Source organism: Oreochromis niloticus, linkage group LG5, assembly GCF_001858045.2.
Source record: "Oreochromis niloticus isolate F11D_XX linkage group LG5, O_niloticus_UMD_NMBU, whole genome shotgun sequence".
NCBI classification, from domain to species: domain Eukaryota; kingdom Metazoa; phylum Chordata; class Actinopteri; order Cichliformes; family Cichlidae; genus Oreochromis; species Oreochromis niloticus.
This window is the reverse complement of record NC_031970.2, coordinates 27,548,891-27,670,786: the sequence shown is the minus strand read 5'-3', so window position 1 is coordinate 27,670,786 and position 121,896 is coordinate 27,548,891. Positions and strand designations below refer to the sequence as shown.

At 40.9% G+C, this 121,896-nt stretch overlaps 10 protein-coding genes and 1 non-coding gene across 20 annotated transcripts in view; 7 read left to right on the top strand and 4 right to left on the bottom strand.

Moving 5' to 3' along the window:
• The first annotated feature begins 1,020 nt into the window (after positions 1–1,020).
• LOC100706266 (paxillin) lies at positions 1,021–31,631 on the top strand. Of its 4 annotated transcripts, XM_003441407.5 has the most exons (11): positions 1,157–1,580; positions 19,272–19,453; positions 19,602–19,687; positions 19,900–20,036; positions 20,265–20,460; positions 20,607–20,751; positions 25,809–25,967; positions 26,671–26,844; positions 28,533–28,614; positions 28,719–28,867; positions 28,960–31,631. In XM_003441407.5, the coding sequence occupies exons 1-11, from the start codon at positions 1,250–1,252 to the stop codon at positions 29,224–29,226; spliced, it is 1,908 nt and encodes a 635-aa protein (XP_003441455.3). In that variant the 5' UTR covers positions 1,157–1,249; the 3' UTR covers positions 29,227–31,631. The 4 variants fall into 4 exon arrangements, with proteins under 4 accessions (XP_019214297.1, XP_019214299.1, XP_003441455.3 ...); XM_019358752.2 differs by lacking the exons at positions 25,809–25,967; positions 26,671–26,844; positions 28,533–28,614; positions 28,719–28,867; positions 28,960–31,631 and adding exons at positions 21,263–22,489; positions 23,410–23,679; positions 23,928–24,161 and having other exon boundaries at positions 1,021–1,580; XM_019358753.2 differs by lacking the exons at positions 1,157–1,580; positions 25,809–25,967; positions 26,671–26,844; ... (1 more) ...; positions 28,719–28,867; positions 28,960–31,631 and adding exons at positions 17,695–17,967; positions 21,263–22,489; positions 23,410–23,679; positions 23,928–24,174.
• Positions 31,632–32,569: 938 nt separating this feature from the next.
• LOC106097943 (uncharacterized) lies at positions 32,570–34,504 on the bottom strand. The gene is made up of 2 exons (XM_013269150.3): positions 33,894–34,504; positions 32,570–33,748 (listed from the first exon to the last, which is right to left on the bottom strand). The coding sequence occupies exons 1-2, from the start codon at positions 34,365–34,367 to the stop codon at positions 33,593–33,595; spliced, it is 630 nt and encodes a 209-aa protein (XP_013124604.3). The 5' UTR covers positions 34,368–34,504; the 3' UTR covers positions 32,570–33,592.
• rplp0 (ribosomal protein, large, P0) lies at positions 34,504–37,036 on the top strand. The gene is made up of 8 exons (XM_003441555.4): positions 34,504–34,643; positions 34,939–35,046; positions 35,139–35,314; positions 35,569–35,656; positions 36,011–36,157; positions 36,294–36,479; positions 36,557–36,697; positions 36,818–37,036. The coding sequence occupies exons 2-8, from the start codon at positions 34,993–34,995 to the stop codon at positions 36,971–36,973; spliced, it is 948 nt and encodes a 315-aa protein (XP_003441603.1). The 5' UTR covers positions 34,504–34,643; positions 34,939–34,992; the 3' UTR covers positions 36,974–37,036.
• On the top strand, positions 35,801–35,930 carry LOC112847019 (small nucleolar RNA SNORA63). The gene has a single exon (XR_003220292.1). It is a non-coding gene; the product is annotated as a small nucleolar RNA SNORA63 (small nucleolar RNA).
• Positions 37,037–37,812: 776 nt separating the features above from the next.
• golga7 (golgin A7) lies at positions 37,813–41,352 on the top strand. Its single transcript, XM_005469270.2, has 6 exons — positions 37,813–37,919; positions 38,395–38,517; positions 38,602–38,754; positions 39,669–39,770; positions 40,341–40,402; positions 40,585–41,352. The coding sequence occupies exons 1-5, from the start codon at positions 37,911–37,913 to the stop codon at positions 40,386–40,388; spliced, it is 435 nt and encodes a 144-aa protein (XP_005469327.1). The 5' UTR covers positions 37,813–37,910; the 3' UTR covers positions 40,389–40,402; positions 40,585–41,352.
• r3hcc1 (R3H domain and coiled-coil containing 1) lies at positions 40,917–50,259 on the top strand. The gene is made up of 10 exons (XM_005469269.3): positions 40,917–40,928; positions 41,518–41,696; positions 41,956–42,129; positions 44,153–44,290; positions 44,375–44,975; positions 46,164–46,339; positions 47,247–47,317; positions 47,409–47,504; positions 47,598–47,729; positions 49,297–50,259. Exons 1-9 carry the CDS (start codon positions 40,917–40,919, stop codon positions 47,705–47,707), a joined length of 1,557 nt encoding a protein of 518 aa, XP_005469326.2. The 3' UTR covers positions 47,708–47,729; positions 49,297–50,259.
• loxl2a (lysyl oxidase-like 2a) lies at positions 48,030–73,759 on the bottom strand. The gene is made up of 14 exons (XM_003441405.5): positions 73,613–73,759; positions 71,433–71,737; positions 68,523–68,698; positions 61,149–61,357; positions 58,399–58,615; positions 57,645–57,828; positions 55,021–55,172; positions 54,763–54,930; positions 53,222–53,387; positions 52,713–52,953; positions 52,427–52,542; positions 52,135–52,271; positions 51,597–51,708; positions 48,030–48,988 (listed from the first exon to the last, which is right to left on the bottom strand). The coding sequence occupies exons 2-14, from the start codon at positions 71,704–71,706 to the stop codon at positions 48,918–48,920; spliced, it is 2,223 nt and encodes a 740-aa protein (XP_003441453.1). The 5' UTR covers positions 71,707–71,737; positions 73,613–73,759; the 3' UTR covers positions 48,030–48,917.
• A 1,911-nt stretch (positions 73,760–75,670) lies between these two features.
• Positions 75,671–108,520, bottom strand: tacc1 (transforming, acidic coiled-coil containing protein 1). Of its 6 annotated transcripts, none has more exons than XM_025907398.1 (14): positions 108,348–108,520; positions 87,934–88,043; positions 84,463–85,789; positions 84,026–84,061; positions 83,602–83,665; positions 81,419–81,644; positions 80,752–80,816; positions 80,360–80,485; positions 80,193–80,269; positions 80,041–80,084; positions 78,296–78,459; positions 78,098–78,204; positions 77,846–77,966; positions 75,671–77,258 (listed from the first exon to the last, which is right to left on the bottom strand). In XM_025907398.1, the coding sequence occupies exons 3-14, from the start codon at positions 85,716–85,718 to the stop codon at positions 77,193–77,195; spliced, it is 2,352 nt and encodes a 783-aa protein (XP_025763183.1). In that variant the 5' UTR covers positions 85,719–85,789; positions 87,934–88,043; positions 108,348–108,520; the 3' UTR covers positions 75,671–77,192. The 6 variants fall into 6 exon arrangements, with proteins under 6 accessions (XP_025763183.1, XP_025763182.1, XP_025763180.1 ...); XM_025907397.1 differs by lacking the exon at positions 108,348–108,520 and adding an exon at positions 104,216–105,075; XM_025907395.1 differs by lacking the exon at positions 108,348–108,520 and adding an exon at positions 89,841–90,563.
• Positions 97,432–103,795, top strand: aggf1 (angiogenic factor with G patch and FHA domains 1). 2 transcript variants are annotated; one of them, XM_005469274.4, is made up of 16 exons: positions 97,432–97,524; positions 97,610–97,674; positions 97,834–98,033; positions 99,115–99,214; positions 99,307–99,488; positions 99,598–99,729; positions 99,830–100,027; positions 100,213–100,282; positions 101,324–101,432; positions 101,687–101,738; positions 101,855–101,956; positions 102,048–102,213; positions 102,374–102,453; positions 102,561–102,688; positions 102,774–102,873; positions 102,976–103,795. In XM_005469274.4, exons 3-16 carry the CDS (start codon positions 97,842–97,844, stop codon positions 103,222–103,224), a joined length of 1,860 nt encoding a protein of 619 aa, XP_005469331.1. In that variant the 5' UTR covers positions 97,432–97,524; positions 97,610–97,674; positions 97,834–97,841; the 3' UTR covers positions 103,225–103,795. The 2 variants fall into 2 exon arrangements, with proteins under 2 accessions (XP_005469331.1, XP_005469329.1); XM_005469272.4 differs by lacking the exon at positions 100,213–100,282 and adding an exon at positions 100,713–101,154 and having other exon boundaries at positions 97,433–97,524; positions 102,976–103,505.
• Positions 108,521–113,557: 5,037 nt separating the features above from the next.
• On the top strand, positions 113,558–119,386 carry nsg1 (neuronal vesicle trafficking associated 1). Its single transcript, XM_003441554.5, has 5 exons — positions 113,558–113,852; positions 114,167–114,320; positions 114,573–114,689; positions 116,167–116,277; positions 118,040–119,386. Exons 2-5 carry the CDS (start codon positions 114,192–114,194, stop codon positions 118,238–118,240), a joined length of 558 nt encoding a protein of 185 aa, XP_003441602.1. The 5' UTR covers positions 113,558–113,852; positions 114,167–114,191; the 3' UTR covers positions 118,241–119,386.
• A 169-nt stretch (positions 119,387–119,555) lies between these two features.
• stx18 (syntaxin 18) overlaps positions 119,556–121,896 on the bottom strand; it is a 15,901-nt gene continuing 13,560 nt past the window's right edge. Inside the window, exons 8-11 of the mRNA XM_003441552.5 lie at positions 121,758–121,816; positions 121,384–121,453; positions 121,207–121,287; positions 119,556–120,389 (exon numbers count right to left, since the gene is read on the bottom strand). Of these exons, the coding sequence (XP_003441600.1) occupies positions 120,294–120,389; positions 121,207–121,287; positions 121,384–121,453; positions 121,758–121,816 (306 nt within the window). The 3' untranslated portion in view covers positions 119,556–120,293. The remainder of the gene's footprint in view (positions 120,390–121,206; positions 121,288–121,383; positions 121,454–121,757; positions 121,817–121,896) is intronic.

Below are 121,896 nucleotides of genomic sequence, written 5' to 3'. Positions count from 1 at the left end.
AATGTCACATGTGAAGAGTTATCAGTTCATTATTTATAAGAAATGTTTTCTTAAGCCCTCTAGCACTTTATCCTGAAATCATGTTTTCTTAAAGTGGCCTTAAAAATGACCTTCAAGAGCTCAGTAGCAGTGCATGTAAATAGCAACATAGTATCCCTAATAACTACTAAAAACCTTCTGTCGATTGTCTCCTTCTATGCAAGCTTCTCTTTAGTCACCAGCCATAAATTACCATTTAAAATACTCCATATTTCCCCCTCTTTTCTCACAATTAGTCTTTTTTTCTCTGCTGAGAAGCTGCTTTGAGTCATTTTTTGTATGTATATCAATGAGGAATGGGGGTGTGTGGTGGGGCTTAGGCCAGAGACCAGTTAATGAAGGTCTGATTATGTGAAGCTACTGCCACCATGTGGCCATTTAAAAATGATGTTGCCTTTTAGCACATTACTCTTTACACGACATTACAGCTACATTTCTTCTTTTATAATTTTACTGTTTTTTAGTTATAAAAATTAATAAATAAAGTCAGTTTTTAATGCCAAATGTTTGTTTGACCTAACAAAACTTATTTCACTGTCCGTATGTAATCCCAGAGCACACGGGCATTTTGATGTACTACTAAGGATGTTTGTTGTTTTTTTGTTTTTTTTGTTTTGTTTTTTAAAAATTCCCACTCAGCATAAATTGATGATCTTATGAGTTTAAATGTTTGGAATTCAGTCTTTAAGTATTTTCCACTTGTGCATGTTTTGACTTCTGAAAAGGACTGGTGCACTGCTGAAGTATAGTAGCTACTTACAGTAGTGCATATAACATGCAAGCAGACATAATAAATTCATCAATAATAAAATCTACAGTCCTCATCTTCTCCTTGCATTGCGAGGTGGAGGAGGATCTCTAGCTTGCCTTGGTTAGTAATTTTAATTTTATAATTAAAATTTTTAGTTTTATTGTGAGCTTGCTCTGCTAACTGTATCAGCAAGAATGTATGACATTAAAGATTGAATTAACTAATACAAAAAACTAAATTTAGCTGACATAAAAAAAATACATTAATAAAAAAAGAAATGTAAAAAGCTAAATATTCTATGAATGTATAAAATCTAATACCTTTACACTACATAAAGTATTGAAACTCTGGAACAATATGACTTATTAGGGTCCCATATATATATGTATATTTTATTAAGTAAAATAATCTACTGCGCGACAATAAACTCCTATTTGACTCCAGGCTGCGCGCAATTGAATGTACTGTAACGTCCCTTCAACACCACTCTCCGCCGCTAGATGTCGCTGGTCCCTGCGTGTTGTGGCTTGTGGGCTGGCGGGGGGCTGGCTGGATGTGGGCTGCTGGGGGCAGCTGGGTATGTGTGTGTCTGTGAGTGTGTTTAAGACGCGTCGACTCGAGCAGGAGCAGCAGCAGCAGCAGCAGGAGGGGGACTTGAAAACTTCATTGCGTCCAGTGAGAGCGGGGATTTGGCGATTTAGAGGCTTCCAGTCCAGCTGCGATCGTCGGAGAGGAGGACCGGTCCGGTTCTCGGCACTGGAACCATTTCCGGCCAACATGGATGATTTAGGTAAGTTCGTTCGCCGCGGAGGCAACATTAAAGCAGAGCGCGTGAGAGTGTGTGCTTTTAGCGTAAACACACAATGCTAGCGCTGGAGGGCTGACCAGCCCGACGAAGAAGAGGAGGGGGGGCTTTTCCGCAGGTGGTCAGTAGATGTAGTTGGCTTGTTTAAGTCGCAAGTGTTCCCCGTTGCCAGGTGGGCTGAGTTATCCAGGTTCAGCTGCGAGCAGGCGCGGGGTTAAATGCACAAAAGGGCCTCGCGTGCTGCTGGCACGGGGAGGCATCTCGTTACTACGATAATGAATGTAACAGTCGTCTTATTAGCTGGTAACGTGAAAATGGTCCGCTGGACGGTACGTTTGCACTGTACTCCTCAAAAAGGGGTGACGGACTCGTGCAGGACTGCCGGAACTTTTTCATGCGCACACCTGGGATGAATGCGTGAATCATACTGCTGCTCATTTAGGTTTTTTTTTTCTTTTTTCCTTTTTTTTCTTTGCCGGTACGCTGACCTATGCAGCCCCTCCTGCTGGGTGTCAGGATTATATAAGTGTCGCAGCAGGTGGGAGAGAAACAGTCCCATTAGTGCAGACTCTGGTGACACACGGTCATTGACAGAGTAACACAGTTTGTGTGATCAGTTGGATTCAGCTGATTGTTGTCAAGCACGCAGCGGCAGACGAATCCAAGCGACCCGTGTTGTTTCTGCCAGTAAAAACCAGGTTAACCATGACTTATAGTAGACTTTATAGTGACATCAGAAAATAATACATAGCCTGGGGGAGGGTGGGGGTTCTGACAGTTCTCTTGCTTTAGTAGTTTAACATTCTCACTATGAGCCAGTCAATCCTCTACCTGCCTTAGGTTGACAAGCTTACAACTGTGCATTTAAAAAACTGTGGAAGAGGCAGCAAGAGGCTGGAAAAGGAAGTGGTACATAAAGAAACAGTTTGGGAACATTTTAAGTGGCAGCAGGTCAGTGAGATGATTGCTTATAGAAAAACATTTTAGAGAGGTAGAGTTTCTCTGATGGGCAGGGGTTTACAAATCTGGAGGGAATCTGTAGAAATCTCTGTGCGCAAGGGGACAAGGCCAAAAATTGGGAATTCATCCACAAATCATTGTCTGTGAACACGGTTCGTCACGCCATCTGCAAATGCAGGTTAAAGATCTATCGTGCAAAGAAGAAGCCAAACGTGGACACATGATCCAGAAACACTGCAGTCTAAAATGGACTGAGGCAAAGTAGAAAGCTGTTCTGTGGTCGCACGATTCGAAATTTGAAATTGTTTTAGGAAAATATAAGGGAGACCATCCAGCTTCTTACCAACGCTCAGTTCAAAAGCCTGCATCTGTGACCCATCAGTGCCCGTGGAATTGACACTTTGCACATCTGGAAAAGCACCATCCATGCTGAAAGGGATATACAGGTTTTAAAGCAACACATGCTCCCGTCCAGGTGACGTCTTTTTTAGGGAAGGCCTTACGTATTTTAGCGAGACAATGGTGAACAGCATACTGGATCAATTATAACCACATGGCCTGCCTGCAGTCCAGACCTTTCACCAGCTGAAAACATTTGGATACAGGACTGTTGAGCAGCTCATATCCGACAAGAATGGGACAGCAGTCCTCTCACAAACGTTCAGCAGCTGCTCTCCTCTGTTCCCAGATGTTTACAGATTGTTGTTAAAAGAAGATGGGATGCTAAACGGTGGTAAACATGATCCTGTCCCAGATTTTTTGAAATGTGTTGCTGCCATCTATTTCATAATGACCTTTATTTATTCATTTTTTTAATGTAAGATTTTCTCAATTTAAACGATATGTTTTCTGTGTTCTACAGTGATTAAATTAGTGGTTTATGAGATTTGCAAGAGATTGCATTCTGTTTTTATTTACATTTAATATGGCATCCCAACTTTTTTGGGAATTGTGATTTATCTCCAGGGAGATAAAAGCATCCAGTGTAATTAAAAACTAAATGGAAGTAACGAGGCTTGCACATGGCTATCGGGATCAGCAATTTCTTGTTAGTTTTTCCCCGGTGACTGCATGGTTAAGTTTAGCAGGACATCCACGAAATGCATAGGAGTCAGGTTCATTGGTTGCTATTAAAAACACAACCAGTGTGTTTTCGTGAAGTCAAAGATGATGAATGCCTTGCAAAAGCCATCCAAAGGGGATTAGCACCCTCTGAGAGCTGCAGGTAGACTCGCTGGGAAGAATATTGCAGGCACGGCTTCTGCTTTCAGGTTCTACATGCTTAAAATATCAAAAAGGAATGAAACAATGGTGTTTCTTTTTTTCTGTTTTCCCCTGGATGTAACCCTTTCGGTCCAAAACCCAGATCTCTGCTTCATGTGTTGGTAGTGGGAGTGTACCAAGAAGTCACTCTATATCCAGTCAGCGTTTATGGATACATTCTCAGCTTACACGGGCGAAGGGCTTTCCTTAAAGTAGCTATGTAAAAAAAGCCAGCCAAGGGTAATTACCATGTCACAGGGCTGTAAATTCTGTCATCGTTTTAGCACAGATATGTAAAAAATGTTGCACACATACGTAGCGAAACGTTGACACCAGATCCTCCCCGTGCGATTGATGGATCTCTGTTGTCACGTTGGAGCTGTGGAGCTACAGCAGGAAACTTTACCTCCACCTGCTTATGAAAATTGGATGTGCTGAAGGTTTAAAATGGCTTTAGAAGCGGTAGGGGATATAAAGAAGCACCACTGGTGGAGTTTGAGTGAGCCAATCTGAGAGAGGACAACGAAGTCTAGGTGTATTTTTAGCCTGAGGAGAGTCCGTCTTCAAGAGCTGAGCCAGCAGGAGCACCAGGAAACCTTTCACCAACCTGCTCTCATCTCTCTCTGCCCTGTTTTTCCTCACTTTTCATTCAGTTTTTTTCTGTCAATTAACTGGCGTGTCTTTACTCCTAAGCTATTTTTCCCTGTGATCCACACATGTTCACACCCAGGGCTTTTGTTATATCCTTCCACAGCGGCCGCAAGAGCAGAGCACCGCTGATCTCAGGCTGAATGTCAGGGTGAATCAGGCCCACATGCAGGGTTTGGGCCTCAGCCAAAATTTATCCTCCTTAAAAACGCTGCACTGCCCCACCCTCTCTCTTCCTACTCCCCACCATTCCTGTGGTGAGCCACATGGGAAACTGCAGGCTCCAATCTATTGACAGTTTTAAGCTGGCTGAGTTTGCAAGAGAGGAGGTTATTTGGCTCAAAGCAGATTGCAAAGCTTGATCACTTGCAATTATCAGCTTTTTTTTGCTCTTCCTCCTCCTTTGTTTTTCTTATGCAAGACTTGTAATTATGTTATTTGTATCTCCTTTTGTTTGTGCAGTCGTTGTGGTCTAGGTGCTGTGGCATGTTCTGAGGCAAACTTTCATTGACCTCCCCTCCTCAGCTATCAGCGCTCCAGAGCGTTGCTCCGTGCTTCACTGCCCTGGGCCTGCAACAACACGACATGAATGTCAAACAGCCTAAAAAGTTAACTTCCCTTTTACTGACTAATGCGCAGCACCTTTCAGTATTTCCTTTTTATGTCTGCAAATACAGTAACCGCTGCGTTTGTCTCTCACTCAGACTAATACGTTTCGCTGTCACTTTCTCGGCATCACTTCAAGTGGAACGATTCCTCAGAGCATTGGCGGCGCAGCAGCTGCAGTGTTGGAAATGTCACTCACCTAGTGGGCGTGGGCAAAGCAGTTCTTTTACGAAGTCCAAATGAGATGTGGTGTAGCCTAGATACCCAGCAGAGTCTAAATTTAGGTTGGCTCATTGTTTGTAGACCAAAGGAAACATCAGACGGCTCTCATGTGAACATCTGTCATTTTGTTCCGCATGTTCTGTGTTACACTGTGACACAGATGTCATGTATGCCTGAGTGGTAGTTTTTCACTCTGTCAGGGACGCAAAATGAGCTAGAAACTCTCCCCTTCTCTTTTTTGCACTCACTCGTTTCCAGCAATTGTTCTATTTCTAATTCCAGATTTAGCTAGAAGGCCGATAATGTTGTCTGCCATCAACAAAGCAGTTGAAGAAAATCACGAAACCTGCCCCAGTAGTTTTTTGCATAATCTTGCGCAGTCTGACCTAAGGAATTATTTTGCAATTATACGTCAGTAGATGGTGTAAGGGGAAGTGAAAGAGATGAATTTGCAAATAGATGAAGTACATACCTAAATTTTATGCTAACGTAATGAACTGACTTTCCTTTTGATGTATTATTAGGATTCTTTGAACAAATAGTGTGACAGTTACAGCTACATATGTCAACGGGGGATCTTTCTGAGGTGTCGGGAAGCAAATTTTGTGATCTTTGGACTAGCCATGCTTTTGCAAAGGACAGCCACCAAGAGAGAAAACGTTTCAGTGTGACAGAGTTCAGGCCAGGGTGAGCCTGATGCTGTCGAAAGCAAGGCAGGAAGTCTACGTTGTGACCGCCAAATTTAATTTCCCAAGTGTACCATATTCAGATACAGAATATCTAGATTTACAATTACTTGTAAAAAAAAAACCCAAAAGAAAACATGGAAACATATTGAAGTATTTTATGTATCTAATTATTCAGTTATTAGGCTTAAAGCAGCGATGTCACACTGATTTTTTTTTTTTTTTTGTGACCGATGTACAGCCCACTTGGAGAGACGTTTAACCACACATTTATTCCCTGAGATATTTTAATATATAAAAAAAAGTTCAGTTTCAATTATACATCTCAGTGTTTCTACATGATAAAGAAATAATACATTTTTATAGTGAATAGTGGCAAAACGGGACCTTTCTTTCATTTAATGGTTTATTGATTACTTGATGACTTTGGTGTAGTGAATGGTCATGGAGGAGTTCTTTATCAGTAGGAAAAGCTGTAAAACTTATGGAAATACAGCTAAAAGCTTCAAATTTATTTCACATTTTCTTTGCGCATTGTTTTTGGCGGGCTGATTCTGCCCCCTTAGCCCTGTGCTTGATATCCCTTAAAGAAAAAGAAGGCAGATTATCTTTAGTATCAAAGAAAACCTTTGTTATCTTTACAAGGACACAATATATTTATTTCCTATTGGGCAAAGGTGTCGTTGCTCTTCTTCTTTTGCTCACCGATTTTGCATTGCAGCTTAAAAAATAATTTGAAAGTTATTTACCAGGAATTGAGATTTCTGCAAAAGATGACACTAAGTTGCATTATTTGAAATTGTGAGTTCAGTATTTTTTGAGTTTAAGAGAAAAGTTGCAGTCCAGCTTTGCCTGCTTCTGTTACTGTTTTTGATTATGGCTGCTCATTGCTGTGCTGAGGTGCAGTTCTAAATCACCTGAGGACTGTGACGTGCAAAAATGTGACTAAGCTTGAAAGTTCACATTATTCAAAATCCTCTGTTTTTCTTTTCAGTAGACCACAGAAAAACCCCTGCAACCACTTGTCTGGAGTGACTCTTGCCCACGCTCGATGATAAATCTCTGGTGACACATGCATGCAAGTCAGATATTCAGTGTGGCAGCTAAAGGCTAGAGAGAATAGCTCACCTCCTCCTCGGTTTGTCCATCTGTTTGACTTTTAAAAATAACGATTCTGCAGGGCTTTGAAACATATGGTGCACTCACACACACACACTCACTTATATGCACTGAAAACAGAACTTATTCACGCTACTGATCACAGAGCGCTGGTGTGGACACACATCTCTGAATAGGAAGCTGACTAAGCAGCACCACCTCTGCACTAAGCCAGCCGTGGTGTTATCTCTTATGGTCTCAGCACACGGTAACGGCAGCCTGCCAGGTCGATACTCAAGCAGCTACTGTAGAAAAAGCCCTCAAGTCAAAAACAAAAAACCATACTTAGAGTCACAAGATACAAGCGAAATCTCTCCATCTTTAGTATGTCTGGAGCTATAGTCTAACCACAAGCCAGAGTGTTGTTACCACAATGTGCACTATTTTTTTGTCAGCTGATTTTTCTGCACTCTTTTTATTGGGCAGCTTCACATTCAGCTGGACCCATGTTTCATGACAGGAAATGCCCCTAAAACCCTCCTTGATGCAGTTGTAGCCATGAGGTTTCTACTGCTAACCGACATCCTGGTGGGTTGTAGTTTTGGTCCTTCTAAATGATGAAGGTGCCACATCTTGTTCCATATTGACTCTCAGAATGACTTCTTTTTTCTTCGCTCGCGTGCTTTTCTTTGTTGCTTTTGTCTGATGTTCCATTATGTGTGTATACACTAGAAGCCATTCTCAGCCTTCCTCATCCCCACTAAGCTCTGATGAGTTGTGCTCCCTGCTGACTTTGCTGCAAGACTCTCATCCCTGCCAGTCCATCAGTGACTGACAGCTCAGTTGATGCGATGCTGCGGCTCCTTTGATGCGAGCCGGGCAACAGCTGGTGTAACGGTTTTGCATAGAAGACGGTAATTGTGAAATTTTGTTTGGTTGCGGTAAGAGGAAGCACCATGTTTTTGTAACTATACTGGCGTTAAAAAAGTGGCCCAGTGCTTCCCTTTAAAGCCTCTCCAGCTCCCGTGAATATCACATGGCCTTTCAGATGCTTTTAAGCCTCTCCCCTAATTGCTTCCTAAATGTCATTTTTCATAGAGGTGGCATGTTGATGTGGCTGCAGGCTGAGATAAGACATCACTGCGTTATTAGGAAATGTGTTTGTGCCGAGCAGGTTTCCTCTGCCCTTGGCACAGGTTTAAATAGTCACTAACGCACTGCCGGTGCTGCCCTACTTGGGGTATAGAGCTACCACAATGAAAGCCTTTGATGAAATCGGGAAGTTGGGAGAGTGGAGGAGAAATGAGTGTGTGCAAAAGTGTTTGTGTGCGCGAGCGTCTCAGCTGGACTGAGCTTTAGCTCTGTTTACAATCAACATCTGGCTTGTTTAAAGGGGTCACTGCGGACACTGAGTGAGCTCCCATTTATGTTAATGGCAACACTCATGTGAGGATTAGTGCTCCTCAGGTTTATAAGGGTGTAGTATTAACAAGAGAATACACAACTATAAGTGGCTTCTGGCACTTGGATGGAGCTGATTGTTTTCCAGTGAAATGATCTGGCCCACTTTGCAGACCTCACTAACCCTCCTCTTCATCCCCTTTCCTTCTGTCCTTGTCTTGCCGGAGGGGACAAAGAGCTGCTTTTTTTCTGGTGCTATGACCTACTTCAACCCAGGAAAAAACAGAACCCGAAAGAGCTGATTAATAGAAGGGGGGGAATTACCCATCCTTTTGTGTTATTTTGCATAACAAGCTTTGCAAAGTAACATAAAAACTGGGAATTGTTTTCCGCTTGAGATTGCAGTTTATTAAGAAATCTCTTCTTATCTACTTACACGCTTTCTCTGGAGATTTCTCAATTTCTATGATATGATATTATGCATTATGCATGAAGCTCAAAGTACGTCAGTTCTTAAGCCAGATTTGTATTAATTCTACCCTGTAATGATTATCTGCAGTTTTATTCGTTTCATATTGAACTATAACAAAGAAAATAGCTGGTATTTGTGTTTTATGGTTACTGTTGTATCAGAAACTGAAGCCATATAACTCACTGGTCTATGCTGCAGTTTGTATTTTCACATGTATCTAAAGAAGGAACCGTTAAATCTTAACAATAAAGTGCAGTTTTGCACGCACACATGGGTATGTGGTATATATAGAATTGGGTCAGTGATAATGCACAAAATCTACAGGCAGTGTGGCATTTCTGCTTCTCTCTAGACCGGTAACCTGTAGTGTGCCCTCAATTACTCCCTAAATCAGTAGATTCAGCGGCTGACAGCAAACGCTAGCATTCTCTGTTTGGTGGTAGGGCTGAAAAAGGTTTGGTTTAATGGGGAAATGTCATCACAGCAATTGTAATGAGACTTCTTTGTAGTCCAGTGCAGACTTCCTGTTATAATTATAAAACCTCAGCATGGCTTTATGCAGATATTCAGGAAGCACTTCTTTTGCTCGTGGCTCTGTAGTATATTTTTGGCTCTTACTTTCAGTGCACAGTCGTCTTATGCAATTCAGTATAACACTGAAAATGATTGTCTCTTTTAGTAAATGACCCCACCCTGCCCTCCCGCATGGTACTGCTGAAGTAATTTCAAGCGGCTTTCACTTCATTCACATGCACACAGTCTCTCAAAATAACCAGACTGGGCATCAGTTAAACCCAAAACTACCTCAGGCTTGCTTTAAAAACCTTTGAGTTCACGGGGGTTTTGAGCGAGAATAAGATGGAGGTGAGAAAGAGCAAGAGGTTTTATTTTTTTTAACATGTTTCATTTTATTTTTAGTTTCTGCTATTTGTATATGTTCAGCACTTTGTGAACCTTGGTTTCACGTTAAAGTTCTTTATAAATAAAAGTCGTATGGTGTGGTAAGAGGACATGTTGTATCTTTTCCCTGGTTTTGTTTCATTTACAGATACTCTCCTCGTTTAGTCCCATGTTTAGTATTTGAACATTAAAATTGCTGCTTTCATTACTTGCCTCTTCCCTTCAAATGTAATAATTCTATTTAGTTGATAACAGGAGAGCAAGAGAGCAACAAAAACAGCAGAAACGCAGCCGACATATAAATAAGCGGCAGAGAGAAGAAGAAGCGGAACTATTAATAACAACAAATGTCTCGGTGTGATATTAATAATAACGATATTACTGAAATGTGAAGTGTGACTTTTTTTAAAAGCATCTCAGCGATCTCTGTCACATTCCCACAGTGCAGAGTGAAAAGCAAATATAAAAATGATAACTAATAGTTAAGATCCAAAATCTAATGTCCACTTTTTTGCTGCTTTCACTGTGACTATTGTGAGGCTAGAGGACAATTGTGTAATTGTGTAAAAGCAAAGCTGAAATAATATCACTAATGGACTTGCTTTCTTGGATGAAAAGCTCCCGGAGATCTTACCAAGGAGCGACCTGGATATAAATGCTATAAATATGTTATAAAAGTTAAGATATAGCACAGTTTTTGTGTTGGTTGGGTTTTATTGCATGAACTTGTAGCGGCGGAGGCGTCAGGACGCTGGTTTGACACTTTGAAGTGGTACTTCCTCCGTGGAACTTGATAGAGATGAGTTGTCACAGTAGTTCAGCAGTTAGTATGATGTGGTTCAACCCTTCTCAGAACAAAAGTGTGATCAGTTTTAGAAGTTTTTTTTTTTCTTCTTTTTTTCAAATTGCTGACCTAACTTTTCCTCTGGCCTTAAGTCACAGTAGACTAATCGCCTTTTTCTCAGACAAAGGAGTATGCCATGTAACACAGAAAGAGAATAATTATGAGCTTTGAAGTTTATTTGTTGAATAGTTATGAATTTGATACCCAGCAGGATCAAAGTTTGCATTTATTTTTAGTAGTAACAGGTGGAGTGAGTTTAATATTGGCTCTTCTATTAGCTTTTTTTTTCTTTCTTGGTCATTAAATCCTGGGAAATATTACCTCCTTCTGTGTTAAATGCTTTAATTTGCTCAGCAAACATTCATGTCTTTGAAGCTCTGCTGTTAGTTGCTGGGGAGGTTTGTGTATAGCGGGTTTGTCATAGTGTTTTGCAGAAAATTAGCTGCCTGCTGGGGCAGAAAATGGTGAAATGAGAGCAGAGAGATTGAACCAAAACAGCGAAGTTATGCCCTGGGGTTCTGTTTTTTATGAAATTTCCACCATGCAAATTGCAAGTTGCAACATGAGATCATCCTGTCTGGTGGTAATTTTGGCACTTATGACTGTTAAAAAGAGGCCAAAACCTCCCACAGGGCTTTATAGAGCTGAGTTAACCGGAAGAGTCTTAGTCATTTTGTCCAGTGTTAAAATAAACAAAGTGATAGCCTTGCCAGATTAGACTTGGCACTCGAAAGGTTGATATTTTTTTTTTAAATCTAAAGATAAACTGTAAAAGATGTCTGTTTACTTGTTTTTGCATTTGTCATTAAAGGGTGAATATTTAGATATAGAAAGAAAATACTGGGTGCAAGGCAGAAACTAGAACTACATCTAATCATAAATTCCTTTGATTAGTCAACAGATTATTTAATGTTGTTGCTATGTTAATATTAAAATACTTGATGGTTGATCTTCTCCTGCTTTGTGTTGTTTTGTGTGTGCTCGCTTTGCATACATCGATGTACTCTCTCACACTGGAGTGCATGCTGCTGTGTAAGCAGCTGCATTCTGTCTGCATGAAATAGCATCTGTAGCACTTAATTGATCTTAGAGTTACTCTGTGTTAAAATATGAAACTGCATTGATTCTAATGGTCTGCAGGAGGTGACAAGTTAGGTTGCCAAAAGACAATGACTTGCATGTGAGAATGAGAAAATTACAGTACTGTTAATTGTTATATGACCTCATTAAAACACTTCCTGATAAGTTCGTGGTCTCAGTCGCTTGTTTGAAGTCTAATTTGCCACTATATTATATTCCACTGATACCACCAGTAAAAGTAAAGTGGATAATAAAAGGTATTCTTCAGGGCTGTGGTGCCCTTTGCTTTCACAGTTAAATTCAACTCTCACTCAACACACCTGATGATGATGATGATGATGATGATGATCATCTGTCAAGATTGGTGACCTATCCAGGGTGTACCCTTCCTGCAGCAGCTAGGACATTGTAAGGTTTGGTTTTGGTGGTCATACAGTCTGTGGTCATTAACAAGAAAGTTTTATTTTGAGCGTTACTCTGAGAACATTCAGATCAAAGAAATTACATCATGGTTCTTTTTATTTAGAGTACAAGTGCATAACATGTTAGAGCAGATATAATTTACAAGTGCAGATCTTGCTGGGTGGTCTGTAACGCACGGCTATTGCTTTGACCATCGTGGTCATCCATCATCTCCTTCATGTCTCTTCTCCAACAGGTCAGGGTCAGCAGGAAAGTATTTATAGCGTGCCTAGATGCCTCAGTGTGTCTCTCCGGTGTCGCCGTCCACTGTTGCACCCGTTTGTGCGTTAGTTTCCTGCGTGATTTAATTTTGTGCTCACGTAGCCGTCGAAGCGCTCCAAATGAACGCAGGCACAGGCCTTCTGCTATCTAACACAAGCCCGGAGGGCTGTAAGGCGCATGTGCATTTTTTCTTCTTCTTCCTCTTCTGGTACAAGCAAAGAGAAGGATTTATCATTTCATGTGATGGTGTGTCAGGTTGTGTCACGTTGAAAGGCTAGTCCTCTCAGAACGACACATGAAAGGCTTCGTGTCACCACATAAGTCTCAGAACAGCAGAATACTAAGATTGTTCCACACATTTTATTGCATTTTGAAGCTTTGCTCTTTTTTCCTCCCTCAAAGCGGATCTTAAACCAAAAGTCTGACTTTTTATGTTTTCTTTCATTTGTCCTATCTTGCCTTTAGTCCCTACTTTTCTGTCCTATCGCACTGTCTCGTTAAGCTGGCATGCACCTCGCATTTTTCTCCGCCTCTCCCTCTTTTTCTCTAATATGGAAGACGAGCTGTGGCACGCAAGAAATTAGTATCAGCCAGCGTGCACCTTGCAAAACGACAGATACACAGTGAAGAAATGAAAAGAATGAGGATAGAAAGATGTAGAAAGGAGGTCAGAGAACACGGGTAAACTTGCTGCACAGCCAGGATCTTGCCGCTAATATTTTCCTTGTAGTTTCACTTTGGTGTCAGCTCATATCTCAGTAAATGTCTTGGCATTTATGAACCTAGCAGATAAAGACTTTTCTGTATACCAGCCCTGAGAAGGGAAGGGGGGAAAAAAAAGCTTGAGCTTGGCACTTGCACGTAGCTCAACATCATCCCCTGCAGGCTGATAAATGAACTGCTACCAGCTGAGTTAAATAAACAGGAGTAGATGTGTTGAATAGTGAACAGCATTGATTCGCTCCAAGCAGCGGTCAGCACTTATAGAAGCTCATGCAGTGAGTGCAGGGTCAAATAGACAGGACATCCTGTCAGGGATAATGGAGGCTTGCCTTTGTTGACATCCAGGATGAAAACTGTTAGGAGCACGAGTCTTCCTGTTTGTCTAATTGGATTCTGTTCATATTTTATGTTGAGTTTGACTGTGAAAAGTAGTGATTTACATGCTGGCCTTCACTGTCGACATACTTGAGTTTTGAAATTGTTTCCTTCTCATACCCTCCCTAACCTCTCCCTTCATTCCTCATTTTCCTGTCTTTTTCATCTCTTCTTCTTTCCACTCGAGTTTTCCTAGTCCCCCTTTTATCTTTCTCTTTCTCTTTCCTATAATGAGCCCCATGTGAAACTGTCTTCGTGTAATTAAAATGCACACCATTCATCTGGGAGGAAGGGAGTCTCCTTAATCTGCCTCAACCCACATTTTAGCCTCTGAGGATTGCCTGCTGCATGCCACACTCACACACACTTCCCAGTTTCACTCCTCTCTCTCTCGACACTCCTACCACCATTCCTCATTGTTTGAGCCCAGCTGTGCTCTGCCGTGTCACATTCAGTGTCGTGCACACAGAAACCGACTGAATGCTGGTGTTTTTCTGTGTTCATTAGCTGCAAATTAAGAGGGATGACTGAGTTTAATTGATGTATTCAGGCTGTTAGCTCTACGTGCAGCTTGTTTTTTCTCCAGGTGCTAAAAAGCAGATTTGTCCCCCTTATACAACCTCCTTCTTCCCAAGAACTCGGGGGAATTAACCTGCGCTCACTAACAAAATACAAAAAACAAGCTCACCTTCAGTTATCCTCAAAAGATAACCATGTTTCAGTAGATATTTAGCACAGGTTTTTATGCGTTCCTTATTTTATTCCTCTTTTCATTTTTGGCCTTTGGAGACCTTGTGTGTGTTTTGCACTGGAGTCTGTGTCACGGTATGCTCTCTTGGCAGAGGAAGCTGACACACCTCAGTGTGCTTGTGTAGTTTGTGGATGGGTCAGAGCATGTCTAACATGCTGCATTCACTAAACAAACACAGCCCTAAAACTTAGCTAAATTATATTCTGTTAATTAGGACTGCGCTCTAATGACATTGCCGTGGGAAATGAGCTGTTGATTTCAATTAGCGTGCCTTATTTTGATAAAGCCTCTCTCTTGTATTTGAAGTCAGTATACTCATGTAAGGCAGTGCTAAACAGAGTATGCATATCTGTAGCCTGGAGGTTCATGTTTTAGCAGTAACTGTATTTTAAGGAAGCAGATTCTTTATAACCAGGGTTAAATCTAGTTCAGCTTGAGAGCTAAGTTGATTAACATCTCTTGTGTAAACCATCTGGACTAACATCTGTTCACTGAAGTCTCCACCAGCTGTAGTAAAACTTTGTTCTGACATCTGTAACAGATATGAGCCCTGCAGATATTTGTACCATTTATTTATGCAGTATTTCAGAAAAGTATCTGATGAAACCTAAATTATGTTCTGCTGTGATTTCATTTGATTGATGTTTGAGTTAGCTCTGATTTATTCTGTGATTTATTCTGATCACATTTTTTTTTTAGGTTGTTTTTCTGAATGTTTTTTACATAGTTATGTTGTGTGGTGCAGTATGGGTCAAATTAGGGTAAAAAATGTTGGACTAAAGTAAAGCGCTGTTTATAAATGATGTTTTGTAAGATATATGTACATGGAAAAATTCATTATATGTACATGTGGAAAGAGGTATTTGTAAAAACTATACAAAAACAAAAGTTGATCTGTGTATAAAAGATGGGACTCAACTTCAGCAGGGGGTGAGCTCTGTGGTTGCCAAAAACTCAGATAAAAATGGTTGTATGGAGCTCCACAATGGGAATCTTAAAGTAAAAATCCCATTCAAATTCTCCATAGGGATTTTGATTATGAGCCATAATGCTGTAGGCATCGAGAGCAGACTTTCTACAAGCTGTGATGCTGAAATGATGGTATGATATCAACCTTGTTTGAATAAAATCTCGTGTTATTCACGGTGTCGTGGAAATGAAATTATTCTTCCCACAATCCTCAGTTGCAACCGCAAAGACTGATTAATGGAGACCGCTGTTACTGTGGAAGCGTTTAAACCAGAAAATGTCAGGTCACTTGAAAAACCACGAGAGCGGTGATTACAGTCAGGAATGAAGCTCTGTATCATGTGAATAACCAGGCTATACTTTACTACTTTACAACACGGTGATAATGAGAAGAAATCAATTTGAGAAGGTTGGAAGTGAAATCTGGGATTTGCAGTGCATTGCTGGATGAGTATTACCTTTGGCTTTTTCATGGTCTTTTTTTTTTGTGATGCAAATCAAATCTTTGTATGTAGCTGCTTGGCTTGGTTCAGGGCTTTAAACTCTTTATATGAGGATCTGATGAAATGGCAATGGAGAAAATTAAAAACCGGACCTCTTAAAAAAATAAGTCTTTTGGGAAATTACCCTACTGCTGTCTTTATTTATGGCTTCAGTGAAAAATTTCCATGTGAATTTATGCTTAAAATCGCTGGTTTCAGATTTGATTGAATACAGCGTGGCGTTCGGTTTGGAAATTATGGCTCTCTGAGGATGAAGCTATGAGCCTACCTTGTGATTGAAAAGTCACGACCCCACATAAAAGTGCAGTGTCCCTCGCTTTTTAAGTCAGGTCCACCCCTCACGTGTGACATCTGGTTTTAAAACACCAAGATGGTGACAGCCACTAAACACTGGGTGACGTAATTGTGGCTACAGTGGTCTTTTGTAGACTGTGGTGTGGAGAAAGATGTGCTTTTGTGAACTTGTATACAGATACAAAGCACAAAACTCCATGTAGATCGCCACAGATCAAAGCTCGCAGTACAAAATCTGACCCTCTGATCTGATTGGATTTCCTCGATCTTGAGATACATTGTAATGGTCCAATCAGAGGAGAGATGGTGATGGTTGCTTTACCAGTTATGTTTCTGGCCTAATTGCTGCTGCAGGTCCCAAAAGGAGAAGTAGATTTACAAAACACACTGTTGCGTAGGGCCTTCAGCAACCAGAGGATTTTGAAAATCCACTACACTTTTCAAGAAATTGAACCACCTGCTCTCTGATTGGACACTTTAAGCCCATACAGAAAAACATTTTGTGTAGATTTGTTTTACAAATTTTCAGATGTTTAATTACAACTACAAACTTTAGACCTATCTATGAGCATCACATTACATGATCAAACTCTCACTACTTGCTAAATCCAAAGGATCTAGTGGACTGTTGCCTAAAAGTACATCTGTGCCGCAGTTTCCTTGCGTGTTGTGCGTTATGTCACACTGTTAAAATCAGCTCTGGTGTGAGAAGTTTTAAGGAAGACGTGTCAACTTCATTTAAGCAAGTAAGTTCACAGTCCTCCTGACTTTGTCTTCTTGTGGACCAGAAGTCGAGCCGCACTGTTGAGTGTTAGGTACACCTGTGTGTGTGCTGGCCCTGCCGCTGCTTCTAGCCATCTTTGAATGGAAGGTTTTATCACACACCATACTTGGTATTTACTTTAAAGTGACAGATGTGTTGTTTCTTCCTCTTTGCTTTTATGGGTGTGCTTCTTTGCCGCTACCAAGTAAGAGATGAAGGCGCGCGCAGAGCTGGCTGCAGTAGTGTAAACAGTGTGCTGCTGTGTCCATAATGAAACTCTGTGGAATGTATCCGGGCTTCTGTGTCCAGAGAGGAGACTCTGCTGTGAAACCCTGTCAACTGGCATTTTAACCATGTTAATCGTGTTTATCACGGTAGCGCTAAGGTGCTCCAAGTGGATCTGGTATTGCTCTGGCTCAGTTTCTGCTGTGTCTCCTCTCTGTCTGGGAAACCTTGCAGACTGAATTACCACTGTACTCATGATACTTCGGTATACCCAGCATGAGTTGGTCTCCAGCTAAACTGTGGCAAGAAAACACACTTGTATATTTATGATTATAATTAAAGGACTAAAAATAATGCAACATGCAGCATTAAAAAGTAGTCATGAGTCATGAGTAACCTGAGCAGAGCTTACGCTACCAGTGTGAAGGAGGGGCTGATTACAGCCCCTTATATACCTTTGTGATACCACTCCCATAGTTGGGCATGTCTGTGTTGATAAGAGCTCCGATTGCTTTCAACTTTCCTCAGTTCACCACACTGTGTACTCTTCAGTTGCTCAGACCCTGGACACCTTTTCAGAGGATTGTCGTGATCTGTGTGAGTAGTGTTTCTACTTACTTAAGCTTTCTTATTTAAGCTTTCAGGCAGCTAGTTCGGAGCTGGCATAGCAGTGAACGGGTGAACCTTACCCCCTGGCATTATTTTTAACCCCTCCTTCCCCTCTCTCCGTGATCCTCTCCCCCTCCTCGTCTCTTGTTCTGCTGCACTGATGGTAGAGTTAAGAAAGGCAGTTCCTGCCTGGCAAACGTTGTGTTTAGGTTGCCCTCTTCCTCCTCTGATTCTTCTCTTCTCTGTATTCGTGCCTCTTCACTTCCTTGAGTGTACTGTCTTTGCCTTTCTCAGAGGTATGTGTCATGTGCTGGTTACTTTAGCTATGGGTTTGACTGCTGACCCAGTGTTTAATTTTAGGAAGTGGTTAAGTTTGCTAACCTATGTTGAATACTCCTTAGCTATATGTCAGACTTTGTTATAGAAGGTTAGAGAGTGCTGTGTGCTATTTTAATAGATTTTAGTCAGCGCTTTAGCGATACAGAATGAGACTTAATGCTGATCATTACTGTTTTGGTTATATACTTAAACTTTGTTAGTTTTACTGCTTTAGATTGGCAGCAGTTGTGCCTTTACCTGTAACACACTGGTATACTGACGGTGTGTGTGTAAACTGTAATTATTTAGTTGCTTTATTCACAAAACACATCTTATTGGATCAAGTTTGTTCTTCAATTTAGGGTCTTATTTTTTAGGACTTGTGAAATTCTGCAAGAGAAACTAAACCCTGGTCTGGTGAGTGAGTGTGCTAAAATAAGCCTGAGTATTCAGTAATACAGCCTGTGCTCTTCATTAAATCCCCTTTAATGTTATGTGTCCTTCTACCTACTTGTTGGGACTGCTTAATTAGTAGTTGTTTTCTTGGCCTGCATTCCTCTCAGAATACCAAATAACCCCCTCGCTCGGAGATGGCGTGGGGGGACCTGTCTGCGTTTAGATGTTAAATATGTCCGTGTGTATACCTGTGTGCAGATTTGACAGCAACCCTTTAAAACATTTCACAATGCAGGCAGGAGAGGGTCAATAAGTAACGACAGGAGTGGTCATGACTGCCTGCATGATTCAACTTTTTCAACTCCACTCCCTCTGATGTCAGCGCTCTTGGGGGTTTTGACAGGTTGCGAAAGAAGCAGTAATTACTTGGTGCTCGTGTATGCAAGCAGGATATCATGAGTCGAATATTATTCACTAGAAGTTCCTTGAAAGTGCTAACTTTTCAGAAGTGCACCAACATGTCCGTTGAACATCGATATAGACCTTGTTTTATGCTATTGGACTTTCAGCAGATTGGAGTCTCTGATAGATGGCGGTCGCTGACTTTTTTTCCCCCTGTTCTATCACATTGGTTTTCGTGCTGAATGCTCAAAGATCTTGTGATAGCGCGCTCTGATTTCTTTCTTTCCCATAGACAGAGTCATGAGAGCTATGATGTTAGAGGTTAGTAATACATTTTTAAAAAATGGCAGCTATTAAAGCTCTCAAGGATACCTAATACATCAAACTACAAGCCCATAAATAATTGAACGACAAAAGTTAAAATTCAAGATAGGATATGGCATAACCAGATGCTAATCAGTCTGTGTTTTATTTATCTATATAGATGCTTTATTGGCGGACCTCGAGTCCACAACATCCCACATCTCAAAACACCCCCTTTTCCTGTCTGAAGAGGCCGCCTACTCCTTTCCTGTGCGGGGTCAGACTCAGCAAGACGTCTGCTCTCCATCCCAAGTCCCACCCACTCCCTCAGACCAAGCTCTGAATGGAGTAGAAGAAATAGAGGTAAATGCATGCATGCTGTAAATGTTGGGGAATTAACCAAAGACTGTTTCGTTTCAAATACTGCTCGATGAACTCATGGATGAGAAGTGAATTAGTTGCTTTATTGATCCTCTGAGTTCACTATTGTTACTTTACTTCCTCATTTCAGTCTGTCAGCACAGCGCAGAGAAGTCCTTGGTCTAGAGATAGCAGCAGTCTAGGCCAACCCACTGGTGGAGAGGACCACGTGTACAGGTTAGAGGTCATGTTAAGTCTCACCAAAGCTCTTGAGACATATTGTAAAGAAAAGTAGCTGTACTGAGTTTTTTTTGTGTGTTGGAAAGATGTTTCTGAGTAGAATTGAAACTAATAAAAACATTTGATCAGAAAGAACCATTTCCACTTGGTGCTAAGCTTGAAACAAGATGTTGATGATAAATGTCGTTTCATGTCTCTGCCCTGTTCAGTCTCCCTAATAAACAAAAGAGCAGTGACTCATCAGCTGGTGCAATGAACTCACTGGGCAGCAACCTGTCTGAGCTGGACCGCCTGCTGTTGGAGCTCAACGCTGTGCAGCAAAGCACCCCTGCCTTCGCCACAGAAGGTACAAACGGAGGTTATTTACAGTTTATGAAATGCTCATGTTTCTCTGAAGGAATGTAGATGTCACCGTCTAAATATGGTACTTCTGTTTTTGTGGTATTACACAATGGTGTCATTCTTTCCACTGTATTCTGTTACTGTTTCAGTGTTTGCACTTCACACTATGTATGCATTTTAGATCTAAGCAGGATATGCATTCATCTTTTTCCTTTTTTTCTTTATGTCGTAGAGGAAGCAGCTCCACCGCTGCCTGGCAGCAGCGTTGTCCACCACGTACAGGAGAATGGAGTCTCCACTGCAGGTAAAGCCATTCCTCCTGTGGTGGAGAAGCCCAAACGTAGTGGACCCACTCGAGGAATCGAGGACGTTCGACCAAGTGTGGAGAGCCTTCTGAATGAGTTGGAAAGCTCTGTCCCAGCACCACAGTAAGACCAAAACTGGATTTGTACTACAGAGAAATGTGTGCCCATGTATTTTATGCTGGCATGAACCACTTTTATGCTGTACATGGTTTTATATTTTCTATTTATTTTTTAAATTTTTTGGTTGACGGTGGTGTTTTCCTCACTAGCCCCACACCGTTGGTGGTGTCAGATGAGCAAACAGATGGACAAGAATCGCTGTCACAACAACAAGCCAGAATGTCTGCCTCCTCTGCCACACGAGAGCTGGATGAGCTAATGGCCTCCCTGTCTGACTTCAAAGTGCAAAGCAATGTGAGTATGGTTCAGAAGTGGGTTGACTTTGGGTTGCTGAGGACAGTTATTTTTGGTATGTGTGGCTGTTTAGAATTGAGCTGTACTGGATGTTTGTGCAGCTCTTAATTATAAAAAGTTGTTTTTTTTGGTATTTGCCTGTTTTTAGGTCTTATTTTTATGAGCAGCATTTCTGCAACATTGCAGTGACTAAGGTGTTTTTTTAAATTTAAATTTGTTGTCAGTATTTGTGATGACATCATTCATTCGTGTTGAAACAACAAATTTTAATAGTATTTAAAATTTTTGAAGTGATGGTGTGTTTGACAGTCAAGAATTAATTTGATAAAATAAGCTGAAACAAAGATTTTAACTTTCCAGGTTTTGCTTTGTGTGATGCTCTTTACTGTCCTTTCTCTTTCACTCTCATCTCATTCTTTATTTTCCTGGTCTCTTTCTCTTTTCTCCACCACTGTGTATGTCTTGTCTTTGTATGTACATTGCACCCTTCACATAATTGCACCTGATTTAGTCTGGCTCTCAGGTGTCTGTGAATCAAGATGCAGTTGACCCATTATTAGTTGCTGGTTCACCGGTTATCCACCCAATAACTAACCCACCTATAACGCCTCAGATTGGTTCCCCTGATACTCCTCTACCCTATAGTTACACTGCTCCGTCCTGTACACCGCTCCCGCTGGAACTCCACATAGATGAAGATGGTGGTTCAGCTCTTGCATCTTCACCTCTTTCTGCTATAGTAATAGCATCATCTAAGGGCCTTCAGTACTCTCAGATCCAACAGAAGGCTAATGATGGCACTGTCACTTCTGAGACCTCACATGTTGAGAGCTTTAGTATTTCCAGTACTGTAAAAACCTCCAGTGAAACTGAAGTTGACACCCCCACTCATATAATAACTAAAGAGTCTGCTAGTCCAGGTCCTGCTGCCACGAGCTCCAAACCTGTGGTTGTTTCTAAAAGTCCTGTTACAGTCTCTAAAAGCCCGAGTCCCACTATTAAAGGCAAGAGTCCCAGTCCTCCTGATGTTGAATGTAAAAGCCCGGTCCTTAAAAGTCTCAGTCCTGCTCCTGTAAGTCACAGTCCACAAGCAGCAACACAGAGGGATAGCCCAGTTACCGTGCCAACCACCATGGAAACAGTGCCCAAGTCAGCTAGTCCATTAACACTTCCGAGACTTTCAAGTCCAAAGATTGCAAGTCCTGTAACAATTCCTAATATCTCTAGTTCCCCAGCTGTATCCAAGAGCTCCAGTCCTGAAACAGTCCAAAAAGATACTTGTCCCAAGAGTCCTGCTCCAGTTAGTGGAAAAACATACACATTTCCAAGCAGCAGCAGTCCCAGAGTGTCTCCAGTTTCGGTCGCCACTGTGCCATCAAGTAGCTTGTATGCACCTCTTACAGAAAGTCAGGGAGATGAAGTGCTGGGTTTAACGTGGCCATGCCGGGAGCCTTTTTTGGATGATACTTTAGAGAAACTCTTATCAACCGACTCCACTCGACTGGGTGAGAACCAGCCACCGACTGCTTTTGTGCCCGGGGAAGAAGACAGATCTTGGGAGGAGGAAGATGGATTTTATCCAGATCTCAGCCTAGAGGGAACCCTGACCCCCATGACTGAGTCCAGCTGGATGGATGAGTGCTTTACACCCTCCACCTGCCCTGGGACTCCAGATGCAACGCTGGACTTGCCCATACAGCAGCCTTCTGCTGTTGAGCGTCTATCTGCTTCTGGTCAAGTAGGAGGCTCAGCTTGACTCTTCCAAAATAAGCTGCTGGCACGAACCTATAGAGGATTTAAGACCCTATGTGTCTCTCTTTTAATTGGCCATGTGGCTAAGATATAAATTGTATCTGGAAGTAATGGCAGAAGGGTTGTATTAATTGGTTGTTCAAGCAAAATGCTGAAAAGTAAGCTTATTTTGGGCAAGCAGCTCTACAAGTACTCGAGGAGCTGTGCAACAGTACAAACATGTCAAGATGAGGAGAAATTCCTCAGTCTGTGGTGTGATGCATGTGGTGTCATATAGCAATTACAGAATGGCTTGAGGGAGAAGTCTCCCTGTGGAGATCAGTTGTGGCTGATGTTGAAAGCTTTGCTGAAAAAGATGTCTCCGCACGCCCCCACTTGCTTCATTGACATTGCTGTGTTAGTCATAGCACCTGACATGTCATGTTCAAGCTTTTAATCACTGACACCGCCAATACGAAAAGACCCAGAGACCACAGTAAAAGGGATATTTTTTTCCCCTTCCCTTTTTGCATTTGCAGATGAATTTAAAATGCACACTAGAGCTCTGTTGGTTTAATCTTTGGCCCTGCTTTGGCATGTGCACTGTTTTATGAAGGCATTTTGTGATAGACTGGTGTTTTTCGTCGAGCATGCCTCGCCATGGATTTCCGGCAGGTTTTATGTTGATATTAAAGAATGAGCCTGTGCAGGAGGCTGATGCTCGGCTTCTGCAAACAAAATCAATTAAATATGCCTGACAGGAAAAACTGCATAGCATTTTGACCCCAGCCGCTGCGTGAGGGTTTTTGCATTTGAGTGAGAAATCCACTTCTGGGCCCATCCTGCTTGTGATTGATTTTTTTTTTTTTTTTTCTGGCGTATGGCACAATTCCAGCTTCCCACACCAACTTATCATCTGCTCTCCAGCTCAAGTCAGTTATCCGCCGCACCAAAGAGACGTCCAACGTGCACCCAATGTACAGGGAGGGAATGTTGAGACGTAAAATGGGACCAATCATTATAAATAAAAGCAACTCGCAAGATCGACTTATTGAAGAGCTGCAGGGAAAACTGGGGATCGGGCGGTTGGAGCGCAGGCGTAAACAACAGCCCGATGACTGGTTGACGGAGGGAGTCATTGTTACGTCCAACCCACAGCGGACACGAGAGGAAGGGATTCAGCCATCTGTGGATAAGGTAGCAGGATGAAGGTGGAGATGAAAAGCCTCACTGATGGTGTAGTTTATGCCTCTTTGGCTTTTGATCACAGGATTAACTGGCAGATATTAGATATTTATCATTTTTCAAACTTAACCATAAAATTTTACTTGTTATTGGCAAACAGTTTAAACAGTTTCACTTTTTGGGCCGATATAGTTTTCCTTTTTTGTGTCTGATGTTTCCTCTCCTTTCCTCGCTGCTTTCTGTTTCCTTCTTCCTCCCAGATCATCATCCCTCCTGAATCACCCGCCCCACAGAGAAAAGTCCTTCCCCCTCCACTGTCTCCCCCAGCTCTCAAAAAGCCACCCCCGTCAAGCAGACTCCTCCGCCACTACCTCCTCCCCTCCAACCCCACCTCCTCCTCGAGAACCTAGCCCTCCACCTCCCAAGGAACCTACTCCTCCTCCTCTTCCTCCTCCTCCTCCTCCCCCACCTCCTCCTCCTCCCAGGGAGCCCACACCTCCACCTGTCCAACCTCCTCTTTCACCTAGCCCTCCACCCAAGCCGGTCACGCCACCCCCGCCTGCCAAGCTCTTTGTATCAGTGGGTTGTCAGACAGAGTACGACCCCATCTTTCCACCGATTCAGGCACGGATCACCTTTCTTCCATCCTCCTCCTCTAACTTCATTCTTTCCACTTTCTGTCACACTTTGAGTTGTTTTACTTGAGCTTGTTTGTTGACTACTTGGATATGTATGGGCGTTAAGGAATTTGTCCGGTCGCTCGTTCTGTTTTTGGCCCTCGGTGTCAAAACAGGTAACCTCGTGAAGGCTTTGTCTGCAGTCCAGTCACAGGGGTGCTGACATTCAGGCTAGAAGGACTGAGCCCACATTCTAATTCTGACATCCAGTGGCGCCAAGAACAGTGTGTTAGAGTGGAGAGGAGAATTTAAGAGCTTAGAGGAAAGCAGAGTGTAACTCCCTGATATTCCCGTTACACCAAGAGTCCTGCCATGCTTAGGAATGGAAGGATTGCAGTGCCACTGAAACCTAATCTGCCGCATGACAGCACAGTTACCATCACAATTATAGCATGTCTCACAAGACTTAAGTCAACATGTCCCATTATGTCAGACACCAACCTGATGAACCTGTAGAAAATATAATGCCTTTTAGCAACTTTGTTAGAACCTGCTTTAGCAGATTGGCACAACCATGGTAAAATACCCAGGAAAAGGCTGCGTTTTTAACTTTATCAAATGTATGGAGGTTGTGTGTGTGTGTGTGTGTGTGTGTGTGTGGTGGGGGGGGGTCATGCACCACAGGTGCTATTTTCTCCTTCAGTGGAATGTAGGAGTCATGAAGGTCCAATGACCACACCACCTGAGAAGGTCTGTGTTTGCTTGCATTACAGTAACCAGACACATTTACACATACATGTTAATATTTAAGGCCTGTTAACACAGATTAGGGCTGATCTAGGTGAAAATATTGGCGCTCGGACTTTATAAGCCATCAACACTACAAAGACAGTAGAGACGCTGAGGTGACTTATAGCACACAGGTAGTTATTGTAGCTTCCACTGTCTGCATCCACCTGTTGGTCAAAGCAACTACACCTCTAATAATCCTTTACAAAAACTATAAACTTATAGTTTCTGCACTTTAGCGTTGAGTTTTCATTCCTGGAGGTTTCTAGGTTTCTTTGTAGTTTACATGTTAGTCTCACACCTCAAGGGTCCCTGGTTCAAAGCCAGGAGGAGACACGAATCCCTTTGGGGCTGCATCAGGAAGGGCATCCAGTGTGAAAATCTGCCAAATCAAATATGCCGAGCCATCTGCTGTGGTGAGCCCTTGTGAATAAGAGGGCAGCCAAAGGAAGCTTTTTGAATTAATGAACTCTCAGAAAATTTTATGTTTATACTATATCGACTTCAGCAAAGCACCACTGCGAGTTTAAAATTGTTCCTCTGAGTGCAGTTTAAATTCCAGTTACAAAGACAGATACATGAAGTCAAGTAAGTGTGCAAGAAAAATGAAAACACAAAATGTAGCAGTGGTGCGATTCACTCACACTAACTACAGCGTGTTGATATTATACTGAGGTTGTTTATTGAAGCATCTGAATGGCGTAATTAAACACTTTGGTTTTCCATCTCTGTCAGATCCATTCACCAGGAAAGACTTCTCCCTCTCCTGCCCCCAAACCAGCCAACAAGCTGGACAACATGCTGGGAAGCTTGCAGTCTGACCTCAACAAACTTGGCGTCCAGACGGTGGCTAAAGGGGTCTGCGGTGCTTGTAAGAAACCGATTGCTGGGCAGGTAACAGCACAGAAACATTTAAGCATACATGTATGTTCAATGTGGCTCACATACTAAACTTTTAACTCGCCTTTTTTAGACACGTGTGCTCGCAGGCTGTTATTGTTATGCACGAATACCCAGTGGGATTTGCACACATTAATGCAGTTTTCTGTTAATGGTATGGTGAAGAGAAGATTGCACTTTAGATTCATTTGCACAATGAGTGCAGCGTTGGCTCATGTTTCACTTGTTTCTGGCTGTTGCTTAACCTCAAAGCCGCTTAGGCTATCAATAGCCCACCTTTCATTTAGTTTACAGCCAATAAGTGGGGTAATAAATACAATGTGTGTTTCGTTTTACCAAAGTGTAGCTTTAAGCTCAATATAAGTACATGAAGTCTTCTCCTCGCGTTAGTTTTACTAACGTATCTGGATTTTAGCTCCTCCAGAAAAATGATATTTTACACTACTTTAAGTTTAGAGCGGCTCAATGTTTTCACAGGATTATAAAGAGGTTTTTACTTATGTGAAGCAAGATAATTATAAATATGAAGTTAATATGGTTGTTATTCCTTTTAAACTTTGAGTTGCAAACATTTGCTGCTGTTTGCAGGATTCCCTTTGCTGCTCTCGTGCTCTGCTGCAGAGATTTTCTCTGCTGAGCCAGGTCTTTTCTCTTTGCAGCTCATTAATTTTTCATGCACCGTGTCTCCCCACACCAGGTGGTGACTGCCATGGGCAGAACGTGGCACCCCGAGCACTTCGTGTGTACCCACTGTCAGGAGGAGATCGGCTCCAGGAACTTCTTTGAGCGCGATGGGCACCCTTACTGCGAAAAAGACTACCACAACCTGTTCTCACCGCGATGCCACTACTGCAATGGACCCATACTGGATGTTAGTAATGCAAACATTAACACAAACACGCACACATATATGCATACATGCTTGTATACAGAGAATGGGCAGATAATATTTATTTATTCATAACTTAATGGATGAGGGCCTTACTGGAAACAATGTGTTGGAAAGTGCTTTTCTTTCTCAATCACTTACGCTGATAGTCAGGCATATAAATATAGCATGCATGCACAAGGTCCTAGAAGCATTTGGAGCAAAGTGACTTCTAGTTTCCTCGTGCATGTAGGAAGTAATGCATTATTCTGTAACATATGAAGACATTACAAGTTAAGGTTACAGATGTTATTCATCCTCCTTCATATCCATTCATAAAGCAGCTGTTCTTGGCTGGCTGTAGTGCAGTGACTGAGGCGATAGGAGATGCAGGTCTGTAAAGCTTTCCAAATTGTAGGGCTGCTTCCTTGTTAAACTGCAATGTGTTGTGCGATTTTTAATTGCTAAGAAAACTGAATAATAAAATGTGAATTTTAACGATGCCTAATTAGGCAAGCAATGTAAGAATTTTCGTATCGGATTGCAGATCTCAAATAACGTCCAAGACACTGATGCACACAGGCGAACTTGCTTTTTTCGTTTCTGTTATCTTCACGGTGACACACACACACTGGGGCCTTTTTTTTCCCACCCATTATTCACACTTAAACACACATTATGCTCAGGGTACTGCAAGGGAAGCAGACAGTGAGCAGTGGACCAGTATGAGTCACTTCTAAGGCTTCCTGATTGATACTTATATAGTGTTTGACGTCTGCAATTCATCCAGCTTTGCTTGCTTCCTTCTCTGTTTTGAGAGTGGTTGAACTTAGTCTTCCTTTTTTTGTTTCATTATCAGTGAATTGTATCTTGTAGATATGCGAGACAACCACTGACACGAACACGTAGATAATGCTGTGAAAAATAAAATATATATATATATATGGAGAGAGAGAGAGAGAGAGATGTTATTGTCTGTTATGCATCTTTATTTTTAGCTGTTTTATTTGATCATGAGTTGCTCTTTTATTAATTTTAATTCACTTTGGTGATGCTCAGTTGCATACATAGTTTTGTGTCCTGCTGTAATATCCTTAATTATCATTGCATCTGCTTGTAGAGATGATAAATTGCATTTCTTAAGATTGCCTCATTGCGCCTCCTGGTGGCAAAGCAGAGAATCACTTCCTAGAAGTTTGTAACAGTGGTTTACAGCAAGTAACTGTCGCTCAGCTGAAACTATGCAATTGTGAACATGTTTAGATTTTTTGTTACGTGAACACTGTGGGTGTCCCTCTTAAATGGGTTAGACCAGTGAAACCCATGAAAAATGTGCAAATTATAGAAAAAGTTAGTTAATCGCTCAGACTGTCCTGTAATTATGAAATATAAAGTTTATAAATTTTTTGCTAATTGACCATAGACAGCAACTTTCCTATCATTTAATTTTTTTGTCTTTTTAATAATTACTTTGGAGTATGAATGCCAATCTTTATCAAAAGGATAATCTATAAAACCTATGAAAATACAGGTAAAAGTTAAAATCTATGCACTCCTTCACATTTTCTAAAGCCGTCCAGTGGGCCGCATACGAGTCTTCGCTGGGCTGATTCTGGCCCCTGGACCTTATGTTTGACACCCCTTCCTTAAGGAGGAATGTCTAACCATTTACTTTGTCTTTTCGTTGACAGAAAGTAGTGACTGCTTTGGACAAGACTTGGCATCCAGACCACTTCTTCTGCGCTCAGTGTGGAGCCTTTTTTGGACCAGAAGGTACCAGCACACAGTCTTTGGCATGTGTTGAATTAGAATGCTTTCATTATTATTATAATAAGAAGAGTGCAGTGTGAATCAGTAATTCTTTGCTTCTCTTCTAGGTTTCCATGAGAAGGATGGAAAGGCATACTGCAGAAAGGATTACTTTGACATGTTTGCCCCTAAATGTGGTGGATGTGCCCGTGCCATCCTTGAGAACTACATTTCTGCTCTTAACTCACTCTGGCACCCTGAATGCTTTGTCTGCAGGGTGAGTCACCGGGTGTATCTGCAGTGTGTTAGAATCAAGAGAAGCCTCTCCACAGAGCACTTTTGTCATTAAAAATATCTGCTGTCTTCCAGGAGTGCTTCACGCCATTCATAAATGGCAGCTTCTTTGACCACGACGGCCAACCGTACTGCGAGGCTCACTACCATGAGCGGCGTGGCTCGCTGTGCTCTGGCTGCCAGAAGCCCATCACCGGCCGCTGCATCACAGCCATGGGCAAGAAGTTCCACCCCGAGCACTTTGTGTGCGCCTTCTGCCTCAAGCAGCTTAATAAGGGCACCTTCAAAGAGCAAAATGACAAGCCCTACTGCCACCCCTGCTTTGTTAAGCTCTTCAGTTAGACTCTGTGCCTGTGTGCCATTGTGTGTGTACATGCGTCTACACGTTTAATGTCTAAATGCACATGTGGATGTATGTGCACTTGTATGTCTATGTGCATCTATGAGTCAGTGGTTTTTCAGACAGAAGGCGGTGAGAAATGTTTCCTGACTATTAACTCCTGATACTGGAGGGACTTTCCGGGTTGCCCAACCTCTTAGGTTTGGCCTTTTACACTTTTACTAAAGAGATTTTTAACAGAGCCCAAAGAGATTTTTATTTTGCTCCTGTGCTTGACAGGATAAGGGAAATTGTTTTTGTTTTTTTAAAATTTCCCCTTCTGTGTGTGTGTGTGTGTGTGTGTGTGTGTGTGTGTGTACATAAGTAAGCATATGAGAATCAAGATAAGAGCCCAGATTTGCAAATGATTTTCTGCCCCCGCTGCAGGGCAACATCCTGCATCATGTGGCGGTGAGTCTATGTTGGCAGATATGTAACAGCTGCTTGATTGCATGGACCACAGAGAGTTGACTTGCGTAGTTTTAATGTATGTGGAGAGTTGAATACACAGTGCTTGGCTAATGAGTGTTTAAAAAATATGTATTTTTCTAGATTTGGAAACTATTGAGGTGCCATTTAAAATAACTATGAAAACTCCCCATATGTACATATATATGTATATGGAGCGCATATGTAGACAGAGACACACACTGAACCATTTCTCCTTCACTTGTTTAATATACTTGTCCAGTCTCAGCACACGCCAACAGCAGATCTCTTGATGAGACCATCTTCAGGTGCATTTTCTAAGTTGGTCCTCCTGACATGAGTTCTTGTTTTTTCTACAGTTTTTCTATGGAAATGAACCCAGGTGTTTTCACAGTTTAAACATAGGTTACTCACATTTCTAGCCTGATTATTTCCCAATAAAAGTGAAATCAAACAGAATATTATCATATTGGATCCGTTTGCGGCGCTGGTGCAACCTCGGTGTGTGTGTTCTTTACGTAAACAACTTTCAGATGAAATCGAATGACTACAAAAATAAACATAGGTCAATGAGGACAGTATATGTAGTTTGGCTGACATCGTGAGAATTTTTATATATATTTTTAATTTATGAGAAAAAAATGCTAAAACAAAGCTGATTTCACTGCTGTTTACCTCCAGTTACCACACAATAAATGAAAGCAAATTTTATTCAGAATAAACAATGTCTCATTTACACATTTTCCACATTTTGCTGTTGCTACTAACGTACATTTATCACTGTTTTAAATCTTATTAATAAGGCCGAGGTAAAGATTTAAGGTGTTTGTCCTTTTCATTTCAATGCATGCTAACTTCTTATATGTGGAGTTTGATCAGCACCAGCTGCCAGTTGCTGTTACAATCAGAATCTAAATTTGTATACGTGTGAAACGCTCGACTCTGTGACACAACTGTGTTTTGTCACCGTTTTGATGGAAATTTATATATTTTTGAGCTACAGAGGCTCGGCCTGACATGCAAAGAGCTGGCTCTGTTGATATGTAGCCTGACAGTAGTCTACCCTGGTCTCATTCCTTCACACACATGCACGCGTATACCAGCTTGGATTCCAGTGTGTCAGTGTTTTCTTCAGTATTTTTTTTTTTTTATTATATGAATTGTGATCCTGCTGTCAGAGTGATATTGCTGCAAAGCTCACAGATGGAAGTTTGATGTGAGCGTTAGCTGGTCAGAAATCATGACATGAAACCAAGCCTTTAGCAAAATTCACTTAATGACTTTTAGCAGCTTTTTTTGAATTGTACCTTTTTTGCCACATAAAGATTGTGTTTTTTTTCTTTTTGACATTAATCTCTATAAATTTAAAACTATTAATACATGGTATCCATATCCAGATTGTTTTTACTTTGAGAAAATATCTCTTGTGCCAAATGTGTCAATGCAATAAGGTCTTATACACTGTGGAGTTCTCAGCCTTTTCCTGTGATTCGACTCCTTTTGGGCTGAACTCTGAGAGGGCTTCATCTGCTGTGGTGCATCTTAACCCCAAACTATACACTGTAACAGACAAGCCGAGGTGAAGCCTGCTGTACCGAGTCATTCAGCAGACACTGTGGTGTTCACCTGTAGCAGATTGAGAGTACTGGATGTAGCAGGGGCAATGTCGATTACGGGGTTGAGTCTTCAGTTAAAATGAATATGCCTCATAAAAGATAATTAATTCTGCTCATGTATATTTGTCTTCTTACAGGTATTGCCTTATGGTTTTTGCTTCTTTCAATGAATTCATGAGCGAAATTTAAGCTTTTCACTGTTAATGCGGTTAAATCGACTTTGCTTTTTAAATGGAGACCTTCATGTGATCTTTTCTCTTTGTGGGTGGGGCGTAAGCCTATGTGGGTCCTGATTCTTCTGCAAATAAAATATCAAATATTTATTTCTGGTCTCGTTTTGTCATTTTTACTGTGCAAAAGTCTTGAGTCACTCTCAATTTTATATTGTGCTTTCAAGGAGTCAGATTGGTATTATTTTTTTTTTTTTTAAGTAGTTTTGTCTAAAGTAGTAGCTCTGCAATATTTCCGAAGGTCTTTCAGTTTGTCTTTGGCCATTGGCTTTTTTCTTCCATTCATTCTCAGTCTACTCCTTGCCCTTGACTATTTTCAGAGGAATTATTTTTTTTTGTTTTTTTTTGTTTGCTAAGCCACTTAGCACCGACCTATGAATTCATGCATAAAAAGGCTCCTGGCTCAATAGATGAACTAATGTATCTTTAGGCACTTTGTTACAAGCAGCCTGTGGAAAAAAACACATTTGTTCCCATTTCTTTAGTCGTATCTATGAAAAATGCCAAATATGACATGTACCAGGTAAAAAATAACGTTTTCACACCAACAAGCATGCTCTTTGAAAAACTGAGGAAACTGGGCAAGGACAAAAGAAATGTCAGGCCTAAAGACTATCTACAGCAGATGAACAGTATCTGGAAGTTATGCTCTTAATAAACAGGATGAAATCCAGCAAAAATCTGACCCTTTAGGTGAGGTCCTGCTGGTCTCATCAGAAATGAAGGGAAATGGCAAGTAAATCATTTGGTGTTGGGACTCTTTTCAAAGCTGATGAATTATGAATGCAGAAAAGTACAGCTAGGTTTTGATCCATGCAGTACCATCTGGAAAGTGTCTGATTAGCAACAACTCCAATTTTCAGCATAACAGTGATCCAAAACAGTGTTAATGCAATAAAAGCATGCTTGGATAGTGTCCCATTTTGTTTTGTTTTTTTCGTTTTTGTTTTAAACAGTTAAAAGTACAAACCCGGGTTTTACCTTGTAAACTGAATTTTCGTGTTTCAATGAATTGTCATTTTCCTTGTAACTTTAAAAAAAGATGAGGGCAGGTTTAAAATTTTGCATAGTAATGTACATTGTTCAGAAACTCAGGACTGTATTAAAGTTGGACTGTAAATAGGGTGATGCAGAAGAAATTTTAGGCAACATTTTACAAGCTCACAGTGTGTACGTCTAACAGTGTTTATTTCACATTATCAAAGGGATCATTAGAGCTGGTAGGAAACATTTATGCTGGTTCTACCCTTTCAGCTTACAACCTTAAAACAGGTGCATGTCTGCTGAAATAATTAAAAAAAAAATCAAAAAAAAAATCTTTAAAAACATTTTAATTTATTCAAACCTTTACACGAGGTAATTCCCCTGAATAAGTTAAATAATCCAAGGTATGGCAAGGCATTTTGGATTCCTGAGATTAAATAAAACTACCTCAAAAAGTTCAGTAAACATCGATTATAAGCAAGTCTCCATGTTTCCACTCTACAAATAAAAAGTTACCAGCTCACCAGGTTAATACACTTGACAAACACAAGGACATGACAGTGCATCTCTCCGGTAAGGAAAGATTCTGATCTGAAGTCTGAACTCGGTGAGAGCTTGAAGCTTGCCAGTGAGCACAGACAGCTGTGGAGTGCTGTCCAGAATCTCCAAGTATCTAAGATCTTGCAGGTGACGAAGCTGAAAGAAATCTTGATCCGGCACACGTTCATGGCGGATTTTAAGACTTTTGAGCTTTGGAAACAGCCGTGGGATTTCAGCAGTGTGAGTTCCCAGATGTGAGGGCCAGGGGTCTATATGGAGGTGGAGGAGATTTGGCACCTGCACCGCTATGGCAGCCATGTCCTTTAAAGTGATTCCTGCAACACACAGCGTGAGACTGGTCACGGTGGCTGGAATGGAGGTGATGTACTTATTAACCGGGGGGCCCTTAACAATGATCAGGGTTGAGAGCTGAGGTAGGTCATGCAGCCATGTTTTGAGGCGACAAGGAGACAGTGACCACATTTCTGGAATGTCGTGATGTGAGTGCTTGAAGAAGACAGAGAGACTTTTCAGGCCAGGCAGGAACTGCAACCCGTGTGCCGGCAATGAAGGATCCATGCAGTCGATGAGCTCCAAACTGGACAAGGCCAGTGCACCAGCGTCCCCTGAGGGACCTGGACTCGGCTTAGGATCACTGTGACGATAGGTACACAATATATGCACACCTGACAAGGAGAGATGCTTCAGTTTAGGCAAGCACTCGAGTGTGGAGTGCAACATCCACATTGTTTCTCCAACGATGCCCACCTGATGACAGATCAGAGATTCGAGGTTTTTAAACTGGGATAGCACAGAAATGAATTTACTCACTGATGTGGTAGGGAACATAACGCCACACATGCTTAAGTAAGTCAGCTTCTCGGGAAGAAACAGTGGGAATCTGGAAATGTCTAACAAAAGATCAGAGCAACTGCTTCTTAAAACCAGACGTCTCATATTTGGGAAGTCCTTCAAGCAGCTGAAACACTCCTGGGAGCTTTGGTCCATTACCACCGTGGTGAGGATAGGAAGGAACAGAGCGAGCTGTTTCCAGTGTTTCACTTTGGTGCTCTTCATCACTGCGCTGGAGACTTGTCTATGACGAAGAGTGTCCCAGAACTTCCTGTTGTATGAGCCGTTTTTAAAATCCAAAACCACTGTCCAGTTTTTCCACAGAGATCGGTGATCGACAATTGTCTTGAAATACTTGCAGGTTGCCCGGACGTTTAACTTTTCTGTCGTTGACAGATACCCAAAGACATTATTCCAGACCTCAGGAGGCAGCTTCGAAGGCCTCTGTGCCATCACTTTGCTCTGCGGGCAGATGTCTAAGCGGGCTCGATAACACCGTCACACTTCTGCAGTCCCAGAAATCCTTCAAGTAGAGTGCCATAAACCACGCTTTCTGCATGAAAACTGCCACGGAAGTACTAATAGTGACTTTAAAGTGATTGACACAGAATCCGCCCAATAGTTATGAAGGTAACGCCCATAGCTGAGTTGTGATTGGTTAACTTTTTTAATACATATCCCTCTCGCGCCCGTCCTCTTCCTCTTTCTTTCACGCGACCCTACTGCACGGTAAGGGTTTTTTTTTTTTGCTTGTTAGTAAACCGAAATACTCGGTCTTTATAGGATTAGGCCAAATATTAGTTTTGTATTCGTGAGATAAACATTTAGACCACTTAACGGGATATATTTTGTATATTTTAAACATTCAAAAGGTGTCATTTAGCCAAGTGAGGCCTGTTAGAGCGTTAGGGTAGCTAAGTATTAGCCGGCTAACCTTAACTATCGGCCACATGTCAGGAGTGTAATGTACTGACCAATTTCGAAAGTATCGTTAATGTCCTTGTTTTTCGTTCTTTATTTGTAGATACATCCTTGTCTTTAAACCAGCTGTGTAGCGATCCTTGGAAGCACTGCAGAGATGCCCAGGGAAGACAGGGCCACGTGGAAGTCCAACTATTTTTTGAAAATCATCGTGAGTACCTTTTAACATAAATGCACTAGGTCTTTGTTTGTATTCCATGGACACCATAATGAAATTTGTGACGCACAGTGGTGTATTTACAGCAACTTTTGGATGACTATCCAAAATGCTTCATCGTGGGCGCAGACAATGTGGGCTCCAAGCAGATGCAGACCATCCGTCTGTCCCTGCGTGGGAAGGCTGTGGTGCTGATGGGTAAAAACACCATGATGCGCAAAGCCATCCGTGGCCATCTGGAGAACAATCCTGCACTGGAGAAGTGAGTTTACTGGCAACTTTTGTTTTATGATGCATTGAATTATCAGTTTCTGTGTAGCAGGTTAGTTACGGTGCAGCTTGTGTCGTGCTGTATTGTCGTTCCCCCTGCTAAAATTAACCTGTTTCCAGCTATCCCTGTCTGTCTACACCCCTCGGACAGCCAGGGACGCAAGGTCTCAGACATCCGATAACGGCTCACGTTGGTAGAAATGATAATCTGCTTGTGTAATTTAAGTTTATGCTGTGATTTCACAGGCTCCTGCCCCACATTAAAGGTAATGTGGGCTTTGTCTTCACGAAGGAGGATCTGACTGAAATCAGAGACCTGCTGCTGGCCAACAAGGTGAGAGCCCTAAAGGAGAAAATTGACACTTAGTTGGGACAAGCATAGTCTTTTAAAGTCAATGTTGTGCACCACTTTTTTTCCCCTTTAATAAAAAAGCGTATAGGTAATTTAACTAATAAAGTAATGTTAGATCTTGTCAAAGTGCAGGATAAGTTACAATGCAGCTTTTGCAGTACTGCATTGTCGTTCCCCCTGCAAACAGTAAATTGTTTCCTCGCTATACCTGTCTGCCTGCATCTTTTGGCTGCCAGGGACGTAAGGTTTCAGACACCATAACCTGAGAAGTTAAGATCTTAAAGATTTGGTTCTAACAGAGTGGTCTATTAAGGGGTACCCTCTCTTGTATCCCAGGTACCTGCAGCTGCCCGTGCTGGAGCCATCGCCCCTTGTGATGTGACAGTGCCGGCCCAGAATACTGGTCTTGGTCCTGAGAAGACCTCTTTCTTCCAGGCTCTGGGTATCACCACCAAAATCTCCAGGGGAACCATTGAAATCTTGGTGAGTTTGATATTTATACTGTTGAAGAAACTGTTTTACACACAGGCATTTCTCATACTGCTATTGTGTACTTTAAAAGGATAAGATTTGAAAATCTCTGCATCCACTAATCACTCTGTATGTCTTTGTCCACCAGAGCGATGTCGGTCTGATCAAGACTGGAGACAAGGTTGGTGCCAGCGAGGCCACACTGCTAAACATGCTGAACATCTCTCCGTTCTCCTATGGACTCATCATCCAGCAGGTTTATGACAATGGCAGTGTTTACAGCCCAGAGGTGCTTGACATCACTGAGGCTTCTCTGCATGCCAGGTTCCTGGAGGTGAGAATTGGCTGAAATAATTTGGCATGAGTTGTATCTGAATTTTCAGTTTCTAAAAAGTTGTTTTGCCCTCTTAGGGTGTGAGGAATATTGCTAGTGTGTGTCTGGAGATTGGCTACCCCACTTTGGCTTCTGTCCCCCACTCCGTCATCAATGGCTACAAGAGAGTCCTGGCTGTTGCTGTGGAGACAGACTACTCCTTCCCCCTGGCAGACAAAGTATGGTTTTTCACATTTTTCAGACAGCTCTTGTCATTCTTGGTGTTAACACATGATGCTTGGACTTGAAAGTGGAGTTTTGCGTTAACAGAGAAGTAATGACATCCTTCACCCTCACAGGTCAAAGCCTTCCTGGCTGACCCATCTGCATTTGCTGTCGCAGCACCTGCAGCAGCTGCTGAGACTGCCGCAGCTCCAGCTGCTGCTGCTAAGGAGGAGGCCAAGGAGGAGTCTGAGGAATCAGATGGCGACATGGGCTTCGGTTTGTTCGACTAATAAAATACAGCGAACAGAACCACATCTAATAAGAACATGATTCAATAAATAACGTAAGATCCATGTGCTGGTGTCGTCTCTTTTTGTTAGTACAACTAAAAGGCGATTGTAGTAGTCTTTATGGTTGAAATTGACACTTTGTAGTTGAAATAGAAAGATATAACAAGGGCAGTGGGTCCTTTTTATAAGAACATTTCAAAAGCAAATGGACTGTAGACATGTAGTCATCTGACAAGTTGAAGAATTGTAAAAGCTTGTACCTCCAGATTGAGCGCACTGCAAAAAGTAAGCACTAATTTGACCAACACAACCTGTCAAAGTTTTTATGTATCCATAACTGAGCTAGCTGAGGGGGTCATACAACCGGTCCCAAATATCTGAAGGCCTCCGGCACAACGTAGTCTTTCTACCGGAAGCTCATCTGACAACACTTCCTCTCTGGGCGTGTCATATTTCGGAATAAAATGTTTGTGTCGTTTCATGTTTACATTAGAATTGTGATTTGCATTGAGAAAATAGCAACCCGAACACACTTCTTGGTAAGAAACCCCTAATACTTAGTGTAAATATTGTGCGTTCACTTGCGTTTCGAGGTTAATACTAAATTACTGCCTTGTACATCCGTTTGACAGCATGTCATGTCTGCAATACGTCTTTGGAATGATTTACTTTTGCCGGTTCAGAAATTCTTGAAATTAAATCTACACCACTTTCTACAATTTAATAATAATAATAAAAAATAAATCTGAAATCCAGAGGGTAATGCAGTTGTCAAAGCAATAAATTGTTGTTAAAAAAAATTTACTGTCGTCACAACAATTTTCCAGTAAATACGCAAATCTGATTTTATTCTGAAAGCCTTGGTCCGGAAGTTGTATTGCTTTGGCGTGGCTGGAAAGAAATAGAAGCGCATCAGCTAGAGGGGCGAACCTCTGCTATGGCTGAGGTAAGCGTTTTTGATTTATTTGATCTAAAAATACTGTGTTAGATGAATCTTTAATCGGAGTTATACGTCTGGTGAGATTTGTTGCTTTGGGTAATGAATAAAGCTTAGATTGCCATACTTTCTAGCGACGGTTATTGGTCGTCAGCGCAAGCTAATATTTTTTTAAGCTAACATTAGCCCATAACCGAAGCGGGTGGTGGTGTGAAGTGTAGTTTCCAACATTATAAATATCGTTATTTATCATCATAGGGTTATAAAAAAATTTTTTTTAAAAAAGAAGCCAGCTGTTACGATGACTGTTTGCTTTTAGGTTAGGTTATGTAATGTAGTGTGTGTCTGGCTAACGCTGGATATTAGTACTGTTCGGGTAAACAGAGTTTAGGCGTTGTTAGCTTGCAACAGATGGCGTTTTTCTTGCTTTTCCAACCTTTCTGCTCATTAAAGCAAGACACGAGAGTAAATTCTTTTTTTGTAGACCCACAGCTTACAGGACCTCCAGCAACCAGCTGTGTCCTCCAAGGTGTTCATCCAAAGAGACTACAGCTCAGGCACCATATGCAAGTTCCAGACCAAGTTCCCCTCAGAGCTTGAGTCAAGGGTATGTACAGAGTTTACCTCCATGCCATGGCTGTTTCCTCACTGCCTTAAGTTTATGTTTTTAAAACTGCTCGTGTGGTTTCAGATCGATAAGCAGCAGTTTGAGGAGACCATTCAGACGCTAAACAACCTGTATGCAGAAGCAGAAAAACTCGGGGGGAAGTCCTACCTGGAGGGCTGTCTGGCTTGTCTAACGGCCTACACCATCTTCCTCTGCATGGAAACGCATTATGAAAAGGTAAAACAAAAAAAGAGTTCACGTCAGAGTCTTATGTTATAGGTCACTGTACCTCAAATCATTGTGGAACTTCTGCTGAACCATATCATATTTGGCTCAAAATTGTGTGGTTCAAGGCGTGACAATATGTATATAGTGATTGCTGTGAGATTTTACCTTCATATATCAAATAGAAATATTTGAAAAATGTTCTGTCCACCTTTCAATTTTTGAGGCATGAATATCTCAGAATATTATCTATTAAAATAATGAACCTAAATTTTCATTCGTCCCCCCCCCCCCCCCCCCTTTTTTTTTCTTAACCCCAAAATTGAACCAGTATGTGTAATTCATGACAGATGTACCAAAAATATCTTGGCTAATTGGCTTGGCTAAAAGAAAAAAAAAAAAAGAAAAAACAGTCCTATAAGGTTGCATATTTGAGCACACACTATTCTAGTCTATAGAAGGTACTGTGTGTGCTCATGCTGTTGTAATAATAACTCTGAAAATAATTTCATTAAATAAATGCATATTTTTCAATTTTGAAACCCACTGTTTTGGAGGAGTTTTATAATTTAGGTTGTGTTTAAAATGTATTAAAACTTCACAAATACAGATTTCATTTTTCTTGTGCATGAAAATAAATTTAGCAGCACAATTAAGAGGGGATTAATTGCTTGTCTCACGTGAATGGTTTTGCAAGGACAAGTTGTTGTGTCTACACGCACTGGGTAGTCCGATAAAAGACCCTGACCCTAAACGCCTCTAACCCAAACCTAACCCCGATAACTGCCTCTTAGTTTATTTTAAACTTAACCTGAATTAAATGGCTCCTCTAGGGCAACGTGCACGCTTACAGAGTGACGGTAAAAAAATAAAAATTAAAAAAAAAGGATGGAATGACTCTTCCATCTCCCTCTTTCTGTGCTCAGGTGTTAAAGAAGATTGCCAGATACATTAAGGACCAGAATGAGAAGATCTATGCTCCCAGGGGCTTGCTGCTGACTGACCCCATAGAGAGAGGCCTCCGAGTTGTATCCTTAATTCAGCTACATGCTTACTGGAGCTAAGTTATAAGTTATAACTGTTATAACAACAGTCATCACCTCCCACAAACCACCAACCCTTGGTCTATTTATACCTATATACTCAGCGTATTTGTCACTTTGTGAGCACCTCAGTTACACATTAAGTCAAATATAAGTGTTTATTGAGCTTTATTGATTTCATCGTATATCTCTCCAGTAGTTATCCATGCTTTTCTTCTATACACCAAGGTGGATTATCTTCAGTCACTCTACCATTTTTTTAAGATTCATGTGAGAATTGTTAGCTGGAGTCATGTGGCAGTGAATCTGGTTAAATTGTGTTGTATACTGAATGAACTGAAAAATGTAGGAAAAATAAATATAAGTAAAAGTAAAATCAGTGTAGACAACCTGTAGATTTTAATAAAAGTACTGATATTTGTTGCAGTTGTTTCAGTAACATTGCAAAAAGAAATCAGAGTATATTTTATGCATATTTTTGCCCCCCTCCTAAACACAGATTATTTTTGTTGATCACATAGCACTTTGTATTTGCCTTAACTTGTTCTCTTCAAGGTTGAAATTACCATCTTTGAAGACAGAAGTATTGGCTCTGGAAGATAAAAGAATCCATTCAGGTGCAGCTTTGTTAAAGATTTGACTTCGCTCCACTGTGTTGTTAATTTCTATTATGAAATCTTTATAATTCAACTGCAAAATATAAAATAAGCCAGGACAACACTAGAAATGTGATTTACTTTTATTTGTAACAGGGTTTTCTCTCTCTCTCTCCCTCTCTCTCTATTGCTCTACTCTGTAGGTTGAAGACTCCTTATCTGTCTGACAGCACATAATCAGACTCCCACTTCACCTAAATGTTGTATAGAATTTTGATCTGATCCTCTTTTTTTCCCCTGTTATTTATAAGTGCTTTACTTTCTGCCTAACCTTATGTTTATAAATGTCTTTTTATACTCATGACCTTAGTTGACAAAGACCAGTTTGTATGAATTGTGCCATTGTGTTAAATGCCATTTTTGATTATGGTAGTTTTGTGTGATTTGACTGTGTGTTTTTTAAAAGACGTAAAGTAAAAAAAACAACAACCAAAAAACGTGAGGCCACCATTTACTGCTCTAGAAACAGGTTGGGATGGAGTTGTTGGTATGGTTTTGAGGATTCTCCACACAGTGTGTTTAGCCACATTATGGTTGTTGGCATTGATGATGCACATGTTCTATCTGTGTATGAATGTCACCTTTTTTCTTGTGCTGGAGCAGATCATGTCTTTTTCACACATGTATATTGGGAGTTGTGAGCTGGAGTTGGGTGACTTCCAAGATGGAGCATGTTTACCTTTTAATAAGATCACTTCAATAGTAACATGTCCTTCTCCTTCACTAAAATCTTCCTGAATTGTGCTCATCAGCCCTACATGTTTGTCAAACTTCCTGCAATTTTGCAAAAAACATCCCCTTGTTCACAATCACCAAACAGTCCGTGATTGCTGTATATGGTGTTCGGACAACTGGTCTACTTTTCTTACAATTATTATGGTTTATCTGAATAAATAATCATTTCCTGAAAACTGTTGGGCTGCTCTCGATTAATTTCAGAGTACACATTTATTACACATTTAGTTTAGTTTTTAGTTTTTTTAGGGTTTTTTTGTTTCAAAAGAGAATGAGGTGTGAGATTTTGTGTTTGACACATTTCACTCACGATGAATATGAAAACTTTTATTTTGACGTAGTCAGAGCGGAAGTCTTGCTGCGTTGGTCTGACCCAAGTCGACGTTTGTTTCCGGAAGCCAAAGGATACTAGCTACCCTGCGACTTTTATTTGTAGGCGCTTTCGCTTGTTCGGGCTCCACTACAAGCATAAACTTTGGGAAACTACAACAAGTCAACACTGTACGCTTCAGCCTCAGCTGTAAGAGTAATCAATTTAATATTCACAGTTATTAACGATAGCTAGAAAGGCGGTTAACATTAGCACCACTCATGTATTAATGTTAAGCAAAGAAAGCTAGCTTTGGTTTAACTTTTAATTGCACATGTAAACACCGAAGATGCAGCTAGTTTTCCGCTGTTTGTTTGGCATTAGCAAACACTTAATATTGCCTTGTTTAAGTTATGTTGCTAGCTAGCAGTGGTGATCACTGTCACTTTTAATTTTGATTTTTAATTAGAGCGAGCGAGGAAGTTCACTTCACCCTGTTGTCAGCAGGACCCGGCTTTCTTTCTCCGTCCACCCTGGCCTTCCCCTGTTTCGATGGAGTATATCTCCCACAACAAGAAAACGACTTCTTGCATCATGTCCTGGATGAGCTGGAAACATACCAACAGAAAAACAGCCACAACAGGTAAAGTTAAGAAAGATGGAGCAACCCGAGCAGTTTGAAATGAAGTGATTACTTCCTTCTCGGTTATAGTGATTTATTAGTGAACCTGTTTACTAACCATACACAGGTTGATACTGTGTAAACAAATGGCACAGGTACTGAAGTTAAACACCGGTTTCCTACATTCTAAAGAAAACAAATGGGATAGAAACACAGTCATGCCTGATTATCACTGTGCCTTTTGTTTCATTATGGAGATAATAAACACAGGCATGGGAAATCAAAATATACGATCAGAAATAAAAAAAACCAAAAACAAAGTAGAAAATACTGGGTATCATATTCATATTTTCTACCACGGAAACCAGTGGTCTCGATTTGCTTGAACCTCCATTTTTTTAATACATTTTTTTAATTATCTTTCTTTACTCAGCTACATTACTGTAACCATTTTCACACATGCACTTGAGCCCAGACGCAAACACAAAGTGAGTTCAGAATAACCCGGGTATGTTTGTGGTACGTGAATCACTTATCCTAACACTGGCAGTCAGGATGTGATCACACGAAGATGGTTAGCAGCCTGCCAAGTTAATGCAGAGTTTTCCCTGTGTGTGCACATGAAGGGGGGGGGCACCATCTGACCAATCACATTTACTGATAACTGTACTGGCCACAGAAGGGCTGATTTTCCAAATCAAGAGTAAACTATTAAACATGTAGCGCTTTGGTCAGTGAGACTGGGAAAAAGTTACTGTATTAATAAGTTTGGCCTATTTGAAGCCAGAATAAGTGAGCAAAAATGCTGACTCTAAGTTAATAGACCTCAATATGAAAACTCTGTCATTAAAACATGGAAGAAGCTGATGCATTAGAATCAAGTAGTTTAATAATTCAAGTTTAAAATTCAGTTTTTAATTTTTCAGCTGCAGCCCCGGTGTTGTCTGCCGATCTGAGAATAAATGATAAATATAAAAACAAAATTAAAACGCAGCTTAGTCTATTTGGTTATTTGAAATAAGGTCAGCAAGTACTAATAGGTGCTCTGCTTTACAATCAGATATTAATGCTTATACAGAAATATAATTATTGTTATAAAACAATTATTCATAACGATAAAGTCAAGGAATAAATTTACATATGGGAATCTGTATTCAGTACTGTTGTTCATCAGGGAAACCCAAAGTCATTAGAAAAACTTTAGACCCTCCAAGTGTCTGTGCACAGAAATCCGAGGGATCTTCCTGGAATGGTGACACTATTTTCCAGAAAACTGATTCTTTCCAAAAGATGTCAGCGTCTGTATGTCCAAACTGTCAAGTAGTATTTCAATTTAGGGTCATGGGGTGAACTGGAGCTTTTTCCAGAGGTTTGGTGCACAGTTGATGTGTTGCCAGTCCATTACATGGGTCATGCATAGAGACAGACAGCTATTCAAACTTAAGGCCAATTTAGAATCATTCATTAACACAGCATGTATACTGTTAAGCTCTGGGTGAAAGCTTAAATACACCCATACAAACACAGGGAGAACATGCAGTGGGCATTTTTCCTGTCCTCTTGCCATGATAGCCCCCCAATCCTGGTGTTTCCAAACAATCTGAGTCAGTAGAATTTCCAAAACTCAATTTTAGGGCTCCTAAGATGCCAGAATAGTGTGGGAGCTCAGCATAAAATCAGTTTTAGCCGTTATTATGGGGTTGAACTTATTAAAAAAGGCACTGCAGGTATGAGAAAAATATCTTGTCATCATGAAAGCATTATTCTAAAGTCCCCAAACTATAATGAGCCTGTTAATGGCTCTAATAAAAACTGTTTAACCAAATATTGAATTGCAGAGTTCTTTCAGACTTTTATATTAACAGTTTACTTTGGAGTTTTCTGTGATTGTGTTTGAAATATATTTTTTGTGTGTTTGTTTATAACACATCTTTAATGTGTACTGTGATCTTTAAGCCTAATCGCTCCAAGAACTATGTGAATAAAAATGCTGCTGTGTTTACTTGATCAAATAATGTCTTCTGCCCTGTGTGTCCCTGTCCAGTGTGCTACTGTTTCCTCCCTTACCCAGCAGACTGCGATACCTGATTCACAAAACCATAGAAGACCTGCCAGAGCTCACCACCTTCTCAGTAGGGGAGAGCTGGTGCCGTAGGGTGGTGGTCTGCCCTTGTGAGCTCAGGTTTGTTTGCCAAACTTTGGTCTGTATGTCTTATGCATTTTTAAAAAGACGTTTATTAACTTTTAAAAAAAAATGTTTCTGTAGGAGTGAGGTAGAGGAAGACAGCGACTTGGAGAGCAACAGCAGCTTGTGTGAAGAGCCCCTAAGTATTAGGGAAGAGAGGGAACGCAATATCAAGCCTAAACCTTCAATCCCACCACGAAGCCGAGCACCTAAGAGGCCCGACAAGCCCCTCTACATGCCACGAGCCGCTCGAGAGAGGCTGTCATTACAAAATTCACAAGGCTCCACAGCTGGCTCTGAGTCATTGAGTTCAGCTTGTGTTGATAGAAGCTCTGTCAACAGTTTGTCTGACTCTTGTACTTGTCCTGAATCTACAGAAAACACAAAGCACTCATTATCTAAACAGGAATCATTCCCCAGTATAGCAGACAGAGTCCCTAAACCATCTGCAGACAGTTCAGCGATGTGTCCTCAGGAAGAAGAAAAGCTGGTGCTCAGGCTGGATGAAGATGAAGCTCTAGTCTTGAAACAGACTCAGTCCCAGTTTGCTGAACTGACTGTGAAGGAGGATGAGAAGGAGGATGAGAAGGAGGATGAGAAGGAGAAGGACGAGACTGCAAGTGTGCCACGCTGTCTCCAGACAGAAGACACAAGCACAGACAAAGATGGTGTAACTGCAGAGGTCAGTTCTCACAGACTTAATTTCATGGTGTGAATATATGAATAGAATAGAATAGAATAGAATAGCCTTTATTGTCATTGTACAGGGTACAACGAAATTGGAGTGCCACTCCCTTGGTGCAAAATGCAATAATAAATATAAATGTAAAATATAAAAGGTACAATAAAACAAACGTAAGTACTCAACAAAAGTAAGTATGATATTTACAGGATAGCAGCATTAATATAATGACAGTATTGCAGTATGAATAGCAGCATAATATAATGACAGTGACAGTATGGTATGGCTAAGCAGGTTCAATTGTTTTTGTGCTTATTTACAACGGTGATAGCTCTGGGAAAGAAGCTATCCCTGAATCTGTTTGTCCTGGTTTTATGTGACCTGTATCGTCGGCCTGACGGTAATAGTTCAAACAGTTGATTGCTGGGGTGAGAATGGTCCTTGATGATATTGCCAGCTCTGCTGAGGTACCGAGAGTTTGCAATGACCTCCAGGCTGGGCAGAGAGCAGCCAGTGATCTTCTGGGCTGTGTTGATGACCCTCTGCAGTACTTTCCTGTCTGCAGCTGAGCACCCTGTATACCATGTTGTTATGCCGTACGTTAGGATGCTCTCTATGGTGGCTCTGTAGAATGTCACCAGCAGCCTCTCCTCCAGGTTGTTCCTCCTGAGCACTCTCAGAAAGTGGAGACGCTGCTGGGCCTTTTTTACCACCGCAGTGGTATTTGCAGTCCAGGAGAGATCATCAGAGATCTGCACGCCCAGAAACCTCATGGAGTGTACCCTCTCCACACGGTTCCCGTGAATGTAAAGTGGGGCCGGGTCTGCTCTGCCCTTCCTGAAGTCCAAGATGAGTTCTTTAGTTTTCGTGGTGTTCGGTTGGAGGTTGTTAACTGAACACCACTCAGCCAGTCTGTTGACCTCATCTCTGTAGTCTGACTCATCCCCCCTTGAGATGAGTCCAACCACAGTGGTGTCGTCCACAAACTTTATGATGGTGTTTGAGAGATGGGTAAGGGAGCAGTCGGATGTGTAGAGTGTAAACAGGAGGGGACTCAGAACACATCCTTGTGGATGCATACAGTCTTTTAGTGTTACTGTACTGTACTTGCTGCCTTTTGGATTAATCCGTGCATTTCAGAAACTTAAATGTAATGGTAACATTACATATATGTGTTTCTTATTTTAGATCAAGGCACATCTAAAAGAAGGAGTCTCTGTTGCCATTGAGCACGTCCACAATGACTACTCTATGTATGAGAATGTTTCCATCGACTCAGACGACTTTCGCCACGTGATTGAGATCTATGACTTCCCGGTTATGTTCAAGACCGACGACCTTCTTGATGCTTTCTCAGAGTACAGGTGAGAGATGACACACCTGTTCACTGCTCTGTCCCTTTGTTTCCAGTCATATTTTATTTTACAATGTGGGCCACGTACCAGTGAAAGTTCTCTTTGCGATAGTGTAAAGAAGTTTAATGACACATTTAATCTCTCAGATATTTTAATATAAAAAAAAAGAATTACAATCTCAACAACACATCTCAGTTTTTCTGCATGATAAAGAAATGCTGCTTTGGGCAAAAACTGTAAGAAATAAATATGTATGAATGTTAGAGAAAAAGTTCTGTTAGCTGTGCAGACGGCCTTTTAATTAAAATGAAATGAAATTAAAATGATCATTTTTGTTACAGAATGTCCTCTTTTTAAAAAAAAAAAAAAAAAAAATTTTGAACCCACTATAAAGCCCATAAATTTCCACAGTTGATAGTGGAAAAAAACTGGAAGTTTCTGTTATTTAATGGTTTGTCTATTACGTATTTACTTTGGTGTAGTATGAATGGTCATGGATGAGGTCTTTATCAGTGGGCAAAGCTATAAAACATGTGAAAACACGTCCTTCTTCCCATTTTTCAAAGCTGTCCAAGATTGCTAGGCCAGATTGGAGTCTTTGGCAGGCTGATCCTGGCCCCCAGACCTTATGTTTGACACCCTTTGTCTAAAGTGTTCTGCTGTGAAACTATATGTAATTCATTGTACACAACAAACGCTTTCAACTGTCACCTTTAATATCAAACGTACATGAATTTATATATTCTAAAAATGTCACTAAAAACTGAACCTTAATATGGTACAATTACACAGGTATATATTACTTTAGCTGTCTCAGTTTTCGTTGAAACCGTCTGATGTAAATCCAGAAAATATCTCACCCTCAACCGACTGATGTGGCCACAAAATTGCTTAAAGTGCTCTCTGTCTGCCTCAGTGATGGTGGAATGAAGATCAAGTGGGTGGACAACACACACGCTTTAGGGATTTTTTCCAGCGAGTCAGCAGGTGAGCGCTTTCACTGCACGATGAATGAGATGTTGGGTTTGAGGTTTAAAGCTTATGATGTGAATAAAAAAAGAAATGTGTCTTCTTACAGCACTCCATGCTCTCTCTATCTGCCACCCACTGCTGAAGGCTCGAGCACTGGCTGATGGGAGTAAAAAAGCTCAAGGCAAGGCTATCAGACGAGCAGGTGGGAGATTCATAGCAGCGATAATATGCTTGGCTGAAAAATCATCAATGGCGTTTTTTTTTTAAATGTGGTTGTTTATGTGCCTCCTTCCAGAGTTCATCCAGCCAGTGAAGGAACGTCCGAGGACAGACTGTGCTGTTGCTAGGCGGATGGTAACCAGAGCCTTGGGCATTCAGGGGCGAGGCAGAGTGCAGCGATATTGAGGAGTGCCAACATGCACTACAGGTGAACGCGCTAATAACAGCGACAGGTTAAGTTTTAGGTTCCCGCAGCTCACATGTTGGAAATATTTTTATGACACAGAAGCACTTGTTGCTTGTCAAGCATTTCATTTTATTTAAAACATAGTGCTTTCCCACATTCATCCATGCATACAAAATAAAAACAGACAGCAACTAACAAGTATCCTCGTAACATGAAGCACACTTGAATTGCCACATTTAGAATAAAAAAATGTACAAAACCACGAAGAGGCATTTTCACATACATGTGTGGTTGTTACAGCACTTCCACAATGTAATCAAATTCCCTGATGGTAATAATTTAACACAACTCAGACACCGATAAAGAAAGGGAGAGGATGTGCAGAACAAGAAGATGAAAATGTGTGTGCGGTGTGAATAAATTAAAAATATTTTCAGAAATGTATGTGTCAAGTATGTGAAAGGCAAAATCCTGGGAGAAGTAAGCTCTTTGCAAGATGTTGGTACATTAAGTTCTCGGAAGCTCGAATAGAAATTTTACAATTAATCCTGGTTTCAGTTTGTTATAATGAATCCCTCTGAGAGCAGGAGTTACTTATCAGACATGCTGTATCCACAGATTGTATCTCTGCTCTGCAGAGATAATCATAGTCATGTAATGTATTATTATTAAAACTGCTCACAGTTTTGAGTCAGTAATTCCTTTAACTATTTACTGTTGAGGCAAATGTCTCTTGGTTCAGCTGCGAGACAACAGTACAGGCTGTAGCACCAGATTAAGCACAACACTATTTTCACCCGTTCAAACAGAGCTCAGTCCAAGAGTCGTGGTCTCTCATGTCGTGATTTTTCTTTGGTTTAAAATGTTCTCCCAAACACTGGAAACTTTTACGCAGGCGGCCCTCGTTGGCATGGGTTATTTAACGAGTTACCTGGCTACAATCCTCATGGCATCTCTCCTGGTAAATAAACATCAGATCAAATCTACACTGTACTAACACTTTTTGAACATCTGAATACGGTTAATGGTTTAGTAAGCAAGCATTTCATTTTCCCATTGAGTCATTGTTTATTGTACCAGATGAGCCCGGAGCTCAACAATAATCCAGCACTGCTCCAAGGAGGCGCATCCGCCCAGGCCCCCCTCTAGTGGTTGTCAAATATTAGTCTGCACCCCCCATCCACCAATGCTGACCTGTCCTTCTCAGGTCTACCTGTGAGAAAGCTGGTTGGTCAGCAAGCCAGGAAACGTTTCCTCCGTTTCTGAACTCAGTGTGCCACCTGTTAAGTCAGACAGGAAGAGGACAGTGAAGAGATTAGCAACAAAAGCCAGATGTTCTAGTTAAAGATCTCCTTATTAAACCGTTTATAAAGCTCCCGGGTAAACAGATGTTAATTAAAGACAGTAACAATTGCTTTAAAATGGATAAAAGTGCACCATTTGTTCATGAACGGAGATGCAATGCGATGATAAAGTGATAGCACAGTTATTAAAAAAATCCAGTTTGTGATTTTTTATTTTTTTTTACTCTAAATTAGTAAAACTTTTGTCTAAAGGCAGACTTTGTCCTTTTGTTTTCTACAAAAAGGTCCAGCAGAGGTCTGCCCTCCTTTCACGGTCCCTCTGAAGAGACTCAAAAGTGGCCATGTTTGAATCAGTGACCATGAAGAGTGATGACTGCTCACCTTCACTGATCAGCACAGCAGGCTGGCACAGTTAAGAAGAGGCCTGAGAGTTTAATGCCCTTGCTGCCATCATCATCATCCATCCTGAATGATCTTTGAGCAGGAGCTGCTGTGCTGTATTTGAAGCTGACCTCTGACCTTTGTACATTACTGCAGTGGTGCCTCTTGTTCACTGTTAGCCTGACTAATAATGAAATTATCATAGTGATTTCAGATGGGAGGCTTATTTTGATTTTATTGCATGCTGACTCAAAACTAAAATTTCTTTCAAGGGTGATTTCCTGGCAGGATTTTTTAGTTTCAGATTAATTGGAAGGATCCATGGATGGATAGATGTGTTTTTTTCTTCCCCGTTCTCGTCTTGCCCTGCTGATGCAGGTGATGAATTGGTTGTGTAATTCTACAGAAGTATTCATTCCTTTTTAACTTCATTTGACGTATCTCAGGATTTGGTCAGAGAAGTACATTGTGTATAGATAAGAGTAATGCAGATCTGCTAACAAACAGATTTCATAAATAAGATAAAACACTATTTTTTTTTTGTTAATTGTAAGTTTCCGTTTCTGTTTTAAAAAACTTTTTTTTTTTTACAGTTGTAAAATAATAGGTTGTTACCTGTGTAATTAACACACAAATACTTAAAGTATAAAGTTCTTCACATTGCAGGAAGCTTTGGGAGGGAGCTTAGAAACGTTCAGTGTTACCTGTTCCTCTAATGTTATGTCGGCTTGTTTTAATGTAATTTTTGTCACTGATGTCTCATCAAACATCTTCTGTTTGTAAAATATCAAAATGTCATTGAGAAACTGTAAAAGTTTATATTTAGTAAAGGTTCTACATAAAAAGGGGGCTTCCTCTGAAATCATCCTCTGTGCCTGTGAGTGAATTAAATCTAAATCTATTGAGTCGTTTCGGTGCTAAAGACGATTCTGCACAATTCTGAGAAAACAGGAAAACTATAAGTTTTAATGTCATATTTTATATGACAAAAGTTTTTATTATGTAGACCTGTCCTGCATGATCCCAAAGTTAAAACTGCTCACTATGACTGCTGTGAACTGGGCACTTAAACATCACACAGATACAGTAGAACAGTTATTTTTATAAATGGTCAAAGAAGGTTAGGAGAAGGGGAGTTAGCATTTAACGCTCAGACTCAGGTGCAGACTCTTTACGGCTGAAAACCTCAGTATTAAACTGAGTTTGTTTAAATGTAGACCTTTCTAAGGTACAGTCCCAAGCACCACTCAGTTTTTGTTTTTTTTTTACTGAAGAATATTTTGTCCTTAATAGGGATGGGTAATGGCACCGGTTCTGACATAAACGGTAGTAACCAGACCGAAAAGCAGCGCAGATTTTGGTGCTTTATTTTTCCTGAGATGTCATACACTTTGGATTCTAGCCAATCATTTTACCTTTCCAAAAACAGTAGGCGGGCCCAGGTACGTACGTTCTTTTAGAGCAGAGCTACAGATTAAAAATGCCCAAGGCGAAGCGGTCAAAGTCTGGCTGTACTTCACAGCAAAAGATGCAAACTCAGCAGCCTGCAACAAGTGCTTTAAGCTGATACTGTGCAAAGGAGGTAACACCTCGAATCTGATTAAAAACTGGCGACGCATAGCGTTTTTTTAAGCCGAGAAATGCACCGTATTTGATAGCTTGCTGCAAGACCTCACACCGAGCACATCTACTGTGGGTGTGGTGCCTGTTATCGGACCCGGAGTTAGCAACATCCCCCAAGAACCCGAAGAGTAGTCCTGGTCCCTAGCCCTGTCAGCGTAGCAGAAATGATGACGGATGATGATGGCGGCAGCAGCCGTTCTTTTCTGATGTTCTGATGTCTTTTCTAATATTGTTCGTGTGTAATTTACGTTGAGTAGGCTAACCACGTTATTAAATTAATGCATGTAAGGTGAACTAGCAAACACCGTCGTAGTTACATGTGGCTGTCTTCTTGTTTGATGGCAGATACTCCCTTCACCCTGGCCAAAAAGGCTAAAATGACCAAAGAAAAAGTGGAAAACAGCTAAACATGAGAGGTTTTTGGACAAAGTTTGTGTTCTCCATTCTTTAAGCACCGGTTCGAGCACCGTTTAAGCACCGGCACCGTTTCAAAAGTACCGGTTTGGCACCAGTATCGGATAAAACCTAAACGATACCCATCCCTAGTCCTTAATGCAGAGGGTAAAAAGATCCTTTTTACCTGTATGACAGTTATATGTCCATATCCGATGGCCATCGTATCGGGAGCGGCACTTCATAATGTTGTTAGTGTAATCTGATTCCGCGACCTCATAGTTTGGGTTAATTACAACCTGGAAGAAGGAAAAACAATGGTTGTTAAAGCATTTCTCTTGGCACATTTCAAGTCTTTAATTAGTTTTTATGAGAACCAAATAACACAAGTGTGAAGACCAACAATAGAATAAGATGATAATAGAATGACTGATCATGCACAAAAGAGACTGAAAGAGTTCATCCTTCATCTAAGATACTATAAATCTATGCTGTACTAAATTTGTTCTAATATAAAAGTGACTTTAACCAACTCCTGCTCATTTGGTTTAGAACCGCAATCAGAGGCTCCTTGGGCTTACAGCCAGAAACAGGCAGATGCAGAGCTGTGGAAACTGTTCGTGTCTGTTTGATCTAGCAGACTCTGCTGGCTGGAGATGAGACATCTTTCCAGCAGCAGATGTGCCGTGTGGACTACAACCAGACAACCACAGCAGACGTTTTACCTGCAAGATGTAGTCGCCGGGCTTCACATCTGTGATGTCGATCCACTGACAGTCAATGTCATGCCTGTAGGTATCCCAGCAGCCAACAGTGATGCCCTGTGCACCGAAATTTGCACACTCGTACCTCTTTTGAATTCCTGGATTAGGAAAAGGTTACAGATTCTGTGAAGAGGTCACTCAGATACAGCCCAGTAAGCTCATTCATTTCATTAATTAAACAACGTACAATAGATTACTATTATTATTATATTTGAATGTATATTCTTCTAATATAATGAGTGTCCGTATTTACCCTCATCACAATAGGTGTCTTCAAGACAGAAGCTGGCCTTGTGGCCCTCTGCCACTTTAGTGCCGTTCAGACTCATCAAGTCATAGTGGGTGAAAACTTCCATACTGTGGTAATGCCTGGATTATAAAAAGAAAAAACCCCCATAATTTTACACTAATATAACTATTGGTAACATTTACACTTTTCTCTAGTGGCTTTCCTGTCAGATACGTTTGGCTTCCTCTGAATTTTGACAGGAAAAACCAAAAAGTTTGCCGTTTTCACATATCTGTTCCAGATGCGTCACCTGTGACAGTCGTGCCAGACCCACGACTGAGGTGATGCCCGAGGTCTGAAGTCTGACTGGCCATTGTTGTGGATCTGGGAGGAGAAGCGAAGAAGGCGGCGGTAGGAGCTAGGGTCAGCTTTGTCAGCACTGCCGGACAGACAACGCTCTTCATGGGCACACTGCAGAGCATACATGGGTCTGTCCTCCAGATATGTGGTCTGCTCCACAACCTGAGCATTCAGGACCAAGTCAGGGGCCGCTGCAAGCAACAAGGAATCGTGCTGATTTAGAACATGAGGGTGCACAGAAACTTACACTGAAACTTTTATAACATTTATATTGAACAGCTACAAAACTACAAGTGTTTCATTCTTTTTAAGTGACCCAGTCACAACCCTCAGTCAGCATATACTATACCAATGTCCTCAAACTATTTTTCCATTTCCACAATAAATACTTTAGAAACATAGCTCCGAACCCATGTAAGGTTCTAAATGTATATGTTATAGTTTTCTGCATTTTCTTACTCATTGTACAAGAGACCCCAGCAGCAAAGCGTCCACCTCCTTTGGGACAGGCAACATGTTTCCCGTGATGCAGGCACTGCTCCAGAGTCAGCTCAGTTCCTGAACACCTCACCCCGCTCATCACCACAGGATCAGCTGATGAGTCTCCTTGCCAGTACCATGTTTCCTGTTATAAGAGAAGCACAGGAAACAGATTATATACTACACAAAATCAAGACTTTGATGCAAAGCTTGAGACCCCTGTGTTACTGTTAAAAAGTTCAAAAACAGAGCTTGGCTATAACAAAACTCACCAGCAACATATCTAACTACAGTCCTGTATGTTTGTTTAATCTGCACAAAACCTACTGCTGCTAAGCTATGTATATACAATGGCTCACTTCTTTCTGTTAGCAGCAATCAAACAGATACAGATCAGCCTCCTCAACGTCTTGTGGAAACCATGATCTGTATGGGTTTTCAACAGCAACATAATCTTATTTGTCCTCCTGTATTTAATTTTCAGACTTGCCATACCAGGTGTCCCACAAGCCAAATGTAGTCTAATCAAAGTATCTAGCACCCACACAGGGAGAGGTGCTCTCTTGTCCTCTCACGCCTGACTCAGCCTTATTACAACATTTTGCAGACCACAGGGAAAACCTTCTGTTAGGAAAACTCATACTTTCCATCATCTACCCAGGAAGTGGAGGAGTCATGAGAAGTAAATTAAGCTGAGGGATATGGATGTGGGAGTATTTGCTGGTGGGCTGAGAAGAAGGACAGACATAAAGCTGTATAGCTGTAAGCTCAGTGTCATTCTTTCCATCTGGTGGTGGGGTTTGCCTGGAGAAGCATTTAAAAGTCAGACAGGAAAGAGGCTCTAGAGGGCCAGAGGTCCTGCTCTGTGATAGCAAAGATTTAGACATCTATTACTCTTAACACGATAACCCTTACGTAATGATAACTTACAGCGTTGGGTAATAAAGGGGGCATGTTATTATAATGCCTGGACAGGACTAGATGACTTGGCATAGATGGGCACACTTTAGTCAGATAGCCCCCCTGCTGCTATAAATGCACCTCCCCATGATTCACACACATACTTTCCAGAAGATTTGAAACCACAAATCCAAAGTGCCTTTAAACAGAAAAATATATTTAAAAAAAAACCCAAGGGCGGTCTGAACACATCTCTCACCTCATAACGTAAGGGGAGTCTGGGGTCTTCTTTAAAAATCAAGAAGGAAACGCAAGCAGGACAAGACTAACGCTAGGAAGTAATGCCAGGGGGTTTACTGGTGGAGCGTCCACTAAACTTCAAACAAAATAAATCAAGCTCCTTCTCACCACTTCCCTGCCCTTCTGTGCTGACTGTGTGCGTTTGATGTTTGTAAGGAAGTGATGTCTTTCTTTTGCCCTCAGGGATCAATAAAGCTCAAGCTTATTAAAGTGAGAGTTAATGGTATTCACTGACTTTGAGCATGCTGAAAGTCTGTGCTGCAAAGATAAGCTCATTTTAAAAATGACTGGATGTAAGAGGGCTTAGAGGAAGACCTTACCTGAAAAGCATTGCTGGCAAAGCCCAAGCCCAGCTGTCTGCACACTACCATGGCCTCCATAGTCCCCCAGCTGTCACTGCACACCGTGCCCCACACTAAAGAGCCATTTCTCTCCCCCAGGACCTCCACACGGCCCTCATATGGGTTACGGCCACCACTTAACCGAAGCTGAGGGAAGGGATATATACATTTAGACATCTCCCGAACTGTTACACACACATAGTTTTTTATTCTATATGGTAGACAGAGTTTACTCACTCTATTGTGGAAGCCCATGGCAGGAACATTACATTTGACTGCTGCATCTTCCTCATGGCTGCAGCCCAAAGAGTTAGGGTTGAAGTAGCACTCGGTCAGGGACTTTTCGAAACCGGAGCACTCCACCTCATTCATGTGGACCGGTCCAATGCCTGCAAGTACACATTAGGCACATTAACAATGAGTACTGCTGTCATAAACTCACTGCTGAGGTATTCATATTGTGTACATTACAGAGAAGAAAAGCTAATTTCAGATTACTGGACAGAAGACGTGATCAATTTGGGTTACACAATGGTTTTACAAGCCTGTTTCCAAAAATGTTGGGATGAATTTACTGAAAATAGTAGATCATTGGATTTTGATCATATTTCGAAAAATATAATTTTGTATTGAAATGGATTCCAGGAAAATATTTAGTTTTTGTTGTACCTGTCCCAACCTTTTAGTGACATGTTGTGCAATGCAAAACAAAACAGACAAAGAAACAAAACAACTCTTGGGAAATCACGACTAATGATGTTAATTAGCAACATGACTAAAATAAGTCCCCGGTCTGTGAAAGACCGCAGGACTTAGTATCATTAAAAAGCACTCTGGGGAGATGTCTGTTTGTATGGGGCAAGGCCAAAAACCAATATTAAATGTCTGTGTTCTTTGGACCGTTAACATTAAAAACAGACCCAGTTTTATAGTGGAAATCACTGAATGGCCTCAGAAACATTTCTGAAAGACAATGTGAGCAAATCCAGTGTTTAGATGGCACTTCAAATGCAAGTTTAAACTCTACCAGGCAAGGAAAGAACTTGAAGAAGATCCAGAATCGCTGTCCAAGTCCAAACTCATTTCAAATGGACTGAGATCAAGTGGAAAACTGTCCTGTGGGCAAACTAAAAACAACTGAAAAAGGAAAGGCCACCATCCGTAATGGTCTTGTGAAACCTTATTGCACTTCTATGAAGGCTCCATGAATGCTAAACAACACTTAAAGTTTATGGAGCAATGTTTGCTGACATTCACATCTTTTTCAGAGTTCTTCAATATTTTAGCAAGACAATGAAGATGTATTATGACATGTCCCTACAGAAAGATGAGTCCAGGTGCTAAATTTCAGTTTCGACATGTAACCTGATGGAAACGCTCAAGGAGGCCTGAACTTGTTCAAACCTGTGATGCAACACAGTGATAAACATGCCTCTATTGTGGGTTTTTTTTTAAAACATTTTGCTGGTATGTAATTTAAAATAATAATATTTTTTAAAAAAGCAATAAAATTCTCAAGTGAAATAATTGACATGTTTTCTTTGCACTTCTTTCAGTTTAAATTGCATTCTGCTTTTATCTACATTTTAAACGGCATCATAACTTTTTGGAACTAGAGCCGCAGGAAACACAAGCTTTTACTGCCAACTACTACAGACTAAAACAGCAGCTGTCTTACCTACCAGAGTGTTTTGTCTGTCCAAAGACATGTACTTTCCCTAGAATTATACTGCAAAGGAAACAAGCAGTCGCCTATGTCAAATGAAAATGAGACACGTAGGGCCTGTAAAAAATACAAATTCTCTCTCCATGTGGTGCAGTTTCCACAATAACATGCGAGTGATAACTTTATGCTGCTAGTCTTCCCGTGAGATTGAGCAGGAATGTGATACAAGCTTGCAAAACAGTGACAGGGAGCCAATGGAGAGGTATAAATTTAGTGGAACAGCAGGAACACAGCGCCGTTGTAACCAAGCAGCCAAAATGAAGGTTTGACAAATGACTATAATCCGTGAAATCTATTTTATAATAACATGCATTAAAAAAATTACAAAACATACATTTAGAAATTATTAAACCCATCAATGCATAACACAAAATTGCTACACAAAGAGTGAAATCCTCTACCAGCTGAAAAAAGTAAATATGACATCCAGAAATTCTTCCTTTCATCTAGTTCCTTCAATACAGTAGAACAAATCAGGAAATCTACCAACATGCTTGTTTAGTCCACTTCATTGACTTCTGAAAACAAACACAACAAGGTATTTCAAGAGTGTGTAGCGCCATCTTTGGATCCAGTGGTCAAAAAAACCCCGATCCGTCACATAACCTCGTTTATTCTCCAACAAAGAATTCCTTTCTGAAACCCATAAAAGCTGTTCTCTGTACTGGAACATTTTGTGCACGTTTCTGTTTTGCTATGAGAATCAGGCAGAGAAAAAGGCAACTGTTCCAGTGAACATGTGATTCTCATAAGGCTGTGGTATATTTCATTTCACAGAATCAGGTCTTGGGTCAATGTATAAACATGAATGTGCTGCTCCATACATTCCCTAACGCCTTGATGTGCTGACTTAAGGTCTAGACTGACTGAGGTGAGAAAAAAAACAGACTGTGATACAGAAGTCAGATTTAAGGTGGAAGGTCTCCAGTCCTGAGTCCCACACCTTTCATTTTCACAGCTGGGAATGAGGTCTGGTCAGGCTGTATTTGGGCTCTTGCTGAGTAATACGATTTTAAATATAAAATGTTAATGAAGATAAAAACAAACTTTAAAAAAAAAAGTATTTTATACCTACAACTATAGCTGTGTACCATCATATGCATCAATTATATGCTAGTGACAAATCTGTGAGTACCTTGTCCCATTCGGGCGCCAGTCAGGGCCTCTTTGGCGCTGCCGAACCCCAGCTCTCGACACACCACTGTGGCAGCGCGAATGTTCCAGTTGTCGTCGCACACTGTTCCCCACTCTCCATTCTTCAGGACTTCCACTCGCCCCTCACCGATCATGGCACCACCTCTTAGACGTACCAGGGGTTGCTATGGAAACAGTACAATAAAAAAGCTAAAATTAGTGGATATCTTATAGAGAATGACCTTAAAGATTCTAATTGTTATTACATTTTTGAAGAAAACTAAAACAGTTTAATGGATGATTGGATGAATTCATTTATTTACTTTTTAGCTTGAAAACACTAAGAGTGAGCCTGAAAAGTTTACAAATCTAGACCTTCTTAATGATCTCAGCATCCAGTGATGCAACATGATGGCTGATTGGCTATTAATACCCGGTAAATGTTGTAATCCATTACTGGACTTCTATGTGAATACTGAACTATGTAGACAAACAAGAAACGTTTGTGCGTCTTATAATGCAGTGTAAACATGCAGCAGTATGCACTATTTGTAAAGCAAACATGAAAAGCTCTAAATGGAGCTTTCATGTCTCTCTTTTAAGATAATTGAGTAACTGTGTCTAATCTAGAAGAACTACAAACATTTGCATTTTGACAAATTTCAACTACAGACAGAGACATGTGACAACATAAAGAAAACCTAAGTAAAGTTCTGATTTTTAAGACTTTCTATAGTGTGTTTAATCTGACTAACCTCCACCCTGTAGGCTTTTCTGAACCCGATGCTGACGCTAGGAGCAAAGACCCGTCCAGGCACACAGCTGACCACTACAGGCATGCCCTTTCCACAGGTGCTGTTGCCTTTCTGCTCTATCTCTCGGCCCAGTTTACAATCAGAAAGGTCAGCCTCGTTGCCTGTGCAGTTGATAGAGAAACCCCAGTAGTTCTTCTTTCGACGGCTGGCCAGCAATCTGAGAAAGAATCATAAAGTAAAACAAACTGTTACAACATATAATGTAAAATTTTGGGTAATTTTGCACGATTTACGAACTGTATTAGAAAACACATCATATTTATTCCTCTCTTTGGTTGAAGAATGACAAATGCCAACATTTTTCCAACCACTGCTGTTATTTGATGCCAAAAGTAACAGATTTTAAACTTTCCAGGGAAAGGAGCTTCATTATTGTTATGGTCCTGGGTCTTAGACTCAGTCTTTGAGGTTGCTCTGGACTCTTTGATTGTTGTATTCTTTTAGTGCATCTGACTTTGTTGTTTATAGTTCCTAATTTATGGTTTGTTGTTTGTTCTCCTCCATGTCCAGTCGGCACTGTCTCATCTCTGTGTCCTGCCCTTTTTTTTTCCCAGTATTTGTTTACCTCCAATTTCCAGTCATGTTCCCATGTTTTTCTCTCTGTGCTTCATCCTTGGTCTTCCCAGTCCGTCATATCTCCTTAATATCCGTTCCAGTGTCACGTTCACGTGTCTTAGTCTGAGTCTGTGTGCGAGTGTCACTTGCTGTTTTGCTTTGATAATCTCTTGTCTCGTGTGTTTGATGTTTGGTTCAGCTTCTCCTGTCTCGTTAGTTTTGCTTTTGTTTAGCTGTGTTCCCATTTGTCTCAACTCCTGTAATCACCCTCCCGTGTATTTACTGTCTGCATCGCCCTCTGCTCGTTGTCGTGTTCTCCCTTATTGTGGGTGTTACTTTCGTCTGTTTGTTAGTTTAGCTGCTGTTCAGTTTGTAGTTAGTCTGCTTGTTTGTTCCACGTTCTGGTGTCGTTCTGCTTTTGTTTTTCAGTTCAAACTTCTGTTTGCCAAGTCCTTCATTACAGGTCCACTCCCTGCCTTTAGTACACCCCAGACTATGTGATAATTATAGTCAATATTTATTCACTACTATTGCTGTGTTATGTCATACTGCTGTTTATATTTTAAAGTGTTTTGCTTGGGATTCCCACTGAATCATTAATCACTAACTGAAACAGATGCCACAAAAGTCTACTATCAACTAAGTTATGTAAAATAAAGTTTCTAAAAATGTAGTTTTATACCATTTTAGAATTGCAGGAAAAAAAGAAGCTTAAAGTTGGATTGGGAGTACTATATAGTCATGCATCACTTCTTTCATATTAAAGAACAAATAAAAGATTTCACCATTCTTTCTTACACATTAATACAATCATAAGCAGTTGTTTTATGGGGAATGGACATTTTTATTTTCTAGTGAGAGGAATTCAGCAGTCTTCTCCCTTTGCTGTGAAGCACAATGGGAGTATTCTTGTGAAAATACCTTAACATTCCTATGACGCCAAACTTGAATGGAGGTAATCAACTAGGGGTCACTGAAGAAGCCAACAAGAGTGGACCCTGAAGCAGGGGTCTTGTAAGCAGCATACCATGTAATGAAACCAGCAGGAACTTTATTTACAACTTTTTAGTCCTTAAACCTTGTTCAGAACCTTAAATTTAAATTCAAGTTGGTATGAACACGAGGGCAATACACACTCTTTTAAAGTGATGCCAAATTTAGATTGAGAGAGTGAATCATGTGAAACCACAGCAGAATCACATGTTTTACAACCACATCAGCTTTATGATCTCAAGTAATCAACAAAGTTAAACGCTGGTTTCATGTTCCATATATTTCCTTTGGTTGAAATGCATTACCATCAAATTAAATGATCATGATTTTCTTTGAATGAACACCACCTTCTTTGCTTTGATCTTACCAGATCATTGATATCCTTACCCAGAAACATCAATGAGAAAATCCAGTTGCAGACCTGCTCAGCAGTACTTGTAAATATATTCTCGTGTCTTTCGGGTCTTGATTTCACTGATTTTACACCGCTGTCATTCTGGGAGGCTTTAGATGCCAGCACACAGACTGGGAGAGAGATTTGCTCTTGTGATTGCTTTCTCATGTGCAGCAGCTACAAAACATCTGTATTCCGTTGTGTCAGACTGCATGTTGCCTGTGACACTTGAAAAGCTTTGTGATAAAACCACTGAGACGGAAAAGATAGAGCCAGAAGAGCCACTGTTTCATAATGTACTGCACTCATCCTGCATATGCCAAAGCTTCCTCTGGTGGTGTTTGGCTTCTTGTCAGGAATCTACAGGCCCGAGTGTGTTTATTCTAGTAGAAAATGGATGAAGGCGTGAGCGACAGCTACAGTAAACAAACCTGGTTATTATGTAACGTTTCATAACATCAGCATAGTATAGGCTAAACACTCTTAAGTAAACTAGGCAGTCATAAAGTTTTATGTTTCCTGCCACAAAATATGATATAGTTTATAAATGGATTGTTTAGCCTATAAGAATGTCTGGTTTGATGTTTTACACCAGTGTGAAATTGAAAGGATTCATATGTAGCGCCGCGATAACCTGCGCTGTATTTAGCTGGACTAAATGTTAAATGTTTAACTCAGGTGAAGTTTTTTCATTACATCTAGGTGAAATTGTTTAAACCCTAATGGCGACCCCAGCAACATTACTCACTTGTAGGGTCTGGTATTGAAGCGTTTCTCCCCAGGGAAGCCCTGCATGCCACAGATGACCCTGCTATTCTTCTGGTTCCAATCCTCGTTGCAGATCTGCCTCCACTTGCCTCCGTCTTTTACCTCCAGAAAGCCCTCAGTAATGGGAATCCTTTTTCTGTGAGAATATGTGGCCCTGATCCTCACCTCTTCCACCTGTACCGTCAAGCCCTGACAAACAGAACAGAGATAATGTTTCATGCTCTCCTGTTTATAACACATGTAAAAAAACAGACAGACAGAGTATCATACTTTTAGTCCAATGGAAAAAACTGACCTCTGACTACAGTATGACTTTTTATTCAATTGAATATTGCAAGTTTTCCAGAATTTCTAATAAATTTGTAACAGATGGCTGTGGTCTATTGTAGATGGATAGGGGTGGGCAATTACTTTTCCCAATAGGCCACAAAAAACAAACAAAAAAAACAAAACAAGAAAGAGTAGACGTAACAATTTGGCTCTAATTGTGGCCCCTTGGGAACATTAATTGCCCAGACTTGGATTCGCACATATTGGCAAGCTTAGCTTATATTTTCTATTTATTATGTAAAGTTTCCATCAACTTGCATAATGATATTTTTTGCATAAGCCTCTTCACCACCCCACCGTCAAGAGTGAATTCTGTTTCACTGACACACAGACAATGAGGAGAAAAACTAGCGTCTCTGCAAATGCACCATAATGTTAAGGTCTAAGTTAAACTCAGACCAACAGATGGCTTTAACTCTGTCTGCTTATGGGTCTAGAAGTGGAGTCAAGATCCATTTCTCCTTGACATGAGAAATGGATCAGGTATTAGCAATTATTCAAAACATCACAAGGCTCTGAGATCCCTGTCTGTCAACAGAATGACTTGTGTGAGGCACACACTTCACTTCACAGTTTTGTCAAAACTGGCAAACAGTGTTTGGATTTCCTCAGAAAAAGCGCTGAAAGGGAATAGTTCATACGTGACAAGCTGCTGGGTCTTATATCAATGTCACTATTCTCTGTCAGGAGCAAAGATGAAACAAGCAGAGCACAAAGGGATACATACAAGTCTTTTCCCTTTGGCCAAATCTGGAAGGAATGTAGGTCAAATGTATTTTTAAAAGACCTCACATCTCATATCTCATAAGATATGAACATACTTGCGTGCGATACAAAGCAAGTATGACTGCAGAAGTATCAGAAAATGGGAAGCAGTGAAACAAAAAGTTTAAAATCCATGTAATCCATGACATTTTGTAAAATTCAATTTTAAGCAAGTTAAGGCTAAAGACAGAAGATAGGGTGAGCGAAGACACTGAGGAGCTTCCGGTTGGAGATTGTGCCGAATAGCTCAAAGCTATCTACTGAGGGCTGTAAATGCCGGTCAGAGCGAAGGCCACTGGTGCTCACAATTAGCATCATGTGTGCTGATACAGCAAAGAATGGTACCCTTTGACCTAAGGGCTTTAGCAACTACCTAATAACTCTGCCTTCCTTCATTTCTCTCCATGAGCCAAGTGCTGCCGTTTGTTACTGACTGAGTGTGAAGTTGCACTGAGGGTGCCAAAAAGAGCCAAAACTCTGAGCTGCTCTGTGGTATGCTGAACTCAGTAATTTTATAACAGCCAGTTTCTTCAACATTGAAAAACCCCAACATTCAGGCATGTCTCCCAGAATATCAAATGTTTGCCCACAGGGTGGTTTCCTGAGATGGCGTCAGCCTGAGGGAATGTTCAAGGCTTCAGGGTCTTGCAGGGAAGGAGGAGCCTCCACTAACACTGCTTCAGCAGTGACCCTGGTCCTCCCCCTGACCGCAGTGGTTAGAGCGGGTAAAAACCACTCTTTCATGAGAAGATTCCTGCTGGCCATAGCATGACAGAGTGTTTTCCGTGTCTAGCAGGGGAAGGTGAGGAGACATGACTATGATCACGCAGCTGGCTCTCTCCAATTAAAATGTAATCATAGGATTTTAGATTGTTTTTTAATTCATAATAAACAAAGAAAATAAAAGAACGTGCCACAACAAAAACAAAAAAGACCAAATTCAATAAATAAATAGCTAAATAAATAAATAGTAAGAAAAATCACTCAGATATGAGGTTATTAAGACACATCTGACCATTGTTGCATTTGGCTCAGAGGCAGGAAACTGGCCTTCTGAAAGTGTGAGCTGAAGAGAAAAGGACAGATATGCACAGCTGGGATCAGTCTGGGCGTCCCCCTAACTTAGCATAATTCTGTTTGGCCTAGGCCCAACTCGATACACTGGCCACATTTGAGCACTTTTTCAAAGAGAGTCAGAAAAAAAAAATCCAGCTCCTGTGTTGGAATAAGACAAACTGTTATAAGTTACACAGCTACAAAAATGCATTATCCCTCTACAATAGAAGAAAATACAGAATCACTAAAATATACAGAATGAACTACTTTAATACAAGCAGTTAGGTGAGAAGATCAATACCACTGGTGTGGTAAATATGAGGATGTTGCCAGCAGTCAGTTCAAAGCCTACAGCCAGTTTTGGCTCTGTTTAAGAGCATAGTTTGTATCTAACTAAGAACACGATGTGCTTCAGAGATTGGCAGATTTTTTTTAAAGAACTGTAGATGATTTTGTTTGTTTCCATTAGTTTTCTCAAACTTTTCACTTTTCTGTAATTTTTATGTAATTCTTTCCAGAAAATCAAAGAAAAACAGGAAACAACAACAATGAAGAAAACAAATAAGTATACTTCCTAAAGTGTCAACATATTCCTGAAGTGCTCAGTAGGATTTATATGTTGATTTCATCTGAATCAGTGTGACGTGACAAATAGACCAGTCCAAATAGGTACTGGGTGACAGCTTTTCCTCCTACAGATTACAATGAGGTTAATACTCAGTCGAGGATTTCTACAAGGTTACCTCATCTCATTTCCCAACTTCCTGTAATGATTTACTCATTCTACAGCTTTTTTTAATCCAAAAATATTAATTCATATAGGGTTTTTTGGCTTGTAAGTAACAACTGAAAAAAGTAAACATCCCTCCTTCAGATCTATTCGGTGCTAGTCTGTGAAGTGAGCTCTGTCCATTACTGAACTATTTCCAGCTGGGGAGCAGACTTGTTTTTCTGACTGGGTCCCCCCTCAGAATGTAAATGTGTGGACATGAGCCTGTGGTCTAGCCGGTGACTAATGCTTCCACTACTGTGCACTTCTTCCACTTTAATCAGCTTTCCAGCCCCTGCTGCACGTTCATGTACACGTGCCCAACTTACCCCCGCCTGCCCCGCCCAACGGTACACAGCAAGTATGAATGCTAATCAGCCAAAGTTTAGTTGAAAAAGCAAAAGAACAGTACGGCTCTTTGAAATGACTTTTACATCTGCCCCACCTAACTTTCTGCCTCACTGGCCCCCCTTCTGCCCTTCTGACTATAGCGAGGGTGTGTGTGTGGGGAAAGAAAGAGAGTGAGTTTCAGTGGTCACTGCATCTGGAATACCTATTAGAGTACACTTCTCCCACTGCGATAGGAAAAAAGAACAACTCCCCCCCAGTCTCAGAACCAACACACATGTTTACAGGTGTCTGTGCTGAATATAAAATATAGGAAATGAAACACAAGCATTTGATTGACTGCTGAACTATACTAATAAACTCCAGTCAAAGTGCTTTAATATAATAAAAAAAACATTCAGTAGCAAACACATTTACTTGCTATCTTTGACAGAGTCAAATCAGAAGAGCTGATCCACTCTGTGTGCTTTCACTAAACGAATCTACAGCTGGCAAGTTTATCTTAGAATAAACACTCTTTCACAACTGTTTCACAACTTGTTTCAGAACAATCTCATTTGTGTAAACTTTACAAAACAGACACTTAGATTGTGTTACATTTAAAGGAGAGGCTCACATGAGTCAGCGAAATGTGCACGTGAAGTACAAGAATAAATAATAAAAATCAGAACTTGGGCGCTGTGCAACCCAGAACTGAAATGAGGCTCCAGCTGCTGAACATGTGTTAAATGTCTTGCACAGTTCTATCTGCAAGAGAGAGACTGACTTCAGCCTTCTGACAGGCCTCGACCTTTTCTCCCGTTGATCACTCATCTCCTCAAAAGCCTCTGCTATACATCATCCTGAATAGGCTTATCCTACTTTGGCTCAGGTTTCCTTCTTTTTGTGTGAGAATAACTGAAATTCTCATGAGCCAGCCCCATCTCATCCGATGGAGTGAAGTGCAACCTCTGCCCTTGTTACTTGTGTAAAGGATCAGAAGGTTTTTAAGTGCCGCATTCTGTGATTAGCAAGGCTGGGTGTTGATTCTTGATGAAAGTGTTTGTTTGAAGTAAACATGATGAATAGTATATTAGTCAGCTACAGCTGCTTTTACTCCTTCTTTTCAGGAAGAAGTTAATTTCTGCTCGCTGGACCATAGAATAGAATCTGTTTATAATCATGTTCTGCAAGCAGTGGTGTGCGATTTCTTTATGTGAAAACTACTTAGAAAAAGATACATATAAAACCAAATCCATCTTATGTACATTTGCATTGGATTTTCCTTTTTGGCAGTGAAAGTCTGCATGATTATGTAACAATTACACAAGTACACAGCAGTGCCAACTCCTTGGAAAACACAAAGTAAAGAACATCCTGCAATGACTCCTATGAATCCTTACCATGAACCTATAATTATCTTCGTATGAGACATCACGATCTGTGCTGTCCCATTCCCACATAAAAACCTGAACCTGGCAAAGCTCGTGTAATCATCACACTCTACTGTTAGAAAGATCTCTTCTGCCAGGATGTTCCATCCCTGTGTGAAACAAACACATGCTAATAGTAAACTGGCTGTGTTGGCTTACGTGCTGCATGCTAAAATAATTAATATTATAATGATTCAGTCACAGTGGAATGTTTGTTGTGTTATTGCAGGGGTCCCCAATCTCAGTCCACGAGGGCCGGTGTCCCTGCAGGTTTTAGATGTGTCCTTGATCCATCACAGCTGATTTAAATGGATAAATTACCTTCTCAACATGTGTTGAAGTTCTCCAGAGGCCTGGTAATGAGCTAATCATGTGATTCAGGTGTGTTGACCCAGGGTGAGATCTAAAACCTGCAGGGACACCGGCCCTCGTGGACTGAGATTGGGGACCCCTGTGTTATTGTTTCAGGAGCGTTACATAACCAGCTGAGAATGGTTGCATGGGCAAGACCTGTGGCTTGATCAGATCAGTAGCAGACTGCAGCAAAGTGGACCCGACTTCCACAAATCAGAGCTTGGGAATATTTGAGGCTAACTGAGTTTGGACTGTCAAGCTGTTTTTCAGCAAAGTTACTTGATATTTTGTAAATGCTACTTTTAGGATTTTATGTTTTTGACTGACACTGCAAAAATACTAACTGGGAAATCCATGCCAGCAGCAGGACACAGACTATTATTTGTGGTCCCAGCAGGACTTGATAGAGAGAGCCATCTTTGATAAAGTGTAACGCAATCGCAGGACTTGTTCCTCACAAAAACAATATTTTTGATGTCTGTGGCAAATTTGTGCTCTGTAGAGACTCACTACTTAATTTTATAAATCAAGACATTGCTTGCAGTGCTAGTGATGTAGTGATGCTAGTGATTCATGCTCACTTAAATTATTTAAAAATCAGCAGGCACAGCACCAACACAGTGTTTATAAAAGGAGATGTAATGTCCTAGGAAACTCTTCACATTTCAGACGAGTGTTCATCATTTTGAAGGAAATATTCTTCATAGCATCCACATAGTTAGAAAGAACACCGTGCTTCATTGGCCCTTACTTAGAATTTTCCACACTGAACACAGAATGTTAATTCATGCTGTGAATAAACAGATTTCAGGAACAGTGCTGCTCTTTGCTGGTGTCAGTTCAAGTATAGTTCAGAGGTGTAGCTACACCTTTTTCCCATTCCTCTCCCCTGTGACTTAAAAGGCTTCAGCCAAACCAAGGAAACACTTAGAGGGTGGGGGACTGAACTAAAGCAACACCCCAGACGCCCTAAATACACAAGACATATAATAAACAAGATGTTGTGCTTATATATAAAACTGATATAAATAAGAGTATTGTGAATAAGGTTCAACAGTCCATAATTAAACATTTCAGTTTCACCTTTCTTCTACTTTCCCCCCTCTTACATGACTGGACTAGGCATTAACAAAACAAAGAAGGACTTAAGATGCTCTCCTCGGGCGTGTTATCGCAACTAAATCCGGTGAAAAATATAGTCCCTGTTCTGGCTGCTGTACAGAGTCCTGTAACGCAGCCAAGTCTACCACCCCACACGTAGTATGAGCAAACAATGAAACTGTACTTAGTCCAGTAGCAAAGAAAGTAAAGCACTTATTAAAGACTGCCAAATAAAACTCATCTCTATCAGTGTGGTCTTAAATAGGGAAACCTCATTATTAAAAGGAAGTTGCTTTCAGACAAGCTGCAGGAATGCTTCCCTCTAATAATCTCCCTCCCTTTCTCCTGTCACATGCACAAGCCCACACTGACTTTCCATCCAGTACTGAGGCATTTTCAGCAGCCAGGCTGGAAGGACTTCTTGGCGTCTGAGTCATCTTTGCAATCTCAGTGTGCAGAGTGGGGGTCTGGTGTGGGCAGTAATAGACTAATAGTGTCCTGACAAAGTCATTAGTATAACATGGAACAGACATCTAAATATTTTAGCTTACTCATGGATCATTTCAGTTGCATGATGCCATAGCAGACGTGACTTCTTGCACAGAAGGCCTTCCCTCAGTGTATCCTTTTAGCCATCCAAACTCTTCAAATAAGCCATTTGGAAGTTGGTGTTTACTTAGCATAATCACAATATAACACAGTGTTTGAAACATGGGGATTTAGCTGTTACTATTTTAAAATTCAAATGAAAAGTGTAAATATTTGTTCTTAGAGAGTAATTAGTTGTTACTAATCATTTAAAAAACTACGTTACACCAATAAGTAAGCGTCATATGTGCTTTAGCTTCTTAAAACTTTTTAATATTATGTTACACCTTCTTTCAACAGTTCAGCTGCTTTTAATGGTGCAAGCCGATTTCAGTTAGAAAAGGTGGAGACATAAAAAAAAACTTGGAGCCATTTGAAGCAATAAATTATGATAAAGTTTTCTTTCATCCCAAGCCTAACCTCTGTTCCTTTATTGTGCAGAACATCAGTTCAGGTTACATGTCTGTGCTTTAACCATGTGTGCATTCTACCAGAGTGTTAGTGATACTGCAATCAAGTTACCCTAGCCTTTTTTAACATCTGTGAAAGATTTTATGCATATATGCACATATTAATTGTACTGCAATTGTACCATATGCATGTATTTCGATTGTCAATATGTTGGTCCTACCTCCTGGCTGTTGGCCTGGTTCCGAATGAACTTGAATCCTGGAATGCGCTTCGAACTGCACACCACGCCGACATCTTCTGAATGTTTGCAGTCGGATACTCCGAAGCCATTGGACTCACAATGAGCCAGGCTCTTTTCGCTACCTGTGCAGTGGACGTTGTCTAGCCAGATACGACCTGGAACAAACGGAAACAGAGAAACACACAGATGGACGTGTGTTCAGATGCTGATTCGCTTTACCCACGATGGCTTTTCTTGGATGGTAGTGATGACGGTGCTTTTGAAGGAATTTTATTTTTTTAAAATAAAAAAACAAGTAGTCAGCTTATCACAGGCCAACATTATCCTGTGACAGGCTGATATGAAAATCTTTAACAGATCAGAACACAGAGAAAGATGCTTGGCGGTATTTAGAAATGGTGTCATCACATAATTAGTCCAAAAGAGCAGTCCCAACTAAATTGTCAACAATACTGTCAGCTGTGTCTGCAGCACATATAAGAGTATCGCAGTTGAGTAGAGAATGGTGCACAGTCAAGATAATTTTTTTAAGTACATTTATAAAAAATATTAAACAATAACACTATATTTTTCCTTTAACATACATACTATATGTGTATACTGTAGAAAGTACAAAAGAATATCTGCCAATCGTCTTGGCTTTAATATTTTATTCACCTAATCATTAACTGTTTTTCCAACCAATTAATATACAAACAATCAATTGTAACATAATCATTATTTGTGTTAGAATATGTTGTTATACTCTGACTGTTTGCAACTATTATGTCTGCTGCATCCTGAGCCACCATTTCTCCTAACCCTGAGTTCTCACTGGCTTTCCCTAATATGTGTCTACCTCATTTTAAAAAAAAAAAGCAAATGAAAGAATGTCTTAAATGTTATACCCTGACAGGCGTTGTAAATCATGCCCTATTGGCTTCTGTTCTAGCATGTCCACTGAAGTCTAGCCGTAGACACAGTAAACCTACTCACGTGGAGATGTGTTTGGTCTCTGACATAACCTGGTGCATTTTTTCAGCCAAAAACCTGCCTAATAAATGTTGTCATGGCTGAAGGGAATCATCTGTTGTCCAGCTGGCTGTTCTGAATCAGCCGTGAGGGAAACCACCAGCTCATAATTCTGGCAGTCTCAACATGTTGCAAGGGAACATCCTGATCATACCAAGAAAGTGACTGGATATAAATGTCACGTAGCTTCCTCCTGGCAGAGAAGTGATTACCCCTGGATCATCGTTATAATAAGAGCCAAGCGCTCTGGTTCTGGAATACAGCAGAGGGAGAACCCGCTCAGTCTCAGCACACCTTTATCTAAGCAAATACTCAGCATTGCCAGCTGTTTTAAGCCTAGACTGCATTGGTAGGAACATCATTTGCAGGCCTTATAGGGATTTAACAAGCACTGAAAAAGACAGAGAGGACAGTCTACATGGAGCCATAAATGTATAAATTAAGCCTTTATTGGCACTTTATGTCAATATCATAGCCAAAGAGCTCAAAACAAACCTAAAGGGACCTGCATAAAATGGATTAGATGGATTTTGTAGCTAATCAAATTATAGCCCAAAACTTTGTAACATTTGCACATTTTCTTTTTTTCCTTTGGGGGGGGGGGGGGCACACTGGGATTGCAAACAGCATTTGTGCAACAGCAGCTGGGGATATGATTTGCATCCTTGCAGGAAAAACGCTCATCCAAGTAGGATGTCCTTATAACTGTTCTGCTGTTATGTCTTCAATTGGAAACATTTGGTGGTTGCTTTCAACAGCGCATTAGTCATCACGATGGGAAATTTGAAATCCTCTTGATCACTTTTATAGCCATCTGTCTCCACCAACAACATAAAAAACAGATAAAGCTAGTTTCCATATACACACACATGAAGACATGTCTTTTCAAAGTGATTCCACTACAAATTTGACATCCACTCAGGAAAACAGGGACCCCCTTCTCTCTTCGACCAACAGAAAGATCATTTTATTTCAGATTGTGCAACTTTTTATATTAGTGCAAAATATAATTTGCAGCTTTCCTATTCATAACTGCCATTTCATTGAGTTTGTGAAACATTTGAGGGGCACACCCTTCCCAAAGCCAAGTCCCAGAGGATATCATCTGTATATACCGAACCGCTGCTAAAATTGAGCGCAAACAACTGCTTCACACAGGATGCACACACAGCTATATAGTACAAACTACTTGCTAAATGCTTCCTATAAAACACTATAGGTATTTAATAGTATATGCATAAAGCTGCAAGAAACTTGAATTGAAATTTCCATAATGACAGCAATGCCGTGAAAAGTTAACCTAACTTTTGAAGTGGCTCACTGAGTGAAGAAATGCTTTGGCAGCTCTAAATGAACTCTTTAATAAGGGTTCATTTAGCGCTACCAACATACATTCACCACCAGCAGCCAGCAGCTAACACATTTACAGAGCTGGGAATCTTGTTAGTATTTTTACTGCTATGGTGGAAATCATAAGATACAAAAAGCTATAAAAGAGGAGATGAGATTACGTCTGTGCATGCGTCTGGTTAACGCTCCAAATCTTTCCAGTCTTTCTTTCTTCCAGTGCTCTGAACTGATTGGTGTGTCTCAGTTCTCCTCTGATGGGAAAACCAGTACCTCAGGGTATAAGCATTTAGACAAGGGGAAACCTGTCTTTAATGGAAATTATGAAACTGCATGTAGTGATAGGTTATTTCTGAGTAGATGTGGTTGAGTAGCTGAGGGATGCTCACATTATTCCACTATAACTTGCACCTCACTTTCTGCACCAATCTGAAGTCCAACTTTGGAGGGTTTTGATTAGATGAAGTTGTAGGTGGTTGTCCTGGTGACTAACACACACATCTCATTAACTTAGTGCGTTTTTTTCCTTACCTTCCCCTTTTCCGTACTTGGCTGAGGGCGACCAGGACTCGGCACCCGTGAAGCCCAGCTCTCTGCATACCACTTGGGCAGCATAGATGGAGAAGTCATCATCACACACCGTCCCCCACTCTCCATTGTAAAAAACTTCTACCCGACCTTCGTAGTGTTTCTTCTTCTCCCCGGCTAGACGTAGCTGGATCACAGGCTGGTTAGAGTCTGACTGGGCGCTGGACGCCACCAGCAAGGTGTAAAGGAGAAAGCAGAAAACAGCCAGGCGCAGCATGATGCAGAATGATGCGGAAAAGATGAATACTCTAAAGAGAGATACAAAGAGACAAAGAACTGTGACCATCAGCTGTATAACACTGCAATAAAGTGTGTTTTTGGCATTTTTATAAGTGGCTTTTCCCAATTCCAAGGATTTAACCTGGATGGAGAGCTATCTGAAGACAGGCTGAGGAAGACAGTCATTTGTGGCATGTGGTAGTTCAGTTTAAAATTTGAGAGTAAGCGGTATCTGTATAAAATGCTAAGCTTGGTTTGGCTCTCATATCAAGCTTCAAGAGAACTGACACTAGGAACTTTGCAACCACAAGTATAGAAAAAAATGACCACAATTTCACAGTATATTAAGCAAACGTATGGACACGACTGCCAAAAAAAAGGAAATTTGGGGAAAATCTGGGAAAGAACATAGGTTAGGTGGCAAGAATTTCTCTCTCCATTGTCTGACAGCCTAATGGAGAGCAAATGTGGGCTCCACCAGGGAGGGGGCTGCCCGTCTTATTTATCTGCTGATCTGCGCCTGGAGGCCGAGGTAAACTCTCTGAACCTGTATTCACAAAGAAAGTTGACTCCATGTGCATCATTATTTCATGGCAAACCATGAACGTGTCAGTGTTGGGACACTGACAGGAGGGATGGAGGAGAGGGAACGTAAGGACACCTTCACATCATCCTGTTTGGAATAGCAAGGGAGGAGATTTGGGAGGGGAGAGTGGAGGGGGGGGGATTCCTGGGTTGACGTCATGGTAACCAAACAAACTTCAGACTTGAAAAACCTCCTCTGGAGTACAGAGGCTATAAATTATCAGACTGTGTAGGATATGTTTTGCGATACGGAAACATCTGGTCAATCTCCCCGTGAAATGAACACAGAAGTTCAGTTTGAGTGTGGAGACGCTTTAATTTGGCTTTTCAGTATTCAGTCTTGTACCTAATAAAACCCAGGGAGTGAAAAAGTGCACTGTAATGGTTTTAAATCAGTCAGTCAGAGTCTGAGTGAATTTCAGAACAGCTGTGCGTGCACAAACTATACTCCAACCAGCACGTGTACAATTATGGTGTATTTAAAATGGTAAATGGCCTGTATTTGTATAGCGCTTTACTATACTCATGGAATTTTTGTTTATAACAAAATTTAATACAAAATCCATGAGTAAACAATACTTCTAAATAAATACTTCTACATATTGCATGTCATAGGCAACACTTCTGTAGACACACCCATATGTTACAGAAGAATCTAATCTTAACAGTTAAAACTTGTGGTTCCAGAAAGGTTGTGAATGGACCTTTTTACAACATATGCTGTTGCATGCAAAGCTTAAAACGTGTAGTTGCAAAGAAACAATAGGATCAAACAATAATTAAATACTGCTTGCCCTTTAAAATGGGAATTCTCAAATCCGACATACTTTTATTGCTTTTTCAGGCAAAATCAGGGCTCTTGTGCTGTCTATTGTTCATCTGAATTAGTCACCGATAAAGAGATATTAAGCCCTGACCAGAGTTAAGAAAGATCGACTACAAAATCGGTAGGTGTTGAAGGGTCCTTAGCACAGCTGTCTACTGTCATCACCAGAGTTAGCATGCGTGATAAAAGTTTGTTACTAGCAGGACTGTAGTTCGTGTTCTGATACAGCAAACCCCAGCGCGCTTCGACACATAAATAGGAAAAAACACTTGATATAAAATACATTTCCAATGAATATAAAAGAGACAAACCATGCAAATATAAATCCTGCCAGGTTTTTAAGTTTCCCAGAGAGAAACCGTTAGGTAAAACTCAGTCTGAACAAAGTAGTATATCTCTAAGTTTCACACATTCATGCACGTGCCAAACAACATCCAGTCAGCAGTCGGACAGCAGGAGGGAGGGAGGCTGTCTCCAAAGTGAAAGGACTTACTCTGATAGACGGAGGACAGTCAGCAGCTCACACTCTTTTAAGGACGCTGAGGTTTCCAACCTGTCTTAGAGGATGGCATGTGAAGCAGGGGCTCTTTGTCCCTTTAGTACTCGCCGTTTCCTCTGCTCCCCTCACAGCTGGCAGCGCGCGCCCGTCCCACTCCTCACAAACTCAGCAGCCAATGGGAGCCTGCCTCAGCATCCTAAACCCGCCCCCCTCAGACCCGATTACCGAAGTTACAAAATCTGAGGGTCCGGATCTCTTTGTATCTAGAAATGAGTAATTTTTTTACTCGTTCTAGGAGTTTTAAATGGTAGTTTTCCTGCGTTATAATATTAAGTTAAGATGTTTTTGTCTATGATTGAGTTATTTTCTCCGACGTATTGTTCAACACGTCAAAGTAAGAGACAAGCAGAAAACTGTCAATAAAGGAACATATAACTGATAATGATGATGATTTCCTCCTATTTTTCCCTGTTGAACACATCTGGTGTTGTCCACTTAATAAAGATCTTGACTGCGAGAAAGTGAAATGGCTGATCCATTTGAATAAAGGGGGTGGTGCTGAATTTCTGATTCTACCGGGCTTTCCAAATATTTTATTTTATTTTATTTTACCTTGATTAGACAGGGCAGTGTGGAAATAGAGGCTGACTGACATAAGAGAGAGGAAATTGACATGCCAAGCAAGTTCTTTCACACCTGGAACATTTCGGTTATGTGGTATGTGCCTTAACCATGAGGGCATCCCAGCACACTGGTGTTAAGGACTCCACCATGTGGAAAGAATGTGCAGCAAAAAAGATTGAAGTGCCAGGCTTGGAACAGGGCAGCTTGACAAGGTACGGTTGACCTGTGCAAGAAGTGTAATTCAGAATAACAAACAAGTCTTCATATCAGTCATCATCAGATGTCATGTTGATAAAAAAAAAAAGTTGCACAAATTCTCTCGTCTTCTCGCTGCTATCTAAAAAACCCAGACTCAAGATAGAAATGAGCCTAATTTTGAAATTAATCAGTGTGACACACAATCCTTTATTGATCCCAAAAACCAGTAACCTCATAACTGTTTCACCAGGAGAAATACTGCATTTGTACAGTGAGTCTGATGGCATCCATGGCAACATTTGGTAAAGTCTGCATATTTCTAACAGCTCAAGCTGAATCAGGAAAGAATATATATAAGAAGGCAAAACCAATGTAATGAAGACAAAACCAAACAAGAAAAATTAGTGATTATTGGGTAACAATGACCTGCTTTCCACAGATTCTGTTACATGCAAATGATTGACAGCCCCACTCTAGCCCAGAGGAACAGGAGGGAGGCTGTATTTTCATTCAAGCTGCAACATAACACGGGAATGTTAAAGCAGACTGAAGACACAGCTAGTAAACCACCTCTCACAGAGGTGACTGAAGTTTTTTTTTTTTTTAGTAGTCTACACATCAAAATCAATTTGTTGTGCTGATATTGAAATTAAACTTTCTTTATACAACTATGGCTACATTGTTATTTTTGGCTTAATCTAACTGCTTTGGGGAAGTGCAGACACTTGACTCAAAAGCAAAATTCATTTATTGTTTATATGCTTTTAAAAATCAGCAGTTCATTTAACCTCCTAGGACCTGTCGTCCACATATGTGGACATCACATTTAGGGTTGTCTAGACCAAAATACTAAATTTTGCTCTACAAGGGCCTGATATCCACTTACGAGGACATTATACTGCTATTGTTCGATTGAAATTTTAAACAAGTATCCTCATATGTGGATCTCATTTTTCTCAGAAACAAAAATCAGGTTAAAAAAAAAGCTGGTAATTCTTTGTTTTTACATTCATCGGGTCCCAATATGCCCAAATATCAAAGAGAAATTAAAAATGCATGCCACGGAAGAGTTCGGGTCATAGGAGGTTGATGTAAGTGGCATGAAAGTGGGTAATGACTCCTCTTTAGCGATTTAGCTGGCCTCTGTTTTCATTTATTTATTGCTACAACAGGGGCTGATGAGTTAAATGAGCTTAAATGATTGTGGCCAAGAAGGAGAGTGGCATATTATTAAATCTTAACCATTTATTAAGGAATGCACAAAATATAACAGTTGACATACAATCTGAGTATACGTAATTCTTTCATTTTACAAACATTAGCAACACAATTATGAATACTCTTTTTTATAAAGTATAAAATGTACTATAACTGTGAATTTTAAAAGCACCTTCCAACTAATGTTAACACCACCACGACGGGACATGAGGTCACACTGAAACCCACTTCATTTTGCTGTGACATTTGGCAATTGATTGTGCTGATGTAAAGAAGGCTACTGTACAGAATGTGTCCTTTATACACCTCGGACCAAAAAATGCACTCGTGTGCTCATTCAAGTGAAATCAGACCAGAAAATATTGATACAGCAAAAGAGGTACGATGAACCCAACAGGCCTCGCTGATCTATCGCTGAAGGTGATAGCAGTGAAACAGCAAATCCACTGCAACTGACTGCAGTTCAATCATACAAGAAATACACTGACTACAGTACTCTTTGCAAACAGCTTGGAAACAACTGCACAAAGGGAAAAAATAAACCTGTTTGTCTTTCTTTTGTTTTCTCTCAAAAGGCACAAGCAATGTTTTGGTTCATAAATAAAATATGGACACAACCCAAAATCATTTTTATGGCAACCGGTAACTTTTCCACACTCAAACTCAGAGCAGTCGAAAATGAAACATGCCACATGGTTTTATACTACAGCATAATAAAAGCAGGTTTTACTATATTAAAGTCAAAGTATCATCAAAGTGATTAAAAACTTGGATTTAACATTTGATTCTTTTGAAGTGCTCTTCATATTTAACAATCCCCAAGATTCAAAAACGGCTTAATGTAAAGCCACGTATAACTGAAGGACACACTGTGTAAACCTGTGAAATAAGAAATACAAACTGAAAGGCAACTTACTTAATCAGAGATAAACGATCTGAAAACTATACAAAATGATCCATTTAGGCACTCCGCACATGGATTGTATTATTAACGCAGTTAATTGCAGTATAAATGTGCTCTGGTGCAAAGAAAATGTGCGTGCATGCCTGCCAGCGTCATCTTTTCCCTTAGATCCTGCACACATGCAGTGTAAAATGGGGGTGGAAAATCCTTCTGAGACGAGACGTGATGAGACGACACTTGAAAATGGGTAAATCCCAGAAACGTAAAATGATACTTTACTGTAAATCCTGAAGCTAAGGTTTACAAATCATGGAGTGACTTCTTTAAAAAACAAAACAAAACCCCACAACATTACATCCTGTTATAATTGTGTGCTTCTTCAATGGTCCTGACATGATTAACACAACAATAGTTGTACTGTCATCGTATTTCAGTCTGAAAGGAGAAAATGAGCAAATGCAACCATACTGTCCTTCAGTAATATACTGTATATTTAAACAAACAAGCAATGAAAGTTGCAATGTGCCTGATCTATGATCATGTACAAGATTTAAAGCACATGTTGTTGTGAGAAAAATCTGGAGCTGAATAGGGAGCAATTAAGAGCCACAGAGTTTGATGAAAGGCGTCCTATTCTGTTCCCAGTTTGGCAATCAGTTCATCACAGATCTTGGTGAGCTCTTCAATCTCTTGATTCTGTAAAGGACAGAAAAAAATTTGAGTTAAATGTGCTAAAACTTAAACATTTAAGCCATTCAGAATTTATGGAGTTAGTGGGCCTCTGCAGCTTTTCCTTCTTTTGAAGATTTTGCTTTAAGTAAACAGAACATTGCCCTCTAGTGGACAGTTCAGATGACTGTAAATGAAGTGCATTTAAAATCACTGGAAAAAAACCGCACTATTATGCTGGACTGTTCTATTTATAGAAGTAAAATAAGGAAAACAGGAAATCATCCCTTTCACTATCATGAAGACAAACCCAAACAAAAACGAAATGACAGGAAACATCAGGTTTTGCGTGAAGCAGTGACTAAAAACCACTAATTGTTTAACTTCCAGGAAAAATTACTGCACACAGCAGTTCATTCAACAGTCAGACACTGATGCTTAAACTTGTCTTGTTTGACATCTTTTAGCAGAAGAAAAGGAAAGTGTGTTCAGCACACAGACAAAACCCAGTAGAGCTTTCAGTTTTAATTACCTAGGTTTTTCAGCACAATTTTCCATCACTAACACAGTTAAACACAGTCAGATCATTTTAATTATATTTGCTCTCATCCTACCTTCTGAAGGACAGCTCTTTCAAGTGACTCCACCTTCATCTGCTCCTTTCTCAGGCTTGCGTTGAGGGCGACACTCTCAGCGTTTGCCTTGGCACGTACCTGGGCTATCTCCTCATTAGCCCTGTTACAGGAGAAACGATGTCAGACAATGTCAGAATGAGAAATGAAGCCTAGCTTTGAAATGTAAATGGAATTTCAGGAGTCAGTATTTGAATAGAAATGAAATCTTGGAAGCCTAAATTGCAGACTTACTTGTCGAGTTTCTCCTCAGCGTGGATTTTGAGGGTTTGATATCGCTGCTCCTCTTGCTTGATCCGCATCAGGTAGTCTTGAGCACACTTCTTTAGCACCTCCTCATTCTGGAGAGACACATGTAAAACAGATCCAGTCAAGTTATGCGAAGGTGGCCCACACAACTTCTCATGTGATTCATACTGAGACTCTACTGACCTTCTTAAAGCCCTCCAAGACTCCCTTCATGTTCTCATACCGCCTGAAGAGGTCAGCAAAGGAGCGCTCCACTGAGTTGAGGTCAGCCAAGGCCTGATCTCTCTCTAAGGTCAGCTGTCTCACTGACTTACTACATGACAGGGTCTTCTGCTGCTGCTCATCCTCTGTAATAAATGGGTCAGAGTATAAAATAAGGGCTAAAAACACACAACAGCTGTGAGACAAAACGGTGTAATGCAATAACACATGAGTCCACATTAAAAATGCAGAATAGACAGTGTAGAAATAATGTGTTAGGGCAATGCTGTGTTTTTTCCCAAGTAACTAATAAATACAAGATTAATCCCAGGCTAGAGTGGGACTCCTAGCTTTTCTGGTTAGTGCTGGTCCTCAGTTTAAGGTCAGTGCAACAACAACAGAAACATAGAAACAACAGGCTATTTATATGGGTATACAGTGTAAAGTACTTGGCTTAAAAGTCAACAACAGGTCATGCTGGTGAAAAATGTCAGACTGCAGGTGGAAGTAAAAGGTCGAGCTGATAGCAGCACAGGTCTAAAGTGAAAGCTGACACTTTATTTTTATAGCCGTTGACCAATAAGGCAAAAGAAACAAAAAAGACTGAAGCCACTGACTGTTATGAGGGGCCGTACAAGCCAAAATTCATTCTTTCACTCTCACACACATACATTCTTCTTTCACACACATATATTTTCACTCTCACATACATATATTTTCACTCTCACATACATATATTTTCACTCTCACATACATATATTTTCACTCTCACATACATACATTTTCATTTATGCATTCCTACATTTTGCTGTCATTTACATGCATTCAATATGCATTTAATCTCACAAATAATATATGTATGTAAGAAGAGAATGCATACATGTCAGAAGAAAATATATGTATGTGAGAGTGAAAATATATGTGTGTGAGAGAAGAATGTATGTATGTGAGAGTGAAAGAATGAATTTTGGCTTGTACGGCCCCTCATAGACTGTGCTATTCTGTTCCACTACACTGTAAATGTGATACAGCCTTACATATTACATATAGGCTGTTAAATCTAAAGGGATAGATTAACTGCAAATTAACTGTGCATATTTTTTACTGGCATGTAGCGTTATTAACCCGTTTAGATGTGTTTCCAAGATTTGGAGCCACATTCTGTACAGATATTGCCTTTCTTTTGATTCACATTCCTTTATCGTCCGATGCATTACTGAACAAAATTACGTGAACAAAGAAAAACACTAGAAAAATCACAATAAAAACAAATTAAAAAGAGTGCAGTCTATTAGACTGTCTATTACACAGTAGGTAAGTTATACCTACTATTAGGTATAACCTACTATTGTATAGATTATATATGTGTATAGATTATAGCTACTTGTACAGATTATATGCATAGAATGTTAAAAAAAGTAAAAAACATATACAAAATAAAATGCACGGCTGAAGTGTGCTCAGCTGTTGCACTGCATCCATGTATTATGCATCTGTTATGATGTACATTATGAATTTAATAGTCTGATTGTGGTTGTGCAAAACAACGTGTAATAGATATGTAATGGTTTCCTTTTTGTATAAATATCCACACAGATCAGAGAAACAAAATGCACATCTGATTTGGGGGTTTGTTTGAAGAAGTCACACAGTTGTTGGAGCAGTAACGTAGTGCATAATAACAAATCCACGGAGAGCATAATCACCACTAGGTGGCAGCAACTTACCAATCATCTGTGCGACTGTTTTCTCATATTCTGCAACTATTTTCCTGTCAGAATAAAAACCCAAAGCAGTTACTGTCAACTTTGTTTTCACATGTTCACTTGGGTTTAATATAACGTAGACAGGAGCACTCAGACAAACAAATGCCTCGTACCTCATTTCCATAACCTCTGCTCTGCTCTCTTCATATTTTCTCTTCCATTCATTGACCTCAATCTCTTTAACGATGATCTGTTTAGACAGGAGAGGCATAAAATTAAAAACCCAGCTACGATCCCAAGTAAACAGTTAAGCATAATAACAACCAGTCCTTTTTCGTACCTCTTCTCTGATCAGAGTTAGCACTGCAGCTTTGTCCATCTCGCTCAGAGGCACGCTGTCCTGGGACAGGGCTGCTGTGTCAGGGCCCTCACTGCAGGTCAGTTTTGTTGTTGTGGACATCGCACTCTGTGGAAGAAAACATATGCTGTTTTGAGGCAAGTAGTTACACTACAATAAATATTACAAAATCTGGTTTGGCCTTAAGGTGCAAGTGATGTTATCTTAGGCAAATATTGGGATTCATTGAGCAGAAATAGCTATGAATGAGAGCTTTAAAAACTGAACTAGTTGGACCTGTTATTGCTAACCTGAAGAACAGCTGACAATGCAAAACAATCCTGTCACGCTAAAATATTTATACCCCCTTGCTATTGTTCCTATAGTCCACTTACTATATCATCTTTCAGACTGAAGCTGTCCTTCTCCTCCAGCTGGTCTGCAACCTTCATCTCAGAACCTTTGAGAAGATCAAACACATAACTCATTGAGAAAAACTACTGTAACTATCCATATAACAGTTTTCAAAAACAATCAAATGCACATGTAGTAAAGAGTTCATACTTACTATTTGTCTAGTTCTGTTCTTTTTGTTTTTTTTTATTGAAAAGACTGCATGGCTGGTCCTTATGCACAACTGTGGGGAGCAGTACAAATACTGCCCAGTGTAGTATTTATACATTTCTTTTATCCAGGACAAAATACTGCTGAGCATGCCTGGTACATTTTTCTTCCCCTCCCTTAAGCGTGACGCAGTCGTTGTTGAGAAAATTATGTAACCGCATCACCTTCCTCGTTCACATCGTCTCATCAGTTTTATTAATAGAACTTGCTGTGTAAGCATCCTTTCCACTGAGGCTGATTTAAAAGAAAATCAAAGATATTCTGCTTTTTGACTTAAAAACATTGTCCTCAGACGTTACCTTAACTTCTAGCCAAGTTCTATCCAAGCAAAGCCTTCGTTCACTCTATATTACCATCTTAAGTACTTAAATACTCATACTTAAAGAAATCCTAAACAGAAATAGGTCATGTCTGTACAAATGTCACTGTAGAGCTTACCATCCATTATAGCTCTGTCACTGCTTAGCTGTTTTTTTACAGGTGCTTTATTGCATTCTGGCTCCTCTCTCTCCTGCTGGCTATCTGTTGTCTGTCCCATCATACAAGTGGAGGCCAGCTTCTCCTCATCGGTGGCATGATGAACTCGCTGAGTGATTTCTGGGGTCTGTACCACCACTTCATCCTCATCCTGGACATGAGAGAGCGAGGTATCTGTACATATATCCTGCATCACAGTGGAATTTATTCTATTTATGAGATTCTGAACACGCCCCCCCAACACACACACACACACACACACACACACACACACACACACACACACACACACAGCCTAAAGGTACTGTTGGTGAATGCGTGGGCACAAAATATTACTTTAGGCACTAGTACTGTGCAAAAGTCCTGACTATGCCTCCAGCATAATGATTGATAACTATTCAGACCAAAAATTTCACATTTGGATTCATCGCTCCATCAGACCTTTTGACCTTTACAGTTTGGTTCTTGTGTAACTTGCCATGCCTCAGCCTTTCTCCCTGTTTCCCAGCTTCTTGGCAGCCACCCTTGTATTGAATCCATTTCTAATGAGGGTTCAGTGAACTGTAGATCGATCAACTGAAGGGCCCGATGCATCTCTCGGGTCCTGTGTCAGGTCTTTGCTGGAGTCTTGCTGTTTTTTTTAAGAACGTTCATCTGCTGTAGATAGTTTTTTAGGGCAGCTACCTTTTCTTTTGTTTCCCATTTGTCCAGTTTCTTTCATTCTTTTAAGGATACGCTGCACACCATGATGAAATACGCCAAGTTCAGGGGTAATTGGTTTTTCGGATACACCGTGTTGGTGCGAAAATGTTATTTCATCAATATATTATCATGCTCATTGAACTGTGGTATCTTTGGCATTTTTTGTAGATTCAGCTAAAGAAATGAGAACAAATTACATGTTTTTGTGAATGACTGCTAGTAACAAAGTTTTCTGTTATGCATAGACACAAGTGGTTCATCTACTGAATCAGGTGCATTTTTATGCTTTAATGAGTCATGGGTCAGAATTGTTGTAGTTTTGCATTTTCTCATTAGATTTTGTAAATTTTCTCTCTTATTTTTTGTTTTTAATTCACTTAAGTTTCCCTTTGGTTTCCAGAGTTGATTTGCTTATTTTCATTTAGCTTTTATTGTTTGAAAATGTTTAGTTTTAGTTTAGTTTTTAATAGTTTCAGTATTCACTTTAGTCCTCGTAATTAGTTTATGGAGGGCACATATCAGAGGGGAGATTTAGGAAAGTCAGTAGAGATATTGATTGACTCCCAGACATCAGGCAAGTTTTTCATAAAACTAATAGATACTAAAACAAAGCACATTACCATGTATTTTTATTTTATTTTAGTTATTTTGCTTGTGTCCTTCTCACTACCAGTACCATGAAACAATACCTGCAGCTTATCCAGGTGGCACGGGTAGTCCAGAAGGAAGGTTTGCTGTGTCCTCTAGCACAGTCTCAAGTGTGTGGAGGCGTTATCAGGAGAAGGGCTCTTACATGAGGAGAGCTAGAGAGGCCCAACATGGGGGTTAACAGAGACCTCCACGCGTTAGCCAGTTAACAGTACCCTGACTGCTCTAAGGGGCCTGAAGCCATGCCACATTACTGATAGTTTGGTCAGAAACATCATCATGAGTGGCCTGATGGAGGTGATTTTTACAGGACTCTGGCACTTCTCCACCCGTTCCTCCTTGTACAAAGGAACAGATCCTAGCCCGTTCCATGTGCATTTTTTTACGCGGTATATTTTAGGTCAGCAGCAAGCAGTTCCAGTGAGATAACAATGAAGGTCTTCACAATATTGTTAAAGTAAGTTAAGTATTTTGTAGTGACGCCATATCTTCAGGATTTCTCCTGAGGATGATGAAGGTGTTGCTGCTGAGGACAGGTGGAAGCAGGAGACTAATATATTGACTGCAGAGTGATAAGTCACAATTTTGTCAGCATGCCAAGACAGTGCTGCAGAGCTGGAGACGCTGCTGATGCTTCTGTGACTCCCTCTCTGTCTCTCGCTCTCACTGTGTGTGTGTGTGTGTTCAGAGGTGATGGTGGACAGAGCTGCTGAATAATGAACGTTGCGGTGTCACTGCAGTAAGGTGAAGCAGTCGCACACACATACACACATCCTCACAAACACTTATATTACCTGATTACACACGTCAAGGACCAAGGACTGGCTTTCATCGTATTTCTCTACTTTACAGGAATTCCTACAAAACAAGCACATGAAATAATGCAAGAAGTTACAATCTATAGACTAAACGTGCTGTGACGCTTTAATTAACACACACAGTTTCCACAACCATTGAGCTGTGAGCATTTCTCTGCTTTGGTGTTTAGACAGATATCAAATAAAGACCAGCGATGCACATACACACATGTAGAACCATACTGGTGCTGCTAAACGCCTGGAGAGCTCACAAGATGTAACATATTACATCTCTAACGTGTGAAATGAAAGTGAGGAAGACATATATTGCCCTCACATGCTTCTTTGTAAGCAGCGCATGCCACGATGAGAGTAAAATGCGAAGCAAGCATGCGTGAGAGAAACGTGCATCAGTACTTACAACAGAAAACAGAGAAACTTGACTTGTTCAGATGTCCTGAGGCCAATAGAATAGGACAAAAGCGGAAAAGTTTGCGGGTTGCACGACAGACGAGGGGGAGGAAAGATGAAGGATGAAAGGGATTAAGCAAGTGAAGGAGGGATTTTGATAAGGGAACAAAGAACAAGAGACAAAGGAGAGCAAGTGAGGGACTGGAGGTGCTTGGCTCAGCATTTTTAATACTCAGCAGATAAAGTTTGGCAATAAACACAAGATGCCGACAGACATGGAAAAGCTGAAACTGGTCCAACGGCTACAGTTGTAACAGCACTTTAAGAGTCTGAATATAACATGTTTAAGAACTGTGTGAATATCCAGTGTATCGGTGATAATGTTATGACCTCAGAGCTTCCAGCTCATGGGGCAAGAAAGAAGGTTTTCATGTTTTTGAGACTTACTTGATTGTCCTCTCTTTGTTTTTCTTGGGAATCTGCCTCACTTTCTTCTCCCCCTGAGGTTGTCTTGCCTTTTGTTTCTCTCCTTCTTTTACTTTTTTCTCCGGCAGAGACGAGCTACTGGACGTGTCCTCGTTGCTCAGGGATTTTGAAGGTTTAAAAGGGTCCACAGAATCATCAAAATTGTCCGGGTCAAAGCTGTAGGAGCTTCTAGGAAGCACTGGAGAGTTGCTCACCCTGCTATTGCTACCAAATGGATTGAAGTTTGGGTCGTCCGATTGACTGGGATCAAAGTGATATGATCCTGTCTTAAGAATAGGAACATCGTCCAAGTTCAAAGGTGCAGAAGAGTCTGAAACTGGAAGAGAAACTTCCATATCAGGCTCTGAAACTGGCTCTGGTATAGACTGGGGGACTGGTTCTGGTGCTGGCTGTGAAAGTGTTTCTAACACTGTGGGTTCTGGTTCAGGTTTGCAAGAAGCCTCGGATCCTTTGGGCTTCTGCTTCTTTGTAGCAAGTTTACTGATTGTCTTTTTCCCTCCTAGTTTCTTTGGAGGAGGCCTGCTGACTGGTCCTTCATCCAGGCCAAACTCCATCATCACGGGCTTAACCTCAGATGATGGATTTGTTGTTTCCGAGTGTGCTTGTGCTGCTGAGCTGGCCTCTCCAAGCGGCTCGAGTCTGGGGAAAGATCCCGGTTCACATGGTGGGGGAGAGTTTTGGATTTTTGATCCGCCGCTGGTGAATGGGTTAAAGCTGTCATCCAAAAGGTCGGGGTCAAATTTATATGTGACCTTAGGGACAGGAAGCTCTTCTTCCTCGTTTGTGTTAGCAGCGTCATTCAGCGGGGACTTCATTTTCAGAGACGGAGGTTTGGATTTCCTCGTTTTACTCTTTTGAGTAGGCTCTGCCTCGTTGGACAGGCCATTGTATTGTGCCTCTGGTTCAGCAGGAGGTTTCTCCTCAGGGGGCTCTGGAGCTGAGAGGATTTCGGGTTCACTGCTCAGGATTGAATCTGGTTCTGAGGAAGGAGCAGGACCCAGAGCTGGAGCCAGATCTGGGACTGGATCAGCTGCTAGAAGAGTAGCTGGGACTTGGGATGACTCAGAGGATGGAGCCACTTCCTTCTGTGTGGATAAATCAGCAGCAGGCACAGAGCCCAAATCTGCTGGAAATTTCACTGTTTGTTCTTCTTCGAGGGTCTGAATGTTTATTTCGAGCGGGCCACCCATGGGGACTGCAGGCTCATCCTGACCCATGTTGTGGCTGAGCAGAGTGTCCTGATCCCTGACAGGAGCAGTCACTATCAGGTTCTCCTCCTGCTCCAACTCTGTGGAAGAAATGAGACCCAAAACACCAGAATTAATCCTAAAACCAAAACAAGTCTTAAAAATTAATACACACTCCTGCTCCCAGTGCTGTTCTCTTTAATAACACCCCAGCTCAGATGTCAGTGATATCTGATTGGCTCTCTGAAAGCAGGTTAGTCACCAGCCAACTGTTCCAATTGCTGCTGTTGCCATGGTAATATGTTACTATGAGGGCCATGACATTTATACAAACTCGTGCATATGAAAATAAAAATAAAAAGGTGGTGTGGTTTATCATGTTGTGTGTGTTTTGGACAGTAGTGACGGTGGCTGCTATGGTGCAATCATTAGCTCCAGGGAAGATTGTGAGACCACAGCATATTTCAGCATGCCTGTCATACTCGCCGTGTTCGTGTAACATTATGTTGCCAGGAAACAAGCAAAGCCTGCCGATGCTTCTACCCAGTTCCAGTCGGATGTCGCCAGAGTGTCACTTTTGACTCCTTTAGTACAAATATATACTCTCTTGGTTATGCTTGTCATGTCACGGTAGATCTCACTAAGCTGCACTGCCTGTTTTACCAATAACATGAAAATTCTATCTGATATATTCTATCTGATGTATCTGATAAAATTTTATATGTGCCTTAAATAGTTTAGGCAGTGATCTGTACTTGTAGTGACCCCAGGCAGATGTCAGTCACATCTCTAACTGTGACCACACCTTTAACTCTACAGATAAGGGAGGAGGCCAGAACCACACTACCAAAAGGTCCTCATTAATACGTAATACATAATCCTAATGAATCCTACTTTTATTGATCTATAGATGCTGTTTGAATCCTAAAGATTAAAGTACTATATTAAGCTACAGTAGTATTAAAAACTGTTGTTATGTAGATCCAAAATTCTCTACACGTGATGGTTTTCGGTTCTTGTAGATCAACTGTGATCTGTACACTTGTAAAGAAAGCCCACTGAGTCAGTGTGGAGAAAATTTCCCTGAGATTGCATCTCAGTTACATTGTCAACAGAAAACAGTTTAATAGGTTGTAATATAATAGTGATTCATTTAACCCCACTGAGATCAGATTGGGCTTATATGGTCCGTCATCTAAAGTAAGTTGCACACCCATAAAATAGTTATAAACTGTCAGCACGCAGATGCTGATGTAGTAATGGAGACTTTGGAAGGACACAGGCAAACACTGGCATTAGCATGTTTACTTTCAACGATGTTTCCAGAGATGCTTCAGCTCCTCCCTGCCTGAGATCAAACTTAGAAACAGCTGCAGGGAGAGATGTTTGCAGTTTAAAATGGAAACTCCCTCCTCTCTCCACACTTTCTGACCTTTGCAACTTACTCTTTTATAAAATGTTGTTGGTGCTGTTTTACAGGATAATCCTACCAAAACCACAACAGCCGCACAAATAAGAAGACTACTAAAAATCAACTTTAAAAAAAAGAAAGCTACATGATAGCTTTGGGCCCATGGCTTGCTTTGTGCAGTTGCTCCCTTCATACTGACCTCTGTCAGTGACTACTACAAAGCAGGGCGGAGCTTTAGATGAAGCTTTTGTTGAACCTGTTGAATTCCAGAGCAAAGGCCTTTCCCACACTCTGCTACAGGCTCCTCCTTTTCGTGATTCAAAGGACAAAGTCAAGGCTTCATCACACCCGAAATCCTTCCTCATCTGCAAACCAGCTTACATACCAAGCATGCAGAGCATGTTTGGCCACCTTCAGGTATTAACCTTAATTATGTTTAATGAAGTGCATTCTGCATTTGACTGCTTGTCTGTACCCCACATCGGAAGTCTGAATACTTAGTAGGTAATAGATTTTTCCTGCGAATGATGAGAAGTTCGGACGTACTCGATCACACAAACGTTCATTTTAGCATTAAAAAACATTATTTTGTTGACACACTCTAAACACATTTCCCTCTTTTGTTGACTATGAAGACAAACACAAATGTGACACCTGAGCATTTAGTGAAGCAGCTACTCGTTTCCATGGCAACCTTGAGGCTACTGCTTTGTGTTGTGCACTCGAACACGCATTTCTTCTCATATGTTGAAAATTGTAGAGCTACTGCTATTGAGATTTCACAGTGGACAGCGTCTCATCATTGCATTTCTGTCTGTCTGCTGTTGGCCTCACCTGTTTTGTCTGCATCAGTGTTGTTGTTCTCCAGCTCTCCTGGGATGGTCGGAGGGGCGCGGACAGGAGTCGCTGCCTCAGGAGTGTCAAAATGACCCTCTGAGTCAGAGCTGTGGTAGAAATGAGAGAGAGAAAGATTAAAACATTCAAAACATTAGAAAGGAGCACAGAAGTGATCATATTACAAAAACAGAGAGCACGACATAGAAAAACTCCTGCTGCCAAAAATCAGAAAGATAAATAAAAACAAAAAACATACAAAAAACCCCCCAGATGCACTATATTGATTCATGGTATCATAATGTACAGATGGTCCCAGGTCAGACCAAGTGTGGAATTCACCTCTTGTGCTACGTAAATAAATACTTTTTAGAAGCATGAAGAGGTGAAAATACAACTTCATGCAACCCCCTGGTGGTAGCATCACCACCTGGGGGTTAATAGTACTACAGAATACCCGGAAATGATTTCCATATTGATTTAGAGCAGGGGTGTTAAACATTAGGCCTGGGACCAGAACTGGCCCAACAAAAACTGCCCACTGTCGGTCTTTGGGAAATGTAAAGGAGGGCAAACAAATTGTTAAAATTAATTTTACTTATAAAAAAACTCCCCCATGGAAAATCATAACACACCAAAGTAATTAAGTAAAAGATAAACAATTCAATGACAGAAAAATTCATGTTTTTTGACATTTTCTTTGTTCCTTTTCACAATTACAGGACAGTCAAGGCAACAAGCAACCAGAATTTCTTTCTAAAATTTTAAGCATTCATTTCTTATAATTTAAGCCAAAAGAACTGTGCTGACAGACGTCTTTCATTTACTACAGCAGCATTTCTTTATCATGTAGAAAAGCTGAGATGAATTGTTGAAAATGTACATGTTTTTCTTATATAAAGATATCTGCAAGTGACAATGCATATTTAAACTTATACTGAAAGGAAGAGCAATTTCACAAGTGACGCATGATGTCATTGACATCTAGAGGATACTGAGTAACAAAAATCAAATATAAAAATCATATTTTATTGCAACTTAAATGTGCCACTGTCCCAGCTATTATCCTCTGCTGTTGTATTATGCCTTGGAAAGACTCAGTATTGTCTGAACTGGTGAAGGAGTGAAATACAGATAAAGTGAAAGATACATAGAGGAAGAGGAAGTGCAAGTAAGCCAGCCCACTATTTCCTGTTACATTGTTAGAATCATGGGGTATGAAGTATAAAACTGTAACATACAAGCTGTAAATGATGTATTAACTCAGAATATGAACATTAAAACAGAATAAAATGATGTGTGATTTTATAACATTGCATCATTCGATTAGATCTAGCAGTAAGAATTGCTGTTGCTCTGGTTGAATCTAATTGCACAGGATAGTAAACATGGATTTTGTCATTTGATTACTTGATACCCAATGACAGGATATTGTGTCTAGTTGAGTGTGCAAGAGTGGAAACAGTTGTGAATTTACTTGGAGCAATAGCAAGTATCCATAGTGTCAAGGCAGACATGAAAAGCAGGTACTTGAGAACCTGATGACTTGGGAGCCTGTCGTGTTTGTGTGATCTGAGCGATGATTACCTCGTTGAGCTACCTGCCTGTGCAGTGTGTGTGCGTTCTTGTACAGATCTGACAACGTGCCAGTGAGTCTAAGAAAAACACTCAAACGTGGTGACAATCGAAAGCACAGCCACACCGCAAATGTGTCCGCCCTGCAGGACAACGCAGCACGCGAAATATAAAAAATGACACCAATATTTTTTCTCCTCCCTTCCCTTGGCCTATTTCATCAAACCCTTAAAACAGCAGGGATTCCTCAACCTGACAGGCCGACGAGCAGGTAAATAAAACTGTGTGAGCCACCCTGTCAGTAGTCTTGGGGGCTCCAGCGCAACACTTGCCTGCAGCCTTGAGATCTCTCCTCCTCGTCTTCCTCTACTCTCTCTCCACGTTGCTCCCTCTCCTCGCTGGCCTCCTGCCCGTCTTCATCCTCCTCTCCCTCTCCCCCGCGCACTGCCGTCCATGTCCATTTAGCCCATGACACGGGTGAGAGCCAAGACATCACTCTTTATTCCAGCAGGGTCCTCTGACCCTCTCTCACCGATAGCTGTGGATTAGTTTCCAGCACTTGACTGATCCTTTTCTGATTCTTCCTCAGGTTTCCACCCAACCAACAGCTCTCACATCTTTCTATAGAGGTTCCCACTTCTCACAGTTCTCAGTTTCCCATGAAGGGAACTACACATTTTTACACTACCCTACTTGTATATCACTAATCTCGAAATTACAAAGACTTGAGCTGGGTTCTCTGTCCTTCTTATTCTTATTTCCAGTCACGCTCTCTTCTCTGTCTCTCTCTCCCCCTCTGTCTCTGTGGCCGAATACCTCAGCTCTGATCAGCTGGTTTATCAAATGCTGTGCTCACTCTCTTCTCCTCTCAACCCCCTACAAACTCTCCCCTCCACCTCGGAACAGCTCACTGACAGAAAATGCAGTGGGGGAAGGCAGTGAGCTGTCAGCTCGAAGAATGAATGCAGCTTCTCTTTAGGTTTCTACATGACTTCCCCCGCGGTTGAAGAATGGTACGTCCCTGTCAGGCCGCTCTTCCACTCTGAAGCAGAAGGAGGGAGTCACAAAACACACACCGAGGGAGGAGGAGGAGGAGAAGGCCTAGGGAGTGGAGGTAGAGGAGGAGCAGAGCTGTTTGGGGCTCCACATTTTATAGTCCAGGGAGAGGTTAGGAATGTGGGGCTGGATCTTAAAGCCCCTCCACCCCCACTCCTTTGTAGACTGTTTAACAGTTAACTGTTTCTCCCATCCAGTGGCAGCCAGGCATGCATGACCAGGGGAACCAGTTCTGCATTTCTGTTGGAAAGCCCCAGGAGATATACCTGGCTGGATTCAATTTGTCTGAGGTAGCAGTTCAGACCACTGAACTGGCAGGAAACCAAAGTCTTCAATGCAGTCAGTGACGGGTGGTAAAAAAAACCCCACTGTAGCAACTTAGAAAGAGAAAATTGGGTCTTAAATCTCTCAACAGAGCAATAAAATGCCCCTCTAAATACAGCAAAAAAAGTCATTCACTACATTTCCATGAAAACCAAGAAAAAAATTAATAAATCTGTTATATATATATATATATATATATATATATATATATATATTACAGAGAGAACCCAAAAGTGGCTTGCTTCTAGGACAATGACTTCAAATGTGCTTCTTTTTATTAAACGCAAAAAAGCGGAACTGATTTATTCTGTTTTTCTTAAAAGTTGAGAAAATCTGTCATCCTGCCAACTATATCAGTCCTATATTTACTTTTACACAAGACAAACAAAGCAACAGATCATCTGGAGAGTAGTTTAAGTTGATCTAGTTGGTTCTAGATATAAGAGAAGTCTAGAAATATCCACTCAGTTGTGCGAATTTATGAAAACAAAGCTCACAGAGCTCCATAGTTGCTTAATTTGCAGATGTTAAGCTACTGACAATGTCTGTAAATTAATATATCACATGACGAGACAATCTCAAGCAAATGATGTCAGTAAAGAAGAAAAACACTCACAATACACATACAGTACAGGGGGCAATGGCAAATCCATGGATAACTGGCTAATAAGAGCCATACAGTAGTTTTTGCTGTAGATTTTCTGCACTCCTTCAACCACCTGCTGCAACAGCAAAACCTTCTTGTGTTCACCCAGACAGACAGCACGATAATACATCCTATTTCTATAGTCTTGTTGTATTAAGGTGCCAGAAAATTCAAGGATTGGTTTGTCTGCTGAGCGGTTAAACTCCTCCCAAATTCCCATCGAGGACCAAATACACACACGTGCTTCAGTCAGGCTCAAAGTTTCCACATTTGACCAGAAAGGGTGGAGTTTTCTACCCGCTTATTTACAGTCTGATTCTGGTAAAGATTGTGCCTGAAGTGAGGACAAAAACTGTTCCTGCATACTAAAGACATCATCTCACAAGCATGAAGAACTACTTGTGCTTTTATCTTGGAGTTGGTATCTGTTTATTTTATTTTTTTGCTTGTGAAATGTTTGTTTGTGAAAGACAACATTTTTACTTTTTTTTATTAATTCACAGAGTAGCAGCAAAGCCCTACTTTGGTTTTACTAGGAGAATAGATTAGCATCTTCCCACAAGTTATACTAGTGGTAATCCTGATCACTGATCGATATTTACGTCACGTTTGCGTGATAGAAACAAAGGTGTGTTTCAGTGCAGAAGAGGAAGTCTGCATATTTACACCTTCTAAACCTTATAAATAGCTCCTTCTATCGATGGTGAGGGGTCTCTGAAGATGCATGTGAGAGAGGGATAAGCATGTTATATAAGTAAAGGTGCCTATTACTTCCCCTACTAAAAAATATACATATAAAATGAGAACTATAAGTTGAGATCTTTTCAAAAAAAGCCAGAAAATAACATTGAACTGAGTACTGACATCTTTTGTTTGCTTTTTACAAACTATCGAGGTTTGTGGACCAGTGCTTTACTTATCTAAAAACGGCATCAATAAACATCAGCATGAGACAGCTGTGTGTGTGTGTGTGTGTGTGTGTGTGTGTGCACGCACGTGTGTGTGTGTGTGTGTGTGCGTGTGTGTCTCCAGATAAAAGACCACCCCATACTTAACGGCTGCCACAGCCACAGACCAGAAAGCTTCAGCCAAGGAGTCTGAAGCACCACCAGAATCCAAACACAACTCAAAAGAGCTCAGATTTCAAGCCCAGCACGAGGTAGCCAACAGGCATTTTCTAGAAAACAGAAAGTCACTAGTACCAGACAGAATAACAATCTGGCCTCTCCCGCTACTGTGATGTTTATTCTAAGCTGACACATCAGCTGAAATTCTGACTTTCCTACTACAAATGCACTAATTGCACACTTATGTTTAGTCTCTGTGTCAATATGACTGTAACCGATATTGGAAACAATGCGGAGATCAAATGTGCAAACTGTATTCAGGCTGTGTCAACAGTCATCACTTTAAATGTTCTATCACCATAAATAGAGTGGGAGACAATAGAGGAACCATGTGATTATATAACAGCCATTCCTGTGGAGCCTAAAATAAGTGCAGACACACAAAGAGATGGCTTGGTCTCAGCAAATCCCAGAAAACTAACTGAATGTTCCTGGAAATTAATTAATGTAAAAAGAATGGGACATAAAGGGCAGAGGATGAAGAGCCGAGGAGAAGGAAAACAAAGAGGAAGGAAAATAATGAGCACGCTGCCACAAGGCTGCAGTAGCTATGTGTGTGCGTGCTTGAGGAACAGAAACGGAGAGGAAGAACCTGCAAATAAATAACCCATGCCAGCACAACGAGTTTCTTACTTCTGCCTTGTGAGGAAAACTAATACGTCAGGCCTCTAACAGCAAATGAGTGAAGCTCTAAGTGACACACTTGCAGTAATATGACATGGCAGTTTCAACAGCTAGCTGAAGGAAAAACTACAAGATGTGATCACATTCTTCCAGAGATGAGTGCAAGCAAAACTACTGCAAATGTCACACCACGCCTCAGTAATCTGCTCCTCTGAGCTGGCAAGCTGCAGAATCAGTGGACTGCACAGGCATCTAGTGGTCAAAAAGCATAATAACAACCAGAAAAACTTCACAAAATTTCATCAGGTTAAAAACTTAATAAAAACCATGCATTATCTTTTTTTACCGTAACTGCTATATGACAAGCACACATAGAGTAAAGTCTCGGTTTGTAGTCAACAGGCTCAGTATTGCTAAGAAGGTAATTTTTTGTGTATTACTCAGAAAACTGACTTTTCCCATCCATCCATCCATCTTCTTCCGCTTATCCAGGGGGCCAGTTCACAGGGGCAGCAGCCTAAGCAGAGAAGCCCAGACCTCCCTCTCCCCAGCCACCTCCTCCAGCTTGTCTGGGGGAACACCAAGACGTTCCCAGGCCAGCCGAGAGATATAATCTCTGCAGTGTGTCCTGGGTCTTCCCCGGGGCCTCCTCCCAGTGGGACATACCCGGAACACCTCACCCAGGAGGCATCCTTGTCAGATGTCCAAGCCACCTCAACTGGTTCCTTTCGATGTGACTTTGTCCATGACGTGCTTAAGTTCATGGAAGTGATTGTTAAACTGGTACTCTGTCTTGAAAAAATATTTGCCCCCTTCCTGATTTCTTAGTTTTTGTGAAAATTTCTAACTCTTACACTACCAGTCAAAGGTTAGGCCACACCTTCACATTTAATGGTTTTACTTTATTTTTACTACTTTCTAAATTGTAGATACATGCTGAAGACATCAAAGATATGAAGCAAGATATATGGAAATATGTAGCAGAGAAAGAAAATGATAAATAACTCTAAATATGTTTATATTTTCGATTCCTGAAAGTAGCCATCCTTTACTTTGTTGACCGCGCTGCAAATCCTTGGTCTTCTCGCAATGAAACCTGAAATGCCTGAAATGATTTTCAGGGTTCATCTGTGGAATTTCTTGCCTTCTTAATGGGGTTGGGACCATCAATTGTGTTGTGCAGAAGTCAGGTTGGTACACAGCTAACAGCCCTATTTGACAACGGTTAGAATTCATATTATGGCATTAACCAGGCATTGACAGTCCATCATTACTTTAAGAGCTGAATGTCAGTCAGTCCGGAAAATTGCTAAAAATTTGAATATGTCCCCAAGTGCAGTTGCAAAAACCATCAAGTGCTCCAATGAAAATGGCTCACATGAAGACCGCCCCAGGAAAGGAAGCCCAAGAATCATGTCTGCTGCTGAGGATAAATTCATCCGAGTCACCAGCCTCAGAAATCGCAAGTTAACAGCACCTCAGATTAGAGCCCAGATAAATGCCACACAGAGTTCCAGTAGCAGACACATCTCTACATCAGCTGTTCAGAGGAGACTGCACGAATCAGGCCTTTATGGTCAAGAAACCACCACTAAGAAAAAGCAACAAGCAGAAGAAATTTATTTGGGCCAAGAAACACAAGGAATGGACATCAGATCAGTGGAAATCTGTGCTTTGGTCCGATGAGTCCAAATTTGAGATCTTTGGTTCCACCCGCCGCGTCTTTGAGTGATGCAGAAAAGGTGAGTGGATGGTCTCTACATGCATGGTTACCACCGTGAAGCATGGAGGAGGAGGTGTGATGGTGTGGGGGTGCTTTGCTGGTGACACTGTTGGGGATTTATTCAAAATTGAATAGGCACACTCATGGAGCATGGCTACCACAGCATCCTGCAGCCACATGCCATCCCATCTGGTTTGTGTTTAGTTGGACCATCATTTATTTTTCAACAGGACAATGACCCCAAACACACCCCCAGGCCATGTAAGGGCTTTGATGGAGTGCTGCGCCAGATGGCCTGGCTACCACAGTCACCTGACCTAAACCCAATGGAGGTGGTTTGGGATGAGATGGACCGCAGAGTGAAGGCAAATGGGCCAACATTGCTCAGCATCTCTGGGAACTCCTTCAAGACTGTTGGAAAACCATTACAGGTGACGACCACATGAAAGCTCATCGAGAGAATGCCAAGAGTGTGCAAAGCAGTAATCAAAGCAAAGGGTGACTGTTTTGAAGAATCTAAAATATAAAACATGTTTTGAGTTATTTCACACTTTTTTGTTTACTAAATAATTCCATAAGTGTTCATTCATAGTTTTAATGCCTCCAGTGAGAAAGGACAATGTAAATAGTCATGAAAATAAAGAAACACCATTAAATGAGAAGGTGTGCCCAAACTTTTGACTGGTAGCGTACATGTTTCAGATCATCAAATCATCATCATCCAAATGTTATTATTTGAAAACGATAAATCGAGTAAATTCAAAATCCAGTTTTTAAATTATTAACATTAAGTTAAAAGAATTTTTTTCCTGTTTTGTTCAGGCCTACCTCACCCTGTGTAAAAACATAAATGTCCCCTAAACCTAATAACTGGTGTTGCCACCCTTAAGAGCAAGAACTACAATCAAGCATTTCTGATAATGAATCTTTGACATCACTGTGGAGGAATTTTAGTCATGTCTTCTTTACAGAATTGTTTTAATTTAGCGGCGTTGATGGGTTTGATTATGAATGGTTTAAGGTCAAAGCATCTCAATTGGATTTTATCCCAAACTCTGATTAGGTCGCTCAAAAACGTTCACTTTTTTTTCTTCTTCTTTTGAGCCATTCAGAGGTGGACTAGCTGGTGTGTTTTGGGTCATTTCCCTGCTGCATAACTCAAGTGAGCTTGAGATTCAGAACTGATGGCCGGACGTTCTTCTTCAGGATTTTCTAGTAAACAGCGGAATTCATGGTTCCATCAATTACGGTGAGTCGTCCAGGTCCTGAAGCAGCAAAACAGACCCAGACCGTCACACTACCACTACTACTAAAATACTGTGTTAGTTTTATGCAGATGTGACTTAGATCTTTGAAAAACTTCAGCTTTTGTCTCATCAGTTAACAGAATATTTTCCCAAAAGTCTTGGAGATCATCAAGATGTTTTTTGGCAAATGTGAGATGAGACTTTGCGTTATTTTGGTCAGCAGTGGTTTTCTCCTTGGAGCTCTCCTGTGGATGATATATTCACACTTTCTTATTGTTGAATATTGTTGAATTCTGACCTTAATTGAAGCAAGTGAGGACTGCAGTTTTTCAGATGTTGTTCTGGGTTCTTTTGTGATCTCCTGGATGAGCCGTTCATGTGCTCTCAGAATAATTTTGTTAAGCCGAACATTTCTGTTCCACAAATAGAGAAAATTGCTTCTTGTTTTCTCCATTTGTCCTCTTCCTGTGGTTAATTCAACAGGTCTGGCAGTAATTAGGTTTAGGTGTCATTAGCAAAACTGAACTTAGCGTTAAAAAAAGTAGTTAATCATGGTTAATTCAGGATTTAACAAGATGGGCAATTACTGTTCCACACAAGGCCAAGCCCCCCGAAATCAACATTTAAAAACTGCACTTTATGTAATTAGGTTATGATGTTAAAATTTGTTTGATGATCTGAAACATGTGTTACAAATATACAAAAATAAAAAATACAATGAAAATCAGAAAAGGGGCAATGCTTTTTCACAGCATTGCAACCTATTAAAGCCTTTTGAATGCCAGTATATTCATGCAAAAATTCAGATAAATGTGATAGAATAGCATAACAAAACAAAATAACTATATCTCTGCTTTTTATGATAGTTATTGCTTGCAAATTAACATTAGCAATAATTTTCTTAGCCTCCTGGTAACAGGGCCAGCATTTTGCTGGGTTTCTGGTCCCTCTTATGTAAAATTGAACTAAAACAGTAATTTAAATGAGAAGCTGACATCTACAAAATAAATCAAAACAAATCAAAAATGAAATGTGAAAGCACAAAAAGACAGGAAAGACAAGAAAAGACGAACAGTTAGATTAATTGTTAATTTTAGTGGTTTGTGTGACTAGGAACTTGGTCCACCGTTAGGTGGCGGTAAAGTTCCTCATAATGGGGAAAGAAGTCCGCCACACCTAAAGAAGACGTACTTCCGTCGTGACGCAATCGTTAGTAGTAAATGGCGGTCACCAACAGGCCGGACTATAAACATTTCCACGGTTCCAACTGTAACTGTCTAATTATCATCAAAACATGTACTCGGCTGTATCGCACATGCAGGATAGTTATAAGATGTTTATTTTCAACTTTCAGGTCGGCTCATGCTCCGTGCTGAGAGGAAGTTTACAACTAAAAGGACCAAGAAAACGAAAAAAGCGGTAAGAAGAAACAGGTATTAATATCTGTGCTCAGTTAGCTTATACACGCGTGCAGTTTACATGACTTGATAAACACCCCGTGTGTTACATATGCGTACAGCTCTACGGGTTTTTTCATATACCCGCTGCTGCCCGCTAAACGCTATCGTTTTGTTTTAGGTTAACAAATGGAGAACGACGACAGTCACGAAGAAAAAGACACGGAGCCTGATGTGGCCGAACTCCGGCTGAAAGTCGAATCTTTGAAACAGGAGCTCAAAGAGTGCCGAGCCGAGCTGACCAAGTTACAGAAGCAGCTGAGCCACTCCGAAAGACTGCAGCGGAGCACGGAGGGCTATAACGAAGACCTGAGGAAGCAGGTCAGTTCACATGAAAAGAAGCCAAACATATAGAGATGGGAGACATATCCTCCAAATTATATCACGATATAACAAGAGATTCTGCGATAAAGAAATTCTTACAATATGGAGAAAGATTTTATTTTCCAATGAGCTACTGTCGTTGATTGCAGACTTCCTCATTTAAAATAGCGTGACAGCAGCACCGTTATAGTGAAATAGTAGTGGCACAACATTAATCAAATGTGGGCACAACATTAGCCTAAGTGGTGTTTTCATCTGGAAATTTTTAGTTGTAGTATAAAATAACTGCTTCATGCTTTATTTTAAAGGTAATTAAAATCACTTAACTGTCTAACTCTTTAGGAGCTGCACAATATTATCACAGAAAAAAACATTGAAAAATGATTTCTACCTGGTATATTTGTGTATTTAAACCATCTGCTTAAAGTTTTGATTTTCCACCAAATAATTTAATTGGTATTTTCCATTTGTGTTTGATCATCCTGTTACATGGAATGTAACTAGTGAGTGCTCTAAATGATGCTCGATGGAGTCAATTGTTTAGTTTTATGTTGCACATCATAAATCTCCTCTTTCTCAGCCTGATTGTACTTTGTGGTGTGTTTTTGTGGTGGTCAAACAAATTTGTCACTTTGCTTTGTTGGAGGTACTAAATGGTCACTGGAGGCTAGCACTCAGACATAACCAGGCTTGTCTCATTGTTGCGTACCAGGGAACGTAAACGAGTTGAATTACTATAGCAATGATAATGAGATATGACATTTTTATTATGATGTAAAAATTTACACCGGCATTAATGCAGATAATCTAGACAGTCTAGATCTAAATGATGTCATTTAGTAGTTTTGTTTGTTCTGAGGTGTATTTTGAGCCAGTTTAATGTTTAAAGTGGCAAAAGGGCCAAGGTTTATTTATTTATTTTTAACCTAAGTTGTAATCTATTTATTTTTCTGCATTATGGTTTAAACCAAGAAATGAAATCAATTTGAATTTGTGAATTGCCACAAAAATCTCTAAGCTCGTCAAAGTTTTTTGAATGTCTGTGCACTGAATTTTATCTCAATGTGTGTCGGTTCAGGTCGACCAGCTGAGTGCAGAGATTCATGAACGGAAGAAGAAAGATAAAGACAAAGTCGACTGTGAAACTCAAACAGAAGAATATGTATGGACAGAAACCGGTGTGTTACTTTCACATGCACATGAATGAAATTTGCTCATTGTGTCATTAAGTTTAAAAACAGCCTAAAACTGTTTTAATATTCCTTTCCAGATTATTATAATTACTACTACGGAGACTACGGTCTGAACTCGGAGGGAGCAGACACTCAGGAAAGCCTGAACACGGCGTCAGCTGATTATAATGAGGCAGCAGAGAGCTCAACAACAAATGAAGTAACAGCTGCAGATGTGTCAGTTCAGCCAGACCAGACCAGTTTAGCAGTCACAACAGAGGTATCTATGTGTGTCTTTTTTATTTTTTTTTTCATGTTAGCATTCCTATACTTATAAATAGAGTCATATTCCATTTATAATCACCATTATAAAACTATTTGTGTTTCAGGGGAGCGATGGAGGATCTATAGCAGATATGTTGAGGGCCACTGCTGAGGAGGCTATGACACAGACTGGGTTTGTGTTTGATGAGACTTCTGGGATGTATTATGACCACAGCACGGGCTTCTACTATGACTCGGTGTGTCAGCTGTAAAGTTTGGCAGTTTATAGTAGAAATTATTTTAGAGGAAGTTTAGTTTGGCACACATTTCTGATATTTTTTTCCCCCTCTCCATCAGGCCAGTCAGTTGTACTACGATGCCAACTCTGGCATTTACTACTACTACGACGCAGAGAGCGGACGATACCAGTTTCATTCCAGGATCGAGGTTCCTGCTGTGCAGAGTAGTGCAGAGCCGTATCAAGAAAAAACGAACGCTGATAAGAAAGGCAGAAAATTCAAGAAAGGAGTCAAAAAAACATCACAGGATGATAGGGTACGTAATAGTGCAAGACTTTATTTATGCATTCCTTAAAAATGTTAAATTTTGTTGCTGACAGCTGGCTTTTGACCTTTCAGTTCCCTCTTTAAAATCCAATTTGTTTTGTTGGTCTCAGTCTTCAAATAGATATTTTTTTCTATATGAGGCTAGTTGACTTAAAGACTATTCCTCTGACCTAGGTGCAAGAGGTGACTAACTCTTTGGCTAAAATGAAGATTTCCTCTTACTGGAAAACTCCTTCCTACAGAGGTATACCTTTTTAATATTAATGTGCAAAAGATTTAAAAGTATGTGTTTGCTTTTTGTTCTTTAAAAAGCAGAAAATTAGCTTCTTATTGTACACATCTTTAAAGGTGGCACGGTGAGTCAAACACTGACCCTGGTCTCTGTGTTGCCAGCATTCAATCCTGTTGTGTGAGATACAGCTAATAAAGAGTTAGTGAAGTGAAAAAGTAAACCCATGAACCTCAAAGGACGCAAATAATAGGTTGCTGAAGCTCAACTCAACACTTAGAATTTGCTGTCAGGCCTGATTTAACCTGGTAAAGGTCTTTAGTGTATTCTCTTTGAAGACTGAGACCGTGTCTAAGCTTTCTGTGCCAAAAGATTGGGGATCCACAGTACAAAGTCCAGCTTTCACAGCAGATGGTAGTTTCACTGCTCACTGTCTTAATGACAGGAAGTGAAAAGTGACGATGTAAAGCTGGAAGAAGACGAGGCCGACTGGGTTGAAAGGCAAACGACTAAGAGGAAGACAGAAACGCGGAAAGCAAATCGAAGGTCTCGCAGTCCAGACGTGGCTCCACGGAGCAAAGACTCGTCCAAACGCAAAGAAGACGGCGACAAATATCCATCAAAGAGAAAAAAGCAGAAAAACGGCTCGCACCATGACGATAAGGGAGACTCAAGGAAGAAAAGGAAGAAATCTAAGTCGGAAAAACGTAAAAAGAAAAAGAAGGCCGCTCGGAGTGATGGATCTGAGGGGAACAGTGAACCAGAAGAGGGTGAGATCACAGAGTCAGAGAGGGAAGAGTGGGAGTCTACCCCCTCGTTCTCGTCGCCCTCGAGCGCAGCCTCAATGGAAAGTCCTGAATCAGAAATGGACACACAGAGTCAAGAAGGTGAGAAGTAAGAATAGTCTGAATTAACTCACATGGCGTGCACACAGTTTGTTTTATCTGAGGCAAGTTTGTTTGTTGGACCCGTCACTTTTTGGTAATGCTGTACCTGTGTGAGACTTGTCATATTTTTGTGAATATGAGTATGTGGTGCTTTATTTTTTCCTTGTAGTCAAAGACATCTGGCCTCCCTGTGTAAGAGTGACTGTGGTCAGGTCTCCTGTGCTGCAGGTGGGCACTCTGTTCATCATCACAGCCGACTCTCCAGCTACCGTTGGCAGGTCTGTGGGGTTGTTTTCTGTTGTTGTTTGGTGATTGCATGGCAGCAGAAGTGTATTTTGTTCACACATTGCCGCAGTGGGAAATTTTAGCGCTTTAGTTGCAGTCTTGAATTAAATCACTCACATGATTTCAGAACCATTGTTAAAACACACTTCTCTGTGAGACTATGAGTAGTCAGTAAAAAGAGGTTGAATTGATCTCTCTGTCATATAATATCCAAGTGAAGACAACATGCTGTCTTTTGTGTTTTCAGAGAGAAAGATATGAACCACGCAATCCGAATACCAGAAATGGGAGTCAGCAAGGTACCTCTCCTTTCCGCTTTCCTGCAGGGATTGAAATTACTCTGTTATGAATGATTGTTTATTGTTAACGCAGGGTTATGTGATCTTTCTAAATGGCAGTATGTTTGTGGTTCCAGTTCCATGCAGAGGTGTATTTTGACCAGGAGCAGCAGAGCTACATGCTGGTGGACCAGGGAAGCCAGAATGGAACGGTGATCAATGGCAACCGCATCTTACAGGTGAGCATTTTGTTTAAGTTTGAGTCAAAAAGAAAAAAGCAAAAAAACCTGAACTTAGCCGATACCACATCAATGATACTTTCATCTGCAGCCCAAAACCAAGTCTGAGCCCCATGCACTGATGCACGGCGATGAGGTGAAGATGGGAGAGACTGTATTGTCCTTCCATATCCATTCAGGGAACGATACCTGTGATGGCTGTGAGCCCGGTCAGGTGATGGCTCACCTCAGCAAGCACAGGAGAGAAGACAACACTGGTGAGCTACTTAAAGTGAAACACAGCCACAGAGAAAGGAATACCTTTTTTTTTTTTGTATAGATTCATGAAACAACAGTGAGCCTGCTCTTGTTGTAAAAGCTGTGCTCTTTCCCAGTGTGAGATTACACTCCTGAGTTTGCCGCTGTTGTTTTCTAAAGGTCCTGCTCTCACCAAAGAGGATAAAGAATCACTGCGACAGAAAGAGCTGAAGCAGATGAAGGCCAAATATGGCCTGCAAGTGAGTGCAAACCTTGGTGCAGTCATAAGTTTTAACCCTCTTGTCTTTTTTTTTTCCCTTTTTGTTTTTTAATGGAGGCACTCATATCTCTGCTTTTCTGCAAACAGAGCGGTGACTATGAGGAGACGAAAGCCTTGAAGAACCCCAAATATAAGGATCGAGCAGAATCTCGAAGGCAAACAGTGGGCAGTGAGGGTGTTTTCCAACGCGATGATGCACCGGCTTCTGTTCATGAGTAAGTGTTAGCAAATGGTTGTAGTTCCACCTGATAGGAAATGCTACATTCAAGTGTTGATCATTCACTGTCTGTTTTCCAAAAGGGAGATCAGTGAAGTGAATAAAGGACGGAAGATGCTGGAAAAGATGGGCTGGAAGAAAGGAGAGGGACTGGGTAAAATGGGAACAGGAATGAAAGACCCGGTAAGACGATCCGCTGATTCTGCTGGTGGAAGTTCTCCTTTGTTTCAGTGCAAAACAGCAAAATGATTCAGTTGTCTTCCTTTTCCATTCCTGTCTTCACAGATTCAACTGAAAATCCGAAAGTCCCAGTCGGGTTTGGGAGCAGCTGCCGCTGTGTCTCTGGACGACGCGTCTTTGACTAAATCAAAGTCCCAAAAGAACTGGGAGAAGGCGCGTGAGAGGTTCGCTGATACCTGCCAGCCGGACTCGCTCGTGCCCAAAACCCAGAAGAACACTTCACCCAAAGCCTGGGTCAGATCAGAAGAGACGGAGACCACACAGACCAGCTTTGAAACAGAAGGCCAAAGTTAGGAGTGAGGAGAGAATTTACACGCTTCAGATTTAAAAACGCCAAGAGGAAATGTGTTGTTTTTATTTTTATTTATTTCCTCAGCTGTCAAGAGTCATGCAACCAGTTGAGACTGATCTGAGGTTTACCTCTATTCTTAAGAGAACAGGATATGCCCTCATTATTTTACTGCCACTGTAAAAACAAACAAATAAACATTATCGACCTGTTTTTCAGTGCTGTGCAGTTATAGCCTCACTTGCAGTGGTTGGGTAACTCTTATTTAATGTAAACCACAATAAGACTTGCTGACGGATTGAACTGGAGTGTCGCCTACACACACACACAGGGCAGAGGTGCCACTGTTCCTGCTAGTACAAACAAGGATGTGAATAACCTCAAGCAAACATTGACACAGTGAAGCAATATTTCTCACATTGAGATCTTTTTTTCTTTCCTTTTTTATGATGATGACGGAGGATCTGTTCAGACAAATCAAAGCTCATCATGTCAAGTCACAACTTCTGTGTTACTGTCCCCAACCCCCCCCCAAGCCTTTAAAAAAGAAAAACATAATATTCTGAACAAGCTAAACTTATCTGCGCTGTTTGATTTACTTTGACATATTGTGGCATTGCGTCTTTTATTGTCACTGCTATGTTTGCTAAAAGCAGAGGGACAGCCACATCCACATACTTGGAACTACAGTGAGCAAACATTTAACAGTCCCATCTCTATGCAACCTTATCTACGGGTTCATTTTAGGGTGTGTGAATATTTGCATGTGTGTGCAAGTCAGTCTCACACCGAGCGCAAAGAGAAGGGAGATCTAGCACAAGGTCTGTATTTTAGTTTGTATAGTACAGCCCATGAAAAGCCATTAGAACGTTTAAAGTGTCTTTGCTGATGCTGGTATAACTGCATGAGTAAGTCATGTAGGAGAGGTGGAAATCCTCATTCTACCTTAGCTCAAAGTGCTGTAAAATCATCAAACAGCTGAGAGGCTGGACTCACATGACAGTGTTGGTGTAACTCCTTGAGCTGGATCTCCTGCTGTTCTTCCTCTGACTTTGAGTGCCACCCATTTTGAGCTTTCCACTCTTCAACAGATGAACAGACACCTTCCACTACTGTGTATTTTTTTCCCTCAGCTACCAGTCATAGTCCTCATCGGTGCACTGCTGTCAGATTTCTTTCTTGACAGGTAGGTCCTCCCTCCTCTGCTCGGCTACTGTCACAAGTCTCCTCCCTCAGTTTAACTGCGCTCACCGAGAGTAAACGTTCAGTTTGTGAAACTACTGTAATAAAATTGGGAGGGATCCGCTTGTGTCTTGTGTTGCTCAGTTGTTTCGTGTATAAAGTCTAAGGCATAAAAAGATATTGTTAGTCATGAGATAAAGTGGGATGTGGCTCAGGGCTTTTGAGAGATCTGGCTTGACCAGTTCCCAATGCTGAAAGAGTATTCAGAAGAACACAGGGCCACTGTTCTTTGAAGTGCAGGCTTTTCTATTTCTATTTTTTTTTTCGCAAGTTTTTGTGCAGTTTGTGTGAAATGACTCTTAGTACAATCAGAAACAAACAGCTGCTTTGATTGGTGCTGTGAAAATGTCTTGGGTGTTTTGATGAAGTGCATTTTCCCATCTCTACTACACAATCAGTGCCAGTGAAAATCATTCTTATAAGTAAAAAATCCATAATGCTCAATGTCAAATGACTATCAGAAACTATGCACTGTGTGAGTCCCATTAATGCTGCTAAAATGGCACTGACCAGTAATGTAGCCTGGCTGTGATAGTCTGGCATCAAAACATTTAGCGTGGATCCTTTGAGTGCTGTGGGTTACTGTGTGAGGCATATTTTACTTGACTGGATGTGTTAATAAATTAATATATGTCAATATGAACACCAGCACCCAAGGTTACCTATCTGGGGATTGCATTGCGAGGAAATGATCAATTTTTAATTCGCCTCAACTGTCTGTCGTTTATTAGTTGTGGCTGATTTGCGATTAATCCTGAGGCAATAGCTCTTTATTGGACCGCACCATGACAAGCAAGTGGAAACAAGTCTCCTCAAGTCCCTGGAGCTGGAAAAGTATCTTAGTTATGTGACAGTAATCTGCAAACATGGAGTTGGTATTTAGAGGGTGGAAAGTTTGTTTCATCAAGGAAAATGCGGTGTGGCCCAAGGAAGATACCTTAAATATTGTGATCCTAGCTAGCTGGTTAAACAAGCCATAAATGGGGAAACCACAGCTGTAGAGTTTTGAAAGAACTGCAACATTATTAAACTGATGTCTGCCTTGCACAAAGATGCCTTGTTTTGCGCCCGATCACGCTTTGAGCTGTAAATTCTGTCAAGCGCCAAGGAGCATGAAAAGGTCAGCTCCTTTTCATACCACACATTGCATCACATGGAATATACTGGGCGACACAGACTTGCAAAAAACAGACATTCATTCAACTAGTATCTGATAAAAAACAAAAGGACTGCCATATGCCTGACAGAGGGCACTATGAAGGGTGTGTCAGGTATTTGGGTAAATCTTACCTCCAATCTTGATGGTTTAGATGAGTATTTCCTGCAGTAATTTTCTATACGATGTAGTATACGGATATTTAATATTACAATATATTAAATTAAAATATATTTTGTTAAATAATTTTTAAGTTTAAACAAGAATAAAGACTATAAAAGCTGGGTTTGAAATAACCCAGTAAGTTTCTAATTATATGAAACTATCTATGCTATTTAACTAGGATTAACAAAATTGGATGAAATTAAATGGTATAAATTAAATTTAGTACATGAAACAGTTATTTTAGTGGAAGGTAATTATTAAAATTTCAATCAAATCCAATCATTGAATAAACTCAGATAGCTGTGAAATTTACTTAATAATGCCTCAATAACATTTAATTTTCATAGATTAGCAAAATTAAGATGAACATGTGGCCTGATAGTTCTAAGTTGTTGAGAAAACTCGGTGGACTGTTCAGGGTTAACAAAAAAGAAAGAGGGAGAAAAGCCTCATAATCTGCAGCATTATAATCTCTCACACCCAAGTGAAAAAAATGCTGCAGACATAAAAATTATAATCATCTGTCTTTGAGTGAAGCCTGACCTCATGTGGCAGACTGGTATGAAACCAGAATCTGTGTAGTTTAGTGTTTGTTGGAATGACCACAGGGTATAATGAGAGAACAACTCCTCCCTCCATCATCAGTCGGAGGACGTAAATCATTTCTGTGGGTTTCCATAATAGTTAAGGCCCGTAATGCAAGCACGGGTGACAGCAACATGAATTACGGTAAATATATGTCAGAAATACAGTTCAGTGAGTAACGTGTCACCAGGGTTTCATTATTTAGAAAATAAGTTGACGTCTGTGTGGTGTATTACATAGCAGGGAGCAGTAAGAAAACACAGTTAAAATTGGATTCGGAGTAATTCTAGCAGCTGTGTGCCAAAGTAAAGCCGCTGTACTGTATGTAATATACAACAGAAGCAGCAGTGAGCAGAGGGAGCGGGGTCACAGCCACAAAATGAAGCCTTTACATACAGCAGGGAGTCCTCTTGTCATTATAGTATGTCTGTGTGTGTTTCTACAATGATGAAAATTTATGATTTTTTGCTATTTTATTGCTACAACTTACTTTCCTTTTCCCTTTGGCCACACCATGACCGTCTGCCCCAATCTAACACTGTGTTATCTCAGTCTCCGTCTGTGCATGTGAGCCTATTGAGAGGCATGAGACCAGAAGTGACAAGTCGGCGAAACAGCACTGCAATGACTCAACAACCCCCACTTCTGCTTCCGCCTCTGTCGGCCCTCTCGGCCATATCCGTTTACATAAAATCTCAGCCTCTGGGCCTCTCAACATCAGACCAAAGCTGAAGACGCAATATATTACTATTTTTAAACCTGACTGTGACTCAAAAAGAAATTCCACTTGGTATATGTAAACATAAAAAAATCCCATGAGGAGAGCAGAGGTGGGGATGTGGGGGTTTAAATATCCACAGGTCATCCATCTTGATCTTTTCAGCCAAGAGGAAATAAACCTCATTCCAACCACTTTCCAGCAGCTGGAGCCGGCTCTTACTGTTTTACTCCTTTTTATATCTGCACTCTTTGAAACTCAAACATCTTAACAGAACAGGAACTTGTGTAGAACTAAAGCATACAGCCTCTAACTGTGTATTTGAGTAAGAACTGTCTGTGTATGTGATTCCATCCGTCTCAGTTTAAATATCCAGGTTAAAACATCTGTGCTCCACACTGAAAGGAAATTCCAACAGCATTGCAGCTTTCTCATGGCAAGTGACTCACTCAAAGCCACTGATGAATGTCTTCCACCCGTGGCCTTTCCGGCTCGGAAAAGGCCCCTCTGGGTGTGTCTCCCTGTGACCTCATCTTCCCAGAAAATTCTCCAGAAACTTCAGCAGCACATGATGTAGCCCCTGTGCAAGATACCGGCAATAACAAACCAGTCTGTCTCTAAAAGAGTCTCACTTGGCTTACTACGTCATCTCTTACGGTGGTGTGTCTGTGCCTTAGTCTGCTCAGTCAATCAGTGCATCACTGTCTGTGCGTAAGTGTGTGAGTGTGTGAAGGCAAGCGTCCTGTTTACTGCCGGCTGTGGCAGTTTGAACAAACAAAACAGTCCATCTTAACTCAATTGTCCTTGCCAACATTGTTCGCCTTTAAATCCTTGTGCCTAATTCCTCCTCTAAGGCGACTGAATGTCATGTGTGCAAGCTTTCACCAACCTGCCAGTTGCAGCCTTCACAGGAGAAGCACTAACGAGCAGAGCTACTTTACAGCCCCACACACCACAAAACTGCCGGGTCAACTGGAGAGGGGAATTATAGATTTGTGAAAAGAGGCTTTGTATTCATGCAAAAAAAAAGAAAAAAAAAAGACAATAGCGCTCACATGGCAGCAGGACGAAACAGACACGACACATTCAAAGCGTCATCTGACACACTGTCCAAAAAGTAGCTGATCAGTACCAGAAAACACACTGTTAACAAAAGCAAGCATGTAAACTACACAGACCACTTAGTTACATGAATAACGGTGCACCTGACTGGCAGGAGAAAAAAAAAAACTGTTCAAAAGCTTTCAGTTTTTAAATAATACCTCAAATCTCTGTTGACTGACAAGCTGTGGCAGATCTGCTGCGAGGTTTAAGTCCTTCACCGAGCCGTGGATGTAGAAATCCCTGGTCAAAGATTAAAGTCCTGTGTTCAGGACAGCTGCTGGAGTTGCCGCTTTCAGAGTGGAAATTCTTGTTCGCTCTGCGTGGTGGTGATCAGTCCATGTGGCTGGATGGGAAATGGGAAATAAACTTTCTGGGCAAGGAGCCAAGAGCAGAGAGGGTTTTAAAGACACAGCCGTAGCAGTGCTATATGAGGCTGAGTCACACTTTTTCAGTATACACTACAGCTGAGCGGACACACTGTGCGTTTAAACCATGCTGTGATAACTTTAGATTATTTTAAAAGTTCATATTCTTAGTGAGATTATGATAACACTTAACTGATCTCTTTATGATTAAAGTACAGAACAAAAATATATAATACAGTTGCTTCTTATTTCTTGTAAATTTAGACTACAATAAATAGTTTCTTATATAATCTGGTGCTTATAAGTTTTTGTTATTTTTGGAAAAGTAGAAACTCATTTGCTAATCCGTTATTGTTTTTATCTCACTCAGAAAATCACATGAAGATAAAAAAGTATGAATAAAAAAAAAGGAAAACTTGTTTATTTATTGACCTAACTTCAGTGATTTCTTTAGCGCAGTGATTTCTTAAGAAATCAGTGAGCTGGTGTCTCCCTCTAGTGTTCATTCGCGAGAAGGCATCTGCAACAAAGTGGTGCTGTCAGCAAAAACTACAGCAGACCCTTTACAGTTGTAAATCAGCAAATAAACGTTTGCCTCATTCGTATATGATGGAGTTTATTATGTCATTTCATTATGTGCTACTTTGCGTTTCTGCCAGTCAGAGCTTTTAAAGGAAATCTGCATCCATACAAGCCTGCTGAGTTTACAGCTGTGCTGGTACTGAGAGCAGGACATGCTTTTAATCTCTGCAGAGAACCTTCCTGGAGAGGCAAAAATGGCTTCTCTGCTGAGGCATTAAAAACTTGAACAACACAGCTGCACTGCACTGTGCACTTGCATGCCTAGGGCTTAAAAAACAAAAAACAAAATCTTAAAAAACAAAACAAAAAGAGGGTTTGATGTGGATATATCTATATATCTATATATGATTAGAAATGTTTTGTCAATCATTCAAGTGATTTCTTCAGTCTCAGCTGACTGCGGGTTTCCCCAACTTTATAAACAGTACATTTGCATAATGACTGAAACTAGCACCACTGTTGAACAATGGGCTGTAAGGTCAGTTTCTGGATCATTAATATGCAAATTGTCATGAACACTGATCAGTGACTATTGATCAATGACCAATAATAGGTGAATTATTTAAATGTCCCCCATACTGATTGAAATCTCCCAGTCTAAGAAGCCTAGCCTGTCATTTTTCATATCCTCCCTGGTGAACTTGATGTGTTGGTCCACCGAGTTAATGTGATCATTGAATTGTGGTATGTCCTGAGATTTGATTTTCACCCAGGTGTCATCCATGTACCTAAACAAAGACTTGGTGGTGTGCCAGGGTAGGATAGCAAAGCCCTCTTTTCCACTTCTTCCATGTACAAGTTGGCCACAATGGGTGAAACTGGGGAACCCATAGCAAACCCATGTTTCTGCCTGTAGTACTGACCCTTGTATGTGAATTATATGAAATGAAGACACAGTTCCAAGAGCAAACACACTTGGTTGGTGCTGAGAGTTGTCCTGTTGCTGAGGTTGGGGTCATCCTGTAATCTCTTATGAACTACCTCCACTGCTTCAGTGACTCAACACAAGTGAGGAGAGATGTAACATCGTACGAGACCATTATTTAATCAGCGTCCATAATGACATCTTTCACCTTCGCAACAAAATCCAAGGAGTTCTGGATGTGGTGTTTAGAGCTGCCTACCAACGAGCTGAGGATTGAAGCCAGAAACTTTTAGATGTTATAGGTGACTGAATTGATCATACAGACAATTGGTCTTAAAGATACATCCTGTTTATATATCTGCGGTGAACCATAAACACTTGGTGTAGCTTCCCCTGGGTACATCCTGTGGTATGAGGTCTGGTAAATGCATTGTCTTTGGTCTTGTTTCAGGGGCTCACAAGTACTTTTGTCACTGAGCAGTGAAACATGCAGTGAAACACTCCTTGAAGGGTCGATGATCCCCAAGGACAACATTAAGTCAACTTACTTCTTTAGAGATGCCAAAAGACATTCAGGAATCCTGTAACTCAGACACCTTCCCATGGCTCCCTCTTTAATGACAGAGCTGTCATTCAGCAATACCTGTTCTGCCAGGATTCACTTGATATACTTCAGAGTTCCACTCACCTCTCACCTGAAGCTGTTTATCCTCTGGCAGATGGCTAAGGTCACAGTCTGCCGCAGCAGCAGAAGGTAAGTATTGCTCCCCTTCCTCTGCACCCCTTCCTTCAAAAGGTTTATATGCAGAGCCCTGTTGGAGCTGGAGTATAGACATCCAGTAAGTAGTGGAACCCAATTTCTTCTGAACCTTAAAGGGTCCTTGCCACTTAGCCGGTAGCTTATTGTTGTCAGTAAGGAGGAGCACCAACACTTTTTGTCCAGGACTAAAAGACCTCTGCCGGGCTGATCAGGCATACCAGAACTTATGCTTCTGCAGGATTTTGGTCGTGTTCGACTGGGCACTCATTTTCTGAAGTCACTCCCTCATCTGCACAACATAGTAAACAATGTTAACAGATTCCAACTTTGCCTCGTCTTCCTCCCAAATGTTTCTCAACAAGGTTAGAGGTCCTGAATCTCATAACCATACAAGAGTTCAAACAGAGAGAAACCAGTGGAGGCTTGTGGTACTTCCTCTAGGCCACTGATCCCGGGATCAGTGGCCTTTCGAAGCATCTGCTTTAGAGTCTGATTAAACCGCTCCATTAGTCCATCAGTCAGAGGGTTTTATGAAGTGGTCCTCAGGCTACTAATACTCAGCAGCTTGTACACCTGACATAAAGTTGGTTCCCTGGTCGGTCAGTGTTTCCCATGGAAACCCTTCTCTTGAGAAGAGCTGTACAAGGAAGAAAGCCACTGATTTTGCCTTGATGGATTTCAGTGAGAAAACCTCAGGATATTTGGTTGCATAATCAATTATTACAAGCATACAGCGATTCCCTGTCTTACTCTTCTCCACAGGTCCAATAATGTCCATTCCAAGGCGCTCAAATGGGATGCCAATAATGAGCAGTGGTGAGAGTGGAGCTTTGGAAGGAACTTTGAAGGATATCATTTGGCACTGAGGGCAGCTCTGACAGAAGTAGGCTACATCTTTGCCAGACCAGAAAAAATGTTGTTTAAAGCGAGATGTGGTTTTGTGTTTTCACAGTCTGTCCAGTAAGGGAGCAGAAACCAGTGTGAATACATGTCGGCAGCCGACATGTATTCACACTGTGCAAATGAAAGTGCCAGCAGGAGCACTGGAGGGGCAACAAGAAAACCCCCCAAAATGAACAGTATTGCAGGTGGTGACCACAGACCACTGCTCTCTGTTTATCCCTCCTGACTGAATTTTCTCTAGTATCGCTTTTTGTTAGTATTCTTGTCACTATTGGTAGCATGGCACCTGCAGCCCATTCATGTTGCACCAGAAGTCCAGCTTCTCCAGGATAGGACATCCAGCAGATGGGGCTTTGCATGACAGATGGAGAGGGCTGTAGAAGAACATCAAACCAACAGCAGGATCAGTACGTGCAGTATCTGCTCTTTTGTACAAGGAGGAAAAGGAGGATTGCTGCTAGAACCCCACAACACGACCACCAGTGGGCTACTCATGTGCATGTTTCTCACCGTCTAAGGAGCTTGGAAAGAAAAGCGTCTGGACTTCTTTGAGTTGCTTTCTCACCACACTGTCAGAAACAGAGTCCATAAGGTTTCCATGAGGGCCTGACATGGATCTCTGCTCATAGACCACCAATATGCAGCTTGAGTGGGATTCACCAGAATCCTCTTTACAAATGAGAGCATGTTCACAAGAAGCACATGTAATTTGACAGTGGGTCATGGATGGTTCAGAGAGGCACATCCATGGAGAGTCACGCAGACCTTTTTGTATTTCAATCCTCACAGCTGTTATGCTGGTGCAGTAGGCTCTAGTTTCCTTCTGATGCAGGACTGAAACTTGTGTTTGGCTGACTTTGTATTATGCTGTGATGATCGTGTGTTTCCTTATTTCTTTCCTTATTTTTTAAGCAGTATGTTTCAAAAAGTGACTCTAAAGACTCTAAAGAGTGACTTTAAAGTCGACTCATACAATACCAGCAAAATGCACTTCCACCAGGTGCGGCTCTGCAGAGGGGCAAGAGGGGTGGCATAATGATACAATACATAGCTTTAAATTGTTTTTGTGGACATTTTGTTGACTTCATTTATACACAGGGGATTTTCACATAGTTCACTGAAGAGGTATGCGCCACCCTGCCCAGACCTCTTGGCCCTTCGCACCTCCATGTAAAATTTTCTAAATCTGCCACTGACTCCCACAGCATACCAGAACCAGATCAAACCCAGTACAGTTTAAGTTTGTTTGTTTGTTTGTTTTACCCATAAGAAAGCAGAACCTCACTGAGCCCCTGAAGCTGTGGTGATCACCTGGAAGAATCAGCAGAGTGCCATATAGCTTGTAGTGTGTGTGTGTGTGTGTGTTTTAAATCTCAAAAACAGATGAGCTCATTGTCATCCTGTCCTTACACCCATTACTCACGCGGTAGCCAGGCAACAAGCTACTGGATACAATACAGAAACATGCTAGCTTCAGACCAGGATTTTTATAGGGAGGCGGCATAATAAGGATATAGACTAAACCAAGTCTAATAAAAAATATTATGACCAAGGTTCGTGTAGTTGTGGATCGCGTGATGCTTGTTAATAGACACAGGGTGTATCTATAAGGTGTCTTTTTCTCATTGAGCCACACGTTTCGGTGTGTAAGCTTCATGGTGAGAACCTTTAATATTAAAATCCAAACAGCTAATCACCAATAAATGAATAATAAAAACAATGAAGGAGCCTCTAAGTTTGTTCCTCCCTTTCAAATATCTCATCTACATATACTACTTCTACAGCAAACTTAAATGTGGATGCCCCTAAACAAGCGCTCTTTTGTTTCACCTGGATGCATTATGATTGGGCAAAGTGACATTTCGTACATCCTAACTGTAAATCTTACTGTAGTTGGAGAGCAGAGGGTTTACAGCCGCTGGTCGGAGTGGGTTCCTGCGCGCGCGTGTGTGTGTATGGATGGATGGATGTAATGAGGACGTTACATCACTTGCAGTGCAGCCAGACACCAGCAGCAGCATCCAGCTCGGAGGTAACGCGGCGCACAAACCCAGCTGGCCATATTGTGCACCAGCTCCCCGCAAATCGGCTGCGTCACACCTCAAGAAGGCACAAAGCAGTACTGCAGGAATAAAACCACTACACTGCGAGAGGCTCACGGATCAACCCCCCTGTATCGCTTGAGTTGGTAAGTGCTTGGGTGCATTAACGCGTATTTCTGTGTATATTTTTCCCCCTTCACGGTGATGCATCAGCCCGAGCTTTGCGTGTCCTCTCCTGCGCTTTTGTGCTCAACGGGCTTTCTCGTGGCCCACAAAACGCCCCACATCGTGCACATTACACTGATTGGATTGCATTGTTGTTTTCGTGTGAGAGAAACAAAAACATAATGCACAATTCCTGGAATATTTATGTAATCTTGCGGGGCAGAGGACGATGGATAATGCTTTTCCTTTAGGTTTAATGAGTGCTTGTTTTTTTTTTTTTTTTTGACCCCCTCAGGTTGGCGTTTTTCCGTGCAGGGAAAATGGTTAAACTGGGCAATAATTTCAGCGAGAAAACCAACGGGAAGGTGGTTTCTGAAGACGGGTTTGACACCATCCCTCTTATAACACCATTAGATGCCAGTCAGCTGCAGTTCCCCCCACCGGATAAGGTATGCTTTTTGATTTACCAAAATTTCCATTGATATTTGTGATTCAAAGCGAGGGAACCAGCGCGTTTAGTGGTATTGCTATCACTCCAATTAGGGGGGGAAACGGGTAACCAGTCTTCAGTATTACACATCACTTAAGTCATATTGCTTATAACTGTATCACTTACATTAAAAATAAACATGCCGATGATTTTACCAGTCATGGTTTTGTTCTTCTTCTCATGAAGCGGCTGTGTTTTATTTTCCTGCCAGGTGGTGGTGAAGACAAAGGCAGATTATGATGGTGAGAGCAAAAAGGGAAAGCTACGATCTCCCAAAATCGCAGAGTTCTCAATAAGCATCATTGAAGGCGTTTCTGAGCGACTCAAAGTAAGAATAACGGAGCTGCTACAATCTGTGTTTCATGCCTCATCCATTTCCCAGTATACTCCCACACATGCACATCCCCGAGAGCAGACATGTGTCTGCCTGCTGCTCAGGACATTTTTCATCTCCCCCTCCAATCATAATATTTCCTCCCCAGCACAGCTTATACTTTTTTGGCTCTTCATTCAGCCCTCTTTCGCCTCCCTGTCCTCCCTTGTTGCCTGTAATCTTGGCCGGCTATACAGAGAGACATAATGCTCACTGATTCACTTAACCCCGCCCTGAGACTCTCATTAATTCAGCTGCTGCCATGGTGATGGCCTCCAAATGGCAGCATCTCTCCCACCTTTTAATGCTCCTTTGATTAGAAGATGGATTTCTCTGTGCCCACCTATAGAATGACTGAAACGCGCGTTTTGCTTTTAAAAGAAACGAATGCGTAAAAAGATGCCCTTTCTCCCTAGAAATTCATCTCCAGGTGTCCTGTGCCTGCACTGAGCCATCCTCCCTCCACATTCATAATCAACAGATGAAAATGTATCTCTGAGCAGTGCCAGGCTATCTTTGTAGGGCTTTAATTCTCAAACATAAAGCCACCGACTCACATCACTGCCTGAAAGAACACAGCCCGCATCCTCACGTCGGTGCTTTGAAATGTTGCAGGCAGGCCTTTCATCACAGAGAGTCTCTGTAATAAGCTCCTGTTGCTCTGCTTTGTGCACGCTGCACTGTATGCTCTGCTGTGTAACTGTCCAATTCAAGCAAACAGATAAAAAGCAAATAATGTCATTCATATCGACGCACACTGTTAAGAATCTTATCAAACCTGAGCGAAACACAGTGGGCCAAAAAAAAAAAAACCCTCAAAGAGTTGTTGGATGTGTGGCACATTGCTCATAATGTGTGAAGTCTTGTTTCTCTGCTGCAACTGTGAAATTTCACAGATACAGAACCATTTCTCTGACATTGCTTTAAAATATATTTTTTCCCTCCTCAAAGGACCAAATCACTTAGCATATTCATGTATTCTGCTGCATAAAAATACCTCAAGCACACCTTGGAAAGGGGGGGGGGTTACATCTTGGTTAATAATGAGGCGCTCACTCCCACTGCCCAGAAGCTCCAGTAGGTGTTACATAACTCCCCTGAGACGTGGGAGCTGAACTGTACAGGTGGCCGCACAAACTGTGTTCTTGTCGAGTTAATTTATTCAGATTATTCTGTAGACCTGACTGGATGTTACTGTCACCGTTTTACTTTATGACCTTCCACATAGTTGTCTACATCTTTTTTTTTCTTGCTTCAATATGGCAACCTTTTACTCTCGCTCAACCTTTAATATCAAAGAAGCTATTAGAGGTTGCTCCAGTCTGCCCACTCGCTTCCTTTCATCAAGACGTAGGGAGTCTATTTATGGTGTCCTTTAACGGAGCTGTCACGTAGGTCTTCTGCTGACGATGACACTGTGCGTCTCCTTTAGGTGACCTTGCTGGTGATCTGTGCTCTGGCTTTCCTGATGTGCGTAGTGTTCCTCGTCGTCTACAAGGTCTACCAGTATGAACAGCCTTGTCCTGACAGCTTTGTTTACACGGTAAGCAAAACATTTCACTGTGTTGCTGTTTTTTCTTTTCTTCTTTTTACATTTATCTGGATAAACCTTTTTCCTTCATGTAGTAAAGCATTTTTGTTGCGTTATTTTAAATGTCTAATTTAAATGAGGTTTTAACTGCTCATGAGTGCTGATACTACATTCACTGATATAATTTAAGCTGATATAAATAGAGAATGTATTTTTGCCATGGATTTTTTAAAAAATAACTCTTATCTGAACTTCCTTAGATCCCCAATAAATCTAAATTTTATTACCAGTGCCACCTGTTTGTGTGAAAATATGTAATTTTTGAGAGGAAAAACATAATAGATTTTTCATATTACAGACAAAATGTTCAGTCAATAAGCAATAAAACACATTAAATAGCTTTGCTGAAACAGTCATGATGGTCAGCCATTCGCAATAGCTTAATGTGGCTACTTTTAATAAAAATAAAATTTTGGTTATTAATTTTGTTGACTGGTTTCCAGTTGTGTTCCTTTTCCAGGAGCAGTTTAGATTAATCCTTACCTAAGGCTTGTATCGTCCCATACTGCTGGTCTGCAAAAATGACATATACTCACAATAAAAGCTGTGGGTCTGAGGTTATCGATTATTATCTCATTTTAAAGCCTTAATCCCTTTACCTACAGTGCTGGGAAAAAGTCTTGAGTCACCCTTTATTTCTTTAGATTTTGCCACCAATACTTTTGCTTCCAGCACTTTTGCACCAACAAGGTGATTCCCATAGAGCTATTACCCAAACACCTGGCACATCGTGACATGGTGTCCTTAAGAAATCGGAAGAAAATCCAACAAAGACCTGACACAGGACCTGAGAGATGAGTCTGGCCCCTCAGTTGACCTTTCTACTGTCCAGTAAAGCCTAATCAGAAATAATCTCAGTAGAAGTTTTGCTGTCAAGAAGCCATTTTCAGGGAAGGGGAACAGGTAGAGGTATGCCAGATTATACAAGAACTAGTCTGAAAGTCTAATTTGAAACTTGTGGTTGAAATTGCTCAATGTACAGAGGAGGCCAGGAGAGAGGTACCACAGTGAGTGTCTGTAGCCATCTATAAAATAAGGTTGGAGGTTCATGGTTTGGGGCTGTATTCCTCCAGTGACGTTGGGCATCTTGCCAAAGTTCCACCACATTTTGATCAACAATGCAATGCCATCTGGAAAAAATCTGAGTGTCAATGGCTTAACTTTCTAGGGTGACATTGATCCCAAACAAACTACTAATGCAGTAAAAACATACCTGGGTATAGGAACAGAGTGAAACAATATCAGTCATGGACTGGCCTCCAAAGAGCCCAGAGCTCAACATTATTGAAGCACTGTTTGGTCATCAACAGAAGACAAAGGAGCAAACATCCAAAGTCTGGAGAACTATTCTTGAAGACTACTTAAAGAAATGACAAGAAAGCTTGACTAAGAGACTGTGTTGAAGAATAAAGGTGGTCATACCAAATATTTTGACTTTCAAGCTCATTACAACTGCATAAACTTTCCCCCCCTTATATACATGCATGTTTGCACGTTAAAATAAATCACTGCAGCAATTTTCCAGAGCAAAATTTAAGACACAAATTGTGACTCCAGACTTTTGCACAGCACTGTATAATTGTTTAAATGATAAGATTTAACTTGCGTTGTTTTCTGTGCTCTTTTGCTCCGATCTATATTCTGTTGTCGTCACCTATTGCGTGCACTGAATGAGTTAACTCCCTGTATGTTTAATTCTCTCTTTTTGGAGCAGCAAGGTCGCTGCATGCCAGCTGGGCTGTATGGCAACTACCCCCCTCAGGGCCCTGGGGGCCGCGGACGTCTCTTCACACTCATTAACCACTACAACATAGCCAAGCAGACCATCACTCGGTCAGTATCACCATGGGTGACCATCATGTCTGAGGAGAAGGTCACCCAGCAGGAGACGGAGACTGCCCAGAAACTGGCTTAACCAACCTGGGATCAGGTGGTGGCCTCCCCTGCTGCAGAAAAATAAATAATATGGTTGTGCCATTCAAGCAAACCTCCCAGTCCTGTGGCTTTAATGGTTAAAAATCCACTTCTCTTGGCTGAGGTGCTATGCTGCCTTGTTGATGTAGTTTGGTCAGCTGATGCTTACAGTAGGAGGAATTTCTGCAAGTGAGGCTAACAGCTGGGTGGATTTACAGGTTTGTTTGAATAGCATACACTGTTATTTATTTACACTTTGAGTGGCAAACGTGTAGAAAAAAAGCCACAGAAACAAACACTGACACACACATTCACTGTCTTTGTACATACACATATGTAACAGAGCTCACTTTAGTACTCAGATTGTGAAACGACTGTGAACCATCTCGTGTCTGCGTCGCTTGTTTTATGCACGCACGACTCTTAATAACAATCAGTTTGCTTTAAATCTCTTTGTTTTCCAATACATCAAGTACTGATATGAGCATGTTGGAAATCTCGAGGTTGGGCGAGTGGTAAATTTCTCATGAAGTGACAGGATGTTTGCCACTGAGGCCATCTGTATGAAAATGTCTTAGTGTTATGGTATTGTGAACAAAGGCTTGACTTGGAGGAAATGTACCAGCAGAAAAAATATTTTAAATTGTGCTGTACTGCTCTCTGCATATAGTGCTTTTAAAAAAAACAACTTTGAGTATTTGATCAAGTTTCTTTCTTTTTTTTTTTCCTCAAACAGACATGAATGATTGTTTCCATTCATTTGGACTCTGTGAACACAATGTGCTTTGATTTGCTGGCTACACAACACTTATTTAAGGATTACTTTACAGAGCATAACTTTTAAGCTACTGTACTGAATGTTTTTTGCATTGCTAGTGAAGACACTGTATTGTGCAATGCTTTGCATTGATTAACGTCGCCATATATGGCTATAAGCAGCCACCACAGATACTAGAGTTAGGCTGATGTAGTGGAACAATCTGACAGTAGTTGCTTGTCCTGTTGTTTCCTTTCTGTATTTGTCATTTAACTTAACCTGCCACAAATTATGTACCTTTTTCAAACAATGTAATGATTGCCATTGAAGTGCATTTGCTACATAAAAAAAATGTCAAATGAAAAACTCAAATAAAGTGCCCACATTTCACACCGACGTCTATGTGCAATCCATTTATGCAAAGGAAGATTTTTATTCATTATTTTGAGAGCAAGTCATGTCAGAGCTGCTGAAAACTCCCTCGGCACAGAAAATAAATACAGTTCAAAGTTCCAGTTGCTCTTGAGCTGACATAAAAGGAAAAAAATGTTCAAAGCACTTTAATGCTGTCACTGGAATCTGGGTTAATCATTATAAACAGATTAGCAGAAACATCAGAAGTCAACAGCTACTTTCTCCTTAGCTGACACGAACCAAGGCAAGCAGCGACTTCAGCTGCCTTTGATGTTATCTGCAAACCCACATAGATACGAAATATAAAAATTGTTTTATATCATGAAATATCATCATGAATTAATGAGATATATATATATATCTCATATATATATGATTAATTGAGAATCATTTGCTTTTACTTGAATGTATCTGATGTGCCAGTGCAGTTTATTCGGGTCCAATCTGCAAATCATTTTCAGCATTTAGAGCAATCTATTTTACATAAAGAACAAATCTTTTTGAATACATGGGACTGTGTTGTCAAGATGCAAAAACGCTCTAGTGCATAAAACAGTTTCGGAAGAGATTCACAGGGATCGAAATCCAGTCAAACCATTGTTACTCATGGCTGAGAAAGGCAAGATGTTAAAATACAAGTGCATTTTTATATTAAAGCTACCCTAGATAGAATCAGGGAAGAATTAAGTGCCATTTAAACTTGAGGACACAATCTTCATGGACAATAATTTATGCACCAGATCGAGTCTGGTAAACTGCACGTTCAGCCTCGCTGTTGCCATTACTTCACTTCTCGGTCAGTCGTACAATTACTTCTGAGATAGGCATTGTGTATCAGCTTCAGGCAGTTTGTTGTTGTCCAGAGTCCATTTGGGCAGTCGTGTTAACTGTCATACCAGTCCAGGAAGAGAAGAGAGAAAGAGCACATAACGAGGAAAAAGAGGATCCATACCCTGAATCCAGCGTTGTTTTTGATAGCCTTAAAAAGAAGTAAACACAATGACATTTTACTGAGTGGAAATATAATCACCGGTACACCTGTTCAACTGGTTGTCAATATAAATACCTAATCGGCCATCACATTCAGCAGTTCAATGCATTTAGACATGCAGAAGACCTGCTGAAGTTCAAGCTGAGCATCAGAATGGGGGGAAAAAAGTGATTTAAGTGACTCTGAACATGGCACGGTTGTTAATATCACTGTCCAGTGAATGGCAGTTTTCTAGGCCAAAATGCGTTGTTCATGCCAGAGGTCCAAAGAGATTGGCCAGACTGCTGTGAGCCAAAAAGAAGGCGACAACAACACAAATGACCACTTGTTACAACCAAGGTATGCATAAGAGCATCTCTGAACATATGTCCTTGAAGCAGATGCGCTACAGCAGCAGAAGATCACACCACGTGCCACTCTTGTCAGATAAGAACAGAAAACCGATGCTCAACCTCACCAACATTGGAGAACAGTAAATTGGTCAAATGTGGCCTGGTCTGAAAATTATTGATGTCTGCTGCAACATGAAAGCATGTTCGTGAAACAGGAGCATCACATCATGGATGTGGAGCTGACAAATCTGCCGCATGTGTGTGTGTGTGATGCTATCATGTGAACATGAACCAAAATCTTAGAGGAATTTTTTTTAGCACCTTGTTGAATCTGTTGAAATTAAAGCAGTTCTGAAGGTAAAAGGGGGTCTAACCTAGTACTAGCAAGGTGTATCTAATAAAGTGACCGGAGAATGCACAGCCAATATATTTGATGCAGATGTGTGTTTTTCCCCCAGTGCAGTAAATGGTACCTCTCGTATATCCTCATTGCCTTCTTTGACATTCTCTGTAGCACCAACGACGAGCTGATGAATGTTGTCTATTTCTGCTTCCTGTCATGAAGAATAAGACGGACAATAAGTCTGTGTACAACAATGCACTGTGCACTTAACAGACTGCCTGTGTGAAACCGAAGGAACTCAACTCACTTGGTGCAGGACCTTCTCAGCAAAGATTTCTTGAAGTCGTGAGATCTCTACCACCTTCCCCTCGATTTGCCTGGTGGGTACAAAACACTGGCATGAAGCATCCAATGAAAATAATGTGGCTAGCATATATAAGCCCTTCCAGATGATGTTAGGGGAACATTTAGTGTTTAGTGATTTTTTATCACAAGTGTTTCAGATCCATGTCATTTATTTTTATTAGCCACCAGAGGACTAATCTGCAAACACTCAAATCTTTGGGTCATTTTTAATCCTGTCTGGATCAACATCTAACATTTCATACATCATCTAACAGCCATGCTGTTTAAAACAGACTTATCAAAAACAGAAGGGAACATACACAGATGGAGACTCACCTCACTTCATCCACCAGGCTGTTCATCTCACTGATCAACCTCTGGTTTTCCTGCTCAAACTAGACATAAAAACAGTACTGAATAAATATGTATAATGCAGATGTCAAATGCTAATTTAGCGTTAGTATATTTCCACTTT

Excerpts from the sequence above, each read along its gene's own strand:
- LOC100706266 (XM_019358752.2), top strand. The coding sequence starts at position 1,250 with ATGTACTGTAACGTCCCTTCAACACCACTCTCCGCCGCTAGATGTCGC. Across the intron at positions 19,688-19,899 it reads GGAGAGGACCACGTGTACAG|TCTCCCTAATAAACAAAAGA; the intron begins GTTAGAGGTCAT and ends TGCCCTGTTCAG. Across the intron at positions 20,037-20,264 it reads CCCTGCCTTCGCCACAGAAG|AGGAAGCAGCTCCACCGCTG; the intron begins GTACAAACGGAG and ends TTTATGTCGTAG.
- LOC106097943 (XM_013269150.3), bottom strand. The coding sequence starts at position 34,367 with ATGGCACAGAGGCCTTCGAAGCTGCCTCCTGAGGTCTGGAATAATGTC. Across the intron at positions 33,749-33,893 it reads TTATGTTCCCTACCACATCA|GTGTGCATATATTGTGTACC; the intron begins GTGAGTAAATTC and ends TCTCCTTGTCAG.
- rplp0 (XM_003441555.4), top strand. The coding sequence starts at position 34,993 with ATGCCCAGGGAAGACAGGGCCACGTGGAAGTCCAACTATTTTTTGAAA. Across the intron at positions 35,047-35,138 it reads ACTATTTTTTGAAAATCATC|CAACTTTTGGATGACTATCC; the intron begins GTGAGTACCTTT and ends GTGTATTTACAG. Across the intron at positions 35,657-36,010 it reads ACCTGCTGCTGGCCAACAAG|GTACCTGCAGCTGCCCGTGC; the intron begins GTGAGAGCCCTA and ends CTTGTATCCCAG.
- golga7 (XM_005469270.2), top strand. Across the intron at positions 38,518-38,601 it reads CCTCAGAGCTTGAGTCAAGG|ATCGATAAGCAGCAGTTTGA; the intron begins GTATGTACAGAG and ends GTGTGGTTTCAG. Across the intron at positions 38,755-39,668 it reads TGGAAACGCATTATGAAAAG|GTGTTAAAGAAGATTGCCAG; the intron begins GTAAAACAAAAA and ends TTCTGTGCTCAG.
- r3hcc1 (XM_005469269.3), top strand. Across the intron at positions 46,340-47,246 it reads GATGCTTTCTCAGAGTACAG|TGATGGTGGAATGAAGATCA; the intron begins GTGAGAGATGAC and ends TGTCTGCCTCAG. Across the intron at positions 47,318-47,408 it reads TTTTTCCAGCGAGTCAGCAG|CACTCCATGCTCTCTCTATC; the intron begins GTGAGCGCTTTC and ends GTCTTCTTACAG.
- loxl2a (XM_003441405.5), bottom strand. The coding sequence starts at position 71,706 with ATGCTGCGCCTGGCTGTTTTCTGCTTTCTCCTTTACACCTTGCTGGTG. Across the intron at positions 52,272-52,426 it reads AGACACCTATTGTGATGAGG|GAATTCAAAAGAGGTACGAG; the intron begins GTAAATACGGAC and ends TTCCTAATCCAG. Across the intron at positions 51,709-52,134 it reads CCGGCGACTACATCTTGCAG|GTTGTAATTAACCCAAACTA; the intron begins GTAAAACGTCTG and ends TCCTTCTTCCAG.
- tacc1 (XM_025907395.1), bottom strand. The coding sequence starts at position 90,001 with ATGTCTTGGCTCTCACCCGTGTCATGGGCTAAATGGACATGGACGGCA. Across the intron at positions 84,062-84,462 it reads AACAAAGAGAGGACAATCAA|GACATCTGAACAAGTCAAGT; the intron begins GTAAGTCTCAAA and ends TATTGGCCTCAG. Across the intron at positions 77,967-78,097 it reads GCTGAGGAGAAACTCGACAA|GGCTAATGAGGAGATAGCCC; the intron begins GTAAGTCTGCAA and ends CTCCTGTAACAG.
- aggf1 (XM_005469272.4), top strand. The coding sequence starts at position 97,842 with ATGGAGAACGACGACAGTCACGAAGAAAAAGACACGGAGCCTGATGTG. Across the intron at positions 99,215-99,306 it reads ATATGTATGGACAGAAACCG|ATTATTATAATTACTACTAC; the intron begins GTGTGTTACTTT and ends ATTCCTTTCCAG. Across the intron at positions 101,433-101,686 it reads TCTCCAGCTACCGTTGGCAG|AGAGAAAGATATGAACCACG; the intron begins GTCTGTGGGGTT and ends TTGTGTTTTCAG.
- nsg1 (XM_003441554.5), top strand. The coding sequence starts at position 114,192 with ATGGTTAAACTGGGCAATAATTTCAGCGAGAAAACCAACGGGAAGGTG. Across the intron at positions 114,321-114,572 it reads AGTTCCCCCCACCGGATAAG|GTGGTGGTGAAGACAAAGGC; the intron begins GTATGCTTTTTG and ends TTTTCCTGCCAG. Across the intron at positions 116,278-118,039 it reads CTGACAGCTTTGTTTACACG|CAAGGTCGCTGCATGCCAGC; the intron begins GTAAGCAAAACA and ends TTTTTGGAGCAG.